The sequence below is a fragment of the Eumetopias jubatus genome, unplaced genomic scaffold (assembly GCF_037043125.1).
Source record: "Eumetopias jubatus isolate StellerSeaLion01/CBP00866 unplaced genomic scaffold, mEumJub1_p1.0 scaffold_8, whole genome shotgun sequence".
Classification (NCBI taxonomy): domain Eukaryota; kingdom Metazoa; phylum Chordata; class Mammalia; order Carnivora; family Otariidae; genus Eumetopias; species Eumetopias jubatus.
Window position 1 is genome coordinate 131,051,263 of NW_028274814.1, and position 119,879 is coordinate 131,171,141.

General features: G+C 50.5%; 1 protein-coding gene across 1 annotated transcript; it reads right to left on the reverse strand.

Moving 5' to 3' along the window:
- Positions 1-7,488: 7,488 nt before the first annotated feature.
- Positions 7,489-116,405, reverse strand: CACNG2 (calcium voltage-gated channel auxiliary subunit gamma 2). The gene is made up of 4 exons (XM_028115296.2): positions 116,195-116,405; positions 21,441-21,524; positions 9,129-9,269; positions 7,489-8,024 (listed from the first exon to the last, which is right to left on the reverse strand). Exons 1-4 carry the CDS (start codon positions 116,403-116,405, stop codon positions 7,489-7,491), a joined length of 972 nt encoding a protein of 323 aa, XP_027971097.1.
- Positions 116,406-119,879: the final 3,474 nt, after the last annotated feature.

Here is a 119,879-nt window from a genome sequence, read left to right on the forward strand (position 1 = left end):
CTGAGCCGAACGCAGATGCTTAACTGACTGAGCCATGCAGGCGCCCCTGATTATTTGATTCTTAACTTGCAAATCTTCCTGCTTCCCCTCTGGAACAGGACTTAGAGGGGGCCAGGACCGTGTTTGTCTCCATTGCCAGTCCCCCAGCATTGAGCACAGAGCAGCACGTAATGGGAGCTGAGTGAATGAATGAATGAAAAGCATCAGAGTGGTCCCGTTCTGTCTCTGAGAATCAGGCAGGGGCAGCACCAGGAAGCAGGTACACAGATGAACCTGTGGGTGCACAGATTACGTGTGCAGAGAAGGAGCCTTGCTGAGGCCCCACCTGCTCTGGGCACCCCGCGCCCTGGATGAGTCCCCACTCCTCTCACGCCCTGGTGCGGCTTGATCCTATTTCTCAGCAATCCTCCGTTTCCCTGTTCATGGCCCTGCTTCCTGCCGGAAAGCTCATATCCTTGTCATGTCTGTATACTTGGGACCAAGATCAAGGGCTGGGAAGAGGGGACGTGGTCAATAAAAGCTGACAGACTGAACGAATATGTTTGTGTGAGTGATACTAACTCCCGAAGCGTGTGCGTGCGCACGCGCATAAAAATATGTATGTGAACACACACAGGCACACACACTGTGGCGGGGGTAAGGATGTATCTTGAAGATGTGCACAAGTGAACCTACATGCACACACCGTATCTACAGATTTATGCACTGGTGTGCGGGTAAATGTTTGATAATCAGCTCTTCATTAAAAAAAAGTCCCTGGTTTATAGCATTTGCCCCTTTCTGGGGTGTAAACCCTCCCTCCATGGCTGTTTTCAAGGTACCATGTGGCATCTTGGACACAGAGTTGTGGGGATGCACAGGGTTGGCTCCCACGGACCTACAGGAGGCAGCCCCACCACCCTGCTGGATTGATGCCTGCGCCAGCCCGGGGCAGAGAAGGCAGCCGGTCAAGTTCCTTGGACCTGGGAGAAGTCTCTCGGCAAGGAGGCCCAGAGACACTTCTTTCCAGAGCCTGTGCACCAGGGAAGCAGGCGGCTGTTGGCTACCAGCCAGCATTCTCAGCGATTGGCTTGGAAGCCAGTCCAAACTGATGCTCCTTGTTAGGCAGGTCTAGACACTCACCCAGACAGCTGCCTTCCCTCCTCGGGCCCCCACCCCTCCTGCAGATGCTCCCAGAGCCTTCGGAGTTTGGTGAGGTCAGCACTACTGTGAGGAGGGAACTCTAAGCCTGGAGCATGAGTGGAGGAGGAAGGAGAAGGGATTCTTCAAACCTCTGTCCGAAGGGGTGGCTGGGGACTGCGGAGGTTGGGAGGCTGCAGCCTGGAGCCTGCTTGAAGCGGTTCACTGTGCAGGTGTGGACGCGCTGCTTGCCTTCTCTGGACTCCAGCTGTGCATTTTTGCACGAAGGGATAGGTCTTCTGAGCTCTGTGGCCTCTTGCCCTCAGGGAGTCAGAACCCTTGGGTGGGAGAGGCTGTGCTAACCCCAGACTTGGACAAGAGGGACCCCTGCTTTGGGCACTGGGCTTTGGGGAACCTTGCTCGGGCCCTCCTTGGGCCACTGCCCCCCTCCATGGGGATGTGGCTTACCCTGAGCTTCTCAGACTTCTGTCTGGTGCCTGCTACTCAAGAACTTCTGCCCAAAAGATCCCGAGCCAGCCTCCAGGGTTGGCTACCATTCGTCTTGAGGTCGGGGTGGCCCGAGGTGTGGCCAAGGAGTTGTTTGGGTGGCTGGATCTGGAACTGTGGATGTGCAGGCAGGGCTGGGCAGCCCCTTTGGGGGAGGACCCCTGCTCGAGCTGAGTGGAGCTGGAGGTGGGAAGGGAAGGGGGCCGGGCTGGGGGCTAGGAGCCAGGGTGGGGTTGCCCCATGCTGCCTTTTGGGTACAGAATTCCGACGAGGTTGAGATTTCCAAATTCGCACCGAATCTTTTAGGTCATCATGAAGAAATGTCGGTCAGGAGAGAAGGATGGAACATATTTGAAAGTTTGTTCATTTGATTTGTAGCTGTTAAGTATTCAGATTTATGCTATGTGGGCTTGATTCGTACCCCTACCCTGGGGCCTGCAAATATTAGGGATGAGCGTGGAGCAAGAGATGCTCGAGACGAGACCGTAGCGGGGCTTGGTGGTGTGGCCTGAGGGGACTTGGGTGGAGCAGGGACTTCTGAATGTTGGCCAATTCCCCAGTGGAGTTTTCTGAGGCCTCACGGTGTGGGGATGGTCTTCTCTCCGATCTGTGTCACTTGGGTCTCCTCCACATACATCTCCTTTCTCTTGGGTCCCAAGGAGATGTGTATAATGACTAAGCTTCCTCCCCACATCATACACAGTGTCCCCCTTCCCCCAGGGGCCCCCACCTTCCAGAGCTCATGAAGAAGCCTGGGTCTGTGTCAGGACAGGGGTTGTGACATCTGGGACCCTCCCCCGTGCCCATCACTATGTGTTATCATGGCTGTTTCTAAGATCACGCATAGGTCACTCTTTTGGCTTTCCAAATGAAAATATGAAAATAACCAGGCCAGTGAAGCCCAGCTATTGACATGGACGAGACCTCCGTGCTTTTTTTTGTCTGTGATCATGGATGTCAGTAGGACAGAATGAAGCTCTTTTCTCTTTTCAGAACAACATGTTTTCATTTTTAAACAAGCTTTGGTTAGCTTTCCATTTTCCTGTTTGTCATGCTTTCGTTCCATTGCGAGTGCACCTGACCTTCCTAGTTAAGGATAATAAATTCAGGAAGGTGGTGATGGGAAGGTGGGCCCAGAGAAGCAACAGAAGAAGGAGGAAGGAAGCATTTTACAATTTGCCAACAGAGGAGTTCTTTTTTGTTTGCCTTTTAAATCTTGATTTGGTTTTGAAATACCTTCTTTCCTCCCCTCCTCTTCAGTGTGACGGTTTTTTTTTACAAGTTGAAAGGAACTGAATTAAATGTACTTAATGGATTTTGAGAGGTGTTTACGGCTCTCTTTCAAATCCCTGATGCTGGCAGTTTGACCAGGCCCCGGCTGCACTTCGGCGGGCTGGCTCTTGAGCGGGCTGCAAACAGGGCCTTTCGCCAATGTCAAGGGTCAAGTTCTCCTGTTGGCTTCCTGTGGTGGGCTGAGGGTTTGCGGCCCCCCAAAATACATATATTGAAGCCCTCGCCTCCAGTATGAGGATATTTGGAGGTGGGGGTCTTTGGGAGATAATGTGGTAGATGAGGTCAGGAGGGCGGGGCTTCCACGAAGGGAGTGGTGACCTTATGCGAAGAGGAAGAGAGCCCAGAAATTGGTGCCCCGTGAGCACACGAGAGAAAGTGGCCATCTGCAAGCCAGGAAGAGAGTTCTTACCAGAAACCCAATCTGCCGACACCTTGATCTTGGGCCACCCGGCTTCCAGAACTGTGAGAAGTAAATGTCTGTCGTTTCAGCCCCTCAGAATAGGGCATGTTTGTTGTTATAGCAGCCTGAGCCAACTAGGACATGTCCCGTTTTGCCTTTCCTAGCTCTCCAAGGTAGGAGAGTCCGAGGGCTCCCCGCTAGCCCCTCACCATTTGTCTCCCAATCCGCAGTCCCCTCCGAGGAGCAGCTCTGTGCAGGGAGCCCTCTGAGTACACCTGCAGGGTCGCTCTCATTCCAGGCTGCACACTTGCATGGGAAAAACTGAAACCTTGGAGAGTCACAGGGATGTTGAGTGGAGCTGGTTTATTCTAAAACAGGAAACTCAAGGACATGTGTTGGAAAGGGAAGGCGTTCAATTCAGTGTTGCTGGATTCAAAGGAGGACATGGATTAAAATTCATCTTGTGGAGGAGACTCTGACCAATAAACACTGCTTATGGAGGGGGTGAGCTCCCTGTCACTGGAGGTGTGTGCAAGTATCCCTACGGGATATTTAAGAGGAGACTCATGACCTGGGGAGTGGGGACACTCTCCTGCATGGCTTCTAAGCCTCCCATCTCCCAGCTCTGGGAATCTGCAGCTTTAGGATTGTGTTAAGTGGGGATGCCGGGATGGGGAAAGCAATGAAAGAAATCCACTGACATGAGGACCAAGCTATAAAAAAAAATCTTTATTTCATGTACCAGGATTTTTTTCTTTTTTTTTTTTCTTTTTTAAGTTTTCTGCTTTTTAAAATTTTTTTTCTGTTAACAGTCTGAAAAAAAAAAAGGACCCACCAAGAAAATAAAACGGAGGTTGGTTTCTTGAACTGGTTTGAGCTGGACATGAGCAACCGTCCACCCTGGCGAGCAGCGCCCTTTGCAGTCCCGCTCCCCGCTCCTTCCCTCCGGGTCCCCTAGCCCTTTCTCAGCAGTGCTGGTTCTGCCCCACCCCGAGATGGCCTTCTTCAAGCAGCCCCGGGACCCAGGCCTGAGCCTGGAAAGAGGCACTGGTTGCCATCTCAAACACTCTACCACAACTGGGGCCAATTTTGTTCTTCGACCAGCACCTGCTTGTTTGCTCTGTTCTTGGGGCCTCTCCATCTCTCTAGTCCTTCATCTTTTTGGGTTTGGGTTTGGAAGCTGGTGGGGCGAGGGAGGGAGAGACTGTGATTTCTGCCCAGACCGAGAAGTGCCGGGTCGCCATTGCACTGGCCTTGGCCACCAAGCGCTCTGTCCCTCTGTCTGGAGCCTGTGGCCTTCTGTGCACTGGGGGCTGGGCGGGCAGATGTTCTGCCTTGTGGCTCAGGCTGAGTTTAGGGTTCCCGCTGCAGTTGACTTGAAAACAGAGCTCTCCTTTCCCGGACAAAACACGGGAAGGGTGGCTGGGAGTGTGCAAGCACCCCCAAAGCCTCAAGAGCCACTCCCCACAACTCTCCAGAGCTTAGCTTTTGGAACTTCAGGCCAGGCTGGGGTCAAGAAAGAGGCAAAGCAAAACCTGCTGATGGGCCTGGCAGGGGCCCCCACCTTCAGCAGGGTGGCCAGCAGGCTGGGCTGAACTTCGCACTCGAGAAAGCTGTTGGATTTCTCTCGGTCTGAACTGGGCCTTCTCCCCTCTGGGAAGAGTGGGGAGCAACATGGGATGCCCCAGAGTTTAGTCCGTGGCATCAGCTTTATTTTGGGAGCTGGTCCTCAACCTGTGACCAAACTTTGTAAAGCCATCTCCTCCATCCCCTTGACCTGAGCCCCTCCCAGCCAACCCCAGAGGATCTTCTTTTTCTCTGACCCCCAGAGATAGCGGGGAAGGCCTGGCAGCTGATCTCTTCTCTCAGAAGCCCCCTTCACTCTCTGTGACTGGGTTATGGCACTAAAGAAAGGGGACACGAAATGAAGAGTGACATTGGGGACCTCTGGTGCCTTTCCCTCTCTCTGAATGGCAGGATACATTTGTTCACATGTATGTATTTTTGCTCTGACATTGGATGTGGGGGCAGGGGTTTGGGAGCACAGTGAGGAGGCATATGGGGTGTGTGTGTGTGTGTGGCTGAGAGGCTGACTGATGATTTGGGAATGTTCTCAATGTCTGGGGGCTGGATGGCTGCTATTTCGGTCATCCCTGGCATCTTCCTCTGGGCAGGTGGCAGATCTTAAAAGTCATCGACACCAAGAATAAGAATAGGCCTTTGGAGCTCATCTAGGTCAATCCATATGCTTATGTATGGGGGAAACTGAGGCCCAGAGAGGCAACCGCTGCAAGGGATTCCAGAATCCAGAGCTGGATTTTAGACTGGGGTCCTTTCCATGCATGCTAGTGGTGTGTGTGTGTGTGTGTGTGTGTGTGTGTGTGTGCGCGCGTGGTGTGGTGGTGTTGTCAATGGCTTTGGAGGGCAGGAGTCAGTGTTCACTGTGTATGGGGAGGGAAGGGTTTAGACCGAGTGTGTATCCCAGTGGATTGGAGCGTGGGGCCTGGAGGACTGTGTCTGTGTGCATGTGAGTGTTTGGGAGTGGGTGTGCGATCTCCTTCGTGTACACCTGGTTCTCTGTCGTGAGTCTCTCTCTTATCTGCATTAGCAGCACCTTCCCGGTATAAGGAAGAGATCTCTGTCGTACAATCTCCCTGCCGCTCCCCCGGGCCCTCCTCCTCTGCCTCCCCCTTGAGTCCAGCCCTGATCTCTCCCAGCAGGTTTGTTTTTTTTTTTTTTAATGGATTTGTATATTTGTTTTCTGTTTTCTCTTTACAAGTTCCCTGCTAAATTTTAAGTCCCCCACCCCACCCCATTGTTTTGTTTTCACAGTTTAAAGCTGGAAAAGAATTAAAAGAAAAATACTATCTGATTTTCTTGCAAGTAAATCCACTTATTATATATTTACATTTATTTATAATCTGTGGTTTTTTTATTAAAAAAAATCACCACTTGTTTTTCCTTTTTCTTTTGTAAAAAGAAACCTTTTTGCAGTGTCGCTGTTGGACCCGCTGGGCCCCAGGGGGGCTTCAGTGAGTCCAAGGACCCCCAAAGGGTCAATAAGCCCCCTTCCCAGGGGGCTGGGGGGGCCTATGAGTCTGGGGGTCCACCATCGCCCCAGGGTCATCAGGTGGCCCTGAGGTGAGAGGTGAGGAGGGAGAGCTGCTTTATATCCCCCCGGGGGGTGAGCATCTCCTGCTCCAGAGGGCAGGAGCTTGGGGTGGTGACCCCAAGAAGCTCACCCTGAGGATTCCAGGGTTTGGGGCATCTCGCAAGCCAACGGCAGCCATCCCCTCTCCTTCCCCTCCCTCAAGGCCTAGGAAGTCATCACAGTGGGTTAAGGACCATTAAGGACTGGGAACTTGGGGGCTGGGCAAGCCCCAAGTGCACCCCCCTCCAGGCACCTTTCGGACAGGAGGGACCAAGGACTCTAGGGTCACCTGGAGGCCTACAATTGCCCCATCAGTGCCGGGTGGAGCCGGCTCTCAAGCCTCGTAGCTTGCCCAGCGTTCCTCGGGCACCCATCCAGAGGCTCCAGGGACCTGGCAGTGACCGAGGGGCTTACCTGGCCCTGGGGCCCCTGAGTCTCCACCCCCCAACTCGCCCAGGGAGGCAGAGCCCGCTTGGGGTTAAAAAGAACAGAAAAGTAACTCGCCCGCATTAAAACAAAAAGGAACATAAACCCCTGATAAATGCAGAGAACATTCCCCCTTCCTTTCTGCTCCTCATTTTTTGCTTTAATGTTATCTTGGTTCCCTTTTATTTTTTCATTTAGATTGGTTTTTATTAAATGTTAAAATAATGGTACATGGGAAATCATGCATTTTCTTTTAGATTTATTGTCTATTTTTAATTTTTTAACCTCGCTCGCTTTTTTTTTAAGTTTGTTTTTCTTTCCCTCGGTTAATATTTTTTTTGTCACATTTCCTGTCGTTTTGCTTCTTTGTTCCTCTTATATTTTGTTCTTTTTTTTTAAAATTTACTTGTTATGTTTTTCTCTTTTTTTGTTTTTTGTTTTGTTTTTTTGCTTTTGGAAGGTTTTCCCCCCCAGTGGATGGTTGGGTTCCCGCCCCCTTCTCCCCCCCCACCTCGGGGGGGGGCCCACGCGAGCGGCGGGGGGGGGGCGCTGCGCGCTCCTCCTGCGGCGCCGCCAGGCCCCCCCGCGGGCTTCATACGGGGGTGGTCCGGCGGTTCGCTGTGTTGGAGTGGAGAGAGTCTTTGTTCTCCTTCTGGATACAGTTGTGGACTTGGAGGAAGCTGTTATCCCTGTCGGAGTTGTAGGTGGCGGTGGGCGTGGTGGCGGCCTTCAGGGGGTCCCCGCTGAGGGTGTACATGGAGATCTCCGTGGACGGCAGGGTGTTGAAGCCCTTGATGCCCACGGGGGAGGCGTCCCTGGAGTGCGAGGGCTCGGTGGAGCGGGAGCTGGAGCGGCTGCGGCGCTGGTAGCGGTAACGGTAGCTGGGGATGCGGGTGATGGCGGAGGCCTGGAGGTAGTCCGTGGCGCGGGCCGCGGCCCGCAGCTGTTTGTGCCGGTCGATAAACATGTGCACGGCCAGCACCCCGACCATCTCGGCGATGATGAAGGACAGGGCCCCGAAGTAGAAGGACCAGCCGTACGAGTAACTATTCTTTTTGGAGTCGCTCTTGGAGGGGTCTCCAGCATTGGCAGATATATACACTATGATGCCAATGATGTTACTCAGACCTGCGGGGCACAGGGCGGGTGCGGGGTGGGGTGGGGGTGTCAGAGAGAGGGGTGGTTAGTTCCCAGCGCAGTGTCAGGCCCTGGGCAGGGCTAACGGACAAGGGCAGCCTCATGGGCCTTCCCGGCTCCAGGGATTTCGTGGCCAGTTCTGGAAAGGGCTAGTGGCAAGCATTGTCTAAATATTGGAGGGAGCGACAAAGGGGGGGGCGGCTGATGGAAACAATGCTAGGGGAGGAGAGGAGAGGAGAGGGAGGCATTCTACCACCACGTGTGGACTACTAATAAGAGGTACTGTTTATTGAGTGTTTGCTACCCGCCTTGGCTGTGCGGTGCTGTTCTGGGGGTTTGCGAATGAGGAAATGGATTGCAGAGAGGTTAAGTAACTTGATCAAGGCTGCACTGAGGTTTGAAGCTCGTATAGCAGGGGGTTGGCACTGGTTCCTGGAGTCAGACTGCCTAGATTCAAAGCCTTTGGCAAGGTGACCTGAGTCAGAGTTCGCAGACCTGTAAAGTGTGTGTGTGTGTGTGTGTGTGTGTGGTGTGTGTGTGTGTGTGTGTGTGTGTGTGTGTGTGTGTGGTGGGGGTGATAGGACTCCCTCTTGCAGGGCCATGGAGAGGATTGAATGAATTAGCACATGGGAAGCTGTTGGAGGCCGGGGTGTGGTAAGTATGGCCATAGGCTTTTTCTGGCATCTGAAGCAATGTGACTTGTCCTGTAACAGATTTTAGGTGCCTGCCTGCCTGCTCCCCCCCGGGGTGGGACAGTGAGGGGACAGGGCAGTGAGGATAGGCCCCGTATTCTGAGAGAGACCTGGGATTTGGACCCTTTTCTAAAAGGTGAGAGGGAGATGGGCCCTTGGGCTGAGAGACCGAGTCGCAGGACGTTCCTGGAGGACTCAGCTGGGGGCTTGGATGTTACTGTGGGGCAGGAGCCCCAGCACAACCTGCCTTCCCTATGACATGACCTGTTGCAAGTCCTCAAGATTTCCTCTTCTCCCTCCCTCCTGTCTTTGTCAGGTCCTCCCAGCCACGGAGCACCCAAACCTCGGCCTTCTCCCCACAGGCAGGCCCGGGTTCTGGCCCGCCCAGCTCAGAGGCCATTACCTGCAGACACGAAGAAGATGCCGGCACTCAGGATGATGTTGTGTCGAGTCTTGTAGAACTCGCTGGCTGCGATGCAGAGTCCACCCATGAAGAGCAGAATCACACTCAGGATCGGGAAAATGCTCGAGGCCCTCACAGCCCCTGAGGAACACGTTGGGGGGGGGGCGGTCAGTGAGAGAGAGAATGGCCCAGCTGTGAGCCAGAGGGACGCATGGGGGAGAGAGTGGCCCACGGGAGTGGGTGTTTCGTGGACACGGGGCCACAGTCAAGTTTGTTTAGCGGGGGAGGGAAGGGGGAACAAGCCAGTGTCCACCTTGCAGCCCTTCAGGGGCTCCTGTCTGCCTACAGGACCAAACGCCAGTGCCTCATGAGGCCCACAGGGCCCTATGTGACTTGGTCTCAGCACATCTCCGGCCTCATGCCTCCTGGTCCCCACTCCTAGTTCCCACGTCCCCTCTGGTCTAGCCACAGCAAACTTCCCACGTCATGTCATTGCATGCTTCTGACTTTTGACATACTGACCTTTCTCACTAGAATGCTTTTCCTGCTCTTTCTGACTCAGCGAACTTCTATCCATCCATCAAAACTCAACCCAAACTTGCCTCCTCTGTCAAGCCTTCCCTGACTTGCTTAAGCAAAGCGATCCGTCCCTTCCTGTGTGCTGGGCCACCTGGGGCAGTGTGTTCGTGGTGAAGGAGCCACATGGCCTGGATCTGAATCTGGCTTTGGCATGTATTAGCTACATAGGGTGGGGCGAATTGTCTCTCTGTGCCTCAATTTCCTCATCTGTAAAATGGGGTGGTCATAGTGCCCGCCTCCTCAGACTGCCATGAGGATTAAATGAGCTGATTCTGATAATGCACTTGGATAAGTCTCTGAGGACATGTAGTAAAGGCTGGATAAAGGATAGTACAGGAAAAACTTGTTTCTATATATGCTTCCACAAGCCGTGTGGTCCCATGAAGGCAAGAACTGTGGCTATTTGTTTTTGTTTTTGTTTTTTAGTTCTCTCTTTTTAATCTCTCTGTCCCCACCACCTCGGTGGGTGCTGGAGACACCGCAGGTCCCCAGTGCAGGCTCACTGAGTGAATAAACGTGGTGAGGCAGTCCAGACAGAGGAAGAAGCAGACATGTTGCCAAGAAAAGAACAAGTGAAAAACAAAAGCCAAAAAAAAAAAAAACAAACGCCTTCAGGATAAAGTGAGAAGGAAGGACCGACAAACAGGCACAAGAAAAGAACACCCTCAGGAACATTTGACTTCTGCCTGTGGGAGGACTGGAGGGCGGAGGGACGCATATGGCCGGTGGGGGGGGGCGGCCAGGCCAGCAGGGGGCGCATGTGGGGGGGGGCAGTGTACGGATGGGGACCCAGAGGTGCCGGGTCCTCCACAAAGTGTCTCTGGAGAGTACAATGGTCCTTCTCTCCAGATTCAAATAAGGTGGTGGTGACCTCAGGGCTTGAGTCCCTGTCCTGGGAGCTGTGGGCCAGGCAGGAGGCAGAGCGTCTGGAGGCTCCTGGGAGGGAAAGGAGGATTTCTTTACATGTCTGGGTTAAGTGGCTTCTGAAGAAGTTTAGGGCCCCTTGGCTCAGCCTGGGGTGAGCCGGAGGGGTTGGTTGGCTGGGGATGTGCATTTTGGAGAGGAAGTCGCCAGGAGGAGAGTTTCCCCTCGCTCCCCATCCCTTTTGGTGGTAGTGTGGCCACAGAAATCTGTGGAGAAGGGAGTTTTTCTGTATAGAACTTGAGGAATTTTTCCAAGAGGATTTTAGGCAGTTGGCTGTGATGTGTGATATAAAACTCCTCCTGGCTCTTCCCCCTGGATCTTCAGGAAGTCTACACAGCTTACTGAGGCTGTTGGGTGAATGGATTATTTTAGGGGGACTTGAAGAAGAGTGAACCTGAACTAGGGGCCAGAGGATGAGGCACACAAGGGGAGCAGCTGGGTTACTGGGCAATCGGGCTCTCCTCTCCCGTAAGCAGGGACGGACCGCCTCCCCCCACATCTGAGTGGACATTCCCCCCGTGCAAGCCATTTTAAGATAACTGTTGTGTCCCCAGTCCGATCCCCCAGCCCCCACACCCCTACACATGCATACATGATATCTGGACACGCACACTCAGTGCCGCCTAAATCCTCTTTGTAAGCACCTGGGGATAGGGGAGCTTATTGAAGACAGGAGAGAAGAGAGAATCTTTGATAAGCACCTACTCTGTGTTGAGTCGTGAATGAGTACCTAACATGCATTCTCTAATGTAATCCTCATAACAGCCCAGGGGGCTGTGTTTTTTAGCTCCAGTTTATAGACAAGAAAACTGAAGTTCAGAGAGGCAAAGTAACTTGCCCAAGACAGCCCAGCTCATGAGTCAGGATTCAAGTTCAGATCAGCCCTACTTTTGGACCACCCTGCACTCTCCCTGTGGGGCTTCCAAGGAGCCTGGGGAGGGTGCTGCAGAGTATAGAGTTCTGGGTTTGGGGTCCCAGCTGTGCCACTCACGTGCTGTGTGGCTGAGACACGTACCTCGCCCTCTCTGGTTTCCCCATGTATAAAAGTGGGGGTGGACCGTTAGATGATTTCTTATGCTTCTGCCCTCTCTGTGTGGATGTGATGTCTGACCAGCTGGGAATGGAGGGTGACAGCAAAAAGGGGGAAAGACAGGTTGGTGTGACTTCCAAGAGGGGCAGCCGCGGTGGCTCAGAGGAGCAGAGCCGGGGAGGAAGCTCTCCAGTCTTTTCCCTCCGAGAAAGCGGTGCTTCCTGCCCACCGTATGCCCACATTTGGCAAACCCAGCCTGCACCCTCAGAGCAAATGCCTCCCAGGCAGCTGGGGCTTGATGGCGTCGGCTCAGCCTGCCGGCAGAGCCCGGATATCCCAACTTAGCCTTCCAGACAGCAGAGAGAGGGAGCACCAGCTGTGGAGGGAGCTGGGATGCTGTGTGTGCAGCCGTGTGTGTGTGTGTGTGTGTGTGTGTGCGCGCGCACGCATGTGCGCACGGACGTGTGTGCAAAGACAAGATGGAAGGAGGCTGGAGAGAGAGGTCTGCTGAGTTGCAGCCCCAGAGAGTAATGGGACTACTTCAGAAGGTCCCAAGCAGCTTATGATGTGCTCAAGAGCAGGGTAACCAGCGGGCGGTACAAACAGTAGCCTCTCCAGCCCAGCAGAGCCAACCCAAACACTAGCCTCTCTCGGAAGAGGTTTGCCCAGGACGAAGGTGACAGGGGACAGCCAGTAAACAGCACCATGCCTAGGGAGGCTGAAGTTTACAGGACCCAGATTCAGGCTGGGCAGGAAGTGACTTCAGGGGCTCCTACATTGGAGAAGTTTCTCGAAGGAGGTCTTTCTGGCTGGGTGGTATCATAGGCAGAGTGGGGATTTGGGGGTGCCCCTGAGTTCTTACCCTGGCTTTGTCACTCCTTCACAGCGTGGCCAAGGGCAAGGGTCTTTACCTCTCTGGGTCTGTTTCTGCATCCTGCAGAATGGGAAAAGGAACCCTACCATCCAGCTTACAGGAATGTAAGGCCCCGCTGCTTGGCGGCGGGGGGGAGGGGGGGAGGGGGCAGTCGGAGGGCCAGCAGCCCAGGAAGCATCATGGGAAGTTTGTTAGAACTGCAGGGTCTCAGGCCTCACTCTGCAGCTGTTAGAATCGACATTTTAAACAAAAGTGTGTGACCCAAGTCGTATGCACACGGAAGTTTGAGAAGCGCTGTTGTCAAGATTAAACTGGATCCTATCTGTGCTGGTTCCAACCTGGAAAGTGTATAGTAAAAGGTATGATATTTATTACTTCTATTGTTTCCCCCCTCCTTCATCCAGATACTACTTGCCCATGAATTGTCTTGATTCCCACCAAAGCTAGTGTGGTTTCAGTGCTAAAATCTGTCATGAGGAGCAGAAGGTATCTGATTTATTCAACGAATAAGTATTTATTGATCTCCTACGAGTAAGCATATGGAACCACACAGTACCTACCAACATTTATGGAGCTCTTCCTATGTGCCAGGCCCCATCCTGGCACGTGGATAAACCCGCTGAAACCTCAGACCAACCCCACGAAGCCGTGGCCTTGGCATCATGGAGATTATAAATACCTAAAGCCGGTATTGGCAAACTTTCTGTCAAAGGACAGAGAGTAGCTATTTCTGGCTTTGCTAGCCATATGTTCTCTATTGCAACTACCCAACTTCGCTGTTGTAACATGAAAACAGCCTTAGGCAATATGTAAACAAATGAGTGTGGTCCTTTTCCAATAAAACTTTATTTGCAAAAACAGTTGGTGGGCCAGATGTGGCCTACGAGCTGCAGTTTGGCTCTTCCTGGCTGAGCACGTAATATGCTGTACCAGGGAAAGGCCACGTGGTCCAGGGAGGGGAGATGCTTTGCTTTTGATCAGCTGTGAGTTCAGTGAGTAAATACAGACTGAATGCCCACCATGGTGCCAGGTTCCAGGCTGGGCATGGGAGAGCTAGGGGTTCAAAAACAGGCCTGGTCCATGTTTTTATGGGGCTTAGGTTCTCATGAAGGAGATGTATGTCACCAGATAATAATACAGATAAACATATAATTATCAACCAGGATAAAGTGCTATGAGTTGGAAGGTATCCATATGGCACCACGAAGCCAAGTGACGGGCTAATGTCGCATGTAGATGGCTAATGTTCATTGAGTGTTTAGTGTATGCTGGGACTGTTCTAAGCACTGTATGTATATTAACTCATCAGTTCTCACTACAACTCTGAGAAGTAAGTATTGGAATTACCCCCTCATACAGCAGCTAAAACTGAGGCACAGAGAGGTTAAACCATTTCTCTGAGTCCACCCAGCAAGGAAGTGGAGAAGCTGGATTGTGAACCCAGGCGGTCTGCCTCTAGGGTCTGGGTGTCTGACCATTGCACACCCTGGCTCTCAGGCCTGTGCCTCCCACCCCTCTGAGCTCATGTGGGGATCAAGGAGGGCTTCCCGAAGGGAGTGATGTTGGAGCTAGCATCTGATGGATAAGGAGAAGCCAACAGGGCAGAAAAGAGACAGGGTGTGGAGTGTTCCAGGGAGAGGAAGCAGCGTGAGCAGGGCTGGAGGAAGAATCCTTGCTCAGGGAACTGGAAGACCGTGGATCACAAAGAGTCCCTGGAGGGCTTGGGGAGCTCTAAAGGAAATGAGGCAGGCCAAGGTCAGGCCAGGGTCGGGGGCTCACCGGTAGATGTGCGGGCTCAGGGCACAGAGGTGTGGTCTGGGCTGAAGCTGTAAATGGGGGGTCGTAGACACAGAGGTGAGCACAGGAGAGCCTGCCCGTGGAAGGGTGAGGGCTAGCTTTGGGGCTTGGGGAGCCCCAGGGTTTAGTGACGGCACAGGAGGAACTTGTGCAAATCACGTGGGGTGATTGGCTTCCACTTCCTTGTCTGGATTAGATGATCTCTAGGGTGCTGTCTGTCTCTGATGGTCCTGTGTGCCCCAGACCTCCCCTCGGGGGCCACTCAGCCAGGCCAGGGCACCGTCCTATCTGTGACCTGTGTCACCTGTGGCTTTCGATCAGAATGGTTGCTGTTACCAGGTGTATGGAGGACGGGCTCCTGATTTTCTGGACATGGGGCTCAACTCTTAATGTTTGCTATCCCACTTGGGATTTGGCCCATTCGTAAAGGACAGGATGGCCCAGGAGTGGCTCAGGAGGAGCTTCTAAGCTCTTGGGCATCTCTCCCTCGTTCCCCTCCAGGCTGTGCTGGATGGGGTGGCCAGGACCACGGACGTCTGTGTGTGCATGTGTGTATGAATGTGAGAGAGAGCGGGGGAGAGGGGGAGGGAGCACAGGGGAAGGAGGAGGAGGGAGGAGGTGTTCCTGGAGGAGACCATCCTCAGGGAAGGAGGAAGAGGAAGGGCAAGACAGCGGATGAGGGGAGAGAGAGGAGCCAAGAGTGGCGGTTAAGAGTCTGGGCTCCACACGTGGCCTCCTTGGGGCCCCAGCCCAGCCCCCCCCGCCACTGGCTGGGTAGCCTCTGTGCCTCCCCTTTCTCGTCTGTGTAATGGGGACACCGACAGGACCTACCTCCCAGGGTGTTGTGAAGGGGAACGCAGATAATGTCTAAAGTAGTCAAGTGTGCTGTATAGAATGACATAGGAAAAGAATTCTGGAAGCTCCGTGAGCTTCCTGGGGGAGTGGTATCTGCGGAGGCGCCAGAGGCTGTCCCATTCCCTGTTGTGCCCGGGGCTGTGGATCAGCGGCACCAAGTCGGGAGGGAGGCGGCCCTCCTGAGCCTCGGTTGTCCCCCTGCCGTAGAGAGATCGTGAGCACACCCAGCTCACAGCCTGCGATGAGAGCCATGAGTCAAGACCTTTTAAGCAATTACGACAGCGCCTGGTCTGTGCCGAGCGCCAGGAAATGTTAGTTCTCATCGTGGCAGAAGGGACCGGTGCAGTTTCTCATGGGCCCGGGGTTCCGTAGGCTGGTGGTTATCCCAGTGCCAGTTGTGAGTCAGGACCAGGTGGTGAAGTCAGCCTGCTGGGTGCAACCAGCACTTAAAGAAACGAACCAGTACGGAACTGAGAGTGTCACCCTGTGTGGCTTGCAGGGGGTTGGCCCTGTTTGCAGAAACGTTTGCTCTGGTTGCATGGATGTGAGTGGGCAAGGGCGGCAGCTTTGGATGTTTCCAAATCACACTGTGGCCCCTGGGAAATACCGACTCCCATCTCCTGGACACACACACACACACACACACACACACACACACACACACACATACACACACACACACACACACACCCTGCAGGGACCCACAGACACACAAGCAGACACAAGCAACCATGCACTTACATGTTCAGACAGACGCTCAGATGCATGGACGCACAGGCACCAAATGACACAGAACACAGCAGACTCACCCCCTCGTGCATAAAGACAGACACACGGACAAACACTGGCCATCAAAGGAAGTCACACCTGGGTCACCACTGCCTCTGTCTTCACCTGCGCTCCCGCTTTGCTAAGGAGGGATAAAGATGGGGAAACACCAGAGCAGACACATCGGTGGCCCCCCCAGAGCTTGCTGGGAAAACAGGTCTGGTCATCATTTGTTCCTGCGTAAGCTAGTGATGGGTGTGGGTGAGGGCCACACTGGCCACACCTTCATGGGGCCGAGATGTCAGGAGGCCCAGGATTCTGTGGTTCCAGAGAAGCCGTGGAACTCCTCAAATACCTATGGGGGTGGGGGGCTAAGGGCATTCAGTCATTCATTCATTCCATCAGATATTGATTGGGTGCCTGCCTTCTGCCAGGCCCCCCAAGAGGCTCTGGACGATGCCCAAAAATTGGCCTGATGGTGTGAGAGCAAGTGAGCCCCACTTTCTCTGCCAGCCCAGGAGATGAGCTCTGCATTCCTGTCCAGCCATGTCCTTCTGGCATTCTCTCTCCTTCCTCTCAGCTCTAGATCCTCAGTCCAGCTGGTGGAATGAGATTGGTAGGGGTGACCCGGGTCCCCTACTCGCCACCCTCCTCAGCCCCCTCCCCGGGCCCTTCTCATCTTCCTGGCCTCTAAGCCTTGGCATCCTGGGGCTCAGACCCTGCCCCTCTTCTCTGCTCTGCTGCCTTGGTCCATTCGTCAAGTCTCGTGGCTTTAGATATCATCTGCCTGCTGACAACAGGCACACTCCTGTCTCGGGCCAGGACTTGTCCCGGGAGTCCCAGACTCCAGGGCATGTCCCCAGGGAGCCCCACAGGCCTCTCTGACTTAAGGCGGCTGACACTGAGCCTCCCATTCTCCCCAATTCCAGCCTTGGACTGAGCCTGGCTCCTTCCTTCCCTGGGAAGTCCACATGCAGACTTTCTGGAAATCCTATCTGCAGATCCTTGGGGATATTTTCCAGCTCTGACCCCTTCCCATCTCCTTCACTGCTTCTACCTTGGTTCAGGACATCTTCTCTTGTCTAGAATATTTTTTTTTTTTAAAGATTTATTTGAGAGAGCGAGAATGAGAGAGAGAGTACATGAGAGGGGGGAGGGCCAGAGGGAGAAGCAGGCTCCCCGCCGAGCAGGGAGCCCGATGCGGGACTCGATCCCGGGACTCCGGGATCATGACCCGAGCCGAAGGCAGTTGCTTAACCAACTGAGCCACCCAGGCGCCCTTGTCTAGATTATTGCCAGCAGGCTAACTGTTCTGCCTGGTCCTGCCCTTGTCCTATTTCAGTCTCTTATGAATGTAGCAACCAGAGGGTCCTGTAGAATGTGAGACCCTCTGATGGCTTTCTGCAATACCCAAGCCCTTTCTATGACCTGCCGGGGCCTCTGGGCCTCTCTGCATTGGCTCTTCCTTGCTCGAGTGAGCCCCTTGCTCACTCTACTCTTGTCTTTCTGGCCTCAGACCTGTTCCTCAAACATTCCGGGCATGCTCCCATCTCAGGGCCTTTGTACTTGCTGTTCCCTCTGCCTGGAACATTCTTCCCTCGGCTTTCCATATGGCTCCCTCCCTCACACCTCCTTCAGACCTTTACTCAAACTTCACAGGGAGGATTTTATTGACCCCCACCCCCACTCTGGAATTTCCTATCCCCCTTTCCTGCTGGATTTTTCTCCATATCACTCCTCATAGTTTAACAGACTATATAATTAACTTGTTCATTTCATTTATTATAGATTGCAGGTGTCGGGAGGGCCAGGTCTTTATTTTGTCTGCAGCCAAAAGGACCCATGGCCCCTGGGGTGGCTCAGATCTTTTCTGGCCTCCTGAGTACCAGGACGCTCAGCCCCACAGAGCCGAGAGAAGACACTCAGAGGGTTTTTCGAGAGCTATGGCTCTGCCAGGCGAGGTCCACCGTCCCACACTTCCACATGGTCAGGCCTCTGTCCATTCCAGAAGGGTGCTGGCCCTGTGTCAGGCTCTCAACAGATCCTGCCCTTTGGTTGAGCAAGGTCTGGTAGACTGTGTCCCTGTCCTTGGTAAGAGCAGGAGCTCCAGCCGTCTTTCTGGGGCCCACCCTGCCTGTCCCACTGCCCCTCTGAGTCTGAGGAATGTTGGGTGTGAACGGTCAACGCCAGAGTGTCTCTCTTTGCTGAGCCCCTTTCCACCCCCTTAGGTCGCCTGCCCCCACCCTGTCCCTCCTCACAGTTCTCTGCTGTCCTTTGGAAACCCAGCAGGGTCCTGTCCCGGGGCCCACCCCCAATGGCCTGGCCACCCCACTCCTCTCAGCCCTGTCTCCCAAACAGCCCCTCACTTCTTGCCATCCGCACAGCTAACACTCTGGTCCAACGGCCATAGCCTCTCATCAGGACGTCCAGGATGTCCGCAACAGCCCCGACTAGCTTCCCCGCCTCCCCAGCCAGCAGCCAGAACTGACCTTCCAAATCAGTGTCCCCTGCTCGTGGTTCCCATCACACTTAGAATGAGATCCGATTTCTTCCCAACATGACGGAGCTCCTCAGCTACCTCTCCGACCTCATGCTGTGGGATGCCCTCCCTTCGTGCCCTGTGCTCAGCCAGTCCGGCCTCCCCGCTGACCCCCAAACTCCCTTTCTCTGCCCTGCCTTCGTAAGGCCTTTGCCCCTTTGCCAGTCCCTTCTCAGGGATGTGTTCCCCCAAATCATCTTAGCTCCTTCCTCTTCTTCATTTAGAGAAGCTGTCCTACCTCATCTAGGTGACCCCTCCCTGCCCTCCACCCGCCCCCTCACAGCTCTGAAACCATCTGAGGGGTTATTCCTGCTCCTGCTCCCTGCTTGCTCCCTTCACTAGAGTATCATGTTCACAGAGGGGCCAGCATTGTTTGTTCCACCCTTGGATCCCCTGTACTGAGACAACAGTGTCCTGCACGGAGTGAGTGCTTACTGAATGTCTCATCAGTAAATGAGTGAATGCTTCTAGAGGCCAAGTCTCATTCCTTCTGGAATGATCTCTGGTTTGGGTTAGGAGCCAGGCACCCTCAGCACCACATGCTTTCTTCTAACCGTGCCTGCGTCATGGCATACGTGCTACCTTCCTGGGACTGTTTCTAGACAGTGAGCCCCTCTCCTGCCCTCCCACGTGGCAGGCTCACAGTGAGGATGGGTGTAACAGACCCGAAATGTGGCTGGCTCAGGCCCCGCCCACCAGCGGCAGCCCCGCCCACCCCAGGCACAGCCCCGCCCACCTCCCTGTGGGAGAAGTGCTCCCACCTCTGGGAGAAGCTCCATCCACCTCCCTGGGCCTTAGCTCCACCCACTTCAGTGGGCCTAGGGATCCTTCTAGAAGAAGGATCCCTGCCTTCCAGCTTCTCTAGCCAACCAGGTTAGGGCTTAATAAAAATGAGAGAATCTAATTAGGATTAGAATCTATTAGAGAATGATAGGAACTCACATCTTGCAACTTCCAAAAATTACCTTTGTTGTTTAGCCCAAGATTAGCATATTATAGATCAGGGGTCAGCAAACCATGCCAAATGCAGCCTGCTGCCTGTTTTTGTAAATGAAGTTAAGTTTCCTTGGAGCATCTGTCTATACTCCAAGGACGGCCTTGGGTAGTTGGGGGAGAGGCTGTACGGCCCACAAAACCTAATATATTTACTGTCTGGCCCTTTACACAAAAAGTTTGCCAACTCTTGTTACAAATACTCAAAAAAATACTGTTGGATTAAGTAGGCTTAAATCAGAGCCTTGGAATCCTGCCCTGTTAACACCACCAGTTCGAGTCTTTTGTCCAGGGGCACCAAAATGAACTAAACACTCTAAGCATTTCTCTCTTTAATAATAAGGAGATGGAGGTATAGAGTAGGTAGAAATAGCCACTGAAGAATCCTATATCTGTCCTTTAGTTAACAGACAACATTTATGGAGCACCTACTCTATTCCAGAAGCTGTTTGGGACACAGCCATGAAGGAGACAAAGTTCCTACGCCCACCCCTTGGTGGCTAGCTGATTAGGTATTACATCCTCACTGCGCTCAACCAGTGGGGCTCCCGGTGTGAGGCTGAGCTTTGGTCCCCCACTTCTACCTCCACCAGCAGGCTGCATCTGTGCCATGCCCGACTCCCAGGGCCAGCTGCCTGGGGCCACAGACGGCACGCCATTCGTTCCCCTCAATTTTCTCAGCCTGCCCTTACGCCACCCCCCCACCCCCCAGCTCCTTCAAGAGTCCCAATATGGTAAGGGGGGGGAGCACGATCAAACGGTCTTTTAGGAATTCCATTTAAGAGCAGTGTCTTTCAGGAATTCGAAAAAGGAAATGAGCACTGTAAGATACTTTTCTCCCTTTAAAAAGAAATCTGTAAATTACATCGTGTTTCCTTCCTTTCTCCTCCTCGCTGCCTGGCTGACTTCATGTTCTGTGTGCTTTTCAATGAAACCAGGTTGATTCCAGGCTGACCCGGGAGTTGGCTTTGATGTGAGGAGTAGTTATTGAAAGAGACAGGGTGATCCATGTGATGAAATGCCTCCTACACTTTCCATAAAAGTGAACGGAGGGTGATGCTAGCAGTTCTGCTGTGGGGGATGGGAAGGAAGGGAGGCATTAGCGGCCTCTGAGCAGCTGGGAAGGGCACTGGGGGCGGCAGGTGGGCATGCTCCTGGGAAGAGAGCAAACCTCTTCTGGAAGAGCCTCCTGAGAGCCCGGAGCAGAGCGTTCAACCACTTCTGCTCAGGTGGCTTTGCTGTCCCAGGCATCAAGGACCCTCAGCCCCTCTCCTGGAAATCCCTTTCTCAGGGAGCATTTTACCTTGTTGGTTTTTGCTGATTCTTGAGAAATTTTCTTTGGGACTCAAAATGCTTTCTCTGATAATGTGCCTCAGGTGGATTTAAGGTCACCACTCTTACTTAAAGATTTAACCTTGACTTGATCGTGGGGGAAGAAAAATAAATCTCACGTATTGTCTCAGGAGAAGTTCCAGTCTGACACTGCCTGATGAGTTTCTTCATTCAGTTATTCAAGAACTATTTACTGAGCACTTACTATGTGCAGGGCATGGGGCTGGGAATAAGAACAAGTGGACAAGATAAGGGAGGGTCCCAAGACCGCCAGGGAGATGTTTACACAAATAGACAAGGACCCCACAAATTGATAAAGGTGCTGTGCTCTGGGAACCCATGCAGGGGCACGGAGGACTTCCTGTAGGAGGTGATGTTTCAGCCTGCGACCTGGAGGATTGGTAGTGGTTTATCAGACAAAGGGGGAGGGAAGAGGGTTGTAGGCAGAGGGAACAGCATGCATGAAGGTTTGGCCTCCGGACAGGAGGAAAGGAGGGAGGCTCAGCTTTTTCCTGCCCTCTGCTGAGACAGGGATCTCTAGATAGTCCTGGCCTTTGGTGCTCCGGAGGTTGGATGGACAGGACCCACCCCGAGAAGGGAGAAAAAATTGCATGCACTCACGGAGGAAATATTCTGCTGTGTCAGCTTCGTAATCTGCATCCTCTGGGAAGTGATCGATTTGCTTGCAGAGACCTTTGAAGTTCCCTGGAAAACAAGAGGAGAAAGGACACTTGAAACATCAGAGTTTCCAGGGGCTCAGCACCCACCGGCCTCTTGCTGATTTCTCGTTCTTCTGAAGCTGGCTCAGCCCTCTCCCTGGCCCCTGAAGGAAGGTTTCGCTTTGTCTGTTTGGACATCTGCCTGGTGAATCAAAACACACACACCTGCGGTGCCGCGGAGAGGATCTAAGGCCTAAGACTTCAAAACCCAGCCTTCCATCCCTGCACCGAGGCTTCTGAAGATCAGCTGAAGCTTGGTGGGCAGCAGAGGTTTGGCTCGGGGCTGGGGACTGCCGCCCGAGGAGGAGGCTGATGAACGGGTCAGTCCATCCACCTCTGTGCCCCGGCTCTGCTGGGAGTCATCTTGCGTTTTCCATGGCAGAGAGCAGATCACTCTGCAAAGAAGGCAGACCCCACGTGGACGCTGACAAATGTTCCCACGGCCCTTAAATGAGCTTGCAAAAGCGCCTTCCCATCTGCCATGCCTGGGATGCGCTGTGCCCAGCCCCCCGCTGCGCTGAAATGCTCCCGGGCTGGGGGCAGGGAAGAGGCTGAGCCCCCCCCCCTCCCCGGGGCTTGGGCCCTCTGCCAGGCTCCATCAATTTGGCTTTACCACAGGCCTGTGAGAGGGGTATTATCTCCTCCATTATACAGAGGAAGAAACTGAGGCTCAGGGAGGCTACTTGATCCAAGTAAGTACTCATGGTCAGGAAATGATGGAAGCAGGGCTCAAATGGAGGCCTGTTGACTCTAAATCTTTCCTGGGGTGATGGCTGAGAAGGTGAACAGCGGCTCAGGTGAAAACCCAACGTCACAGCCGTCGCCCCCCCACCGCCCCGGCCAGCGACCACTAAGTGAATGAGCCAACTAGTGAATGTGATCTCCTTAAGGACCGATGCGTGGAATAGAGCTTGTGAGCTGGTCGGCTTCGGGACAGCAGAAACTTCCGTGTGTTTCACACACCGTTGTACCCCCGGACCAGCCCAGCTATAGCCCATGTTGTCGAACTTTCTCTGAATGCGCAAATAACCCACCCCGTGCTAGGAGACGTGGCAGCTCCCGTGGCTGGGCTGCCCGTAGCTGGCACATCGGGAAAAGTGCTTGGGGGCATCCTTGTGAGGGAGAATTGGACGCTGACTATATTCAGCCACTGACATTTGGGAATTTTCTGTGACAGGAGCTAATATAACCTAATTAATACAGTCCTCAGTATGTGTTAGCAATTTATTTTCCTATAGAGTGCTGAGCCTTCAGTAGATTGTCTTGTGTCCTATAGATATTATTTAGGAATTTTAAGGCATTCTTACATGCCGTATACACCTGCTTATATAGGATACAGGTGTATGTACATAAAGATAGGCGTTTTAGACATTTCTAGCTATTATATGTTACAGAGAAGGTGGTTGACCCCCCATTCGCTGTCTCTGCACCAAATTCACCCCCTTTCCTGACCTCTGCAAGAAAAACCATTCTCCAGAGCTTATGGGGACTTCTGGTAACATCACTGAAGCTTGGTGGGGTCTCAGGAGCACAGTGGTTCGCTGGAAATGCTCCCCTGGGACTTGCTTCCTGTCTAAGTGTTCTGGGCGCTTCCCCTCCTTGCTCACCCACCCCACCTTTCCGCCCTGCCCTCGAGAATTCACAGGGGTCCCTCTAGGACTTCCCCCCTCGTCCCACCACACCCTTCTCTCCTGAGAAGTCTTCGTTTCTGCTGCTAAGAGGCTAAAATATCCTCCCTATTGTTCAAATGACAAATCAGTGTATTTGCGAAGCACTTTCATTTTCTCTCAATTCAATCTGACAAATACTTCGTCGGTGCCAACCCGGTGCCGTGCATCTTTATAAGGGCTCTGTGTAAGCAGTGAGGTGTAGAGCAGGGTACAGACGTGCCCCTAGGCTCCTCACAAATCCGGGACAGTGTGCAACCCCAGACCAAGGGCTTGTGAGTGGTGCCTCCACGTCTCTCTTCTAAGGGCCCTGCGCTTCGTGCTGGCGGCCCACACACCCTGCCCTGCAGCCTGACCTCTCCTCTGCACGAGCTGCACCCAGTCCTTCTCAGACTGTGGGCTCCCAGTGCGGTGCCTGGCGCAGAGCAAGGGCTCAAGAGATGCTATGGGGAGGCTGTGTGAAGTCACCAGCGGCCCATTCTCTCCTGTGAGGGCCGGACCTGGTATCACCTGCCTATCTGATATGTCCTGGTAGATGTGTTAAAGGCGCTGTACATTTGGCAGGTCCAAACCTGAACAGGTTTGGAGGCACCAACCAGCTCAGGGAATGTCTGTCCGTCGCTGCCTGTGTAAGCCTGAGCCCACCTGTCACAGCTGTCCTCTCCTCCTCCTCACTGTAAGGCTCCATCCCTCAGGACGTCCAGTCTGCACTAGCTCTCAGGAGCTCTCAAAACGGTCAGTTTCTCGCCATTGGCAGCAACACCCATGGCCAGGCCACCATCCTGGTTTCCCTGCATGACTGCTGTGGCCTCCCCACTGGTCATTTTGCACCCACCTTTATCCCTCCCTACAGAGTAATCATAATGATCCTTTGAAAATGCCAATCTGATCAAGCCGCCTCTAGCTGGAAACACTCAACAGCTTCCCAGGGCTCTAGGGGAAGCTTAGCATCTTTAAGAGGCCTGACCCTGACCTCTGCCTGGTCTTATTTCCCGCCTACCTCCCTGTGTCTGCGCACAGGCCAACTCAGCCGTCCTTCATGCATGCTCCCTCCTACCACAGGACCTTTGCACGTGCTGGTCTGGCTGCTTGAGCCCCCACCACATCCTTTGTTGTCTCCTTCCCTCAGCCTCCCTCTGCCCCCCTGCACTGTGCTAGTGGGGTATCTGCTGCTCTGCTGTCCATTCTGTGTTGGGGGGGAGATGTTAAGGCGAGTGATGGTGGTGGGAATGTTCTAGTAGAGAGGGAAGACGTGATGACCTGAGAGAGGAGGGAGCAATGCAGGAGCAATGTGAGAGGGGGATGAGGTCCAGGACACAAGTGCAAGGGTGGCTTCATATGGTGGTGTGTCTGCTGCAGCAGGAGGGAAGGTGCCACTTATGGGTGTGGGTGCAGGGGATGAGTAGACATGGTGGGGGCCCTGATACTTCTCTTCTGGTTGTTTCCATTTTTTTGATGAGATGGGAAGCAGGATCGTGACCGGAGCACGAGGAAGGGGAAGGAGGGTTGGAGATTTGAGAATAGAGGAAGGGAGTGAGATTTTTCTCCCTGAGATGGGAAGAGAGAATGGACCAAGCCGGAGACATGAAGGTCCCTTTGAGATTCTGTGGTTTTCTCCGGCTACATTTAGGGTGTGCCTGAGTCTGGCTGGAGGGTTGCCTTTAACCAGGGTGGGAGTCTGTGTGATGAACACGAGAGCAGGGGTAGGGGAGGCAGGGATTGTGAAGATGGGTCAGACTCTAAGCTGGGGAAGTAGAGAGGTGGTGGGGTTAATGCATTGCAAGCCTAGGGTGGGGGGTCAAGGAATGTCGGAGTGGGGGGCTCATGGGAGTGAGCTGGAAGGCTGGGGCATGGGAGTCAGAAAGTGGGTGCTAAGGATTGAGATTGTTGAGGGGTGTGGTGGTTGGTCATGTCAGGGTCAAGGGTAAGACCATGAACTGGGTTGGCTAAGGTCGGATGGAGGTAGGGATGACATTCTAAGTATCTAGCAACCAGAAAGTTCATCCCAATTAACACAGAAGACAAAAACTAAACGTTCACTTTTTACTTTTTACATGCAATCAAGTATGTATTAGGAAACTGCTTACCAATTTAAGGTTGATATGCAAAGGATTCATCACATTATTCTGATAAACCCCAAATCATCAGTTGGTTTTTAGAAACTATTTGTGTGAGGCCCTTTCAAGCTGAATGATGGTCCTGTCTGGACCATGGTTTGACACAGGGAACCATACCAGAACCTTGCAACACTTCTCTGTTACAGTAAGACTTGTTTTGTCTCAGTGAGTACAGAATTCTCTCCTACACTGTCCCATGCCATACACTTCTCCCGGAAGGTAGCCCTCCATCCTGGGCAACTCCAGAGGTGGGGAGGGATGCTCCTTGGGGATGGTGGAGTTGGGGGGTGGGGAGGAGAAAAGCGGGTACCTCAGAGGTAGTTCTGTCATGGGCGGTGGTATGTGCGCCCCGCCTGGCCCAGCCACTCTAGCTGTAGTAAGGTTCTGTGCTTCTGGGGCCCTGGCCCACCCCCGAGGAGGCAGATGTGCCGGGGCTGGGCCCCCAGCTCGGAGAGCTGCCGGGCCTGGGGCACAGAGGAGATGGGGCCTCAGTCCTGGCCCCTCCCTGCTCTGTCTGCCACAGCCAGGAGCCACCCCTGCCCAGCCCTCTTCCTGCACTTTGTGGGGCTGACTGGTACACGGGATTTCAGCAGTTAACAGCCAGTGAGGCAGGACTGATATGTGCTGGCTGAGCAAGGTGGGCAAGGCCAGGTACCAGGGGCGCTGTCTGCCTGATTGTGAACCCCAAGAGGGCTGCACAGTGCCCTTGGAGAATGAGGCAGGCCAATGCTTCTTCACTCCTCCAAGAATGAGGGGGATGCCCACGTTGAGAATGGGCAGGAAACAGTCAGGGAAGAGAAGGCTGGGTGAGTTTCAGAGAGGCAGGGCTTTAGGGAAGAGGCAGTGAAGAGCAGGGAGGGTCCTACCTCCTCGAGGGTGTGGGTGATAAAACACCCCCTGTGAAGGATCGCAAGGGGGTGGTGTCCTCAAGGGACAGCCGGGTTTCTATCAGAGTAAGCAGAAAAGAGGTTAGGAACATGGGGAGTTTGCTGACGTCCGGACAAAATGCTGGGGAGCCCAGGGCAAGGATTTGGAAGGCTGGGGGAGTTGGGGACTGGGTCAGATTGGGAGGTGAGCCGAGCCCCGAAGGACACATGACTGGTAGTGAGGAATAACAGAGGTAAGCCAGGGTTGTGATGGGATCGGTCCCGTAGTCCCTGAGGCTGATGGTGGCAGTGGGGTGGTGAGGATGGGCTGGAGGCATAAGGGGTCTCCAGGAGCCCTTGGAGCTCTGTGGCCATGGACTCAGTCTGAATAAAGTGGTGCCGAGGTTCATGAAGGGGAGGTGGTACAGCGGCATTCAATCACTTTTGCCGGAGCTTAAATTTGGCAAAACATCTGTGGGACATCCCGACAGTCAGTGAAGAGTGTGTAATTTTGCTTTCCTGATGTCAGCCTAGAGTTCTGCTGTATTTCTTTCTGGTTGGTGGTCATCAAGCCCAGGGGCTGATATGGCTTCAGGCACAGATGGATCTAGGTGCTCAAAAATCTGGTATCTCTCTCCATCTCTGGTTTTCCTCTCAGTTGGCTTCATCCTTAGGCAGGCTTTCTCCCCCCAGGTAGGGACTAAGGGCTGCCCAAGGTGCCTGGTACTGGGGTGGGTGGAGGGAAATTTAACCTGATCCCTGTCCTTCGGGGGCTCACAGTCCGGGGTGGGTGGTGGGGGAAAGACAGACAGCACAGAATTTACTAGAATGTAATGATACTATCTTAGAGAATGCACAGGCCTTATGGGAGCAGAGTTGTTCCACTAACCTTTGTGTGGCACCGACTATATGCCATGCTCTGTGCAACCTGCTGAAGACACAGAGGAAAAAATATACCTTCTGTCCCCAAGGAACTTGAAATTTGTGGTGGGAGGTGGATAACAGGTTCTGTGGTGTAGCTGGATATGTGCTGTGCCAAAGCAGGGCGCGTCTGGGAGCACACAGGAGGGGTGCATGTCCAGGTGTGTGCGTGCGCGTCTCGGGGCATGATGAGGACGTTGTGGGGGGGGGTGAGAAGAGATTTCTAGGAAAGGGATCAGCAAAAGTGAAGGCAGGGAAGTGCTGGGCACACAAGAGGGGACAAACTATCTCAGGGGCTCAGGGAAGGTCCCCCAGAGCAGAGTTGGGGTACAAGGAAGCCAGAAGGCCGAGGTGTGCTGGAGCAGGCTTGCACCAGCTCCCGGGATCTGCTTGTGAGCATCTCTTCCTAACTCACACAAGCAGCTGGACACCAGCCACGGTGGGAGGATGTGCACCGCGAGAATTGGCACATACTGTAAATCGAGGTCCCCTTTCCCTGCTCAAAGAGCCAGTTGTTAAATATTTGCCAGCACACCAGGGCATGAAGGGCAACCCGTGTGAGGGGCTGGCTGGTGCAGATACGTGATTCCGAGTGGGACTGGAGATTTACAAGATGGGTCCCACGTAGAGGCTCCCTGGGCAAGGGTGAGGGTGGGAGATGGCTGGAGAGGGGCCAGGGGTCAGGTCCCCAGGGGCTTGTGGCCCAGGTTGAATGGGCGAGGGGGGCATCTCACCCCCCACTCCCCTGAAAGGCGTTGGCTTTGAGCTATTAGAGGATGAGGGTGTAGGGGGGACTCTCCCATCATGAACTATAAAGGATTATTCGGCCAAGGGGCCCAGCAATCATGAAATCTCTACCGGACCCCCGCCCCAAAGGGCAGCAGTGCCCCGCTGACCCCAACATCAAATGACTGCAGGCCAAGCCGAGACAGAAAGGCCAAGGGCTGTGCCTTGGGCTGCCGCAGGTCTGCCTCCAGGAATCTGCCCTCAGACTGGAAATTTCAGCTTGCAGGTATTAAGTAGTTTAAAGGAGGTTTCATCAGCTTTGTAGAAAGCACATTAATATCTCACAACACCAACTGCTGTCTCATTTCTTTGAGAAACAATAAGCTCTTCATAAACCTGGTCATTAGGGGCTGAACAGACGCTGTTTTATTTCCCACATATTCATGAGCTGAAGGAGCCACGCGGAGCTGGGCGGGTGCACGGAGGGAGGGGGCGAGGCAGCCGCAGGAGGCTGGCTAAGTAATTTTTTAAGTGAAGCAAATGAAGGGTTTGGTGGGAGCTGCTTTCTCTGTTTTAAACCTTTTCTGCTCCTGGCTTTTTGCTTTGCTGGCAGAGCCCTCCCTGCCCGCGGGGATTCAGGAGACCTCAGGGCGGGTGGGCAGTGCGGGGCTCCTCCCTGGCTGGAACCCCGGCCCCCCAGCACAGCGCTGGCGACAGCTGGTGCTGGAGGGTTTGAAGCAGCCTGTGGGGTGGACCGTGAGTTCATTCGTGCATCCATGCATTTATTGGATTGTTTGGACAGCCTGCTATGTGCTAGATCCCATGCAGGCACCGGGCGGGGTGAGAATGGGGTAAGGTGTCTGGCTGCCCTCCTTCCTTCCTCAACTCTGCCCTTTCTGTTTGGTACCAGAGGTGCTGAGCACAGCAGGGAGTACTTGCTCCTATAACCCCCAGGTGTTTCCTGTCCTGATGCTTGTCCCCACAGCTACTCTGTAAGTTCTTTCCATGTGATGTGGGAGAAGAGACTGGACTCCAGACTCAGAAAGATCTGCCTTCTAAGCCTGGTTCTGCTACTATTAGCTGTGTGACTGGAGCTAATTATGTGACCTCTCTGTGCCTCTGTTTCCTTAGCTGTAAAATAGAGCTATTCATCCCTGCCGCATGGGGGTGATTCTAAGGACTCAATGAAATAGCAGAAGTGAAATTTTCTAGTGTGGTTCCTAACCCAGAGCAGGCATTCAATGAATGTAGTTTTGCCTCTTCAAATGACACCTCTTTCAGGAAGCCTTTCTTGATTGCCCTGGACTGGAAAGACTCCTTCCCATCCAGATGGGCCTCTGCCTGCTTCTCAGATTTTAATGGGTGTTGGAATCGCCTGGGGTTCATGTTAAGCCAGATTCTAACTCAGTGGTTCTGGGGTGGGGCCTGAGACTCCTTTGCTCACAAGCTTCCAGGTGACGCTGATGCTGCGGCATCCCCGTGGGCCACACTTGGGGTTGGGTAGCGAGGCTTTCAAGCACTTTGTATCTGCTTTGATCACAGTCGGTGTTCTGGTATCGTTGGGAACAAGTAGCTGCAAGTCTTGTAAGCTCCTAAGGGCAAAATTTCTTTCGAGAGCTCCCTGAATATACCCTATTTCCCTTGGTTCTAAGATGCTCACATGCACATTTCAGTGTTCCTGAAATTGGAACGTATCTTATAATTGATGGGTTCATTTACGGCAGAGTGTTTCTTTTCTCCTGAAGAATCATTATTGCATTGATGGTGTGTCTTAGAATTAATGATAAGGGCTGCATGACAAATGTTTATTGAACAAATGGACAAATAAATGAGTGTGTGTGTGTGTATGTGTGAACACACATGCCTGTGGGCAGGGAGTGTACTACACATTTCCATCCTCCTAAATGGGATGAACACTATCCCGACTATTAGAACCCCTGGGGCACCTGCATCTTTTGCACCTGTCTTATTAAAAGCCTATTTGACCACATGAAAATGTGTATATCCCACGACTCAGCGATTTCTCTTAGAAATTTGCCTTGGAGAAACCCTTGCATGTAGGCACGGGGAGAGGTGTTATGAGAATGTTCCTAACGGCCCTGCTTTAACAGCAAAACGCCGACAACAACCCACATTTCTATTGTGGGAAGAATGATAACACCTTGGAGTATATTGATCACACGGGTTATTATACAGCAGTGAAAATGAGTGGATCCCGGCTATCCATGTCGACACTGGCGAATCCCACCCACCTAACACTGAACCGAAAATCAAGCTGCAGAAATATATATAAAGTATGATTCTATTTTCACGAAGGCAAAAACTTGTACACGCAGGCTGTAGATCGTTTAGGAATACACGTTTGGTAAAGCCTGGCCAGGCAACGACAGACCCAATTCAAGAGGGTGTGGACCCGAGGTGGGGGTGTGGGGGTGGCGGCAGGGAGGGCCCAGGATGCTCTAGCTCCTAACCTGGCGCTGAGTACACAGGGGCTCATTTTATAGTTATTCTCTACACCCGGCAGTAGGACAGTGCCCTGGCACCGCGTTTCCTACGTCCGGCCACGTTTTACCCGCGCAGAGGACTTCCGGGGACCTGCAGGGCTCGCACGCACCGCTACGGGTGCCCACGTGACTGAGTTCTGACCAATGGGATGTAAGCGGAAGTGGTGGGCGGGACTTCCGGGAAAGGGCCTCGGGCGGGTAGGAAGTGCCGTTGGTGGGCGCGTGGCCCTGGGAGACCACCTTGGGGATGGAGAACTGCACCAAGGTAGAATAAGCGCAAGGCATCTGGGCCACGCCACCCTGGAGCCGCACCAGCCCTGGGCACCTTACCTCCAGAGCTGAGTGATGAGGGAGAAGTAGACCGCCCTTTATAATTTTAGTTTAAAAAAAGCCCTGGGAGCCAAGCCTACTCCTGATGAACACAATCATTCACGTTAAAATACTCTTTTCTATGGATTTGGTACTAGACACAGTTTTAGAAGGCAGCTCGTTGAACCCTCCGTGCTTGCATATAGCAAGTGCTCACTAAATATCTACAGAGTAATTGAACGAATGGATGAATGAAGAGGTGTCTCTGTGTCTCAGCACGTCTTTGCTCAGATGAACTTCGCTGCTGACGGGGCCGGCTGTGGCGGTGGGTGAGGGAAGGCGGGGTATTGCTGTAAGTCGGCCTTGGACAAAGGGAGCGGGGAAGGAAGGGCTAGTTGGCGGGTTTGACCTCAGGCAGGAAGAATGTAACAGATCCTGGTGAAGACCAGCAGGCCTTGTCCTTACAGACTGGGTTGGGGGGGCGGCTGGGGGGTGGGTGTGGTGGTGGGAGGGTAGTGCAGGGGGTGGGGGTGGGGGGGTGCTGGAGGTGGTGGTCAGGGCCCTACACCGTGGCCTGATATGGACCTGACTTCACTAAGATGGAGGATGGGGGAGGATCTGGGTCCTGAACTTCAAGCTCCCTCATCCCAACTTTGTCCCGCCCCATCCATCTCTCCTCCCCGCAGTGTTGACACTGGAGCAGGCCCCGGAGACAGGAAAACCTCCGAAATACTTCACAGTGTGATGGAAAGCCTGCTCCAGAAGACGTTAAGGACCCTCCTCACAGGTAACAAAACAACCTAAAACGTACTCTGTGAAGTAGATCTGGGTGTTGCCATAGGCCATGAAGGAATCTTCCCGAAATACAGTTCAATTAGTTCATTTCCTACTATTAGGGAGGCAGGGAAGGTCAGTGGTTAGCCTCAGAGTCTGAAGACAGGCTGGGTTTGTATCCCAGTTACACCACTGGACCTCTCTGAACCTCAGTCTTATCTGTAAAATGGGGAGGCAGTGGGACCTGCCTGATAGCGCTGTGAGAATTGCCTGAAGTACTGTGTTGAGAGGGCGTAGCGCAGTTGTGGTCCTAGTAGATGCTAGGTAAGTGGTAGGTCTATTGCCTTTGCTGGGCTCCATGCTGGGGGGCACAGATGGATCACGGGACAGTCCCTGCTCTCAGGAAGCTCACAGACTAGTCAGAGAGAGTGGTGATTACACTGCCAAGATGTCAAGAGAGCTCCGTGGTGTCAACTCCATGCCCAGGGAGTATGGGAACCTGATAGGCATAGATCCTATGAAACAGGATTGTTCAAATAATTCTGTTAACCGCAGAGCCCCAGGAGCAGGTGGATAATGAATAAATACTGTCATGTGTCAACAGCTCTATGTTCATCTTGAGAGGCCTTGTGGTGTAGTGGAGAGGTGGTCTTGCCACTTACAGCACTCGAGTTTGAGCTCCCTTTCTGTCATTTGTTAGCCATGCGAGCTTGGGCAAGCTGTACATTTTTTGACTCATTTGGTATGTCGGCTAGTCCTCGAACTTTTACTGAGTGCCTACTAGGTTTGGTGGTTGAACTGGGCACCATAACAGAGAAGAGATTGATATGGCAGGATTCCCTTTCCCCAAGAACTGAGTCCAGGAGGCACTGGGACAAATTAACTTGTATGACTTTGGGGTGCTTATGCCTGGCCCCTTGGAGAAGCTGCCATGAGCCAGGCACTGGGCTTAGCACTTTACATTTAATCCTCAAAAAACCCTTTTATTTCCAATTTAAAGGTTATGTGGCAATTTAAAGGCACAGAGGTGAAGGAATGCATCTGAGGCTTCCCTGCCAGTGTGACTGAAGGAGCTGGGATTTGACTCCAGGCAGTGGGTTTCTAGGCGATTCCTGTGTGATATTGCTATAGCAGAGGATGGGACGCTGGAGGGTGGGCAGAAGGGTGTGTGGCTCAGTCAGGGTGGTGGTGGGTTGTCAGGAGGGCTTCCTGGAAGAAGCCCCATCTTAGATGAGCCATGAGGGTAAGTAGAAATTGGCAGATGAAAGGCAGAGCAGGCAGATGCTAGGGAGAGGAGGAAGGGTTAACCAGAGACAGAGGACGGGCTCCTGAGGCCCAGAGCCTTCGTCTGTCTGAAGGACAGATGGTTGTGCTGGATATGGTCGTGTGTGTGTGTGTGTGTGTGTATGTATGTGTGTATGCGCGCGCGCGCAACCAGTTGGGAGAGGTAGTGGCTGCAGTCAGATTACTCAGGGCCTAATAAGCCATTCAAAGTATGAATTTAGGAGCCATGGGGAGCCACCAAAGGGTTTTAAGCAGGGGGTTCATGTGACCGGACTTGTGCGTTAGGATGTTGGTGCTGGTGGCCAAGTGGGAAACGGGCAGGAGGGGTGAGACTGGAAGCCACCAGCCCCGTCGGAGTCACCAGGGCCTTTTGCCTGGATCACTGTGGCAGGCGTCCAGGGGAGAGATGGAGGCAGCCCAGGCAGGGTGGGGGCAGTGGGGATGGGGAGAAGGGATGAAGTCAGCTGAGATCTGTGTATCTGTCAAATGGGGACATGGCCCAGTCCTGCTTCCCTGATGGTGTAAGTGAATAGATGAAGCGAGAACTAATAAACCCACTTGGTAAATTGCAAATCCAGTGCAGAAGTGCAGCTGAACAGCACAGGCGTCCTTCAGTGAATGAGACTGGGCTCGACACACGTCTCTCCCTCCTTACAGACGCTCCCACTCCCTGATCAAATCGCTGCTCTGAAGCTCACTAGTGTGTGACCTTGGGCAAACCATTCCCCCCCCCCCCCCCCCGCCTCCAACCAAGCTTCTATCTCCTCCTGTGAAACATGGGGTAAGGTTATTGTGAACATGAACAAGATCGTGCCAGAAAGTGCTGGACGTCATGCCTGCCACATAATAAATGCTAGAGAAATACAGATCCCTGCAAGGGTAGTGTCTCTTCCACTACCCCGTGCACAAACTGGGACCCTGCTGCCCAGACCTGTCCCACAGACATTTAGATAGCATTTCATGAAGGTCTCCAGTATGTTGCCCAGATTCCTCCATGGAGTGAGAAAATGCCAGAGTCCTTTCCTGCTTTGCATGATCCACCTTCATTTTCTGACAACTGTTTTCCCCAAACCCCCTTTGGTTCATTTTCACTGCTTAGGCACATTCAGTTTCATGGCAGAGATCCAGGCCAAAGTGGTCAGACACCATCTAAATCACTGACCCACGAGGACAGAAACGTTTTATATGATGAGGATCTGAAGGACTGGGGATGCCCATCCAAGCACACTCTTATTTCTGAGCCAAAGACACACTCCCCTACTTGGAAATCTGCAAGACCTCAGGTGCCTGTCGCACAAAGGGCAGACATCTGTAGAACCAGACATTCCCTGCTATGTTCAGTGGGACCCAAAGCTTTTCACCTTCTTTGCTCTGACTCTCCTCTCCCAGCTACGCCCGTCTCGGGACGCATTTGCCCTTGTCCCCTTGTTCACCGAACGCATTTGCCCTTGTCCCGTTGTTCACCTTTGCTTACAACTCTCCTCCCAGGAGAATCAAGCTCTTTCCTCTTCTTCACCTAAAACAATACCTGCTTTACTGCAGAGGGACAGCTAGGAGCCATGGGTGGGGATGCACAGGTAGGGTCCAAATCTAAGAGGTGCTCACTTTTGGGGTTGTGGGGGTGCAGCAAGCACCTCCTTCAGTTTTGCACCTCAAGCTTACCTGGTCCTGTGTAGGGCAGATGTCAGGTCAGTACCTGGGCAAGTGTGGTGGTTTTCAAACTGCCTCCCAAGGTGGTGAGCTGCATGTCACTGGAGGCATTCAAGCTGAAGGTGGTTGGCTGCCTCTTAGGGATGCTGAAGAGGGCATTTGTTTAATAGCTGGGAGGTGGAGCAAATGATTTCGTGTGGGAGTCTTCCACCCCCTGGAAGCTAGGATTTAAGGAGCCTTCCCTGATGGCATATCTCAGAGCTGCCTCTTTCCTTCCAACTCTGCTTTTACCTCCAAGACCACTCATGCGGCTGTCAAGCACAGGCTGCCTCGTGACGTGCTTGTACAGCCGGACTGTCTTGTTATTTCGGATTTCACGAGTTTATGTGTCATTTTCCTAATAGTGTTCTGCACGCATCAAGGACGGGGATTGAACTGCACACTTTTCGTTCTGCCAGTGGGTATGGGAGACTCTCCTAGTCACTGAGAATCCTCTCTGTGCCAATACTGCATGTCTCACCTGATACAATGGTATCAGCGGGTTGACTAGGTTCTGTTAATGAGCCTATTCTACAGATGAGGAACTGGAGGCTTGCAAAGCTTGATAAGTATGAGCTACTGGATAAATATTACCTCGTTTTATAGAAACTCAGGACTGATGCTGTCAGAATGGCTGGGTGTGTAGCCATGGGCAAGTTGCTTAACCACTTTGGGCCTTAGTCTCCTTTCTGGAAAATGGGATAATAAACATTACCTATTCCAGAGTTTCTTGCGTGGGTTAAATACACTTAATGCACAGGTAAAGCTCTTAGAACAGTGCATGTTGTGAGCTGTAAGTACACATGATCTATTATTATTGTTGTCAGAGGAGTGGTGGGTCTTGTCATGTCTAGAAAAGAGAATGATCAGAACTTGAGCCTTAGTTTTGCAAGGTCACCCGGGTGGGAGCTTCTGATTCCTCAGAACTGTGCTCCGCAGGAGAGAGAGAATTCTGCCCAGGGGGCATTTGTAGAAAGGGAAAGGTGGGTCTCCCAGGAGTCTTAACTGGCAGGGATCAGTCCCCTAGAATTTGATTGCCTTTAGGAAAGGTGCAAAGAGAGTTCTCAAAACTACAAAGCTGAGGACAGGACTTGGTCTTTAATTATTGAGCCATTCATCGATTAAACACATTGGCAGCCTTCTCTGTGCTAGGCAGGCACTCTGCTAGGGGTGCAGGGAGGGATGAAAACGCTAGAATCTGCTCCGAAGCCTTCAGAATCTGGGGGTGGGGGAGGACAGGGGGTGGCCCCCCAAAGCCAGCCTGCGCTCAGAACGGGGCAGCCGCGAGATGGTGGGGCCGCCTGCAGCCTGTCGACCGCAATCCCCGGGAGGAAAGCGTTCTGGGGAGGGTGAGGAAAATTACCGAGAGGAGTTGCAGCTGATCCAGACAGCTCAGTGAGGCCTCGGGAGATCTGGAGGAAGGCGGGTGTGTCCAAGAGCCCTGGGCAAGCTTGGGGCAGGGGACCACTGAAGCCCCCCCCCCCTCCTCCGGCCAAGGCAGAGGAAGTGCACATCGCTGGTTGGCTGCTAAGGGTAGGACTTTGGTTGCTGTGGGGGAGGCTCACGCTGTTTGCGTTTCTGTCACTTAAAACAATGTGGTGTTGTGACACTCCAGAATCTGAAGATAAATGTTTAATAAAATGATTCAATTTGAGATGATGTCGAAACTTAATTAGATCCACGACGCACGGAGGGCTTTGGAGGCCCTTCAGTTAGGAGCTCCTTCAGGGCCTGGTGTGTGTGGCTCGGGCGAGGGGCCGCGTGGGCCGCGCGGGCTTGCACCTCCCAGCCTCGAGGCCTGTGCTCTGCAGGTCCCAGTGCTGAGGCGCTGCTTTTGGCGTCTCTGGGAGAGGTGCTGCGGGGCCCTGGCCCTTGTGGGCCAGGGAATCTGCATTTGCAGGACTGGGGCTACGGCATGTGACTCTAGAAAGGGGCAAATGAACTTGACCTACCTCAGGCTCAAGGCCATGACCCTGGGTCAGGGGAGGACTCCTCCGAGGAGCCAAACTTGCACGGGGTATCTGTCCTTGGAGCCCACTTGGCCCTGAGTCCAGGGGCACTGAAGGTCAAGGCTGCTGGAAACTGGTAACCAGTCATGTTTTTGGTCCCAGGCAGCGCTCGCAGTCCGCAGGTATGTACTTGTCCCGCTCCACTGGCAGCCAGGTATCGGCCAGTAAAATGACTGCTGTCCGGGCACCCCCAAATTCCCCTTCTCCCTCTGCTCTGCCTATGCTGGCGCCTCCTCCAGGACCTCCTGGACAACCCCCCTTTGCCCCCGCCCCAGCAAATCAAGGGCTGGAGTCTGACGCACGGATGTCTCCAGGATGCTGTCCTCCCATCACAGCCAGTGTCCCTTCTGGCTGGTCAGGCTTCCAGGCCTCCGCAGATGTGAACCACGGGGACTAGCATCACCTCAGTTCCAGCCTGCAAAAATGACAGCAGTCTGGACAGCAAGGCATTACAGACGTAGGAGTGTGAGCTTTGGAGTCAGACCCCCCCTGAATTCAAGAGCCTCAGCGCTGCCCGCTAGGAGCTGGGTTAATACTCCAAGCCTCCTCTGTAAATGGAGTTTATTACACGTACGTCGAAGTGTTGTGAAGATCAAAGAGCATAAACAATGTGGGTGGTTCCAGAGAATAATGGTTGGCACTTTAGATTTAGTCTCCAGCGATCCAAGTTCAAGCATCAGTGGGATGTTTTTAAAGGATATAGAATGTAGAATTGAAAGAGTGAAATATCTGGAGCGCACTATCTAAGTTCACATCTCTGCTCTAACACTGCTGGCCATGGACTTGGGCGAGGAGTGTCACCTCTGACCGTCTCCGTTGCTCCATCTGGCACATGAGACAATAAATATCTCCTGGGTTGTTGGGAGGATAGATAAGCCAGTAGACTTAGGAGAGTATCTGGTGCAGAGTAGGAATTCAAGCAATGTTAGCCGTTATTATGTAGAGTGCCTGGTACATAGTAGGTGCTTAATAAATGGTAGCAGGTGCAACCACTTGGAGTCTAGTCCTTATCAGGGTTCATCCTGGCCTTTATCACCATGTTTTCCTGTCTTTAGTTCCCCAAACGTCACAACTTCTTGGAGGAGAGAAAGCCACCTCTTGGTGGTGTTTCTTCCCTCATCCTGCTACACTGGTTGACATCTGCCTGGTTATTTGGCTGGCCGGATCCTCTGCCAGGAACACACATGTCCAAAGAACACCCTACTCGTACCTCCTCAATTTTCGTCTCCCCAAATGTGCCACATCTGCCACCCTCCAGGCTATGCCACCACCTAGTAGGCCCCCAATACATTTTAAATCAATGCATGAATGGGGGTGGGGGACACCCAGCCCAAGGAAGCCTTCTGTCCCAAGCTTGGGACAGGATGCTTTTCACCAGTGGTTTACCAGCTGCGGAAATTTCACCAGTTAGACGTGCCTTTTTCCATTAACGCTGCAGTTTCCAAAGTGCGTTTTGTGGATGCCCAACCCAAGAGATGCTGGTAGGGGATACCCTGTATTGGGGTTCCGTTGCCAAATAAGTTTGGGAAATGCTGAATGAAACGAGGTTAAACAGGTTTCTTTACTGCTGGGCTTTTCAGAGCCTTCGCTCTGCTAATTGCATCGTTAAACCCTGATGTGAGAATATACTGCGCGACCCCTCTAAACATGCGTTCACTACTGCGTGTGTGCATGAGCGGCTTTCTGCTGGATCCCTCCGACCATCCTTTGGGAAACACTCCACTAAATGAATGTTGGATTTTCTGCGGGTAGAAACAGGGACAGCCCTGTTTCTGTGCCCGCCCGCCCCCCCCCCCCAAATCCAGACTCTTTGCAATCTCCCCTTCCTCTGATTATCTTGTAAATTGGTGTCTTTGGGACTCTCCCCTTGGCCTCTTCACAGTTCACTCTATAAAAAAAGTTCCTTGGAGCACCTCATCTTGTGGCTTCAGTTTCCCTCTGTGCAGTGAGGACCCAAGAATCTTTCTCTCTCTCCCAGACCTGTCTCTTAGCCCTGACTTCATGGTGCACTGGTGTCCCTCCCAACAAATACCCCACAGTTACGTGAACCTCAGCCTGAACTAACAGTCTGCTTTTCCCACAGACTCTCTTCCCAGAGGCTCTCTCTTCATCCAGCTGGTTGCCCAAGCTGCAAACCTGGGAGTTGTCCTCGATTTTGACCTCTCCATCCCCACTCTGGTCTAATCGCCGATTCTTTAACGGGTCCCAGAATCACCCACGCCTTCGTCGAGCCCACTACTGACTTTCCCTGCATTATTAAAGCAGCTCCAAGCCCCAGCTGACTTCCCTGCCTCCCTCTTGCCCACTTCCCACTCTGGAGCCAGTGTGATTTGCAAGAGGCAAAAGCTAGGCTTCCTCTTCTCTGCTCGAGGACCCTCAATGCCTTCCCAGCCCTCCAGGATGGGCTGCGGGCTCTTTAGCAGGGCCCGTGGGATCCACTGCAGTTTGCTACCGCTTAGCTCATGGCTCTTCAGAATCTACTCGCCAGCCATCCTGAGCGGCCCTGACCCCCACCGCCCACCACACGCACTCCTACTGCAGACTGTCTCATTAGCCTTCTGCCTGGACTCCCTTCCCCACTTCCCTACCTCTCCCTCCTCTCTGCCCACCCCCTCCATGCCTCCTATTCATGCTTCAGCTCTCAGGTGACACATCATTTCCTCTAGGAAAGCTTCCTTCAAGTCTGCTCTTCCCCTCATGTCCCCAGAGAGCTGCCGGCCCCTCTTCTGTTTCGCCCAGCCCCACACTCCACGCTGGCCCATTCTTTAAAAGCCACACGTTGGCCTGTGTCCTCGCCAGTCCCCTCCAGAGGAGTGCAGCCTCTTAAAGAGCCGTTGTGTTTTACCATCACATCCGGAGGCAGAAGGTAGCCTGTCCACCTCCTGTGTCTCTAGACGCACACGCGCACCATGTCATCCTTGCCAGAGAGCAGGCAGGGTGGGAGCAATAGGTAGTGGGGACGGCCGTGCTACAGTCGGTTTTGCTGGGCTAGAGTAGCTACTGAAAGCTGGCAGAGGGAAGAGATTGCAACTATTGACTCAGTGAGGTTTGGGGCTTTTCTGTGGTTTGCGGTGATCCGTTTGCCCCTCACCAGCTGTGCTGGGAAATGGGTACACTGACATATGGCCTCTGGACCTATGGCACAGGAGGGAGGGAGCTTCGGAGCCTGGAGGCAGAACCCGTTTCTCCTTCTCCCGCTTCTCTCGTGCCTCCCCTCCCCTCGTGAGCAGTGCCAGACTGGTGGCAAGGGCTTTTGTCACCACCAGGCACCGTGGCTCGGTTTGCTTCCCATCTCCCTCCCTAGAGGATGCCTGTCATCGGAGCATCCCTGAGGTTTCCCTGCTGCGCAGCAAGGGTATTGGCCTACACCAGGTGTTCAGTGAATGTCTGGGGAATGAATGAACAGAACGAATATGCTCACAGCCCTGTGCCCACGACAGCACGTAAATCCCCACCTGACTGTTTCGGAGGGAAAGCGTGTGTGCAAGGCTGGCCGTGATTGGCTGGAGTCTGACACAGAGAAGACCTGGTGAGCAAACTGCATAGATTGCTGCCCAGTGTATACGTTTTGTGCGTCCCGTCGGTACTATGCCCACAGGGCCCCAGCTGGCTTGCTGGGGATGGACTGCTGCCTTCCCATTCACTCGGCTCCAGCCACACTTTGCCTCCAGCCAAACTCCAGCCAGTTTGTCCTTAAGCATACCAAACAGGCTTCCTGCACAGGGCCTTTGCACTTGGGGCTCTCTGCCTGCAGTGCCCTTGCCGTGTGTCCACATGGCTGCCTCTCTTGCTTCATTCCGGTCTCTGAACAAAAACTGTCTGACCATCATCCTCTACTCCCTTAGCGGGATTTCTTTTGCTTCCTATTTAATCACTAGTTGATGTCTGATCGCATTTTTGTTGCTTATGTGTTGACTCTTTGTCTCCTTCGTTAGAATGGAAGATCCACGAGGGTAGGGCTTTACTTGGTTCATTTTGTAAAAGCTCCAGTATTTAAAACAGTGCCTGGCACATCGCAGGCGCTCAGTAAATACTTGTGGATTATGTGAATAAATCTTTTGTGTGCTCTGATTTAGCCTTCTACTTTCTAAAGAAATAATGCCACTGGAGAAATCAGTTAAAAAAAAAAAGACTTTCCTGGCATACTGCATTTAAAGTAAGAAAATGTGTTTATGTTCATCCTCCACCATTTATTCCTCACCACTCCCTAGGTGGCTGGTAGAATTTTCATGTTCCATTGTCCTAACCCAGGGCTCAGAAAAATAGTCATCTGCCCAAAGACTCCAAATCTGCTATCTCTTGAATGACAATATCCTTGAATCACTTAAATTCTCATTGCCTTCGTTTCCCCACCTCTGATACAGAGATAAGAAAAGAATGTGCCTCACAGGTTGCTGTGAAGGAGTTAATTTGGTCGAGTGCTCAGAGAAGAGCCTGACACATACTAAGAACTCTTTAAATGCAGTTATTGTTGGGTTATTCTCCTATTGAATTTTTATTGAAATTTCCCCATATTAGAATTCCATCCTTGAATTTCTGTTGTATTTTTCATGAAGTTGCATTGGAGATTTATATTAAAATAGTTATTTTTTACTCTTGAGATTTATCCTGGTAAGGCTGTGCCATAGAAAGTAGGGCGTTATGATTCACTAGATTTTATTGTCTCCAGTTCATGTTACTCTGTCTTCCCAGTGAATAAATCCCAGAAGGTGAGAGAGAGTATCGCTGCTAGAGGTCTGGATGAAGCATTATGCCTTCCTTTTCTCATTTAGATCTGCAATGCATCAGAGATTGATTTTTTTCTATATGGTGTGAGGTAGGGGTTACCATTCACGTTGTCCCCATGTGGATATCCAGTTGGCACAGCGCCATGTGTCCTGCTAGTTTGGCTCATAAGGTGCTCCCTCTTTGGATTGTCACCTCCCCTCTCATGACCCATTTGAGTCTCCCATGTTTTTCAGGTCACAACTAAAATCCCTCCTCCTTCATGAAGTCTTTCCTGACTAATTCATTATTCAATTATTGCAGCACAACTTGTATATTTTCTATTCTTCATATATTTATTTGATACTCTTTTCAGGCGTTGTGCCAGGCATTGAGGATGCTAAGCACTGGGGAGAGAGTGAATGAATCAGGGGCCATCCCTGCACCCAAGACATACATAGGCTGATGGGGGACACAGACATTGGGCAAGTTACGGCACATGTGGAGGGTACTGGGAAGGAGAAGTTCTGAGAATCCTGGAGATTGGTAACTAGGACCTGAACCGAGATGGGCTTTCAGTGAATTCCTCCCTGAGGAAGCCACATTGAGGCGGGGAGCTGAAGGATGACCAGGAACTAGCTAGGCAGAGGACAGGGAAGTGGGGAAACTGATGTTTCCCCATTGTCTAGTCCTTTAGAACACCGAGATATTTACTATTCTCTCTTTGTGTTTCATGTCTTATCTAGCTGTCTAGATGGGTGTTCCTTGGGGGCTAGGAGGAGAACCTGTCTTTTTTTTTTTTTTTTTTTTTAATTATTACAGAGCCTAGCGTAGCGCTGGAAGTAACATAAGTACTCAGTGTAAGTTCCTTGATGGTAGGTAGTTATTATACCAATATAGTCATATTGAGAGTGCTGTAATCTGTACAGTTGCTCACAGGAAGGACTTGGGGGAGGGGCAGTGCAGGGGCTTTGGAAAGCAGACTGCATGTGAACCTTGGCTTTGTCAACCCAGCTAGTTCATGTTGAGCCACTTACCCCATCCATTTGAGTCTTGGTTTCCTCCTCCAAAAAAGATGTCTAATCATATCTACCTCATAGGCTTATTATGGAGGTAAAAGGAAGAAATCTATGTAAAATCCCAACCCCTGACACCGAGTAGGTGTTCAATAAAACACTAGTCTCTTTTTCCCTCTTAAATGCAAGTGGTAATATGGTATGGTGGGAGGGGTATGGGCTTGGGAATCAGGATGGTCCAAGGACTGAGCTGTGCCTTCATCACCCTTCTGCTTAACCTCTCTGAGCCTATTTGTTCACTTGTAGTTGGGATAATAGCTCCTGCTTTTGAGGACTTCTTTTTTTTTTTTTTTTTTTTTGAGGATTTCTAAGGAGGTTAGTTGAGATAATTTATGTTGAACACCTCCTGCATTCTAGGGTCTGGTAGCTCTGTTAGCCATCAATCTAAAATTTCGAAGCCTATGTATTTCGGCTCCTTGCCGAGAGTATAAGCATGAGAGCCTCGCAGTGTGTCTCTGGCCACAGTAGCTGACCAATACATATGCACTGAATGACAGTCTCTGATATTTAGGTGGCTAGAAGCCATCCTCCAAGGAGGTGGAGGACAGAGGGGAGGGACAGGTAGTGAATTCTGAGCTGTGTGCTGGTGACACCTGGTGTGCTTTGGATGGGTTCCAGGAACCTGGGCCCCGGGCCGCTGCTGGCCTCTCCTCTGTGACTTTGTTCCCTTGGGTTTTGGAAGGGCTGACCTCCCCTTTCTTCCTGAAGAGGAGCCTGCTGCCATATGGCTATGTCTTCAGCCGGGCTGGAACCGGGGCGGAACCCAGAGGAGAGCAGCCAAGTGGGCCTGCAGGGGCCCCTCCGAGGCAGCTGCTCTCCTCTGACACATCCCAGGCTGCAGAGGCTGCCCCAATTTGCTGCCAGGTCTGCTCCCTGCCCTCTCGCCAGTGACTGGCTTTCCCCTTCCTGGGGAGACAGGTGGCAGCTATCTGGGCTCTGTCTCCCTCCTCCTCTCTGCCTTCCTGATGGCCACCAGGGCTTACCTGCCCCCCGTGCTGACCCACATTAAACAAGAGTGGTCACAGACAGTGGATGTGGTTGCTACTCTTGGCCTAGCCTCCAATTTTGAAAGAAGGGGAGGAACAACAGAATGGCATGCAGATGGGGAGAAAACTTAGAGAAAAGGGCCGGAAATTCACTCTTAGTATCTACTGTATGCCTGGCACTTTCCACCAAAGATTTTTAAAAATTCTCATGGCCAGCTTGGGTGGCCAATGTTATTATTCCCATTCGGACGGGAAAACTGAGTCCCAGAAAGGTTAATCAGGGATTGGCCAAGATCACGCAGTGGCTACGTGGTGCAGCCAGGATTTAAACTCCGTTTGGTGAGGCCCCCAGTTCTGTGCTCATTCCACACTGCATTAGGGTTCCTCAAACTCGACTAGTGTAGGGGTGTATTAAATGCACGGAATTCTCATGGCTCTGCAGGATGACAGATTTTTTAAAAAGTGATGTTTAAAATGTAAAAGCATATTATTGCCAGGTTGCAAATTTCTTATGCTCACAGCCTAAGAGTTTACAGGTCTTATTTTATTTTATTTTTATTTTTTTAAGATTTTATTTATTTATTTGTCAGAGAGCGAGAGACAAAGAGAAAGAGCACAAGCTGGGGGAGCAGCAGGCAGTGGGAGGAGCAGGCTCCCCCTTAGCAAGGAGCCCGATGCAGAACTCAATCCCAGGACCCTGGGATCATGACCTGAGCTGAAAGCAGACACTCACCGACTGAGCCACCCAGTTGTCCCGAGTTTACAGGTCTTACACAATTGTAAAATATAAAAAAAATTGCCACGGAAACACAGAGTTGCAGTACTAATCGAATTCAAATCAACAGCACTGATTTAACGTGATGGATGACGTTGTTTTGCTGGAGCCTCTTTTGAGTTCATTATGCCTTGGCCAGGACGCGCTGAGTGATTACTCTGGTTGTTGACCAATGTTTTCACAGTGAATTATCTCAAGACCCTCATCCATAAAGGCCACCAGTTCACAGGTGCCCGTCATCCATGTTTTCTTCTGTTCCTTTCTCATTAGACTGTGATGATCAAGGCGGTACATTTCCTGCCCAACGATACTATTTTTGTGAGAGCAAAGTCTCAATTTATCAAATAATTTAAGTGAAAGCCATATTCTGCAAACAGAATATTTCCATCGAACAGAAGGCAGGAGAGAAGTTTCTAATGGAGAAGATTTCAAGCTGAGAGCCGGTCGTGGCCACTTGAAAGTTGGACACACCTGCCACTGTAGGCTGGACATGTTTGTCAGCGTGTTGCAAGTTAAATAGTATCACTCAGGGTCCTTGCTCTACACAAAGGCAAGCTCCGGCACTGCAATGGTGTTCAGAGGGGCCTCTACAGATCCACATAAGCCAGTTATGCATAAGTGGATTTTAAAAGATTATCGTCAGCTGGAGAACACATAGATGTGCCTGGACCGTGAGTCTAGGAAGGGAAATCCTCCCCTGCCTTCTGTGACTTTGCTCAGATTAGAGCAGCAAAGACAAGTAATTGGACACTCAGCTTTCAGCACAAACCTTTCCAAACCTGTTTGCAGAGGGCAAGCAGCTCAGAGAAGCATTCTCTTACTGGCTTGATAACTTAAGGCAGGTGGTCCTCTGGGAGGCAATTGAATGACTCTCAACCAAGTGATAGCAAACCCTTGGTCCGGAGCGAGGCTGACAGTGTGAGGAGAAATGTGTTCCCATGGATACAGTTGAAGAAAAAGGATTCTATGTTTTCCCCCCTTTTCCTTGAATCAAACACTCCCACCTAGAAAACCTCTCTGGTCCCTTCTGCCAATTCATTTGTTCTCTGGTGTAGGGTGTTTGAGAGCTTAGACATATGAGTGACGCTCCCAGGATCTGAGTGCCAGCCACACCACTTACTGGCTGTGTGACTTTGGGCAGGTTACTTAACCTATGCGATATTGTGATTGATGAAAAATATGTATTTGGTCACTCAAATGACTAAAATACTGTTCTCCTAGGTATTTGGTCTAGTCCAGGGTTCCAGGCTCACTCCTAAAACCCTTGTAATTGCCAGTGATAAGGGCCATGAAAGCATCTTGTGTTATGTTAATGAGGTGACCTTTGGAAAGCCCTTAGGAGGGGGTGGTGGCCTGGGGAACCAACTGTGTGATTAGAGGGTTAGAAGTTTCAGTCCCACCCGCTGACTCCAGGGGAGGTAAGTAGGGCTGGAGGTTGAATCAGGGTCTTAACGTCAATCTTGACTGTGCAATGAAGCCTCCATAAAACCCAGAAGGACTAGGCGTAGGGGTTCCTTGGTTGGAGAACACACGGAGAAGGCATGGAAGCTCCTTGCCTTTTCCCCAGACCTCATCCTAGGCATCTCTTAATCGGGCTGTAGACCCGTATCCTTTATCATATCTCTTAATAAACTAGTAAACTTAAGGGAGTGTTTCCCTGAGTTCTATGAGCTGCTCTAGCAAATTAAAAGAACCCAAGGAGGAGGTGGTTGGAAACCCCAGTCTGTAGCGGGTGGGTCAGAAGCACAGGTCCCAGCCAGCGAAGGGCTTGGGACTGGCTCTGAGGTGGGGGGTGGGCCCTCCGCCTGTGGGATCTGGGGCTGTCTCTGGGTAGACAGTGTGAGAATTGACTCGAAATCTTTAACACCCTGCTGGTGTCAGAGAATTGCCGGGTGTTGTGGGCGTTCTGGGGTGGGGGGACCCCCCCACCCCACGTTGGAAGGGGGTCTGGGAACCTAAAAGAATTCTGCCTTTTTTTTTTTTTTTTTTTGCAAATCTGTAAAATGGTGCCGGTGGTAATGTGTGGCCACCTACTGGGTTTGTTGGGAGAGGGAGCTCACAAGAGGCATTCATATTAAATGCTCTGCATGGGTCTCGCATCACTGAGAGCCTGTGCAAGATCACATTTGCATTATTCACCAACTTCTCTCTAGCATCTGGCCAGAGGCCAGTAGGAGCTCCAAAAGGAAGGGATATTTAATAATTCAAGTCCTTATCGTTCAAGAAAGCCCACTTGGGTTGCACCTCCTCTGGGAAGCCTTCCCCACTTACAGGAGCTCAGAGTGAGAGCTGCCTTTCCCAAGCCTGCTCCTGGCTGCTGGATTTGCCTCCCAGTCCAAGCCTGTCTGTTCTGGTCACATATTTTGTCTTTAAGAATTTTACATCTAATGAGATGGGAGTAAATTGAGGACAGAGATGACTTTTGTTTTGGGATTACACTTGGTGCCTGGATGAATGACTAATAATGATATCGCACAGGTATTGAGCTCATCCCTGAAACTGATAAAGGGGAAGCCAGGAGAACAGAATGCATTCCATCCCTAACGCCCGTATGTGCTTTATATTACAAGAAAAAAAAATCAGTGATTAAGTAGAGTCTGTGTGTGTGCGTGCACACATACACATTCTCCAGGAGCCCTGCCCCTCCCCACAGCGTCGTTGCACTTGGCTCCTGGGACAGTGTCTTACTCCTCCTGGCATCACATTGCAGTGGCAAGTAACAGACCCTCAGTGAATATTTCTTGAATAGCTGAGTTAAAAAGACAACTGGAGCTCCATCCATTTAAGGCAAACGTGGGTTTGCTACCGTGTTGGTTCACGTACTTGCCTATGACAACAACAATTAAACAGCAGGTGACATTTACTGAGTACTTGCTATCTGCTGTTCACTCTGCTCAGCACTTTACATCTGTGATCTCATTTAACCCTCCAGACGTGATTACAAATGGGCACTATTGTCGTTCTGTTTAGAAACCAGGAAACTGAATCACAGAGAAGGTAAGTGACTTGCCCAAGGTTGCTTAGCTAGTCGGTGGAGGGGCAGGACTCAGATCTGGCCAGCTGGCTCAACCTACTTTTCCTGAGTCCCCATTAGGCACTGAGCACCAACTAGGTGCGGCACAAAATCACTACGTCTATACTTCTCACCTGTCAGTGTTCCCCCAGAAAGTCTTGGAGGGCTTGTTGAAACACAGACTGTTGGACCCCAGCCCCAGAATTTCTGATTAAGAAGAGTGTCGAGTGGAGCTAGAGTTCCTAGGTGCCGATGGGCTGGGGACGCACCCGGAGAGCCGTTGGTCTAGGAAAAGCAAGTTCAGCGAGGTATGTAGACACAAGCCATCTGTGAGTGGGGCTGGGTGCCCAGGGAAAGCAGAAGATCAGCTCTGAAACTCCAGAGGGAAGAATGAACAAGTTTTAGGCTCCTACTCTCTGCCAGCCCTGCCCCAACACTAAATTACTTCAAAGGCAAGACATCTCCCTCAGTCTTTGGAATCTGGAGAAGGAACAAAGGCACACTCTGGAGAAGGTTTCAAAGTGGTAGGAGTATAGCATTTGGCATTCACATGCTGGGGCCAGACTGTCAGTAAAAGCCATAGCCTTACCCCTTCCTGGGGGTGTCATCTCAGACATGTGACTTCGTTGTCTTGGGCTTAGTTTCCCAATTTGGGGATTGGGGTAACAGGAGTACCTACCTTATAATGCTCACTGTGAGTGAGGGTCAAGTGAGTTAGAATAGCAGGGCCTGGCCCAGAGTTTGTCAGTGACTTTGTTAACAACACAGAAAGACTGAGTCCAAAAGAGTAAGGTTCAACCACTGAAAGGGAGCTGGACTGAGAGTCTGGGGAATTGCTTATAAACTGATGTTAATAATAATATTAATGATGATGGTCATAATAATAATAACTGCTATTAGTATTATTCGTCGAGACATTTGCCAGTCATTGTGCAAAATTCTACCAAGTTCTCTTAGGAATCCCAATTGTTACCTCTGCTGTCGGGATGAAGGGACCGAGGGTCTATGGGGTTAATCCCTGTAAAGCTGTGTGACCTTGGGCAAGTTGCCTAACCTCTCTGGGCCTCCAAGATGGGATTGACCTTGATGTTCTCTACTAAGTGTTGTGCTGCTCCTGTGACTGCTCACCCCAGTCATTAGGACATGTCAGTTCATAAAACCCTTGGCAGTCCCCAGGGTGGGGAGCTCCTTTCCCTCGAGTTGCAGGTGTCAAAGGACCAGGTTCCCTGGAATCTGTGATTCAGAATTCTAGACACCTCACGAATCCTTACTGCCATACGGTACCTTCCCACACTGGGCGTCTGTGTGGGAGGGGGCGGGGTGGCCCAAAGCGAAGCTGTGAACTGGGAGGAGGCTTCTGGGCACCTTCTTGGCCCACCCTGTAGTGGGGGCAGCCACTGTCTGTGCAGCACTGACTGCCTGCCAGGCACCACATGTCATCCCCCTGAGCTCCCTGAGCCCTGTAGCAAGCCATCCCTTTCACAGATGAGAAAACAGGCCCAGAGAGGCCAGGCTGCTTACCCAAAGTCACCCAGCTCGGGGTTCAGAGTCAGGATTGAAATCCGGGCCTGTCTGTCTCCCAAGCCCATGCCCGTGACCACCACTCTAAACTGTCCCTCTGGTTTCTTTCTTCCTCTTTCCCCTGATTCCGAGTCACCCCTTCATCCTGCAGGTCTCCTTCTGAACCTGCACCTGGTGCCCTGGTAAGGGTCTGATAAGCTCCTTCAAGGTACTAAGAAGCAGTAAAGACACCAACCCCCAGACCCTGATTTGGTAGCTCTGGGGTGATGTGCCCTCTTGATTACGAACTACAGGCCCAGATGATCCATGGGGTCCCTTCTGGATCCAACATTCTTTGAGGCTAGGATCCTGAATGTGTTCAGAATGGACCTCTATAGCTCCATTAGCTTGGAGAAATCCCAGGCGTGGGACTACAGAGCATTTCACACCTTCGACTCAAATCTGTTCTTTATATAGAAGAAAGAGCGTTGGCTATGGGATCTGCAAACACATTCTGGCTCTCCCAAAAACTCATTGTGTGACCTTGGGCAAGTCCCTTCCTCTCTCTGGACCTCATGGATGAGAGGATCCTTCCGAGCTCTGCAATTCGGAGGTCACATTCTGCCTTCACACTGCCTGGAGGGCAGGGTCCTTCAGGGAAGGGCACTGGCACCCCTCATTTGCCTTGGTCAGTGTCTCCAAGGGCTAGACAGCACCTCTCACAAACTCGGTGTTCAGTAAATAGTATAGAGTGAATGAATGGTATCTAGTAGGCTGCTGCGGTTTGCAGACTGTCACGTATTAGATCCAGATAATCACCAACGGTAGTAGCTAATATGGGCTCCTAAAAGAAACCCTATTATGTCTTGTCTGATTTGATAGAATAGCTCAGCTTTGGAGAAATCTTGTTTATCTTGAACTACGGTTTAGAAAAAAAATTTTTTTAGCACAACCTCCTGAAGAAGATTTGACTACATGGGTTTTTCTACCTCTAGTCATTTTCTTGGAGAAGAGCAAAAAATGAAAACAAGTGATAGGCTGTGTGGGAATGTAAAGGCACAGACGTGAAAAATTTAGCAGAGTGAGGTAGCTGCTCCTGAAAACCTGGTTATGAATTGGCATTGATATCTTTACAATTGGTGTCAATTGCAGACCAACTAAGAGCTCCACATTCTAATCCTGACTTGTTTTAGTCTCTGAAATGAGTCACTTAAATGTCGGACCTAAGCTTGCTCCTCTGGCAAAGGATGACAGCGTTGACCTACTTCATTCTTGCCTCTTGTTTCTTTTTTATTCGTCTTTTTAAAGACTCATCTGATCCATATCACTCTTGCCCATGTTTATCATCTTCTTCCTTCCTTCTCCTGCATCTTTACTCCCTTTCCCTCTTTCTTCTTATTTTTTAATTAGATGAGATGTGGGATTAGAAGATAGAAACTATCAGGCTTTTGTTGGTCCGTTTCCCTTTTTATCAATGAGGACAATGTTTACGGAAGATCTTGTGGATTTCACTGCAAAGGCAAGCTAAGAATTGTAACCAATCAGGAGAGAGCTTTCTCAAGAGTCCAGTAATATTTTGGTTTTCGTCTACTCACTGTTTTGCTTTTGAAACCAGATTCCCAGCCCTTTGTGAGGGTTCCCGGCTTCAGTGTTAAAAGGTACCTCTTTGTGCAAGCAGAAAAGTCCCAGCTGATTAAGAGTCTGCAGCTACAGCCAAGACTTCTCGGCCTCGGCCAGAGGGAGGACTGGCATTTCTGGGGAAGACTAAGGCCCCAAAGATGGCCAGTGAGCACATGGGGAAGGCATTTATTTGGTGCAAGCTTTTGTCAGAGGTGACGTCATTTGATCATGGTATCACCCTGCAGGCTGGTACCCTTCTCCTCCATTTACAGAAGGGGACACTGAGGTTTAGAGAGGTTAGGTTACCTGGCCAGGGCCACACAGACAGGAAATGACCCAGCCCTTCTGATGTCATAAGCCTATTTCCATCAGAGTTTGTCTCCTTTCTGCCGAACAGTGCTGCCTCTTGGCATCAGGCTTGAGAGGAGTGGATTGTAGCCGGACAGGAAGGGACTGGGGATCAGGTGAAAGCCCGTTCCTCCCACAGCTGCCTCCTCAGGACTGGGGTGGGAATGGAGGCTCTGTACCTGGAAAAGTGGGAGGGGCAATGGGCTCAGGGTGGGGCTCCCTTGGCAGGGGGGTTGTTGAGGGGCTGGGGGGGATGTATAGACAGACAGACAGAGGGAGAGAGACAGAAACAGAGTGAGGGAGAATGATAGACCCACGGTAATATGTAATTAGGTGTTTGCTTCCAAAATGAAAATAGCATTATGATTTATTTCTGCTTTTAAAAGCAAGGCATGCTCGTGGTAACAAATTTAGTCTGTACAGAAAGGAATAATAAAGGAAGTGAAAACAGCCCGTAATTCCACAAACTAGAAAGAACCGTGACCCACAGCTGGGTTTTGAGTTCCATATTCTTGGGCTTAGCTACCTTAAATTCACCCCAGCCTTGCCTGTTAGTGTGTTGCCATGGAGACCACCAAAAAGCAGTTAACATGAATAACTGATTTTCAAATTTTGGACTCATTTTGGGGTAGCTGGGTGGTTGTCACCTGATAACTTCTTTAGGGTTTATTTTGTCTAAGGTGGATTTTAAAGCTAGCAAGATATTAGCCCATTGAAAGTCATGCTTTCCAAAACTTAACAATATGAGAAAAATTTTGATATGATGTTTAGACAAAAGAGAACATAAAATTATGTATCCAATATGATCTGAGCCCGGATTAAGATGTATATCTGTATTCACAGAAAAAAAACACAAAGAATTTGCGGTAGTTCTTCTAAAATGTTATCAATGTGTATTTCTGGGTGAATTATTTTAATTGTCTTCTTTATATTTTTCTGTATTATCAAAGTTTTTATAATGTGTATGTTTTGCTTATACAGTCAAAGAATAATATGCTATTTTTAAAAAAGGATAGATGTTTGGGGACGAGATGTTTTTGCAATACATAGTGACTAGTATGTGCAGAAGATAAAATAAAGCAGGGTATTAAGCAATTTTCTGTTGACCTTAATCAACATTCTAGCCTGGGTGGATGTTGGAGAGAGAGGTGGGAGTACGAGTAAACTGTTTGAGGGAATGTTCATTTGAGTTTCTGAAATACTCATTTCCGGCACATTCTCTACTCTGTACCATCTCCTATGGAAACGCCAGTTAAAATGAGCAAGAGAAAGATTCTCTCTGTAGGAGCCCCAGAAGTCCTCATTTATAGTTAGGTTTCTGCTTTCCCAGCGGAAACTGGTGGTTTTACCCATGGACATCTGCCAGAAATCAAACAAAAGGGACAGGTAGGAGAAAATGGTCTCTAATTTCGGCTCTGTGGATGTATGTCATATAGTAAATTTCCTCAGCTTGGTGTGTGTTTCTGGTATGAAACTATCAGGCATTCCCGTGAAGCTCCCACTGTTTGGGGCACTGGCAAGGAGAGTATAAGCCCAAAGATCCCTCCTGGGTGGACCGAACAAGCCTCTCCAGCCTCCCATTGCTCTGTCCTTTCCAAATGAGTGGTAAAGACAGCAGTAAAAACCAAGAATCCTTAAATCTCAGGGGAGAATGGGGAGGTGAAGGAAGGTCTGTTTTATGGCACACCGTCAATAAAAAAGATTTACAGGTAAGTCATTTTCTCTTCTTTCTAGGTGTTAGATTGAGAGGATCCAGTAAACTAAACCCCAGAGAGAGCTTGGTATAAATAAAAGAATCCGACAACTGTCAAAACAAATAGCAACCAATCAGAAATACAACGTGGAGGGAAGCTCCAGTTCCCAAATAATTTAGAGAAGTGTTAGCCTGTTACAGCAAGAGTAAAGACTTAAAGGGACCTTAGGAGGCAATTTAGGATGCCCCCAAGTCTCAAATTTGGAGATTTGATTGAGAGAAATGGGTAATACAGCTCTAGTTTTATCTCTAAGGAATAATCAAAGCCCTAACCATCAGTGAAGAATATATTCCTTCATTCATTCACCAGGCAGTCACCGAGTGCCTTCTCTGGGCAGGCTGTGAGCTGGGTGATGGAGATGCAGAGTAGAAGGACACAGACCTGTTCCCACGGAGCCTAGAACATGGGGGGAGGAGCCATAGCTATAGTGCAGGGTGTTCTAAACAGTGACAGAGGTAAATGCTGGCTGTTATTGTGGGAGATAGGGGAGAGGCAACTGTGTGTGTGCATGTGCGTGTGTGTGCGTGTGCACGCACGCAGGTGCTGATGATCGGCAGAGCTGAATTTGAACGACAGGAAAAGTTAGGCAGGTAAAGGGGGCCAGGTGATAAGAAGCATATAAGCCAGAATTGTGGAATGGTCATTTGTTCACTCATTCATTTGACACATATATTGAGCTCCTACTGTGTTCCAGGCACTATCCCAAGAATCTAGTGAATAAGATAGACAATATCCTTGCCTTCAGAGAGCTTATATTTCTAGGGGACCTGGCAATGAACAAGTAAGCAAACAAATCCACAAAGAAGAGGCTCAAATAATGATGTGTTGTGAAGAATATAAGTGATCTGAGGATATGGTGGGCCTGCAGGTGGCCAGGGACCAACTCAGAGAGAAGACCTTCCACACTGTGCCCTGAGTCAGCCTTCCAAAGCCCTAGGGAAGAACATTCAAGGAGGTGGGAACAGCAAGTGTAAGGGCTTTTAGGTGGGAATGAGCTTGGTGTCTTCAAGGATTAGAAGAGAAGGCAGGGAGTGAAGGGGACTGTGGAAGGGATTTGGTCAGAGAAGTAAGCAGGGGCCAGATCTTGTAGGGCTTGTGGGCCCTGGTGAGGACTTCATAAGAGTTGTTTGTAAGGGGCAGGAGTGGGTAAGGTAGACCAGTTGGTCAGCTATCGTGATAGACCTGGTAGGAAGCTGGTGTGGCCTGGGTGGAGGTGGTAGTTGTGAACACGGTCAGAAGATGACAGTTTGGGATCATGTTCTGGAGGTAGAAGCAGCAGCATCCATGGAAGGATTACAAGTGATGGGAGAAGGAAAGAGGAATAAAGGATACCTTCTGGGATGCTTTTGCCTGAGCAGCGGGTAGACGATGGCCTTTTATAGAGGCGGGAGGAAGAGGTTTTGTTTTGTCTTGTTTGAAGTGGGGGTAGCAAGCATGGCATAAACCCGTTTATAGACAGATAAGAGATAGGAGGGGCGGTCAGAGGTCAGGAAGGACCCCATTGGCCCCATGAGCCAGCCGTCCCCATGAGACTGCCAGACACAACACAGGCCTCAGGTAGCCAATGACGACTTTTACAAAGGGGAGTAACACTGCCAGGTTTCATCTTTTGAGAGATGGACCTCCGGGGTAGGCATTTGCTTGGAAGGATGTGGCAGGAAGCAGAGAGATTAGTCAAGATGCTGTTGTAATATCAGGTAGAGTTGGTAGTAGCTGAAGTAAGGGGGAGTGGAGAGAAGTGGACGGGTTCTTGAGCTCTATTCAGTGGGTAGAAGATGAAGGACACAGTGCCTCACTAGACGTGCGAGATGAGGGAGATAGTGAACTCTCATTTTCTGGGTTCCATGATGTTCAGGGATGGTGTTTCCGTTTACTGCAGTGCAGCGTAAAGCGTGGGGAGGGTTGAGGAGGTGAGGAGTTAAGTTATAGACTCCAGTGTAGCCGATATGATGTGTCTCTTCCCTAGTAGCCATTTGGCTCTTCTTTCTTCCCTACAGAACACAGATTTTTTTTCAACAGTCGCCTCCCGGCCCCTCCTTCCGTGCGGTCCAGTCTTTCAAGGGAAGCTGACCCCGCCCCCTGTTGCAGAGATGGTCCTCCCGTCTAGGCAGGTACCCCACCCCAGCCAATGATTAGTATTAGAATAGTCATGTGACCCACTTGGGCCAATGGGATGGGAGGAGAGGTTTCCTGCGGGCTTCTGGGAAAGTAGCTACGTTGCTTTACCCGAGAGTACCGGGGAGTGGCCGTCTCCGGTCTTCTGGGTGCTGTCCTGTGCGGATATGCAGCACCAAGTCACTGCAACTGTCTCGGCACCACTCGGGGGATAATGAGCCCCAGGCTCAGACTGGGGCTGCCCAGTTATGTGAGGAACCCATTTCCATGTTGGGTGAAGCCAGTTTGCATATCTCTGACTTGCAGCTCAGAGCATCCGAACAACTGTTCGGGCCAGTGGGGAGTGGGGCATCAGGTGGAGATTTCCCTCGGATACACGGGCTTTCTGTGGGAGCCTGGAGCTCAGGTTAGAGTGTGAGGTGGAAAAAGAACTCCTCAGAGGAGGAGGGTTGGTATTAATAGGAGTGTTTTCCTGTTCAAATAAAACTTTAAAAAAATTTTTTTTTAAAGAGGAGAGAAGTGGAGTAGTGGAAGGAAGAACTTCCTTGAAGAGCACTCCGTGGTGTGGTAGTGTAGGGGTAGATTATGGCACCTCTTTAATTAAAAATCTAAAGGAGAGATGCTAATCATTGGAATGATTCAGACTCTGTTCAAAGAGAAGCTGAATGACCTATTTTCTGAGATTTTTTAAAGTGGGAATTCATTTTGTGTTGGTTGCCCCAGACGACCTCAAAGAGAATGGGACTAGCCCAGAGGAAAGAAGATGGGAGCTTTGGGGTCTGGCACCCATGAAGGCCAAGTCCAGCTTTCATACTTTTAGGAGCTGCCTTATCTCCCTGAGCCTCTTTGTGAAGTGCCCCCCCCCCCCGCCCCCACTCCCCAGGGTGGTTCTGTGAGTTAAATTGGGAAACTTCTGTACTGTGCCTGGAAAATAATGGGGGGCGGGCATGGAGGGAGAGAGGGGGGTAGGGTAGACTTTCAACTCCAGCATCCTCCACTAACAGACATGGTTACCATTGAGCTCTCCTTGTCAGATCTGATGGTTCGTTCTCTGTCCTCAGCTTGCTCAACCAGTAAAAGTGGCATTTGAACTGGCCCATCACTCTCCTTGTATTTCCTCGTTTGCCTTCCTTCACCCCAGGCTTAGTTCTCCCCGCCCCCCCCCCCCCCCCCCGCTACTCCTTTCTGCCTCTGCTGTCTCCTCCTTATCTTGTAGACCCGAAGAGATGGAGTGCCCTGGGACTTGATCCTCAAGCCCCCTCCTCTAGCTACACTCACCCCTCAAGTACCCCTCCTCTCAGTCCAAGCAGAAAGCCCAATGCCCTTACCATGGGCCATCAGGGTCTGCCCAATCTGCTCCTCCCAGGCTCCTCTGTGGCCTCCTACCACCACCCTCAGGCTCCCCCGATCTCCTTGCTGTTTCTGGAAAATGCCATGCATACTGTCCATTCAAACCTCTTCACTTGCTATCTCCTCTCCCCAGCATCTCACTACCTCTCTTCTCTCAGGTCTTTGTTCCAATGTCACCATTTCAGAGAAACCCTCCCCAGCACTCTGGATAACCTACCATCAGGCTACATCCTCTCTCCTGAACCTGCTGTCATGGCGCTCCGCACCGCTCAACGCATTATATATTTATTCATGCATTTCCCCCATTAGAATGTCACCTCCATGAGGTCAGGGATCTTGCTTTATGCACAGAATCTCCAGCTTCTGTAACCGTGTTTGGCACAACATGGGCTCTCAATAAATTTTTGTTGAATGAATACATTTATTGAAGGTCATTGCTATTGTTATTACTGACATCATTGTTTTTCTCAACTTTAAGATTCTATGGTATATGCATGCAAAGGGAGTGCCAGTGACCTCCCGAGGTCCCTCTTGGTTTTCCAAGTCCAGTGGATGCTCTGTAAATTGCTTACATGGGAACAGATCCAGACAGAATTACTGATGTTCAGGGGCCTCAGGTCTACACACTGCTGGGCGTCCTGCACTTCCTAAAAAGCCATCCTGAGCGATATGGTTAGGCAGCCATTTAGACACATCTGTTTTGGAGGCAGTTTGACCTATGGTGAAAATGTCAAATGAGACAGAAACATTCTGACATTTTAAGAGCTTTAATTTACTCATGATAAAAGCCATAGCATCTGAATATGTCAAGTTTATGAGGCCTAGACTTTAGAACAGGAATATGCCTACCTAATGTGAGGACATGTCAGCAAATTGATTGACTTCTTGAAGGAGGGCACTGGGAGCATATTTGGAAGAAACAAGCTGCATCTGCAAAATACATCTCAAACTTGGTTTTAGGGTGAATCTGCACTCTCAACGCAGTTTGAAGTTAGGTCATAAGTGAAATTGAACAATTGGCAAGGTGATTCAAGTAGGTGCATCTCAGAGGCCCCAGAAGGACAGCACCTCGATGTCGGCTGTCAGTCAGTAGGGTGTAGTGGAGAAAGCGCGGACTGGGGAGTTCTACAGAGTATGAATCCTAGCTCTGCTGTGTAACGTCAGGAAAGTTCCTTAACATCTCTGGGCTTTGGTTTCTCCTGTCACAGGGCAAAGACAACGATGAACCACCCAGTCTATTTTCCCTGCAGTCCAGCACTCAGCCCGAATGTCATTCTCAGCCTTCCTTGCACTTGGGTATGACCACGTGACTGAGTTCTGCCCTGAGGAATGTGATGAATGTGATGTGGGCCCCTTGCAAGTGAAGCCCACAGTCAGAGGACCCTGGCGCCTTCAGAAGCCACGTGCCAGGGATGGTGAAGCCACAAGATCAGAGGGCATAGGTCCCTGAATCAGTGCTTCTAGGAGAGCTGCCTGTTTGGGACTTCGAGTGAGTGAGAAACAAATGTCAGCAAGGAAGTCCTGGGTATTAAGCCCCTGGGACTTTGGGATTCAGTTGTGATATCAGATACCACTACCCTCATACCTTTGTAAAAGGAGGATAAACCTTTTTTTGGAGAGCTGAAATATATTTTGTGTTTGAAGCTCCCAGAACAGGTCTCAGTGTGCAGCAAGGGATTAATAGATACTAATTCTTATGATCCTCTTGCCTAGCTAGTTAATCTAGAATAGTCATTACATGTCAGGGGCGATCAAGAAGTATAAAACATTGTCCCAGCTCTCGAGTTCTCGGTACGGATAATGGGGAAAACCATGACCCTTCACATACATCTATAGTAGTCTCCCCTTATGCACGGTTTTGCGTTCTGTGGTTTCAGTGACCCTCCAGCAACTTCGGGCTGGAAGCATATGGTCCTCCTCACATACCGTCTGGAGGTCACAGATAGCCTCACGTGGTGCCACAATGCCTATGTCCTTCACCGTACTTCATGTCATCAAGTAGGCTTTTTTTTTTTTTTTTTTTTTAAGAGAGAGCATGTGAGCGAGCTAGGGGGAGGGGCAGAGGGAGGAGAGAGAGAATCTCAAGCAGATTCTGTGCTGAGCACACAGCCCGATGCCTAACTTATTTATTTAATTTTTCTTTAAAAAGATTCTATTTACTTATTTATTTTAAGCAATCTCTGTGCCCAGTGTGGGGCTTGAACTCACGACCTCGAGATTGAGAGTCACAAGATCTTCTGACAGAGCCAGCCAGGCACCCCTTACTGTGCCTGATTTATAAATTAACTTCATCATAGGTATGTAGGTCTGGGAAAAAACATAGTATATAGAGGGTTCGGTACTGTCTGTGGTTTTGGGGATACCCTGGGGGTCTTGGAATGTGTCCCCACAGATAAGGGGGACTTCCACAGATCCTAAAATATCAGACCTCTGAAGGACAAGAATGGAGTGTCTCTAGGATTAGCCATTAGAATTCAGAGGAAGAAGTTCCCTTTGGTTGGGCTAGTTAGGGAAGATTTAATAAATCAGCAGGTACCAACAGAGATTATAATGTTACACAGGCCACCACAGATAGTGTTCAACTAAAAGGTTTCTGTTTCATTTTGGACACATGATATATTTATACTCTTAATAGTTATGCATTGCCAACCACGTTAGCAAGATAGGCTATTAGAGAAGTAACCTAGAATATGGAAAAGCTGTAAATTAGGACAAGGATGCTCATTACTGGGACACTTAAAATGTCAAATGATCAGAAACGACCCAAATATCCAATAGTGGGAGAAGGCTTAGGTAGATCAGGTGCATCCTTTTGATGTGCTCTGTCCCTGTGAGACTCCATCGGAGTGCGCGGTGTACGTTACCGCCTGCACGGATGGCCTCCTTCATCTGTGACTTTGGCCCTGACTGCTCCAAACTCCGCTCCCGAATCTCCAGCTCCCTACGGGGTGTCTTCAAGACATCGCAGACTCGGTGTCCCCAACCAAAGCTTGAGTCACACCCTGTCCCCACCCCTCCACCAGACCCCTCCTTTGGCATCTCTTGCCTTGCAGCTCCAACTGTGAGAGTCAGTATTCTAGAAATCTCTTTTAAAGCCATCACCTTCTCTATCTCTGCCGCTGCCTCCTTGGGCTAAGCTCTCCTTTCCTTGCACCTGGACCATGGCTCAGTGTCCCACCCTGCCCCCCCCGCAGGCAGTCTCGGCGCCTCTCCAGTCTGTTCCACATCATGTCTGGGCATTTCGCCCCTGCTGTTCCTCACCCTGCAACTCCTCAGTGACTTCCCCGATGCTTCTAGAACAAAGACCCAAATCCTTCCCCTGGCACCAACTTGTCTGAGCTTTGCCCATTTCTCCCCGTTCTTGTCCTGCTATTCCTTTTTTTTTTTTTTTTTTAAGATTTTATTTATTTATTTAGAGAGTGAGAGAGAGGGTCAGAGGGAGAAGCAGACTCCCCGCCGAGCAGGGAGCCCGATGCGGGACTCGATCCCAGGACCCCGGGATCGTGACCTGAGCCGAAGGCAGTCACTTCACCAACTGAGCCACCCAGGCGCCCCCTGCTATTCCTATCCACCTCCCTCCCCACCATCCAGCCACAGGTCACTGCTCCGCTGTTCTCTCTGCTCCAGACGCACTTTCCAAACCCGCTCCCCCACCTCCAAACACACCATTGTGAGGCTCACGTCTGCATAGCCTCCGGATCCCCTGGGCTCTGTCGCCTCAAGGAAGCCCTCCATGGGTCTGCATCTAGGTCACGTTCCTTTGGCGCCTGCTTTGTAGCTTACACACAGACTGGACAAAAGCAAAGATGGCACAGGGGCCTTCTGGATGGTGAGGAGTCAGGTGTTAAAAAACATTTGTCCCTGCTAATGCAGAGTAGATACTGTACACAAATGAGTGTAAAACCTGGAGCATAGTTCTGACACTGAATTTGAATCCGGGTTAGTCCTTCGTGCCCCAGATCTTCACCATGTGCCAGACACTGTGCTCTTTCCCCCTGCTGTCTGGGAGCTTACCATTTATTTCACACATTTCAGAAATCTGGAGATCAGGAGAGCAAATCTGTATTTGTATTCAGGGAACTCCCGCAAATGTGTTTTATTTCCTTGAGGAAGACGTTTAATTTTCTGGGTCTCAGTTGCAATACCAGTCCTTGCTGACTGCCCTGTGGCGACTGGGGCTGGCGTTCCCGCTGCTAAAATACTTGGGCGTCTTCAGGCCTTGGATGTGGCGCAGAGGAGAAGTCGGGCTTTGAATCTGAGCAGTTGAAAGTGCGACTTTCCCAAGACCCTTCCTTGATTCCCCCAGAGGACTTGTGTTATTAAGCCAGAGAGCAGAGCAGGTCCTGGCTGGCAGGGGCCCAGGGATTAATGTCTGGGGCGTTAACATCATAATTGGCCCGGCTTTGAAGGCTCACATCTGCTGTGTGAGCCCCCGGTGCCAGAGCCCGCATTGCACCTGCTGGCTGGCCAGGACCCCTGGCTTGGGAGGCAGCCTGGGTGGCCTTGCGGCTGCACTTAGCACATACTCAGTGGCTACTGTCAGGTGTTGAAAAGCTCTCATTAGGGCCAAGGCATTGACTTGTGTCCTGGCATCGCGGGAAAACAGTGGGGACCCATGGGAGCGGCTTTGTGCCGGAAGGTGCCCAGGGACTGGAAATTGAGTTACTGCTAAAGTGATGAGCCTCTGTGGCCATGACAACTATTAGTGGCATGAGGTTGGCGGGCTGTTGCAAGGCCGTTCTGCACTTGCCCTTTAGCATGGAGTATATGGGGGATTCATTCTGTCTTTAAAACTGTTTCCCAAGACTAGGAGAGCCCAGTATTCAGGGGGGCAGTTGGGAAGTCAGGCCACGGGTCTCTGGGAGTGGCAAAGGGGGAAGGTCACCATGCCCCACACAGTTGCATGCATTGTCTCAGTGACAACTTTCCTGGGAGGCTGGAGGCTCCGACAGGCTTCATGGCCTGCCTGAAGCCACACAGCCATCAGACATAGAGGGTGGGTTAGAATCTTGTCTGTTTTCAAGCCCACTCTGCCCTCCCGCCATCCTGGGCGCATGTGTGGACATGGCTGAGTTAGGTCAGCCTTGTTTTCGTGGCTTCGTTTCCTGTCTCCAAATGAGATCTAAAACGCCTCCACTTCCCTACCACCCCTGGCCCGTGTGGCTCTTGTTTGCATGACTTCAGCCTCCCAGCCAGCCTCTCTGCCCCTTTGCCCGCTGCTCCCCATTGCCCCCAGAGCAGGAACGGATTTCAGGAGGGCACTTCTGTGCTTTGCACCCCTCACAGGGTTGCCTTTGCCACGAGGCTAGAATCCAAAATACTTCACGAGGCCTGCAAGGGCCTCCTGTGTCTTTTGCTCTGTCTCCTTCCATCTTCCGACTCTTGGTTCTACCCGCGTAGTCTTCCTGTACTTTCTGGAGGGCTCTACGCTCTTAGTCCTGCCTTGGGGCCCTCACGTATGTCATTCCTTCTGCCGGAAATGCTTCCCTGACTTTTTCCTGGGTGACTTCTACTCAACCTTGAACGTGTCTTCCCCAGAAAACGTTCCTGTCCACCGACGCCCTCTCCTTAGTGTCCCTGCCCTCCCTTCACTGCTTGTTAATTATTTGCAACTATTTTTTCTTCTGTGACATTGCTGGCTGTTTGCTTTGGTCTTGGTCTTTCTCGCCTCTATTTTATGAGCTTTTCAAGGTTAGGGACCAGGACTGTTGCCCACAACCTCCCTGCGTCAAACACACAGCCCGGCACTCGGCGCGTTTCCACTGAGCATGTGTTTTATTTGTTGAATGAATAAACGGTTCTCGCCCCGCATCGGGCTCCCTGCTCGGGGTGTGGGGGGAGGCTGCTTCTCCCTCTCCTGCCCCCCCTGCTTGTGCTCTGTCACTCTTGCTCTCTCTCAAATAAATAAAGTCTTAAGAAGAAATGGTTCTCAAAAACTGTTGGCATTGTCTCTGACAACGTAAATGCAAGTGAGCGTGTTTATAGAAGCCAGTTCATTCTAAGGCATTTCTCATCTTGTTTATTCAGCCGCGTGTCCTTTCCATTAATTTTTACAAAGTACCAACTGGGTGCTGAGGATGCAAAACTGAATGAGAAGAGTTGCCAGGCCTCCAGTAACTCAGTAACTCGGGGGCAGGTTTGGGTGAGGTGGAGACAAAGCCTGAGCTTCTGAGTCAGGTTTGGGTCACTGATCTTCCAGCTACTCAGTGTGTGACCTTGGGCAAGTCACTTCACTTCTCTGAGCCACTCCTCTGTGAAATGGAGATAAGCAGACTCATCTTGCAGGGCTATTCTGATACTAAAATGAATGAGATGAAGTGTATAAAAGCAAAGCTCAACAAAGAGAAGATGTCCTGTTTATTATTAGCTGGGTGGGGCATAAAAGGAGAGGTAGGTCCTCTACCTGGGTGGGGGAAGGGAAGTAGAGAGGCTTGAATACAGGATTAAGTGCCTTTGAGGCAAGGTGGATGGAGGAGGGGGCTTTTTATGCGCTAAGCAAAGAGGGACTTCTGGGGGGATCTGGATTATGGCGTTTTGAGAATCAGCATTTCCCCATTTCTCTCTCCTTGGGGGGCATACACCCCTTTTCTTCTCAGAATAGTTCAGTTTGTCTTTGGAAACCCCACGTGCACCCCGCCTCCTCCACTCTCATTCCTGTTCCCATCCTGTTCCCCGCCCCCTGCTCTAAGCTTGTACCTCTCTTTTCCCTTTTCTCTCAAAACTGGGAAGAATGGAGGATTGGAGGCATCTCTGTCATCCATCAAATGGAATTAGGAGCTGACAGCTGTGGTTCTAGTAATCACTGCTCTCTTCTCCCAACATCTGGGAGACTTGTGCCCAGGATGGACAAGCCAGGGATATGAGGCTTAGCAACCACTTGGAGATGCGTGGGGACCCCGAGGCCACCTCATCTGCCTTCCATCCTGGGCGGGAAGCCCCTGGCAGCACCCTTGAGGAGGGGCCCTGCTGGAGACTCTCTACTACATCCGAGGTCATGTCAATGGGGGTCAGTTTCAACATGTATCAGTCGTGTGAACTTCAGTCTCCAAGCCCAAAATTCAGTAGAAAAGTACCAAAAAGTAAACATCTCTTCAAGGAAGAAATAGTGTGGTGCTGAAGGGTGGGGGCTCCGGGAACCTCCCTGCGGGGATCCACATCCCAGCTCTGTCACCTTGGACTGGTTCCCACAGCTGAGCCTCCGTTTCCCGATCTGTAAAACGGAACGATAATGGTAGCCCCCTCATGGCAGCTGTTGTGGCGAATGGTTGCACCAACAAGTGGGAAGCCCTTAGAACGCTGCCGTGTGCCCAGTAACGGCTCGAGGCGTGTTGACACTTATCATTAGACCTTGGTGGAACCCTGCCCAAGCAAGGGCCCAGAAAAATCCCCACCCTCCCCAAGCCCCTCTTTCTGCTCTCTGAGGACTACAGTTCCTTCGCCACTGCGTTTCATCGTGTGGCAACCAAGAAGCTCGTGGCAGAGTTGAGAGAGCCAGGCCTCTGCGCTCGGCAGCCTGCGGGACTCCGTTTGGCTGTTCCCTACCCACCTGGCCATGGGGGATTATCTACCCCTTCTCTTTGCTCACTTGCTGGATAGGGCATCCTCTCCATGGGAGAGGGCGGGGTCTGACCTTTCAGCATCATCCCCCCCCCCCCTTCACTCCTGTCCAGGCGGCCTTGGGTACTGGTTACGGCAGCTGTCTCCTGAAGGGCCTCAGTGTCCATGTTGGTTCCCATATAGGCTGCACTCCACCCACCAACCAGCGCAAGCTTCTGAGAACCGAAGTCAATGAATGTGGACTGTTGCTCCTCTCCTTAGACCCTCTGATGGCTTCCAGTATCCCTGAATCCCTAAAGTCCTGGCCTAGAAGCACTTCCTGTCTCTATTCCCTCCACTCCTTCCCATGTGCCTCTTTCTTGGAACACACAGGGCCTTTGCTCTTGTGGTTCCCTTGGCGCCTCAGCCTGGAATGCGTTTCCCCCAGATAGCGACATGGCTCATTCTCATTTGTTCTGCCCAACTGTCACCTGCCCTGAGGAGGAGTCCCTGTACACCGGCCACCGTCTCTCTCACAGCATTCCCTTTGGGGTGCTCCCTCTCCCCTTATCCTGCTGGATCTTTCTGCACAGCACTTATCAGGGCCTGACAAACGTTTATGCATCTGTTCCTTTACTGCTTCCTTCCTCTCATCAGGCTGCCCAGAGGGGAGGATCTGACTCTTTGATCTCTGCTGGATGTCGGGCACCCTGAACAGCGCCTGGCTCAGTATAGATAGTCGTTTTTTGAGTGAATAAGTGCAGAGTGTGCCCAAGGATTACCATTGTTTGTGAAAATGGGCCTGGCCCATTGTAGGTGTTTGATAAATGTGAGTTTTTAATCCCTTCATTATCAAACTAGAAAGGACATTTAAAAAGCAAATACCCTTGGGAGGGGCAACACGTTTGATTTCAATTCACACGGGGTTCTTGCAAAGGGGAGGACCGGACCGGGCTGGGGAGGGAGGTGAAGGCAGGCAAGCCAAGGGCCCTGTAGACACACTCCACTAAGCAGTTTTGCCTCTGGCCAGTTCTGTTTATGCCTGTGTTCCACGATTCTCCAGGCAATTGAATTGAATTACCCTTTTCATTCTAATAATATGAACAGAATTCAGATGTGGTATTTGATGATGTCTTGTCTATTGAACGACTTCAGGACTGCCTGGCACGTTGCAGCAAATTACTGTCAACTTGAGGGCCGCCGTGCCTCCACCAAAGTGTCAATATTTCCGTGGAAAATCCCGGTCATTTACAGTTTATGTCTCAGAAATGAATTTTTATTTCATCGGCTTAATCTTTAGAGTTATCAGAAACGTGTGTTTATTCCCAGGGAGACTTCAAATGCGTGATTCTTATAACAAGACCAGAGCCCGAAGATTTCCTGAAGTGGGAGAAAGAAAAGCGCTCCCTGCCTGCTTGGAATTGCTGTGTGCACGATGCCCTGCAGAGAGAGAGAAGAGACCAGGCTGGATGCCTTCCAAAAACCAGAAGGGAAGCTGATTCCTACTTGGGAGGGTGTTAAAATCTGAAGAGCAAGGCCGACAGACCGAGGGGAGAAAGTGGAGGAGAGAGGTAGACGTGTGAGCATCTTTTCCAATTTTTGCTGTTTTCTTACAGCCAAATGCCTGGAAATCTGCAGCATCCAGCAATTCCCTGGCCCTGGCACATAGTAAGCACTCAGGAAATGTATGTTGAATTGTAGTTGAATTTGGCTGATGAGGGTTTGGAGGTGGTGTTGGCTGCTGTGATCTGATTCGACCAAGTCGCGGCCCCGACTCCCACCCTCCCTGGTGCACTCATATCGCCTAATAATCTGTCACAAATAGCAGCAGCACGGAAGACTTTGGCTGTGTCACAGGGAAGAATCCAGCTCTTCCCAGGGGATCTCCCCAGCACAGGAGACCGCCCCACTCCGCCCACACTCTAGGTCTCTGAGTCAGAAGGGCATGTTTTTGCAACTAATTTTACTACTCTTATTGCTGTCCCATCGGTAAAACCTTGCTAGCGTTTTAGGGAAGGGGGGTCTGCACCAGCTGAGATCCCAAGAGTAGTTTATCCTGATAAAGAGGAATTTCCCTGACTAGCCTCCCATCCTGCTTCCTCATTATCTGTCCTTAGACAACTTGGGAAAGACAGACTGTGCTGTAAACAGCATCGTCACCGAAACAGCTCCTGCAGCTCGTCTGCCTGGCAAGGACTCTTGGAATTATAGATAATTAGTGAAGTTGTAGCAGCCAGCTAACTCAGCACCAGGGCAAAGCTACTGGGTTAGTGATTGTAGTATCTCCATGGAAAGGGATTATTCTAAGCGTCAGTTATGGGCAGATGTGACTGCCGTGTACCGTCCTGGGCTTTTGTAGGTATAGCAACAAACAAACCAGACAAAACTCTTTGCTCACTTGGGGCTTATATTCTAATGATCCATCTGTCTATCCATCTTATGCAGTGACCTGAAATAACACAGACGATAAAATTACGTACACACAAAAATCAGGATCAAAGAATATGTCAACACCAGAGGAGAAGAAAAGAAATACCACGAGGCAATCCATAGGGTCCTATAGAGCCGCCAAATGCTAAGTGAGAACTTTGGCCTGGGGCTCCCTGACGGCCAAGGTAGAGAGGGAAAGTGTATCAGTCACGTGAGTCTCATTGTTCAGAAAGGGATATCACTGCTTTCCCTATTTCCTGTTATAACAAAATCTGTTATCTGATCATACGACCTTATTTAATAAGCCTTAGAACAATCTTATGACTCAGCGACCATTGTTAACCCCACTTTACAGATGGAAAAACTGGGTCTTTAAAAAGGTTGTGTGCATTTTCCAAGGTCACGTCTGGGAAGTGGCAGAGCTGAAGTGAATTTTCAGGCAGTCTAAATACAAAGCCAGTATTCTTAACCAGATACAGTTGACCCTTGAACTGCGCAGTCAAAAATCCGAATATAACTTTTGACTCCCCCAAAACTCAATTACTAATAGTCTACTGTTTACTGGAAGCCTTACTGATAACATAGAACAGCTGGTTAACACAATTTGTAGGCTATATGTATTCTGTACCGTATTCTTACAATAATGTAAGATACAGAAAAGAAAATGTTAAGAAAGTCCTAAGGAAGAGAAAATACATTTACAGTACTGTACTGTGTTGATATAAAAAAATCTTACATGTAAGTGGACCCACACAGTTCAAACCATGTTATTCAAGGGTCAACTGCTTCAGTGTCTCTCCCCCAGGGCAAACTAAAAAAGTACATGAATGGTCCTTGGGCAAAAGCCTAATTGCCCTGGGAGATGGTCTCCTGCCAGAGATCTGGGAGGAAAATGAAGGGAGAGGCACATCCACATGAAGTGGGAAAATGATATTAAGTACTTACTTCATCAGCTTCCAGACCCAAGACATCCCAAGAATGGGAAAACCAGAGGTGTTAGGTCTCAAGCTTCAGATGGCCCTGGGCTAAACTAGCCTGGTAGTCTTGTACCCATTTCTTGTTGGCATAAAGGCAGAAATAAGTAAAAAACAAGCACCCCCCCAGGGGCGCCTAGGTGGATCAGTTGTTAAATGTCTGCCTTCGGCTCAGGTCATGATCCCATTGGGCTCCTTGCTCAGTGGGGAGTCTGCTTCTCCCTCTACCAATCCCCCCTGTTTGTGTTCCCTCTCTCTCTGTCTCTGTTTCTCTGTCAAATAAATAAATAAAATCTTAAAAAAAACAACAACAACTGATCCCCCCTGTTAGCTTGGCTTTGCCTATTCTCAGGCTCCCCTCCTTATAATGGAGCCTCATAGTTCTGGAAGGGGTGCTGCAGTGCTGGGGACAGCAGGTGGGAGGCGCCCTCCATGGTGCTGAAGCAAGTGGCTCTTTTCAGATTTTCAGATTGACTGCTTGCCTTTGAGTCACTACTCCTGGTAACCACGTTGAGTGGGAAAAAAAAAAAAAAAGAACAAAACAAAACCACTCCTCGAAATAGGAGACGAACTGCATGACCAACTTGAGAAAACGTACCAGTCTGTACCTGTTCAAGTTTATTTACAGGTGATACCAACCCTGAGAGGTAGCATAGGGTAAATAAAGCTTGTAGCATGGACTGTGGAGTCGGACTGTGTTGGCTCAGTAGCTCGGTAGCTGAGGGACCTTGGGCAAATTTCTTAATGCCTTCTATGCCTCATTTCCTCACCTGTAAAATGGTGGTAGTAGTAAAAATGAATATAATAATAATAATAATAATAATAATCCCAAAAAGAGTTGCTGTGAGAGCCAAATGAGTTACAAGTTACTAAGCATTTTCAAAAGTGCCTGACGAATAATAAGTCCTATACGTGTGTGTGTTAAGAAAGTCCGTTTCATCTCTTAGAGCAAAATGGTTTGGTAATGGGGTCATTTCTGGGATGATGAAACCAGTGGAGTAACTTCGTGCCATGGGATAAATCCAGCCCCAGGGGATGCAGTGACGGCGGGTGATGTAGAAAATAGTGTCTCACTCTCATCTCTATCACATTTACATGACAAGGCAAAAAGCCTGCACCAGACGCAATTTTCTTTTGCATCTTGGACTTCTGAGTCCAACAAATTTTCTGAAATGTTGAATTCTGTTTGCTCTACAGTTTTTAAACAACAGCTGTTCATCCACCCCAGAGGTGGCGGTGAGTCTGTGTTGGGGATGTTCAGCACATACCCACATCCCTGGGCTCCCCTAACGGGGATGTTAGGGGGTCTAATTAATTACTGTTCGCAAAGCACTGAGAAATTCTCTAGTGAAAGTTGCTATAGAAATGCAAGTTGCTGTATTATTATTACATGTGCTTGTAATTGTTTTCAGAGTTTACTTATTGGGCCGGGCGAGAGGGAGAATATGGTTTTCTTTTCCTTGATGGCAGTGGAAAATGCCTTGTAAATTGGCATTTATGGATGTCAAATCACTTTAGGAGACGTATCTCTAGAGCTCCAGGAATCTCATAATGGGAAATGTACATGGAGCATTTCTTCTTTTGCCTTTGTACCTCCCCCTCATTCAATTCCTATCTGCACAGTGCAACTAATGTGAAAAGAAACATTGTGAAAAGCAACCATGTGTATCCAAACTCAGAAAGACCCAGTGCATATTTCTACATAAAATTTCCCACATAGAGTCAGTTATTTCTGTATAGGACACTCCTCCCATTAATTTATGCTAAAGGTTGAGCAACATTAGGTTGAAATAAAATTTTGAAGCAGAAGCAAAAGAAGTTAGGGGTAGATGTAAACTCCAACAATTGAAATTTTGTATCGGGCTCCTCCGAGTCTTGGCTTGGTTTGATTTTGCGTAAAAAAAAAAAAAAAATTGTGTGACATGACTAATAGCAAGCTCCCATCTGAGAAATATCTTCCATGGTTATGTGTGCATTTGTTTTTTCTTCGTTATCTACTTTCCCCTATTTTATGGGGGAATACCTATTTTCTGGGTATGGTTGACCAATGAAGCCTACCGACCTTCCTCTACTGTATATATCTTTTTCCTAACTCAAGTTTGAGATAGTGATACCGATCTTGGTATACTAAAAAAAAAAAAAAAAAAGTTGACTAGAATGAAAATGTAGCGGTACACAGAGGAAGCATGCAAGACCTTGTTTGTGAGCCGTGTAAATGGTGATGAAGTCTGAATCAGATAAGAAGCTATCATTGCTGCCATTAAGCTGCTCCTTTGCCAAGTTTTATCTGCAGCCTCACGAAAATTGATTTGCAATCAGTTATATTGGTTTTTAAAAATCCCATAAAATCTAAGAAGCCTATGTTAGTGTGTAAAATGGAGCAAGTAATTGCCTCTTTTATAGGAATAAAGTGTAAAACCCATACCTGGACTAACGGCCATTTTCTTAATCCCTCAGGCAGGCACTTTGAGCTCCAGCCCCACCACACACCATCCAGATGTTCTACTCTTAGGCTCTTTTACTCGGTTTGGAATTCTTACCAGCTCTCCCCTCTGCTTTCTTCCCCCTGCCCCCACCCTTACCAGCGGCAGGCACTGATGGCCGCTGCTCTGGGGTCCCCTGATATCTTGTATGTCAGGAGATTTCTCACACACTAATCAATAAAGAAAAGAATGAATAAACGAGCTGGGGCTTACTTCATGAGGGTGGGGACCCTTATTTTATAGTTGCTGACCGCCGTTGGTGTGGTGGTCGGACGGCAGGGGGCAGGTAATGATGCTACTTCATTCACACCATCCAGTGCCTGTCAGCTCACAACAGCTCTGGATGGCTTTTGTTCCTAGTGGATTAGCCATTTTGTAAATGATCAATAAGTCAGATAATCCTGGCAGGTCTTCATTTAAAATTCTTAGGGATGCTGTCACTTACTTAACTGCATTCAGTCCCATTGATTTGCCTCTCACATCTTTCCACTTTTCTCCCTTCCTGCTGACCATCCTAATCCTGACCACCACCACCGCTCACCCGGACAGCTGCAGTGGCCTCACAGGTCTGCCCTCCATCGTTCCTGCTCCTCCTTATCTCTTCATCTGCGTTGTCACCAACGGGCTCATTTAAATGCGAATCTTATCACCTTGATTATGGGTTTCTTAAGACCCTTCCGTGGCTCTCCTGGCTTTAGGATAAAAATAAACATCTTGTCTTTGTTTCTCCTTCCCCAAGTCTTGCTTCACTGTCTCTGCTGCAGCCACTCTGCCTTCCTTCCTGGTTCTTAATTATCTCAATTTGCTTCCGTGCCTCAGGACCTTTGCACATGCTCTTGCCTCTGCCCGGAACACTTTTCTTGCTCACCTTCCACCTAATTACCATGTCATCCCTTAAAGCCCAGCCTCCCCAGGCAGATTAAACCTTTGCTTGCACACTCTTCTGACTCCCAGTGCTTTTTCCTTCACAACACGTAGGATAGTTTGTAGGTGTGTGTGTTGGGGGGTGGGTGGTGGTGTATGTCTAAGCTCCATGGGAGCAGGAACTGGCTCTGCTGTTTGCTCCCCACTCTATTCTGAGAGCTTAGAATCCCCTGGGACAAAGTAAGGATTTAGAAAAAAAATTGTTTAATGAATGAGTAACTCTGGGATACATTTAAGATCTTTGTCTAATAAAGCAGGAGCCAGAGGAGAAATGTATATGCTCAAACATCTGTTTTCCAACTGCTGAGAAGGTGTGCATCATCCAGGTAACAGCATCACCCGCTCTACTATCAGCAAGTCCTCGGTATCAACCTGAGAAATGATGCTATCTTTTTCCCAGTGTAAGTTCAGCCCTTTATAAAAGAATTCCATCACAACATGGCAGGTGTCTGAGAGGCCCGTAATCAAATGCAAGTAAACAATTAAAAAGCATATGATTAGACGAACCAGGAGAGATGATGGACTCTGAAAAACAAACTGAGGTTTCTGGAGGGGAGGAGGGTGGGGGGATGGGGTTAGCCTGGTGATGAGTATTGAGGAGGGCACATTCTGCATGGAGCACTGGGTGTTATGAACAAACAATGAATCATGGAACACTACACCAAAACAAATTATGTAATATATGGTGATTAACATAACAATAAAAAATTAAAAAAAAGAATATTTCAGATTTCTGGCTAAAAGAAACTCTTGATAGGGAGCGTTAAAGGATGTTAAACTTTGGTAAAGTTCTTCAAACTTAAATATTTTTCAAAAAATTGTTTAAAAGTGTCATAAAATGAAAATATTTCAGCAGTAAATATTCAGAAGTATCTTAAATCAACAAAATGTGGTTGCTTGATGACAGATAATTCTTTATATTTTTGTTTCAGTAATCTTTCACGTAATAAAAATGTTGGGAAGAAAAAAAAATAAAAAGCATATGATTTCCAAATCAAGCAACAGAAAAAAAATAATACCACACAATTGTACAATGATGATCCTTTACCAGTGAAATAAATAGCCCAGAAGCCATCGATTTGGAAACGTTCTGGAGACCCAGGCCTCTGGGTAACCTGAAATAAGCATCCCCCCTTCACGAGGTTCCCACTGGCATGTCTAGCTTGTCTGGCTGTCCGCCATTTACACCGCTCCAGCACAACCTTGCTCGGAGCGCCCCAAATGAGTCCACACCGGGAGCGTGGTTCCTTCTGCCTCACATTGCCATCGCCTTCTTCGCTCTTCCATTTCCAGGCCTCCGGGGCAAACGTCCATTCACTTCCCTGCCCAAGTAACACCTTACCCAACAACATTTTCTTATCCCCCCAGTGGAAATTTTAACGTTCCCTTCCCATCTGGGTAAATGGCCTGTCCACACCCTCCATCGGCTCACGGCAGAACCCGGGGGATCATCCTTGCTTCTTCTCCCTCCCAATCCCAGGTGCATCGCATCCATCCACAAGTCCCGCCCCCAATCTGGTCCTTTCCTGCAACCCCATCCTCCTGATCTTAACCACCAGCCTCCCTGCAAAGGGTTTTGAGGGGCCCTCCCTTCCCTTCTTCCCCAGCAGCCAGCACAGCCTTCTGAACGTAAATTAGTAAGTTGGATCGTACTTAAGACTCTTCTGTGATTTCCCATTTTGCCAAGGAAAACGTTCTAACCTGCGACCTACGAAGCTCCATGCGATTTGGTTCTTGCCTTTCCTGTTCCTGCCGGCCTCACCTGGGGGCCTTCCAGTGCAACATCTCCCCCTCCGGTGTCTCCAGCTGGGCATGTCCTCGGCTGAGCTCCCGACCCCCTCCGGCCCCCGCTCTGTTCTTCCCCAGCTCCCGGCCTCTCAGGTGCTCAGGCCCGAAAGCTCAGCGTCCCCCTTGCCTCTTCTGTCTAATTAACACCCTGTTTGCAATTGGCCGGCAAACCTTGTCAGCTCTGCTTTCAGAATGTGCCCCAGATCTGGCCACCCCTCATGAATTCTCCCTTGACCACCCTGGTCCAGGCCACCGCCGACTCCTGCCAGGACCTTGGTGACAGCCTCCCGGCCTGTCTTTTCCTTTCTGTACTTGGCCTTTACCCCATCACCACCCACCTCCCCTTCGTTAAACCCTCATCCCAGCATCTGGAGTCCTGATGCTAAAACAGGTCAGGTTAGGTTACTCTTCTGCTCAAAACCCTCCAATGGCTCCCACCTCTCTCAGAGTCGAAGCTAACCTCCTCACAGTGGCCTCTAAGGCCTGATTGGATCTGGCCCCCATTCACCTCAATACCTATTTGTCTCATTGTCCACTCTCTTCTGCTTTGCTTGCTTCATTTCAGCCACACTGGCCTCCCTGCTGTTCCCCCAACACAGCAGGCACACTCCTGCCCCAGGACCTTTGCACTAGCTGTTTCATCTACCGAAGACACCTTTCCCTGGATAGTTGTTATTTATTTATTATTCCCTAGATATATTCCGTCATCTCCTTCAGGTAGTTTTTCAAACATTACCTTCCCACTAAGGCCTTCCCTGTCCACTCTATAAAAAACTGCAACTTCCTTGTCCCAGAAACACCCTAGTCTATGTCCTTGCTGTATTTTTCTCCTTAGGACTTGGCTCTGCATTATGTAGGGCTCACTTCGTGGGTGTGCATGACCCTGTGCAGTCACACAGACCCTGTGCCCAGGAGGGGTCTGCACTTGGCTTAGTGCTCTGTGTTGCTGACTATAAATTCATAAGATAACCTTGTTTCAACAAGGGACCCTGCAAACTCATTTTGGCCTTGATCCCACAAATTATATAGCTGGTCCTAGCAGCATGCTATGTATTTGAATTATTTTGTTGCTGAATCTCTCCCCACTAGAGAGTGAGCCACAAGGGCAGGGCTCCTTGCCTCTTCTGTACATCACTGTAACCCTAGACCTAGAACAGAGCTGCATGTAGGGTAGATTGCTCAAGAAAGATCTGTGAATACGAAACAACAGGTGTTGGCGAGGATGCGAGAAAAAAGGGAAACCTCTTGCACTGTTAATGGGAATGCAAGCTGGTGCAGCCACTTTGGAGAACAGTATGGAGGTGCCTTAAAAAGTTAAAAATAGAACTACCCTGTGATCCAGCAATTGCACTACTAGGTATTTACCCAAAGGACAGAAAATTGCAGATTCGAAGGGGCACATGCACCCCAATGTTTATAGCAGCATTATCAACAATAGCCAAATTATGGAAAGAGCCCAAATGTCCATCAACTGATGAATAAAGATTTGGTGTACACACACACACACACACACACACACACACACACACACACTGGAATATTACTCAACCATTAAAAGAATGAAATCTTGCCCTTTGCAATGACGTGCGTGGAGCTAGAGAGTATTATGCTAAGTGAAATAAGTCAGAGAAAAGACAAATACCATATGATTTCACTCATGTGGAATTTAAGAAACAAAACAGATGAACATGAGAGGGGGAAGAAGAGAAGGAAACAAACCATAGGAGACTCTTAACGATAGAGAACAAATTGAGGGTTGATGGAGGGAGATGGGTGGGGGACGGGCTAGATGGGTGATGGGTACTACAGAGGGCACTTGTGATGAGCACTGGGTGTTGTATGGAAGTGATGAATCACTGAATTCTACTTCTGAAACCAATATTGCATTGTATGTTAACTCACTAGAAGTTAAAGAAAAATATTGGTGAATAAATGAGTCTTCCCAGTTAAACTAGCCAGAAATCTGGGAGTCACCCTTGACACTCCCCAGACCTCCATATTCGAGTTCCATCCATTCTGTTCCTTAAAGATATTTGGATCTGTCCACTATTCTCCACTTCCTCAGTACCACCCTCAGCCAAGCTACCTGGACGCCTCCTTGTAATGTGCTTCTTAACTGGTCTCCACCGTCCCCATGTGTCCCCTACAACCATTCCCCATAGTTACTGCCTTCTGCCCAGAGAGCCCAGGATGAAGGTCAAAGTCTTCACCTGAGCCAGCCCTGTCCGCCTCTTTTGCCGCATCCTGCCCTCCCTCTCGCCAGTGCTGCCTCTCAGATCTCCTTTGGACCCTGCAAATATGCTTTTCGTTTTTTGCATGCAAACCCTTCTGTCCCCTGTTTCCAGAACACCCTTCACTCCAATTCTTGCTCACCCCCATCCCTTTTCCTGAACCCCTGTCCAGGGACCACACCTCTGAGATCTTTGCCCAGGAGGCAGGCATCGAGCACACCACAGGTGCTTAGTGATGCTGCTCAAGTGAGTGCACCTGGGCAGGATGCCCTGCCGAGCAATTAATTTAGGTTGGGTCTTCAGTGGCTAGTTAGCTTTCAAGGCTGGGAGCATGTTAATGGCGGTAAACCGTAGGGCCAGGATGCAAAGTTGCCCCCATGTTGGAGGGCCTGGGCTGTATGCAGAAATGTTTTGTTAGGCCAGCACAGAGTTGGTCCACATGGTATTTCTTGTCTTTTTAAAATTTGGTTGAGTTGCTAACATTGAAAAATCGGGAGATTGCACATAAAAATTGGAATATTTGGCTTCTTTGGAAAAGTTGAAGGATCCAGCAGCCTTGGGCCTGCAGTGCGGCAGTTGGTGGGAGCTGACCAGGGCTGCCTTGGCTGGGACCTGTGTGTGGCACCTGCCCACTGTCCTCACCTGGCGGGGTGGGGGAGGGTGCCTCCATTAGACTACTTGCCTGGCTTCTCTGTGGTGTCAGCCTCGGCTCACAGAGACAACAGAGCTGGATTATCTGAAATTAGAAGGACTCCAAGCATTGCCAGAGGTCAAGGAGAGTGAACCTGGAGAGGCCAGAGGTGTTTGCAGACTCTAAAGGCTTCGGGCTGTGTGGGGGACCCAGGCACTAGGCTCCCAGCCTGGGCAGGTCCCCTGTGTCCAAGCTTGTGGGAGTAATGGAGCCTCTCACCTTCAGGACGAGATGGACATGGGCAAAGAGATAGCCTGGAAACGACAGGCCCTTTTTTACAGGTTCTTGATGGTGTCCGGCCTAAAGGATTCTTACAAGATAATAGGGAGAGAAAGGCATCTCAACAACACAACCAACCGATGTCAGATTTGTGTGTGTGTGTGGCTACTCCAAGAACTGTGTGTGTGTGTGTGTGTGTGTGTGTGTGTGTGTGTGTGTGTGTGGTGGCAGGTGGGGAGTGGGGGGACTTTCAGAATCAGATTATAAGTAGTTTTAGAACAAAGTAATGCAGCTTTCTCACATACAAGGGCTGTGGTCCAAACTCATGCATGCCTCGTATAAGTGATATGTCCTATATTCTCAAAAGAGAATCAACCTTTCTCTCTGAGCAACGCTTTTCATTCCCTCCTCAATTTGTTTGTATTAATAAGTGAATTTGGGCTTTCTCCCACACGTTTCCCTTTCTTCTTGTAGTTTTAAAACCTATACTTACAAGAAGTCCATGATAACACCGCTCATTACATATATTTGGAGAGCCTCCGGAAAAAGCCATGTCCTTCAAAAACCTTGGGCCCAAACTAGCTATAACAGTCCATCAAGAAGGGCTGTCTTCACTCCAACGTGACAAAAACGTTCCAACCTAATTTAGCCTTGTTATGGTATCAGAGTGATCTTCATCTACAAGGATTTCAAAAGGATCTCTTGGAACTTGAGGGGATTGTGTTTCTTCTCCTCGTTGGGCAGTCTAGTTGTCAAGGGCAGGACCTCAGATCTCTTCCATGAACGTGGTGGGACACATGCTCCATCCCAGCTTAGCCTCTGCCAAACTGGCGTCCGGATCTTTGTTGTGCAGGATCAGGAAAAGTTGAGAGAAGCAGGGAGGCAGGCAGAAAGGGGACGGAGGAAGAGCGAGGAGCAAGGAGCGAGGAGGCCCGAATTCATCCAGACTAAAGGCAGGGAAGGGAGGGGGGAGAACAGAATGCTGGGGCCCGGGCCAGAGAATTCTGGGGGTTTGGTGTAGGAGGCTGTAGACGTGAGAGCTATTTCTGTGGGTTGGGAATTGGGTCCTCTTTCATGTTCTTTAGGGATCAGGAGCAGACATTGGATTAGAATCCTTTTAATTATTCTTTGGCTCATATGTGACTTTTTGCAGAGCTGAGCCACTTGGAGCTCTATTATTTTTTAGGGTTCCACACGTTTAGGCGCTACTGGATTTATGACAGAATAGTTCCTATAAGGAGAGTGTCAACTTTTCTACCCGAGGTTTTAGTTAAGCAATTTGAGTCTGGATCCAGGGAAGCCTTCCTCCATCCTTCAGCAATTAGCTAGCCTTGACGTCCTGTCACCCGTGCAGTTATGACTCTGTTTTAGTGCTCAGCCTCATCGCACCCCCCTCAGTACGGTAATTCGTCAGTTTGTGTTTGTCTCCCTTCCTTGGCTAGAAGGCTCTGGAGAATAGGGACCAACTATGTTTTATTGCTCTTTACAGACTCAGCCCAATGCTAAGACCATACCTACTTGCTGGCAGATACTAGGTCATCAGTAAATGTGTTTTGGGCAAATGTTTGAGGCTACCAATGGCTGTGATTTACTTAAGACTTCCAGTCGCTCTTTAATTAAGTCCATGCCAAGGGCTCCTGGAGACAGTCAAGCAGTATAGGATGGAACAGTCTCATAAATAGACTCTAACTTGTTGCTTCTGGGAACTAATTTAACTTAGGAAATGCATGTACCCAGGAAATGGTGTTGGGCTCTTGTAGTCGACCTTCTTATAAATGATACAGGGACCGGAACGCCAGTGCATTGGTGAGTTTGCAGATGATTCTGAGCTGGCCCCCAAATGTAGACTCATCCTCAACTCCTATTCTCCTGTAACCCACATGCAATCCATAGCACATCCTGTTGGCTTTATCTCCAACACATAGCCCCAGCCCCATCGCTTCTTACCACCGTCCCTGTCCCCAGTCCACCAATCCAAGCCATGACCTCGCTCACCAGGACTGTTGTAATGGCCTCCCGACTGGTCTTCCTACTTCCACTCTGGCCCCTGTGGTCTCTTCCCCACCTGCCAACCAGATCATGACCCTCTTCTCCTCAAAGCCCTCCAGTGGCTTCCATTGTGCTCAGAGCAAAAGCCAAAGAAAGTTCTTTCAGTCTGGCCCCTGCGGCCTCCCTAGCCTCCCCTAGCTCCAGGAACACTGGCCTCCTTGCACTTCTTCAGATGCACTGAGCACATTCCTATTTCTCCTGCCGCACAAGGCTCTGCCCCAGATATCTGTGTGGCTTTTTCCCTCACTTCCTTTATGTCCTTCCCACTGAGGCTTCCCTTCTCCGGCCTCCCCAGTGCAGACTGCAGTTCCTGTGCCTGGCCCGCCCCGGCCTCCTTCCCTATTGAATTCTCCAGAGCACTTACCTCCATCTGACCTATATTTTGCTTTTTTATTTGTTTCTTGTCTATCTCCTGGAGCATGAAGGTGCATCATGAGGTGGAGGACTTTTGTTTGCTCTGCCCACCATTGCATCCCAGTGCCTGGCACAGGGAAGTGCTCAACAGCGATCAGGGGATAAATATCGAGAGCTCTCACAGGCGATAGGCAATGGGTGGGTCGTTCCTTGTGGCACGAGCCTTGGTTTCTGATGTTCACAATGATCGTGGCAAGATGATCGTGTATACGTGTGGGAAGTCTGCAGCCTAAGTGTTGAGGATTAATGTGGAATTCTTGCCTTGTTGCCTTCTTTAAGGGAGATCGAGTAGCTTTGGGCATATGGAAGGGCAGCTGAGCAAAAGAGAACCCAGGCATCCATGTCTGGAGTTCCAACAGTGGATGGAAACCAAAGGAGGTTATGCTTTGTGGTTAGACCTTGGGATACACAGAACCTCAGGGGAGAGGTCCTGGTCCCGGAGGACACATTTGGCTCATGTGTCGAGGACAGAGGAACTCGGCTAGGGCTTGGGAAGCCTCTGCCTGGGAGGAGAGGGGTGTGGAGTGGCTGGGGGACACTGGGCTGGAATTGCCTGCACTTGGATGAGGTTCCCTAGATTGAGGAGCTTATCTGTGTAAGATGTTTCCTAAATTGGATGGGACTGGACACTGGATTACTCTCTGTGCCTATAATTTTTTTTCAACTTGTGCAGAGTTTTCATTTTAATACATCTTAAGCTTTTTTTTTTTTTTTTTTAACTGGATGATAAGATTGGCCTGGGGACGGGCAGTGCCGTGACGAGGAAGGATGTCCTGAGGTTTGTGGGTTTCTTCTGCCATGACCCAGGGAGTAGAAGCGTAGGGTTCCAGAATATCAAGCTGCCACAGAGATCTCTGGGACCCTCGTGAACCAGGCAGATGGCAAAATCCTGGTATGGTTCTGGTGTTTGGGGACACAAAACAATTCTCAAATTCTTGTTCTCTTCCAACTGCTCTGGGTGCCCAAGGCCCTACAGAGGTTCAGTGAGACCGAGGTTTGGCATAGACTTTGTGTCTGGGGGGATGAGCCTAGAGACTTGTCATTTCTAGGGGCCATTCTGATGTCCCTCTCGGGTTGTTGTCTCTGTGTATTCTGCTGGAGGCTTACAGCATGTCCTGGTTTGCAGTAGGGTGCCAGCATGGTCCCTGGGAATCCTGATAGAACAAGGGCAACAAATAAGAACAAAGGCTTCACAAAGCCACAGGAGTGAGCAACAGCAAAAAAAAAAAAAAAAAAATGGCCCGTGAACTTGAGTGTGGGCAGGTGTAAAGGGAAAATACTCTGACCTTTGTTGGGAGGAAGATGGGCCCTGGACTGTGAATTTCAAACCAGGACAAGAGCCAAGGTCAGGGCAGTTTCCTCCCTTAACCTTAGAGGACCTGGTGCCCTTGCCAGAAAGCAGGGGAGGGATGGGTACCCTGATGGACAGATTGTTGGAGACTGTGATGGGACTCGGGGGAGGGAAGCCACGCCGGAAAGAGCACCCAACACGTACTGGGCCTTTTACGTCTGAGAGCACCAGAAAAATGCCTGGAATGGTTACTGTTTCCACTTTATAGACGAGGACAACGAAGCTCAGAAGTAGATAGTTTACTGACTATCTGGCAGCTCCTGAGTGTTGCGATGCAGCTCGGACTGAAGGCCGTCCCCCTCACCCATCCCGTACTCAGTCCCTTTCTTCCTTCAGCACACTCGTACCCGGAGCCCACCATGTGCCAGGCCCTGCCCAGGGGCCGGGTACCCGGCCGTGGCCAAAGTAGGAATGTTCCTGCCCTCGTGGGGCTTCCGATCTTCGAGCCGATCATCACAGCTGTGATAGCGCACAGAGGGGGCCACCAAGGTGCAATCATGGGGAGAGAATGGGGTGGGCTGTCCTCAGGTTTTGGGGTCAGGGACAGAGATAAGATGGAGTCCCGCGCGGTAAGGGCTGGGTGTGGGATGCACCTGGGCTGGGGGAGCAGCAGCGATGTCAGGGAGGGAAGGGGTCTGCATGTCACAGGAGTGAGCGCAGGGGAGGGGGAGGCAGAAGGTGTGTCTCCCAAGTGCATGCCCTTTCCACCCTTGCGCGTGGGCTTTGCCAGAGGGGAGCTCCAGTCAGAAGAGGAATACAGCCCTGCCCAGTGGGTAGGAACCTTCTGGCCTTTGGGAGTCAGAGATGATGGGGGCTGGAAAACACCAGCAGCTTCCCGACGGGTGTGGACACAGTTCCACTGCGAGCTTCCGGACGTGTCATTAAGGCAAACGGAAGGCAGGGCTCCATCCTTTCTATGGGAAAGTCCTGGACAACAACCTGTCTTCCCCACAGCACGAGCTCTGATCCCAGTTCAGAAAAGAGGCTGGGGTGGAGCCCTGTGGGAGTGCGAGTGGGTGGGGTCCCGTGTGGCTGGAAGCCCATCTACCATGGAGATCCCGATGGCATTTCTCACTGCCGAGGAAAGGAGAGGAGGAAGGCGGGGTAACCCTGGTCAGATGCCTTCTCTGCCGAGAACTGCGTGTTAACCATTCCCCATGCCTCACTCTTTCGAGGCCTCCCAGGTCTCCATCTCACAAGGGGGAAACTGAGGCGCAGAGAGGTTAAAGTAACTTGCCCAAGGCCATTCTGCTAGTAAGGGTGTGCTGTGCCTTCCTGACTCCAAAACCCATGTTTTTTCCTGTGAACCAGGCTGAGTGGCAGCAGTGAGCCAGGCCAGGGAGGGAGTGGGACCAAAGGAGCACCACCTAGGTGTCGTTCTGGGGGAGGGGCGTGATGACGGGGACGGGGGCTGGTGAGAGGGCCAGAGTTCCACAGGTGGAACTCTGGCGTACTGGGCTGGGCTTTGCTTTCTGGACAGACTGACCTGTGTTCAAATCCCCCCTGTGCCAGTTGCTAAAATCCAGCAGGTAGAATCCCAGTTCTCCCTGCTGCCCCTCCCCCAGCCTGCCCCCCCCCCCAAGAGGAGGCCCCCATGGCTCCTCTGGCCTCTGGTTGCCTGAGTAAGCAGTCCCCCAGAAGAGCCTGACTCATTCCCCTTGGCTCCCTGCCACCTGAGCTGCAGGGAGGACAGGGGCCCAGTGGCCCTGTACCTTATAGCTTGGTCCGACTGCCCAGCCCCCTCCGGGGGCCAGAACGGGACAATCCCACCAAGACTCTGCGGCTGCTCCCTGCAGAAGCCTCAGCCTGCCTCTCATCACCAGGCACACACCTGTGCTGCCTTATTGTACGTGGTTGCGTGTCAATGTGTCACCGTCCCTCACTAGACTGTGAGCTCTTGCAGGGCAGGGATGAGCCTGAGTCATCTCCTGTCCCCAGTGCCCACGACAGGATCTGGCACAACACAGGGGCTGCTCAGCAAATATTTGTTGAATTCCCTTCCTAGTTGAACGGGAAATTTCCCCACCCTTGCCTGGGGACGATCCCTGGTGGAGACAGAGCCCCGTGTTGGTACCTGCGAGGCTCACCCCGCCGCAGCAGCCCTGGGATGCAAGGTGCGCAAGGCACCTGCCACATTTCGGCATTGTTTCCTCCTGCTGCTTTCGTTCCAGCCCATTCTCACTTTCTGTCTTGGAAAATCACAAGGAAACTCCACGCTGCTCCTGGAATTCTTGCCAACGTGATTCAAGCGGAATTGAGCACATGGCACTGGGTTCCCACACAAACAAAGACGTTGCCACTTTCAGCTCGGTGGCTTCCTTCCTTCTGCCAGCCTGGGCCCCCCGCCTTGTCCAGGCAAAAGGGGCAGCGTGCGTGCGTGGCTGGCCACATTGTCACCCACGAGGCGCCCCATGACAGGTGCACCTAGGGTTGGGTGGGGGGTTGTGAAACAGACACAGAGGCCAGCTCCCCAGGGAGCAACCTGGACACTCACCGCATCCCCATCCCAACTCACTCGCCACTCACCCAGGGTTTCCAGAATCAGGCCTCTTTCCAGTTTCTCACTTAGCTGAGCCCCTTGGAGTAAACTGCCTACTTTCTCCATGCCTTGGTGTCTTCCTCTGGGGCATGGAGATGGTCACAGCACCAGAGGCTGTGGCCATTCAGTGGGATGCAATGAAAGTACCATGCGTGCTTGGTATACAGAGAGCACTCAGTAACTGTTGGTCATGATGCTGATGTCCTGTGTTCTCAGAGCTCAGGTCTTCACAGGGCAGGACGTTCCTTGCCTATAAGCGCCTGGACTGTGAAATCAGTCACTCACATGCTCGGACCCTCCCAGGTGCACCATGTGAGAGCAGGTTTGGATGAAGGCTCCCATCCAAATCCAATGTCGAGAAACGGAAAGCAGAGCTGGGCTGACATGTCGATTAGGCACGTAACTGGCCCAACTGTGGCTCTCTCCAGTCCCTCCCTGCAGGCTGGCGAGCAAAATTTAAATGCTGGGTTCCTGGGAACACATTTTAGGCTGAAACATATCTACTCTGTCGTGGGGAGATTGTTGGATCTCCGGGGAGGAAGAAGTGTGGCATTCACCACTTGTGAGCTGAGGGACTTGGGATAGATGACTCACCTCCTCCCGTGCCTGTGCCCTTGTCTGTGAAGGGAGTTGATAACTGCACTCCACTAAGGGTGTCAGGGAGACTTAGGTCGGTCTGGGATGTCAGGGGCTTAGCCGTGGTATGTTCCCAAGAGCGGCTGCCTTAACCAGTGATGTTTTGTCCTGAAGCCTCTGAGGTTTAACTGGAGCGCCCCTTTGCGAAGGGCTGTGTTATCCCCACTGGAAGGCAAAGCTGTTTTGGGAACTAGCCCCACTGCATGTTGCCAAATGAAAGGGACACCAAAACTGATGGTCCCCTAGGTGGGGGGACTTGGCCCAGAACTTGTCACAGGACGAAACTTCTGGGATTAGAAGCAAAGTGGCCTAAAGGACTGGGGACTCAGAGTGGCTGGATATGAACGGTTTTTCCATGCCCACTCCCAGGAGGGCCTTTGCAAGTTCCTTAATTTTTCTAAGCCTCAGTTTCTTCACCTGAAAAATGGGCGTGATAATATGCCTCTTTGTGAGACTAGGGAATTAATAACAGCTTATTAATTATATTCTAAGACGCTATTCTAGGCCACCCTGTGAGGTACTTACAACTATTATAGCCTCACTTGACAGTTGGGGAAACTGAGGCACAGAGAGGTCAGTAACTTGCTCAGAGTCACTAGTTCATCCCATTTCCTAACCTGGTCCCTGCTCCCTCTGCTCTCGTCTCCTGCTCCCCTGTACATGGGAATCACGACTGAATTGCTCACATTTCCCCAAACTCGCCAGGCTAAACCACGCCTCTCTGCCTTTGTGTTCCTTCTGCCTGCATCGGCTGTCTCCTCATCTCCCGCTGACTCAGTCTTCCCTGTCCTTCAAGGCTCACCTCAGGTGTCTCCTCCTCCAGGAAGGCCTCCTGCCAAGGCACTAGAGGTAGGTGCTCCTTTAGCCTGGCCTCCCCTAGACGCAGGCTCGCAACACCCGCACAGGAATAACGGAGTTGATTTCCTTAGCACTTTCTTTCTCCCGGGCGTGTGTGAGGCCGTTTGTGCCCCTCCTCAATGGGGTTGCCTTTTTTCTCCATTTCATGGTTGAGGAGACAGGACTTGAACTCAGGTTAGTTCTCCCGGAGGCAGCTGGGTACACGTTCCCTTTAACTAGTCTCTTTTGCTGTACCCTGGCTTATTTATGTCTCTGTCCCCCCCGGGACCCCACACCACATAGGTATTCAAACAATGGTGGTTGAATGAATCCTGAGCGCTATGAGGTATTTCTAGAATAATAATAGTTAAAAAAAAAAAAAAGGACAGACCTCAGTCAAGTGCCCCAGGTTCCCATCCTCCGGGCTGGCTGAAGACAAGGCCTCATCAGGACAGAAGCCCTGTGAGCGCAGACCCCTGCCTGCATCGGTACCCACGGGCCCACTCCAGGGCCTGGCCGTAGCAAGTGCTCAGAATATACGGAGGGACGGGTAGGTGCGTCTCCCCCTTGCGGGTGACATCTCGGACAGCTCTGCTCTCGGTGAACCCGGTCTGCCTGGGGGGCCCCCGAATCTGAAGGTCTTTGGTTTAAGCCAAGGGGTACTTAGAGGAATGAGTGATCTCCACTCTCCCCCGAATCAGAGAAATTGGAGGTCCGATGAGTACCACACGCACCAGTGAGAAATGACAAAGCGATATAGAAGTGAAAACCCTCAGAATACCCATCTTTTCCAGCATCCTGAGTTTTTTTCTTTTTAGAGCAAAGCCCTGTAATATTAATAAACGGCAGTGAGAAGGGTAGAAAGTGACTCTTTCCCTTTGACATGGTGAAGATCACAGGAACTGGAGGGACCTTTAATCTTTATTAATGTGTCTCAGGGGGGCCTCTCCCACAAGCTGTGGGAAGCAGACATGCAAAGAGTTTGCATGCTCGCGGTCCTCAGCCTCCCCGGGCGCCTCAGATGACTGCCTGATACCGTTCAGAGTCCAGCAAAGCCACGTCACGGAGACCTGCTGTGTCCCGGGCAAGAACAAGGCAGCCCTAACCCAGCTCCCATCTGTGGGGGGCTGGATGACAAGGGAAATTCAGGACACGGGCCTCGGTCACATGGGCCCGCTTCTAACCAAGGGCACCGATGCCCTGAAGAGGCTCAGGAGGAACCAGGCTGTCAGGTGCAGGGACGAGCACAAATCATGCCTAGGAGGGGCCACACCTGAGTTCATTAGGGAGCACAGCCAATAATCAACACCCTCGTTTCCAAGGGCTCTCCTCTGCACTGCCTGGCTGCCCGCTTCTTCCCACCCCTCCTTTCCTATAGCTGCACCCGCCCGGGCAGGAGGGGGCCAGACAGGTCTGTAACTTGATACCATGCAGACCTAATTCCACAGACTGAATGAGTCAGGAATCGCAAGACAGGTTCAGGCGTGCGCAAGAGAATTGAAAAATTTTATAGTAAGGATATGAGAGCCGAGAAAGTTGCAGGGTCACACACACACACACACACACGCACGCACGTGCATGTGCATGCTGAGAAACGAAGAGGCATATTTTGACATTCATTCTTTCAAAAATACGGACAACCCCTTGGTGGTAAGCACTGTTCTGGGCACGGGGGATGCAGTGGTGGACAGGACCGCTGAAGCTCCTATTTCCCCAGAGCCTATGTTCATCCCAATGTTCTTGGGGGAGTTTCTCCAGGAGCCAGGACGGAGCAGGTTAATCTCACTAAAGCCACATTATAATGCAAAGTGGGCAGCCACTACCGGCATCCCCACTTTCTGCACCAGGGATCTAAGCTCAGGGAGGTCAGCCTGTCCGAGGCTGCACGCTAGGTTGGGGACCAGGATCAGAGCCTGGTTTCCAGGCCTCTTCCCTTTCTACTCACTGCTGAGAGGCGACAAAGAAACCTGAGCTGGGAGGGCTGGTGCAATCCGGGAGGAAGAACCCGGGTAAAGTGTGCTCAAATAAAGCATCACCTAATTCGATTATATTTGCTAGACTGCAGTGTAATAAAACGGAGTTCCTCATAAGCATCATCTTCTAATGTTTATAGAACAAGAAAACAGAGTTAAGATAGGAATTTCCAGGGAGAAAAGCATGTGTTTTAGGCTGGAACGTAAAGAGAATAGGCCCAGAAGAAATTGATTCCTGATTTTACAACTCAGCTCTGATGATGGGATGCCTAGTGCCCCGGGTGGCTGGCTCCTTGGGGAGGAGCTGGGCGACTGCCCTGGGGGGCACTGCTGGGTGGGGGAGGTCCTACTGGAAGGACCCTGGGATGGGGCAGAGGGGCCCGTGGGAGACTCGTTAGACGGCAGGAGTGCTGGCAAAGCAAAGGCTTGGGGGACCTGCCGGATTTATTCCAAACACCTCTCTCCTTGCTCCTCTCCAGCCTTTGGCTTGTCCTCCCAGTGTCCACCCTCACGTGCAGACAGAGTGATTTTTCTAGCAAGAGTCAAGCCTGGTGATTAGCATGTGGATCTGTTCTGGACATCCACTTCTTCACCTCAAAGTGAAGGTTGAAGTTGTACCAAACTCGAGGTTGTCATGAGGCTAGAATGAGCCAGTGTGCCTGAAGCACTTAGAGTGGGGCCTGGCACATAGTAGATGCTCAGTTAGCACGAGTTGCTCTCATTTTAAATCTGCATATAGTACTCCCCTTTCTTTTTTTTTAAAGATTTTATTTATTTATTTGAGAGAGAGAATGAGAGTTAGAGAGCACGAGAGAGAAGAGGATCAGAGGGAGAAGCAGACTCCTTGCTGAGCAGGGAGCCCGATGCGGGACTCGATCCCGGGACTCCAGGATCATGACCTGAGCCGAAGGCAGTCGCTTAACTAACTGAGCCACCCAGGCGCCCAGTACTCCCCTTTCTAAAACCCATGAGTGTGGGCTGTTCATTGCCCTCAGAGGAAAGCCACACCTACCAGCCTGGTGTTCAAGGCTTTTTGTGATCTGGCCTCTGCTGGCCCTTCTAGAAGCTTTCTGTAGCGTGCGTGGCTCCATCCCTGTGTTCTCACTGGCCCCAGTGCCCGGGAGCCCCTACCAGTACCTTGCTCTTTCCCTCCGCTGGGCTTTGCTGGTACTTCTTCCTCCGCAAGGATCCCCCGCCCCTGCCCATATGCAACGTGGAATTAGCTTTCAGACTCAGCTCTTGCCCTGGAGAGAACTTGAACCTGTCCGCCCTGGAACTCACCACTGTCTCTTCTGAGTGCTGCTACGGAGCTTGCTGCGGAGTCTGGCCCCCCGGTCCCCTCGTGATTTCATTGTTCTGACCCGTTCACACGGCCGTTGCCCCCACTCGACAGTTAGGGCCTGGCCCTTGTTTCTGAGCTCCCAGTCCTGTCCAGTCCAGTGCCTCAGTCAGTGGCTGCTGAATCAATTTGCCCATTTAACAGGGAGGAAGTGTAGGTCAGAAGGGGCACTTGCAAACCAGCTATTATTATACAGTAAGCACACGCCTAGTGACGGGGAAATGTTAAGTCCACGCAGAACCTTGAGAGGCTGTTCAGATGATTTGCCTGGTTAAAAACCCTTTGAGACCAAGAGCCTGGGGAGGGAATGCTGCATTTTGCCATCGAATCGCCTCTGGATCAGGGAGGAATAAAGCGAGGGTTCATGTTTCTCCTTCGAGAAATTAGGTCACTGGGTGTTGTTAAGTGTGCCTTACAGAGCTATGCTAATCAGTTCTCTTCTGGCCTAAATATCTGGTAATTATCTTGGATTTTTTGCTTTGCCAGACTTGGCTTCCTAAAGCAGTTTATCCATGCTGTTACTTCTCAAGATCTTCAAGGGTAATGTTAACCACCACCACCAAACGGCAAGCATGTCCGGCTCCTGCCTGGTGCCTGGCTCTGTTCTAAGCGGTTCAGGCACTCGGACGGCTCAGATTTCCGCACAGTCAGGAGGCAGGTGATACTATTGCTCACTGCTTCCAGGGCCTTTGCCACCTTTGCTGAGCTCCCGGCTCTCTCTTCCTCCTCACCCCTGTTTCCCACTCCTGCTCCACTCTTCGTCCTGGCCACACAGAGCGTGGGGCTTCCCAGGCACAAGCCAGAGCTCCAGGGTCTGGGCCTCCCTGCCTCCCAGGTGCTCTCACCCACCCACCCCGGGATGTCCGCCTGCCTCGGGTCTGGATTCCCCATGCATCTTCTGAGGTCTGGCTTGAGTCAAGACGCTGCCAGAAAGTTCTGTGTGAACTCTCATTGCACTCAGGGTCCAAACCACCTGCTTTGATGTTTGGCAGTCCACTGGTTGTGTGTGCATGAGTGTGCGTGTGCATGTACGAACATGTGTGCATGAGTGTGCATGCATGAACACAAGGGCACGCGCATGTGTGAACATGTGTGCACACACATGTGAACAGGTGTGTACACGCACGAATATGCACATGCTAGTGTGAACGAGTGCACACAAACATGTATGTGCATGCATGACGTATGCACGTGCATGTGTGAACATGCGTGTGCATGTGTGTGCATGCTCCTGTGATCGCTCTCTTTCCATATTTAGATTATAGACTGTTTGAATACAGGGATCAAGTCTCCCTGTGTCTCTTAGCTCCCGTAGAATACCTATCTAAATATAAGATTCCCCTTACAAACTTTGTCTATTCAAAAAAAATCAATAACAAGCCTGTATTAAACATCCATTGTGTACCAGATACTGTGACCAGCACTGGGGTGCCGGGCTGGACCATGACTGACTGTTGATGGGAGGGCAAACATGAAGAAAGAATTAAGGAAAAACCCAATAGATTTGCGGGCAGTTCATCTTTTGAAGCTCAGAACTCCACAACCCAACTTTTGACCTAACATATCAGATTATGTCACTTACAAATAACATTCAACATGAAATGTAAATACAGATTCTGTAGCTTAGCATCTTCTGACTAGTTGGCTTGTTTGGAGGGATCTATTTTTTAAGTTTATATATTTATAACCTGAGGATCTTGCTGGGCTGTTATGGAAAGAATGATTATCATAGTAGCCAAATAACTGAGCTTTAAAATAGGCTCTACCTACAATGCGATCAGTGTCCAGAACACTCTCAGGGCACGTCTCCTCAGACCTATTTCTCTGAAGGAGAAACTGAGGCTCAGCGTTTAATTTATTTGTCCAAAGGGCAGGCAGGCCTGCTGGGATTGCCAGCCGGGTCCAAAGTGTTCTTTACTGGTTTCTGTGCCTATGCTTCTGAGGTTCTAAAATTATAGAGAAAGAAAAAAATGTTTTGACCTTGTGCTAATACATTTTCTATAAGGTCAGAAATAAATAAGTGAAAATTAATCTGGCGAATCTGCAAGCGGGCTGAAAAATACCACTCTATTTTCCCCTTGGATTCGACCCCCATAATGGGGCCACTCATTGACAGCTGATTGGTTTAAATAATTCATACTCTTTCGTGAGGCCTATTGCTTGGAACTGGCATTTGCTTGATGAGGTCTGTGACTGACAGGCGATGACAGGCTGACATGTTCCAGAGACAGGCTCAGAGCCGCCACCTCCCCCAGCGTCTCTGTTTCAGGACCTCACTGTTCTGTAAAGCACAGACTGGTCAACACTTTGGATATTCGGACCACATGGGCATTCCCAGCCTTCCTCTTGACCGAAGGGAGAGGGCTGGCTGTGTTTCCTGGGACCCCTGAGGTGCTTGTGCTCAAAGTTACAAATTTGACTGGAGCTGTATGCTGCAAGGGTCTGCCTGGAGCCCCTGCCTCCACGTCCTGCAGGACAAAGCTCCCATCTCCCTCCCAGGCCATCAGGAACCCAGCGCTTCTGCTACGGAGGTGAGACTCCAGTTTCTCCCAGGCCTTCACACAGGAAAGATGCTTCCACTAGTCGGGGCAAGGACAAGCCTTTTTGAAGAGAAGAGAGGTGTGTTCAGAGAAAAGAGGGCGGGGATGGAAGAGGGGCTCAGGGGGCAGAACAGTGGTAACCCCAACAAAAGGCAAGAAAGAAGGGCGCTAAGGAGTGCTGGGAAGAAGGAGACAGATGGAATTATTTATAGAAAGGCTAAAAACCTTTTCTCAGACCCAAGGTATGAGAGACGAGAGGAACACAGACCTTACTTAGAGCCACAGCTCCTGGGCGTGTGTAGAGGGGAGGGGAGGAAGCGGCCCCGGGAGGGGCGACCTTTGGGACAGATGGGAAGGAGACGGGGAGCAGGAGGAGACTGAGGAACCCCAAGCCCAGAGGCGTCCTCCGCTAGGCTGGGTTCAATGCAGCTCCGTGCAGATAGATAGCAGTGACACTGATTAGCTGGGTCTTAGGATGTCAGATTCCCCCAGCTTGTTGGGGTGACCTTGAACCTGGGAGCAGTTTCCGTTCCCTACCAGCTCTCACTCACATGGTCAGTCCGCCTTCCCCACGCTCCCAGCAGACATGCTACTTCCCACATCATCGCCACCATCAGACTTCACCGGACCCCCCCCCCCTTTTACACATGGGTTCCCCACAGCGGTGGCCTGCCCTGACCCCCTGAATCTGAATCTGTGTTTTGACCAGACCCTGGGGGGCTTGTACACATTGAAGTCTGAGAAGCAAACCCAAGGACAGTAGGCTCTGTGCGTGGAGGATGGCATCTCCCTTGCTGACTGCTTTGATCCCTAAGCATAGGGCTGGATGCATCCTGGGACCTTAATAGATCCATGTTGAAGGAGTGAAGTAATGAATCTCTGCAGAGGCAAAGACAGTGGAGTGGGGGCGGGGCCCAGTGATGGGAAAGAAGGCGATCCATCAAACTGAGTAGGCAGCAAGGATTAGGAGAAGGTAGAAAAGACTGGAAGTCGAATTCTCTGAACTCCAATAATGGCAGGACTATTGGTAAACCTTTTATGTGGACAGTAGCCTGCCTATGAAGAAAACATCTTGCAGAACACACACTGATCTCTTTTATAAATTCTTAAATGCCGTAGAAACAGCATCTGCATGGAGGGGTCGTTCCAGTGGATAGAAGAGGCAAGAGCACTGTGGGCAGGGGGGCAGGGGGGTGCGAGGGGAGACGTGAAGAAGGAGGTGTGACCCCAGGAGCTGGGAGAAAGCAGAGAGGGCCGGCACCCTGCTGCCACACCGTTGCTGGAGGAAGCGGAGTCGGTGAGCTCGGGTAGGGGAAGAAGGGCTTTGGACTCTGCCCAGAGGTTCCAGCCTCCATGCCAAGCCCCCACCTGAGCAGCGTGCTTTACAGTTGATGAAGTACTAGAGTTCTAACAGGTCATCTCTACTTGTCACTTCCAGGAACTGACAATGCTCAGAGGAATGGGAGAGGTGGCCTCGTACGTCCAGAGGGGATAGTGCAGTGAGTGAGGGGACAGGGTGATCCGGTAACAGGCCACGTGACTCTCTCGCAGCTGCACTTGATTGCTGGTGGGCCATGCGGCTTGGGCAGCTGATGGCCCATCCTTCCTTCAGGACCAAGAAAGGCCTGGTGGTGCCCATGCTTGGACCAAGTCAGCCCTGGGGACTGAGGAGATCGGCTGGCTGGGCCCCCACCCTGCGGCAGACAGCTGCGGGCTGACGTTGGTCCGTGGATTATGGTGCCACGGGGCCAGGCCACCATCTTGGCTCTACCGCCTCTGAGCAGGGGGAGGGGCGACCACGGGAAAGCGACTTCACCTCTTCCCCAGCGTGGACCCAGGGTAAACTCATTTCATTCTCATTAAATGCTTAAATCACACCTGTGACAGGGACCCTGTTAATCCCCATTTGACAGATGAGGAAGCCAAGGCCTAGGGCAGACCACCGAAAGAGTTGCATTGAACGCAGGCAGTTTGAGACCCTAGGCCTTGCTCTGACTCACGGTGCCCTGTGCTGCATGGGCTCAAGGTGGGCACCCTAGAGCCAGGCTTGCAACCCAATCAGCTCTCTGCTGATTGGCTGTGTGAATCTCCCTCGGCCTCCTTCCTCATCTGTACAAGTTTAACCACAAGAACATCTCCAAGGGTTGTTGTTAATCAGGATTAAAATGGAATCATACAAGCCAGTCATTTTGAACAGCGCCCGGCACATAGTAAGTGCTCAGTGAATTCTGGCTTTTGGTATTCAGATGCCTGGGGGAGCATGGATTATGGTAACTTAACAAGGCGAGCGATTGAAAAGTATCTGTTCTTTCCCCTCTTCTCCTTCTCTGACCCAACAGGTAAGCCTCGGAGAGTTTCTGAAGCCAGGTGGGAGTGAATTCCATCCTGTGACACGGGCGCTTTTGGATGCTGACTTTTTCCAGAGAGCTGGGAGTACGTCCAAGATGGCAAGTCTCATTTGTATGGATAACGGTCTTAGGAATTATGTCCCATCAAACAACCACGGGCCTACTGGGCTACATTAAGCTTCTGATGTCACCCTGCCGGCCGAAGACATGGCTGTCATTGCGGTGTCAGGGGCTCCAAAGGGCCCAGCTCCCCGCTCCCTCCCTTTCCATAGGGAGATATTTGAGAAAGAGAGGGAGGGAGGGAAAGCAAGGCTGATCTGAATATTCTGAGCTGCCACCGACAACAGAGCCAATCACCAGGCATGACAAGATGGTAGTGGCAGTCGCTGCCCTTAGGGAGGCGCTCTCTGTGCTAGTGGGCTGGATCCTCACAGAGACCCCAGGAGGCGGGCGTACCCCCCATCCCTCATTTTTAGGAGGCACCGAGAGGGAAGCCGATTTGGAAGCCGTGGCTGCTTACCAGTCACGCCGGACTTGTGGGGTACCAAGGCCCCCTGGTGGCCCCGCCCCAGCCCTCGCGGAGGAGGCTTGCCCCACGCCGTCTCCCGAGGAGGCCAACCATGGGATTTGTGCGGCCACACATGAATTTTCACAGATGCAGTAGATCTTGTCCTCCCTGTCGCTGTAACCCCACACCAGCCGTCTGCACTTGGACCTTGCTTTAATTACTATGGTCTTGGAAGGGCCTCCAAACCTCTTTGGTGGCAGCAGCAGATCCTTCTCTGGTTGGGACCACGGCCCTCTCTTTAGGAGAAGAGTATCTGCCACCTGTAACTAAGGCAAATTGCTACCACTCGCGGTGTACCTGCCGTGTGTCATGCACGTATCCCCGGTCAGGAGCTCACTGCAATAGTAGTATCGCTCGTCTTGCCAGTGAGAACCGCGAGGCTCAGAGAGGCGAAGCCACTGGCCTCAGGTCACCAGCTGACTCCTATTTTAAGTCACGGGAGTCTGAGATCCACCCTGCGAAGCGCAGGCCTTGTCCACACCCCTTTCCAGGGAGACTGCTCGGAGGAGGCGCTCTGTGAGAGGGTCCTTTGTAACCTGTGACTCCCGACGGGGCCGTTAGGAATTACCTGCCCTGTCCGTTTTCCGGAGGGACAGACAGCCTCGGAGGGTGGAAGAAAGGGCCTCCGTCAAGGTCACACCACCCAGAAGTGGAAAAGCAGACTTCCTCTAGCCCAGATCTTCTGCCTCCACATCTGGTGCCCTTTCCCCTACCCCGCTGCTTGGGAACATCTGCTGGCCAGCCTCGGCGAGTGCCCTGGAAAAATGGCAGGGACCTCATTTCCCTCAGCTGCTGATTGGAAGACTTGTCTCTCTTTCTGCCTCTTGTAATGTGAAGTGTGTGTGTGTGCGCGCGCGTGCGTGTGTATTTTAAAAATCTTTTGTCAGCACCAAATTCATCTGAAATTGCAGCAGGAATAATACTTCAGTGTCCTCTTTATGCTCTTTGGTTCTAACAGTCTTGCGGTATCAAACGGCCTCCGCTTCAGAGGAAAAATAATAATGAATGACTTAAAATAACTCTGCGGAGGAAAATGAAGGTTTGATTTGAATTGTAGAGGGAATGGCTCTCTTTCAGTCCCTCTCTCTCCACTTCCTGACAAAGGCTTTCAGACTGCAAGATCCTTCTACATTCAAAGATTCCAAGAGCCCAGGAAAACCAGAGTCAACTTATTTGATCTAAAAGTGTATTTGTCAGGCATCCATGCCCGTAATTCCAAAATACCCCCAGTATCCCCTTAAGAATAGGAAGCGTTGGTGCTTTGGTCTCTCCTTTCTTAAGCATTGTACGGGACACAGGGAATGATACGGTTTCCCTACCACTGTACTGTCTACACGAGCATCTTTCTCTGGGATGTGTCGGAGTGGTCCATACGCCACCGAAGCCTGTCTCATTAATCACTGTGATCTGTCTCAATAGAAGGGAATTCTCAGAAGAAGCTGAAATGCAGATTTAACCAATGACGTCCTATCTGGGCAGATTCGTTATGACTCCTTATATAGGTCCCAAGAGGACCTGGCAGGTCAGGGGTGTACCATCCACTTTAATAGAAACCCTACTTAACCCACATGGGCATAAATGAAGCTGAAATTACTGGAGAAGTTTATACTGGCATGTGCTGACCCCATGGCTCTGTTCAATCGTAATAAAGTTCTGTGGATTTAATACATTTTCTCCGTAGAGTGTCCACAGCAGACAGAGTTGTGAACAGCATATTCTGTTTCTGCCGTGACAATAGTTCTATTCAACCAAGTGGCCAATAGGAACTCAGTTAATTAATAAAAGTACTTTCCTTTTAAGTATGGTTTTGAGTACTGTTGTGGCTTGGCTGCCCCCTGATTGCATGGATTTGAACAAAGCCAGTTGGGAGGTCGCTAATATGAACTTATTCTCAGCTGTTATTTACAAAATGTACTTTGAGGCTCCGAGTCATGAGGTCAGGCAACAAGGGCAGCGGGTAGGAAGAAGAGAGAATTGGTGTTGAATTTGTTGATATGCTGAAGCTCAAAGGGAGGGTGGCTGCTCACCAGGCTCACATCCCAGGTAAAATGAGGCCACACCAAGTTATGGAATTGTTACCTCTCCAAATGCCAATTGGGGTTGGCTTTCAAAGCGCTGCAGAATGAATCACACCCTGTCCTGGCTGAGGTTTATGACACAATTTGGGGTAGGAGGAGGAAAGCCTGGCTTTGTCCAACGTTACATGAGGGGGAGCCAGCAAGTCTGCAGAACTGGGAGAAAATGACAGTCAGAAGCTCAATTTTTAACCCTTGTGTGAATCAAAGGATGCTTCCTCATCCCCTTCCCCTCTGATCTTAGAGAATCAGCCCACTCTCGCTATCACCTTCTACTACCCTCTTTCCACACACATTCACATTTGACCCAATTCCCCCTTCTATCCAAAGACGCGACCCAATTCTCGAGCATTCTCCCCCACAGTTCTGACCCAATTCTCTCATCATTTCCACAAAGACGTGACCCAATTTGGCTCCATCCTTCCCCATGTACATGCGATAACATTCCCCCTACGCCTCCCCACACTACAGATCTGACCTACTTTCTACCTCCATGCTAGTCATTCACACCTGTTCCCCTCCCCCGCCCCAGTGGACCAGAGCCAGACGCTTACCTTCCCTTTCTACAGGTGACACCGGCCCCTTCTCTTAATGCTGAAGACACGGCTCTACCTCTGGCGGCAACCTTTTCCCTCCCCAGGTACATTTACAGGGATTTGACCTGATTCTTCCACTCCTCAAACCCTACTCGGGTCACTGATGTCATCACACCCCCTCTCCCCAAAGACACGTGGTTTGTGTTATTGCTGGAATGTCCGGCCCTCCGACACAGCCAATGTTCTCAAAGTGTTCAGCACAACCCAGGGCAGACAGTTATTTCGGCACTTGGCGTGACCAGAGGAAACCGCACAGCTGCCCGTGCCTTAATCTGATGTTCAGTTATTAGGTTATTTTTGAAGAAATCATTTTGTTGGCAGCATATCCGTCAGCATTTTGAATTTTCTTTTTTAAAAAAAAATATGAGGTGTGAACAGTCCTGGTGAAGTGTTGTGGACAGCCCAGGGCTAAAGGTCTTTACAGGAAAATGTGGAAAAGAGCAGAGGCACCAGCCACCGAACACCCCCCTCGCTATGTCAGTGGGACTCCTTAAGAGGTTATAGGAGATTGCTCTCCATGGACTCCTCATTCTCGGCTGCTACCTAATTAAAAAGTAAATATGTTTCAATTATCACAAATGATTTTTATTTAGCCACTAGCAACCAGACCACAACCATTTTTGCATTTCATAAAAGCTCCTAAGCAGCTATCCGGTGACAAGGACATTATGTACTGTCAATTTTGGGGACTGATTTGGGTGAATGACCTTGGGCTGGGGGCAGGTGGTTGAGGGAGGGCGCGAGAGGGCTTTCGGAGCCTCGTCCTCCCTTCTGTGACTGTTTACTTGTCCCTGTGCAGCGGTCCACTTGTGTGTGATGCAGGAAGAGCCTGCTGCTCTCCTCGCTTTTCTCTGAACTTGGCTGAGCTGGGGCCACACTTGGGGCGGAACTAGAATTAGAAATTGTTGTTTTGATAAATCCAGCATATTGCTATGAACAGAGTTTCTCTTCTAAAATGAACTTACGTGAGTTAAAAGGCTTTGGGTACTGTGCAGAATGTTCCAAATGTTCTTATGATGACAATCCCTATGATCATCACTGCCATCACAGTCTCGATCACCACTACCTTCATTACTACCTCTTCCTCACCATCACCACCACTACCACCATCACCACTATCACCACCCCCCCACCATCACCACCACCATCACCATCACCACCATCACTAATAACACCACCATCACCACCATCACCCCACCATCACCACCCCCACCACCATCACCACCATCACCACCACCAGCACCATCACCACCATCACTAACACCACCATCACCCCCACCACCATCACCCCCACCACCATCACCCCCACCACCATCACCACCATCACTAATAACACCACCATCACCACCACTACCATTATCACCAGCACCAGCACCATCACCTCCTTCATCACTACCTTCATTGTTACCAGCACACCACATCTAACAACTCTGATTCTGTCCTGCACTCTTTCATTCTTTTTCTCCTGTCAACCTTTTTATAAATTTATTTTTTTTTTAAGTTTTAAGATTTATTTGAGAGGGAGAGAAAGAGAGAGAGATAGCAGAGCCAGGGGCAGGGGCAGAGGGAGAGGACCCCAAGAAGACTCCTCACTGAGCACGGAGCCCAGTGCGGAGCTCAGTCTCATGACCCTGAGATCATGACCTGAGCCGAAACCAAGAGTTGGATGCTCAACAGACTGAGCCACCCAGGTACCCCATAAATTTATTTTTTTAATGAAGAATAGGAATGAAAAATAGAAAAATCATGTCCTATGTTTTATTTTATTTAAAATTTTTTATCTGCTTTCTTCATAAGTTAGAAGCTCAAGATCTGCCTATCTTTATCGATCGATCAGTCTGTCTCTCCATCCATTCATCTGTCTATCGTCTATCTACCTATCATCTTTTTCTTTCTCTTTGGTTGTATTTCTGTGACTTTTCCCTTTTTCTTTTTCTTCAGACCTCCACCCTCACTTGCAGTTGGTTTAGAGCTCAAAGCCTAAAGGTAACCGATGCAGCAACTTAGCACGTAGAGAATGCTTCCAAACGCTCTAGTACAGAGACCAGATCTTTCTTATTTGGAAACAGCACAGTGAAGAGCAACTAAGTTATTTTATCTTTCCTGGGGAAAAATAGTGCATCTCTTTCTTCAGCATCAAAAGTTTCTAAAATGGAAGACGGCAGTAAATCCAAATCTTTGGTTGGCACCTGGTGCTTTAGGGCCATGATGTGCACATTGTTGACAACCAGTGAGTGCTTGCTGAATTGGATTTGAGTGTCAGCTTTTGGACAGGAAAGGACTTAAATCCATCGTCCCTTGGGCAACCACCTTTATTCTCAGTCTCTTTTCAGGTCACATCCTTAATCTCTTCTACTCCTTCCTTTTGTCCTATATCGAAATTCATGATCCTGATGCTGAAGTAAAATTGATTACTAATGTTTGGAATCCATTGGGTATCCAGGATTTAAATCCCAACTCCACCAACAACTAGCCTGAAAAGGTCATTTTTCTTTTGGCCTCAGTTCTCTCATCTGTGCAATGGGAATCACTGCCATGCAGGAAACACTGTAGGGATTGAATGAAAGAAGGTCTATACAGTTGTAGCTCCCAAAGTATCCAGCCCACGGTAGGCATGCACTTGGTACACGTACATTTCCTATGGAATGTCACTTCCCCCCTCTCTCTATGGTGTCCATTTTCGGTACAGCCAAAGGATGCCCGTGTTGCATGCTTTTGGGGACCAGCAATCCCTCTATACCATCAGCTTATCTTTACAATGTTCAGCCATTAGGAGAATCGGATCATTGAATTAGGGAAGTGTAATATAGGCAGACCGGGAGGCGGGATTCCCCTGTGGATTTGCTGCCTTTTAGCCTCTGGATATAGCCCATCTCCAGGGACAAGGATGATTCTCACAGTGTGGTAATACCTGGAGAAGGAGCTACAGGGCGGGAAGCCCCCTGCTGGAGTGAATAGGGTGAAGAGGGAGCCCTGAACCTGACTCTTGCCTCTGCACCTGTTAGCTGTGCCACTTTGGGCGATTTACTTAATCTCTGAGCTCCTTAGTCTCCTCCCTGCTACACGAGACCCGAACACAGATGCTGCATGTTGTCCTGAGGAGATAATAAAAGCCCTTAGTACCTGGCGGGGGGGGGGGGTTGCTCAGCAGATGTTTTCTTCTCTTCCTTCCCTCTCTAGCCTCTTTCTTTTTGAAGACCTCCTTTTCTTTGCGTTTCCTCCTCTTCCTAGGCTTTGTGACACAAGATTTTGAAAAATGCTGGCTGCTCACTGGTGGCTTGTGTGGAACCTGCAGTTGCTAGGAGCATGGCCACTAAAAAAAATCCAATAAGTAATAAATGTTTGATTGTATAAATAAGAAGAGCAACAACACAATTATTTGGGATCATTATTAAATTGTGAAATCCAATGAAGCCAAAGTGATAATAATTGCATTGAAAGTCAGTGGACAGCTACACCCTTTAATTTGTTGGAAAATACTACCCTACTTTATTATTGATGCTTAATCGTGCAATTATTAAAAAGAAGACCTCCAAACTGACAATACTAATAATGGTGATAAATCTTCCCGACATGGAGGGCTCTCACTTTGTTTTAATTGAAGGGAAGCTATGGAAGTGTTTTCCCTCATTTGAAAAAAAAATCTTCCTTTTTTTCTCAGGCCATCTGTCTGGCTATTAAAATCCCATCAGCTTCATTGTGAGAATGCTTACTTCCCCCACGCCTGCTATCCCAAAGGGGGCTCTTAGAGCCAACTAGTTCATGACAGCTCAGGCCCCTCCAAAGGGAAAGCGCACTGCTCTCAATTCTTTCTTTGAGGTATCCTGTCTTTCCTAGCCTCTCTGTTCGTGGCTGCATAAATGGTGATTTATTTCCAAGCCCCCACGTTAATACCCAGCAATTCGTTTATACCTTTAATAGTGTTGATTTGTTCAACTGTTTAAGAAATAACTGTCTCTTCTCAGCAGTCTAGGCTGTAATGAGACAGTGCTGGATTTTCAGGATAAACATGCTCGGGGTGAAGTTCAACATTACAATTTCAAGAGCATGCTCTATAGATGAGCCTGTGAAACCAAGTGGTTGAGTCAGGACCAAAGGTAGGGAAGGACACACCTGTGTTCCTCTGCTCTGATCCAACACCTGGGGTCCTAACCCACGTCACTGCAAACCTGTCCTAGATCCCTCCAAATCCTTTCTGCCATCACTGTCATGCAAGACAGTCATTACTATTACTACAAGGCTGGGGCCTCACCCTTCCAAGGACAATCGTTACTGAGAAATCTCATAGCATCTCTTCACAGTAGGGGCAAATCCTTCAATGTTTGAGAGACTCTAGGGTGGAGAAAGAAATCCCTTCACTTCCAGTAGGTGCAGAGGAAAGAGCTAATTCCTCTCCCTTAGGTGGTCTTGGGAGGGGGCATCTCCTAACCCTTTTCAGGAAAGGAAGAGGGGGGTGATTCTCTGCTGTCTCTCATCTGCCACAGAACACAGGAATAATAAGGCCTACCACGCAGTGGGTTATAAAATTTAAAATAATCTCTATAAAGGACTTGCGCACAGAGTAGGGGCTCAAAAGATCATCAATGTGGCAAATCAAGGTTTCCCAGCCTTCAGGCATTTGGGTGAAAACCTACAGGAAGACAGAGGGCAAGTCCTTCAGCTCAAGCTCATCTGTCAGCAAAGGAGATAGGCTCATGACCTCTCTCTGGGCTGTAGTCCACACCATTGTCCTTCCAGAGATGTAAGCATGGGTCAAATTTTAACAAAGAGCTGAGTGTTCCCTATGCCACAGAAAGGCTCTTGGAGTCCAAGCAATTTCTGTGGATTGGCCTCTGACTTTCTCTTTGCTTTCCACCCCAGTGGCCCTCTATCACTAAAGAAGAAAGCCTATGAGTAATGCGGAAGAAGAGACACCGGTCTCTCTATCTTTTCCAAACCTGGTGGATGGTTTATAAGTCAGAATAGTGCTTTTGCGAAGTGAATGATGGGCTGTTGCGGTATCTGAGATGAATTTAGTTGGTAGAGGGATGACCATTTCAACAGATTTAAGTGGAGTATTTTTAACGTGTGTTAAAATTTTCACTAGCGCATTAAGCGAGTGATTCCTTGGCTGTTAGTGCTTACGATGAGGCTAAAACAGGATCAATTAGAGAAGTATTCAGTTAATAACAACATAGATGGTACCTGGATACAGCAAGCATAATGAAGGCGGTACCCAAATGACTGAAGGCTGGGAAATCTTGATTTTCCACATCGATGATCTTTTGAGCCCCTACTCTGTGTACAAGTCCTTTATAGAGATTATTTTAAATTTTATAACCCACTGCGTGGTATAGGCATTATTATTCCTGTGTTTTGTGGCAGATGAGAGATGGCAGAGAATCACCCCCCTCCCCGGGGTTGTGGAGCTGGTCGGGATTCAAACCCACGCCCGTCTGATGCCCTAGCAGAGCTCTTTCTGCCAGATCGCGCTGCTTAATCAATCAGGGAAGAAACTAGGGCAGGATGTGGTTGGATTCTAGGGAAAATCTATGGTCCCAGGCTGCTCTGGTGTGCGGTCCTGTCGCCTGGCCTGTAATTTTAGCCCCAATCCTGACCACAGGCTTTGCAGCTTCATCCCTCAGTCCAGGAATATTCCTCCCCTGCCTGGTTATTCTCTGAACTCTCTGGGTCTGGGTGAATTCTCCTCCTGCTGTGTTTTTGGGGCTGGAAACAGGGTGTCTGTCCCTGCCTGGGGTGAGGCAGGCCCCTCTCCGCACTCTGCTCCTGTTTCTCTTCCCTCCGACCAACTGTCATGGACCCTCTGGCTCCGCTGTTCCATCTGCTCCGAGAGGGGATGGCCCCCATGCCCGGCAGTCTTCCCTCCCTCCCAGCGGCCTCTGCCCATCCTTTGCATGTTCTCCCCCCAACACCAACCTCGTTTTGCTGCGCTTCTGCTTCCCATTTGTTCCTTGGTTCCACCTCCTGCTCTCCCAGTCTCTCCCTTTCTAAGGCACTGTCTTAGGCATGGGGTGGGGGTGGCTTCTTTTCCACCGCGCTACTCTTCCTTCCCAGGCATCAGCCACCCCACCTATCCTGCCTCTGGCCATGTCCTTGGAACCCTGGTGCCAGGCACTGTGGCCACCGAGGCCCCCTGGGAAGGCCGAAAGGCACAGTGTTCTCAAGCTAGAGGGGAGGCCCTTTGAAACAGACCTTTCCGGGCCAGGTTCTTCTGTTCTCCTGTGAACTCGGTCCTGGGGGAGGGACTCTGCTCTTGCTGGGCTGAGGCCAGGAGAGCAGCCTGTCCTCGGAGCCACTACTTCCATGGCAAGCCAAGACTCAGACCAATGGATCCCTCCCTTCCTGCATCTGTCTTTCCATCCTTTCTTCCTTTCCTCCTTTTATCCCTTCTTTCCTTAAAACAGTTTGCTGAGAGCCTACTGTGTGCCAGATGCTGGCTATTGCATTCTGACTGATCGGCCAATCCCCTGTTTATGGACCAAGTGCCCGTCATGTGCCAGGCACGCCACGGGGCAAGGGGGCACATGGGCAGATCTGACAGCCCCCTGTCTCAAGGGCCTTACTACCTGCTTGAGGAGACAGAGACTCGAAAACAGAGAAGCCTGAGAAAGTACACGATCTCTGTGCACATCTGAAATGGCAGGGGCAGCAGACGCCTGACCTTTGGCTTTTGCAGCCCGTGGGGAGATGGGTTGCCGCCTGGCTTCGGGCTCTGATCAGCTTCCGTCCCCCACTGCACTGTGTCAGCACGAACACTGCCACTATGGAATGCCAGACCCCTTCTGGCCACCCCTCCCCCCACCCCAGACATAAAGCACCATCTCCAAGCAGATGCCCCCGTCCCTCCGTTTCTCAGTGCTATCTGAGGGCTCCCTTTTGCCAGATCCTACTGCCCTTCCATGTGACTTTGTGGGACAGGTAGAGAAGCCCGGAGCTCACCCAAGGGTTCGCAGAGGCGTAAGTGGGAGCAATGGGTTAGAGACCCAGGAGTGCAGATGGCCCTGCCCACAGAGAGGCAGAGTATGTGGTCCACAGGGAATTGTTTGGTGTTGCAGGATGGCAAAATCCCTTTGGTTCCACAAGCATTACTGAGCTCCTACTATGTGCTAAGTGCCCAGCCAGGTGCTGGAGGCTCTGAACTAAATGCTGGGAGGGAGCAGGGCATCCGGGTCCTGGTCTGTGGCTGGCTAGCTCCATGGCACTGGCAGAGTCCCCTATCTCTCTGGGCCTCACAAGGTGAGGGTCTAGACTAGATGAACTCCCTGGATATGCTGCTAGATACTTTCCCTCAACCTGGAATAAAGATGATCTTTTCCAGACTTTTTATAGTGAATGTATGGCCAGGTGACACACTTCTGGCCAGTGACCGAAGCAAAAATATCGTGTGATATCTTTTAGGAAATTTCCTTAAGAACCACGTGACAGGTGCCCTCTGCCTGTGTCTCTTTGTGCCATTCTCCACCTTGATGCCTGGAATGTGAAGACAGTGGCTGGAGCTCTGGCAGCCATTCTAGACTGTGAGGTTGAAGGCCATACCATAGGGGTGGTGGAGCAGGGAGCTGGTAGGCGCCTGCATTGCTAACCTATTTGTGTTACATGTCTCCAGATTGGTTTACTTAAGAGAGGATAAACTTTTGTCTTATTTAAGTCTCTGTTAATTTTATAATTTTATGTTTCTGTTATTTGTCAAGTCTAATCCTTCCTGATACAAGCTCCAAAATCCCTTCCAGGAGTACCATTCTGAGGTTGTGACATTAGGGGATCTTTAAACACTCACTCCCTGTACTGGGCAGAATAATGGCCTGCTGAAGATGCCCACATCCCAGTTCCTATAACCCGTGAATATGTTACATTGCACGGCAAGGGGGAATTAAGGTTGCTAATCGGCTGATCTTAAAGAGAGGGAGATTATTCTGGATTATCCAGGTGGGCCCAATGTAATCATGAGGGTCCTTAAATGTGGAGGAGGGACGCAGGAGAGTCAGAGTCAGAGGGATGCAACATGGGAGGGACTCTGTCCGGCACCTGCCAGCTTTGAAGATGGAGGAAGCCTTTCTGCCCCAATAGAACGTGGGCAGTCTCTAGAAGCTGGAAAAGGCCAGGAAACAGATTCACCCCTAGAGCCTCCAGAAGGAACACAGGCCCGTTGACACCTTCATTGCAACCCAGGGAGACCAATTTCAGACACCTGACCTCCAGAACTGCAAGGTGATTTGTTGGTGTTATTTACGCCATTAAGCTTTGTGGTGATTTGTTACAGCAGCGATAGGAGACTAATACACTCCCTCCATTTCCTACGGGGAAGATAAGAATCATAACACCCGCATCATAGAGTGCTGTGTGGCCTAAGCAAGGTGACATACGTGTGGTCCTTAGGACACAGCCCAACACACAGGAGACCCTCAAACGCCATCAGCTCTCAGGGGAAACCATCCATTCCTGTCACACCTGTGGGCACCACCGTTGACCCTAAATAACAACATTAGCTGAAACATACTGACGGGCAGTGCCCGGGACTAAACTAACGGCTTTACCAAGTTCAGGTGCTCTGAACTTACTCAATTTTTCGGAGGAAGATCGCGATCTTCCTTTCAGAGGTGAGCAAACAGGCCCAGGTGGCTGGTGGCAGAGGTAGGATTTAGATCCACGTCCTCTGGCCATGCTCCAAAACCTTGCTTCTCAAAGTGTGGCCTGCAGACCTGTGACATCAACCTCACCTAGGAGCTAGAAACAGCGTCTCAGCCCCCTGCCTGGACCCCCGCCGCATCGGCACCTGCGGGTCAGTAAGACCCCCCCACGGGGTTAGTGTTTCCATCACAGTTTGAAAATGCTGCTCTAGAAGAGGCCCTCTGCTCTCTCCTTGGCCTCACCCTCATGGGGGCGGCCTCACGTGGTGTCATGTCCTTCTTTGAGCCATTCTCTTCGGATCTCCTTGGCAAACTCTTATTCATGCTCCAAATCCCACTGCGAAGGGCATTTCCCGAGAACCCCTTCCCTGACCTCCCCAAATAGAGTTGCTGTCTCATCCCGCCCATGCACACGCCTTTATCAGTGCCCGAGCTCCCTGGCCCCCATGCTCTCGTACGGCCCTGCCTCTTCTGCTAGGCCTCCATCACTTTCAGAGCAGGGCCCTGCCTTCTGTCATCCAACGAACATTTCCTAAGTACCTGCTATGTGCCAGCCGCTGATCTCAGTCCTGGGGCTATGGCAGTAAATAGGACAGACCAAGGACCCTGGGCTTCCAGAGTTTCTATTCTGGTTGGGAGAGAAATAATATACACTCTAGACAAATTCGGAGAGCAGGAAGCACGATGAAGACAACGAGGTGGGCAGGAGAGGCTGGGAGAAGGATGCGTGATGTCAGCAGCGGGGATCAGCGCAGACCCCCTTCCCCAGGAGCTGACTGGTGCCTGAGCTTCATGAATCAGCACAGAGCCTGGCCTACCAAACATCCAGCACGTGTCAAGCGGGATCCGATTTGGCCATTCCCACAGATCAAACTGCATGGCTTTACCTTCATATCCTGTCTGTTCTGAGCAATTGCAGGGCGCCTCCCTCTCCCTCCCCCGAAGACTCTGGAAATTTTCCTTTTCTCTCTGAAGCTTTCTGAGGCAACCACGGAAAGTAGAGAATCCCCTGTGCCCCCCGTGCTCCAGCAACACCCCCGCCCTCTCTCCTCCGCCGGCCCCACAATGTGGGCTGTCTCCCTGGCGCCTGCCATTTAGTTATTGAAGAAAGCACACCACGTAGCCTGCATGACAGGGTGCGCTTCCCCCGAAGTGGGGTCAAGGTCAGAAAATGTCAACCTCTGAAAGAGAAGCTATGGGGGTGGCATAAAGTGGGCGAGAGCCTCTCTTTAAAAGCCGCAAGTTCCTGTAGAGATACTTTGTGAACGGGGGCCGGTGAGGCTAGCCTTCCCCCCGAATCAACCCCGTCAGCAGCCACTGCCAGGGGACCGCTGGCTCTCCATGCATTTATTTCCAGAGGCATGGCTTGGTTCACTCTGCTGGTGGCTCTGCCCTGCCTGGGCTGCTCTTGGTTTGCTTACATTTTCAGCACTTGGGAGCCATCAGGAGACACAGCCTCCGCCTGCAATTTGCCATTGGCATCAGAAGAGCTGGGCATTTGAGGTAGGGCAGCCAGGGAAGACGCTTGGGAGCGGAGGGGACTTTGGGGGACTGCAGAGCCCCTGCCACCCCTGGAGGGACATCTGTCTGCTGCCTGCCCCGCCCCTGCCAACTGGGGCCAAACAGGAAAGGGGCCTGCGCTTACAAAAACCTGACTGTTTTTCTCAAGAGAAGCCGAAAATAAGGGATTTTTATAGGAAAGTTCATGTGTGGAAGATTTGAGGGCTACACACAACTCCCGGGCAGGTCACCGTTTGCAACTGCTATAGGTCAGGAAGTGTGATCCGTAACAGGCACCCAACTGATAAGGACAGCCGCTGGTGCTTATCCAGCACGGACTAGGGACTAGCATGTTGCTAAGCACGTGACGTGTAGCATCTTACTAAAATGGCATAGCCAGCTCAGGAGTGAGATACAACTTTTCCCATTTACTCAAGAGAAAATCGAGCAAGAGAGGTGCCATTCCTTGTCCAAGGTCACCTAGCTGGTAAGGGGTAAGGTTAGGATTTGAACCCAGGCCTGGCTGGAATATCCTCTGATTATGAAGGTGCTGGAGAAAATCTGAGATTAAATATGTATCCTAATCTCTAGATGCAAAGCTATGTTCTATGTCCTTTTCTTCATTCATTCATTCAACAAACACTGAGCTCCTACTACATGCCTGGCACTGGCGAGGCCTGGGGGACACAGGTATGGAATCCCTCTATCCAAGATGAAAGGTCCCATCTTCTCCCTGCAGATTTCTCCTCTTTGCCCCATTTCAGACAAGGTCACTCACTGTCACACCTTCCTCAACAACAGTCCCCAGGTCTTGTGGATCCTCTGGGGTCAGTCCCCTGCCCTGGGTCAGCTGCTTCATCACTTGTCAGACTGTGCAGTCCTCTCCTTCCAGGAGTCCATGCTCTGTCTTCCTCCTCCTCTTCCCATCCCGGCTTCCCAAACCATCCTCCCAAAGTGCAGGTTTGACTGTTTCATTCCCTTCTTCACAATCTCCTCTCTGGTCTCCTTGCATAGCATAGCCATCCCTCCACGATGTGGGCTCTGTCCGATCTTGTCCCTCGGTACTAATACCTTCCCTTACCTCCCCTCCAAGCAATACCAGAAACCTTGTGTGGTCCCCTGAACCGTCCGTGCTCTCTCACACCTCTTCCTGGAGCAAGGTCCCCCCCACCCTGAGTGTGCTTGCTTGTGTCCCTAAATTGCCCACTAGTGCATAAGCTCCTGGAGGGCAGGGCCACATCTTCTCAACTTTTTAAAATAGGAGCCTAGGATGGTCTTGGCACGTAGTAACCCAGTGAATTTTGTTGATGAAGTGGCTAAGGGAACTCATGGTCTAGAAGTAGAGACAGAACCAGAACCAAGCAACAGGAAGATGGAAGATGTGTTAGAGGCATGTGTGTGGACGCTGCGGGAGGAAGGAGGGAGGGGAGGTCACCTAGGTGGGAGGCAGCTGAGGTGCTGGGGAAGTGGCAATTTAGCCGAATCCCGGAGACAAGCAGAATGTGGTTGGGAACAGGCCCTCTTGGCAGAGGGTGGGGGAGAGGGTGCATATACCCTCTCCCCCTCCACGAACTGCAGAGAGAGGGATGTCCATGCATGTTGAGGCATTCTTCTGTTCTCAAAGCAATGAGAAAAAACTGGCAGCCTGTTTTTCTGTTTTCCACTTTTCCCCACTCTGCCCTGGGTAAGGAGCCTATCCAAATTGAAGCTTCAAAGTTCTGAAGACTTCATCATGTGTGGAGTACAAATGGCAATTTCTGCTCAGCCTTGCCTTCAACTTTATTGTTGAAATTTATTTATGAATTTCAAGAAATTTATTTATAAATTTGGGGGCTAGGGGAAAATTGCAAATATAATTAGTGTAACGGAAGGCTGTGCACAGGTTTTGGGGATGGACAGACTTGGACTGTGCTGCATGACCTGGGGTGAGTTACTTAACTTCTCAGAGCCTCTTAAGATGGAGATAATGGGCATCGCCACATATACCTTCAGAATCGTAAAGGCTAAATAAGAGCTAACCTCTGAAAAGCATCTAAATAGTGCTTAGCACAAAGGAAGCACTCAATGAGTGGTTAGCTATTATTATTCTAGTTATTATGAGTTTCGAAGTGATGTCAGGGTTACCTCCTTTGCAAAATATATCGGAGGGAAACTGGGGGAAAAGGTTTCCAACCTTAGGGACAATTCAAGAAGGATGAAGGATCAGAGGTGCGGGGACGGAAGTGACAGAAAAGAATGCATGATCCTTTATGCGGAGAAAGCGAGAGAGGAGAGCAGTGGGGCAGGACTGGATTAAAGGTCTCGGAGTCAGCAGCAGCCAGTCACCAGTGAATTTTGCCCCACAGCCAGGCCAGAGAGAGGCTGGCGCTGGGGGATTCAAATGGCATGTCGATGGGGTAGCAAAGCAAGGTGCTGATTCCTCGTCCAACGAGGCCCCAGCAACCGTGCACCTGGGATCTCATACCTAATCCTCGGCATTCTTGTTAGCAGCCGGAAGACTACCCAAGGTCAAGGAAGTTCAGGGAAGATTGAATGAAGACTGTCAGCAAGGGAAAGGAGCGGCGGCGCCTCAGAGCGGACTCAGGGCTGCTAAGTCAGTGCCTCTGGGCCAGGTGATAAGGAACAAGGATTTAGATTGAGAGAAAAGGTGACTGCTGTCTGGGAGGGAGCAGGTGTGCTGTGGCTTATCAGCTTCCTGCAGCTTTATGCTGAGGCCATGGCCCCGAGGCACCCCCCAGAGAGCCTCCCAGGGTGCAGGGAGCAAGGGGGATCAACCGCCTATTCTTGAATCTTTCACAAAGGGGTTTCAGCCAAGCCTAGGAGAAAAGACTGGTCAAGAGGATGCTGGGAGATTTTGTTTAGGAGCCTGTCCCCTCCCTCGATGGAGCTCCTTGAGGGCAGGTGCTGTTTCTTTAGTCATTCCATCCAACGTGTGGCTCCTCAGCACTCTCTCTCTCTGCCAAGACAGATGCGGCACCCGCCTTCGTGGAGCATTCAATCTTTTTTTTTTTTTTTTAAGATTTTATTTATTTATTTGAGAGAGAGAGAGAATGAGAGAGAGAGCACATGAGAGGGGGGAGGGTCAAAGGGAGAAGCAGACTCCCTGCCGAGCAGGGAGCCCGATGTGAGACTCGATCCTGGGACTCCAGGATCATGACCTGAGATGAAGGCAGTCACTTAAACAACTGAGCCACCCAGGCGCCCCTGGAGCATTCAGTCTTATAGGGGGACACAGATCACAGACAAGTAAATGCTAGGAAGGGAAAAGTCAATGTTAAAGGTTGAAGAGGGAAAGGAAAGAGGGTAACAGGACTGGGGGCTTCTTTAGAATAGGGTAGTCAAGAAGGCTCTTTGAGAAGGTGACATTTGAGCAGAGACTTCCTGCATCTTTGTAACCCCGGCGGGGTGGTGGGGAGGTAGTAATACCGGGAAGTCTGAAGAGAAGGGAACACCTCGATGCACCTGTTTTGGGCATCCCTTATAGTCTTCTCTCTTCTCTCTGTTTACTACAGCCAATCTGTGCAAGTCACCTGCTCACTGCAACAACCTCCATGTTGTGCCTCACCCCTTCCCAGTAAAGCTCACCAGCTCCGGCCGACCCCTGGTGCCCTCTGGGAAGGCCTCAACATCCAGTGAGCTTGCTGATGGGTAAAGCCACTGGCTGCCCTTGCTTGCGCCTTCCTGGGCCTCCTTTTCTCCCGTGCTGAAACACATACTGCCCTGTGAGCCATTTCTATTCCTTTGGGAGCACATCCCCACTGCCTCCCAGGCTCACTCCTCCCTGCCTTCTCCCTTCCAGCTGCGCGGGACCCTTGGCATGGCAGCTTGGGCATCTGTTTCTGCGCCTGGCCCTTCCTTCAGTCTGAGGTGCTCTTCCTGTCCCTAGCTTGCTCACCCCTACGCACCCTTCAGAACCCGGTCTCCCGCGGCATCCGCTCCCCCCCCAGTCTCTGTGCTCCCAGAATCCCCTGTGCTTGTGTTTCATGCTGTGCTGTCATCATAGTCTGTTTACTAGTGTGTCTTCAGTGCTAGACAAGAAGTCTTTCTTGCCCGAGGTCAGGGACTGAGCCTTTGACTCTGTCCTAGACTCTCACACAGTACCTGCTATTGCTCAGGGAACGGCGGTTGGACAGAGATCCACCGTCACCCTTTTCCTTGTCAAGAAAGGTGCTGGTAGGACCACACTCTTCTGTCTTCTGCTGCTCCCCGAGTCACGGGACAGGCACTCGCTGTGCGCTGGTGAAATCCCTCGGGCTCTCTGAGCGCCCTGCCTGCACTTCCCTCTGCCAGCAAGGTAGCTTAGCATCTTCATATGCTTCTAAGGCACGTATTTTAGGTTTCAAGGTCTCTGAACCTCGAGTGTGTTTTACAATTGATGTGTCTATTAAGTACATTCTCTCCTCCCCCAAAAGCTGTTTCAGTAGATGGTTCACTTTATAACTGATCATGCCTGGGAACCGAGGGAAGACGGAAGTGGGAGAAGAAGGCCCTCTCGTAGCCAGGAGAGAGGACCAGAATGCTGCGAGGCCCACGCAGCTCACCAACGATCCCACAACGGCTGACATGCATTTCTTGGCATTGGGGATGAACAGCTCCCCTCTCTCATTCCTATTTTCAAAAAGTCTGCTGGATATAACTGAGCCACATTCAAATTCCAGCTCAAATCCTTGATGATCCTAACCGATTGGAAGAGATGCCAGGAATCTCTCTGAACTTGTGGGAGGGGGAGAAGAGGCGGCAACAGGCTCTGTCAAATGTCTGGTATGGAGTGGAGTCATTTGGTGAGATGCCTGTTCTTTGGGATCCCCTGTGGGGACTCACCTGGATGGTCCTTAGGCAGGTGGGGGCCTGCTCACCACTGCCTTCCTATGTTAGTGCAGGGCTGGCACCTGCTGTCAACACCTCCACTGAGCGGATTTTGAATTTTGGTGATTGGAGTTGAGTCGATCTATTCCCTCCCTTCTCTGTACTGTTAGGGGGAGTTCGGAGGCCAAAGAGACCAGCACAATCAGATTGGGATGGAAGCGGGAGGAGCAGGGAGCGGGGCTCGAATCCTCACAACGACCCTAGGGGCAGTCACTAAATGGATGGCACAAAGGAGGCACAGAGATGAAATTAACTAGTCCAAGGTCACACAGATTATAAGCAAGAAGCCAAAAGTCAAAGAACAAAACTCTTTAACAAGACTAACAAGGCCACACACCTCTGGGACTTAACTACTTCTGCACCCTTGTCCCCACATCATCCAGCACTGTCCCCCCACCACAGACCCACCTCCAGCTCTGTTTTCCAGCCACCGGCCTTCACCCAGGCCTTGCCTAGCTCTTCCTCACCGATCTCTGCACTCGCTGCCCTCTGACCTGGAATGGCCTTTCTTCCTCTCTTCACCCAGTTAACTCCTACTCCCTCAGATATTCATTCTTGTGTCCCCTCCTCAGGGAAGCCTTCTTTGATTAGATACCATCTCGATATTCTGAACTCAGTCCCATGCGACCTCCCTTGAGAACGCTTATCATGGTTGTAATTTACATATATGTGTGTATAAATATTCTTTGAATTAGGGCCTGTCTCTCCCAGTAGGCTCTAAGGACTGAGGACTGTGACCCTGAAAGGAGCCACTTCCCATCCTGACTTCAACCTGGTGCTTTGCAGAACTTCATCAAAGATTTAACAAATAAATGAGCAAAGGAATGGCCTGATCTGTACCTATAAATTAACCCAGAAACTGAAAATGCATATATCATTTGAATACGGGTCTTTCGGCCAAAATACTTATATCTGGGGCTAAAAGGAACCATCGAATTTTGAACAGATTAAAAATCTTTTGCATCATTCGTCCGGTATCTTCTCCTCCCCCCTGACCTGAAAGCGAACACTCAGGGGAAGAAGCTCTCCCGGAGGATCTCTGTGACAGCAGCTCTGGACGATGTGGAGGCAGGAAAGCTCGGCCAGGATCTATTTAGAGGATGCTCACCCCCCAGCACTTCCTTCTCAGGCATTTATTTTTTCTCCAAACACTTTCCTTTTTGTTATCTTTCCTTATTCTTATCCCTTGTGTGTTGAACACCGCTGTCCCTTCTTTCTCTCCCTCTCTCTCTCTCCTACCCTCTGGCCCTCCTCTGTGTCAAGTTCACTATTTTCCGGAATGACAAAAAAAAAAAAAAAAGAAAGCATGCTTTTGCCACCACTGATCACTGTGTATCACTGAAAGAACAATCCTTTGATTGGTGTGAAGGGACCGCCATTTCTGAATCCCCACCGCGTCCTACGTCCGTCCTTCGTCCTACGTCCTACGTTCACGCCCCAGCAAAGGCTGATGGCTTGCAACGTCCTAGTTGCCATGGTTACAGCAAAGCGCAAAACAGACCGCAATCCCTGCCCTTGTAGAGCGCGCAGTCCAGGGGTGGCGACAGACAACAAATACCACGAGGAGACTATGTACTGTGCTAGAAGGTGGTAAGTACTCTGTAAAGAAAAAGGAGGGGTACAGGTTGGGGTTGTTGATTGCAACCGCAGACAAGTTGGTAGAGAAACCACCCTGTAAGAAAGCTATTTGGCTTTCTTTTCACAGAGAAGGAAACAGGCTTGAAGAAGTGAGAGAACCTACCCTGGATCTCCCAGGCTGCAGTGCTTGGAATGAACCCAGGCCCGTGTGGCTGCAAAATTCTTTCAACTACACCCCATGCCACAAAGCTTCCCCTGAAAACTTCCATGACTACAGGGGACCTAAATTTGCTGTTTACTGAAAAATGCTTGCAAACGTAAAACCAATGGATAGTTTACATTGAGGACACTTCCGAAATTGAAAGGGCAAGCCCAAGGAGGCACGTGGTGGGTCTGGCCGGAAGTTGAGTGTCGCATTCCTTCCGCCTCGTGGGAGTGAGGGGGTTCCAGCAGAACAGTCACTTTTCAAAGCACAGGGCAGCTGGAGTGAGTGGCGTTTGGAAAGTCAGGTGGGTCAGAACCCAGATTTCCTGACAGACTCAGGCTGGGCCCTCGACGGGAGATGCTTAGTGGGACACGGAATAAAATCCAGTGCTAGCAGTGAATATGAGCACAAGGCCATACAGTAAGCCAGGGTATGTGCATAGGGCCCTCTGGAGGCTTGCAGGGTGGAAGTGAGGGGCCTGGATTCAAGTTATGGCTCTGCCCATGTGGCCTTGGTGTGTGATGTCACTCCTGTGTGCCTAGTTCTGCTCAGCTGGGAAGGGCAGTGGGGGCGGGAAGGGCAGTGTGAGTGGGCAAGGACTCGCAGAGTTTGTTCCTCAGTAAAGGGTTCAAGTTTGCCTTCCCAGGTGAGGATGCTTAGGAATGTGGGGCTTGGCTCTATGGAAAACTGCTGGTCAGAACCTAAGACCTTGGGGACTATTCTCAGGGCCCTGGGAACTGGGTGGGGAGATTTGCTAGAGAATAGAAGATTCTGGGGGTACCTAAATGGGGATGGTCCATAATGCCTCTCTACCCAAAGTGTCTATTCCAGTGACTATTACAATCCAAGTGGACTTTGGTGTACTTTAAAAGCAGAAAAGGGGAGAAAATCAATTGGTTATTTTTTCCTCGCTTGCAGAGACTGAGTCTACTGATAATTTTCCGCTAGCCAATTAGGAGCCACACAACCCTAATGACAAACTCCTTCTGAATTGAATTAATGAATTTTGTAATTCGTTATTATTTTTTTAAAAAAGATGCACCAGGAAGAACAAACCAACCATCCTGACTTCCTCACCCCCTTCTTCCTTTCTGGAGTACTTGCTTGTCACATGTCCTTATGATGTTTGAATTAATTTAAATAATTTGAAGAATTTTGAAATCAATCCATTGACAAATATTTTTATGCACCTATTGTGTGCAAAGTGCCTACAAAGGGTCAAATAATCTTGGGAATTCTGGAGTGATAGGTATATCATGCGATGGCCCATTAAGAACGTCCGTAATCATCTCATCCACACTTAAAGGTGAGATTATCTGGGAAAGGCTGTTGGCATCCCTAAAGTAAAAGATAGATACTTTCCTTCTGGAGAACAAGAGAGGCACGGCTAAACCCAGCGTGGAGCCCTCGCCACCTCGCAAAGGGTGTGCAACTATCAACTTGACAGAGACAGTTCAGGAAAATTGAGACACTTCTTGCTCAAAGAGAGTTAGGAGGTAGCAAGGGTGGCAGAGCCACCGTGAGCAAGCAGCATGTGGAAGCAAAGATGGGAGAAGCCGTGGATGGAAGAGGAAATCGGAAATTCAGTGGGGAGAATGTAACAGTGGAGACAGAGAAGACGATTTCTGCGCTGCTTCACAGCAAGGAAAGGGGCGAGAGAGGGAGGGTGGGTTCTTCTACCGACCACGTTGTACTGCTCCTGACTCCTCCTCTGCAGGGCTGGAAATCCTTTGGGGGAGCCGTGGAGCCCGGACAGAGGGGAGGGAGGCGCAGGAGAGAACAAACACAGAGTGAATTTCTTGCTGCCCCTGGAGACAATGATTCCTTTAGGTGACAACCGAGGTTAATATCCTGAGCAGCAAGCCACAGCATGGCCCAGAGACGCCTCACTCAGAAGCGATGCTTTCGGGTCCTGTCGTGGATTTTATTGAACTTTTCCCTGAAAGGGCCAACTCATCTCTCCATTCGGAGGCTCTTAGCGCAGCCTTCTTGAAAAGTTCAAGGACTTCTCCTATCGGGCTCCACCTACCTGGACCCACATGCAGCCCGTCCCACCCCGTGAGTCCCACTGAGGACTCCCACTCTCCTAGGGAGTTCAGGTTCACACACAGAGACTCAGCTGTTCACTCTGCAGAGGGAAAAATAATAAAGGTTGTGGCTTCTTCTTGGTTCCTCTCCTCTCCTGCTGGGTGTCAACCCCTAACAGGTGGTCCTGTCCCTCCTCATTCTTCAGCAGACTGATACACTTCAAAAGCAGCAACGGAGGCAGGGAAATATTTTCTGATTTTTATTTTCATCAAGAAGTGAATGGAAGAAAAAGCGTCTCAGGTGACAAAAAGCCCGAGTGAAAACCAGAAAGCGGAAGAGATCAGAAGCAGATAGGGTTGTTTGTTTATCTGGAGTTAGCAGCAGCATCTTGGGGAGATTTGAAGTCTGTTCACAACTTTTTTGGGGGGTGTGGGCAGGAAACACAATAAAGAAGTGAATGGGGGAATCTTTTTTGAAAGTCCCATTTCTCACAAAAAAAACATAGACTGGGGGACAGGTGAAGCACTGACAACATGATCTCCATAAAGGCTGACCCTATTTTGAATGCTCCAGAAAGCGAGTATAGGAACACCCAATGAGGACCATCTATGCCAACCTTCAGAAATAAGTGCTCTTATGGTCTTCGGAAATCAGTGCAGTCTTTGAAAATAAGTGGCTTAAAATCTTTAAACCACTTCCTAAGTGGCCAAAGCCCAACTTCCTAAGGCGGTCCCAGGCCCACAGAGCCCCACAGGGACAAATGCTTTGGAAATTGAAGGCCAGGTTGAATTGGGGCTCTGAGCACCCACCCTTCCTGCCTGTGCCTTGGCTACAAGTGGAAAAAGAATAGCATCCTGAAGGGAGCTTGGCCCAGCCCTCCTCTCACTGCTCGGAGGCCCCAGGCCTGGGAGAGGGGCCAAACCCACAGCTCTGGTGCGCATCACACAACCCTTGGGAAAGTGCTATAATCCTAACCCTTTTAGGGATGGTTGGGGCGGTGGGGGGGGGGGCAGGGGGTGCAGCGTGGAGGGAAAGTGAAAGGGGGTAGGCAGCACATTTGGGGATGTAGGCACCAAACAAATGGAATTTAAATGAAAATACTTCAGCCTTTTAATACACAAGTGATCCAAAACCACCTCTAGTCCTCTTGCCTTCTGAGAATTACAAAATGTTTCAGAGATCACAGAATGAAGCATTTGCAAGTAAAACCCTGATAACAAAGTATATTTATACCAACTTAGCAATTTCTGAGTATATTTCCCCTAAAATCATATTCCATCTTTCCTCTAATTTCTTGGCTGCATATCTCCATCCATCTAACTAAAATCCAAGGAAGGCAAATTGCTACTATGATCATTTCCCTAAAGCAACTCTCATTCACTTTGCTTTTCTTCTCTTTTGGAATAGAAGTCTGCCATAAATGTTTAATTAAATGGAAGCCTTTCCACTGTTAATGACAAGCTGCTTGAAAGGCTTTTCATTTTTTAAGGACGGGTGTGTTTAAAACAGTCCCTATTAATTTCCTGATATTGATTCTCTGGCTGGGGAAGAGCATAGAGTATTCAGCATACGGCTCCTCTGCAGACTATGTTCAAGGCAGCGGTTTGGATTGAGAAAGGGCACCAAATGCAGTATGCGTCAAATAGACCATCGCTCAATGAAGTCACTTAGCTATTCAAAACATGTTCAGCCATCACTCAACCGTTTGCACTAAGAATGTTGGGAGGGGGGCACGAAACTGGGCGCTCTTTCCCAGACATAACCATTTCCCAAAGAGCGGCTTTTGCTCAGTTTGGGTTAGACCCTGGGGCCACATCAGTTTCTCCCTCTCCCGTCCGTTTCCCTCTCTTCTCCCCCATCTCCTGGCTTCAAGTCCCTGCATCGCTATCCCATGTTGAGCTTAACAAACAATCCTGCGGTCCCCGCTTCCCAGCGCTGCCTCAAACGGCCTCCGGCATTGGTTCATGTCAGAAGCAAAGCACATAACCCTTTCTCTCTGCACAGAAACATGTATCTCTCTGTTCACGCTTTTCTGTGGGTAGCTGTAGCTTGTACGTTCAGATACGGATATATATATATAGCCATTCAAATGCAGTCCCTTTTATTCAAGTCTATTGCTAAATGCAGGTTGTATGACCTGCAGGAGTTTTTTGCTTTTTGTTTTGTTTTGTTTTTTTCTGTCCTTATTAATGTATCTCAGAAACACATGCCTTCATCTGTACCCTGATCTCCCAGGCTTTACACTGTGGGGACCCCTTGGCCCACAGCACTTGCCCAGACACACATCTCAGTGATCCTGCAACATCAAGGCAAACAGCTGATACCCCCGGTCCACTGCCCCCCCTCCCCCCCCTCAAGCTCCCCAAGCCCTTGCCTCCCTCCCGGCCTCCCTGCACAATGTCTGATGCTCAAGTTGACTTCAATGCTGACTGTATTGCTTCTGGATAACAGGCATGACACTCTGCGTGGAAGTGAACTGGTTCTCAGCCTAACCTGCTAGTCAGTTGCTGTTTATTAGAACTTGGGCTTGTTTCCTGTGAGAGATGTATGTATTTTTAGACTTTGTAAACGTTAAAGCACACAAATACACACACGCAGCCAGTCGCCCCGAAAGATATGTGTGGCTCATAGACATTACAAAATGCTCTTGAACTCAGCTTGAGATCCTGGAATAATTAGGATTTACCAAATAAGGATTCTTAGAAACAACAGATTTTTTTTAAAGGAGATTTGCAGATGATGATGTGTCTGGGACTTTTGGGGAGTAAGGGGAGGAGGAGGGGGAAGGGAAGAGCATTTTCGAATTCTTCATTACGAAAAGAAGAGCAGCGTTGAGAGAAGCAATTATTTTCGCCCCTTGTAGATGGCAATGCTACACCAAATGGCAAATCCTAATGATTCCAAAGCAGGCAGAGCTCATTTGACTTTTAAAGACAATCTCTTGTTGTTTTCATCATATCACAGATTATTCCAATGAAGAGGTTTAGGGGAAGGGGGGTGGTGGAGGCTTGAGAGTTGAGTATGGTTTCTGCTTATTGATTTTCTTTCCTCTGAAACTAACCCAACCAACCTTGATCTGTGGTGGAAGGAGTGAAGTAAGAAAATGGTGGAATGTAAAGGGGACTTATTTGGAGGAGGGTGGGGAGGGGGAGTGAGAAGGGGAGGGGTGAAGTGGAGAGGGGGAGGAGATGGGAAATCAAATACCTTCTAGGCAGCAGGTTCTCCATAATCCAGAATGGGTCATAACTTCCTCGTTCTTTTTGCTGGTTTCATTCTCACTGACACTTTTGGTCTTGCAAACCCCTCTGGAGTAGAGCCAATAGTCGGTTCCCACAGCTATGGTCATCAGACTGAAGGCAGCGAAAGCACCAACGGTGGTTAAAAGCATTTGAACACCTCGATCAAACAGCCCCATAATTCTTCATTATATAAACACCCAACCGACTTCTGGTTCTCGGAAGAGTGTGTGTGAGGGTGCGAGTACTAAAGCAAAAAATAAATAAATAAATAAAAATAATTCCACTACTAATATAATGGATATATGTGTGACTAGAGACTATGGAGAGATATAAAAACAGGGAGGTAAGAAAGCTCACGGAAGAGAATGTAAATTATAAAGATCACACGGGAAGAGAGGCTTGCCTTTTGAGATCAGAAACTGTTCCAGTTGCAGTAATCTTTTTTTTTTAAAAAAGGAAAAAAATAAAAAGACACCCCCCACCCCCCCAAGTGAGATGCCTTAATCTCTTTTCCTAAAATTCCGGTCTCCAGTTTCCATATGTGATAGCTAATTTGGAGATGGCTTCCACAGTGAACCAGGGAACAGCCGCATTCTCAACACAATCTCTCATGGTCGGGACCTAGACAGTTAGAGATTGTAAAAGCCGGGATGCAACCTTCGGTCTTCGTGCTGGGCTCTGCGGCCTGCGCCATGAAAATCCTTTGCTTCGCCAGTTCTCTTCCTTGGCGGGGCGGGGGGTGGGGGGTGGTCTCGGGCGCCTTCGTTTCAGACCAGACTTCCCAGTATTCTGTAAGCCCTTGATCTCAGCTGAACAGGTGCGGGGGTCTCGCCTTCCATGGTTTTGCCCCGGCAGCGGCGGCGGCGGCGGCGGCGGCGGCGGCGGCGGCGGCAGCAGCAGCAGCAGCAGCAGTAGGGCGGGCAGGCACGGCGGCGGCGGCGGCGGCAGGACGAGCAGCGGCGGCGGTTATTGTTAGTGGCAGGGGTAGTGTTGGCGAAGTGGGGGAGGGAGGGGGTTTCTCCCGAAGAATCGAGGCGGGTTTCCCTCCCCCTATCTGCAAAGCTCCTGGAAACAAGGGAGCCGGCGTCTTGCTGCAGGATGGGCCACCCGCCTGCCCCCCCACTCGCTGCCCGCTCGGCCCCCGGCGGAGGCGCTCCCACCTACTGCATTACCGGGTGGTGCTGAACTGGACAGCTCCCTGCGCCGCTTGCTCCGCGCGCTCCCCGGCTCGCTGGGCGGCCCGCCAGGAGGGGGGCGCGGGGCCGGAGTCCTCCCTCCCTTCGGGGGTGGCAAGGCCAGGGCAGAGCGTGGGGGGGGGGGCTCCTTTCCTCTTTTTACCCCTCTCCCCAGTCCTAAAATGAGCGCTCTCCTGGGCTCCCGGAGCTCAGAGGAAGGCGTAGCTAGAGATAGCTTGCTCCCTCTCCCTCTCCCTCCCTCTCTCTCTCTCTCACTCTCTCTTCCCCTGCCCTCCCCCCTTGGTGTTTCTTCCAGCTCAGCCTCCTTCTCATTCCATCTCTACGTGCCCAGAGCTTCAAATACAACCCTCCCATCACAGTCAGATGGGCACAAAACTTCGACCCGCCGTTTCTCTGCCTGGAAGCGGTGAAAATATAGCCTGGATGGGTAATACAAACACGATCTATATGTGTTTTCACTTTGCTGTTTTGGGGGATTTGTTTTGTTTTATTTTATTGGCACGTCAGCTGCCTCTCCTTTTGGTCGTTCCTCTCTCGTCTCTTTGTCTCTCTCCGGCTTGAAGGGGGTGTGCTGTGCACTGTGTGTGTGTCTCTGTAGTTCTCCGTGAAATTCTGAATGTGCTCCTACAAGCAGACATTTTGGAAAGATTATTCATGGAAAAGGGGGTGCGAAAGGGTGGCTGGTGGCTGGGGCTTGGGCAATGATTTCCATCTCAGGGATGAACATGTTTGCAGGGGAAGTGGGAGAAATGTGAATCCTTCTAAGTTCCCGTGTCATTCATAAACTGGATCGGAAGAGATAAAAATCTCCCTGCTGTGAACACTGAAACACATCACAACCCCCCCCCCCTTCCTCAGCAGAATGCTATCCTGGGTTAATTACAGTGCTACCTCTTCTTTCTACATGTGCAACTTTTCTTTAATGTGACTCCTGGAGAAAGAAGCCCATCAGATTCCTGCTGCTATTGATTACATTTTTCTCTGATCAGTTTCGTAGTTAAGTGAGGGACAGCACGTGAGGCATGATGTAGGTGCACTTTTTCATTTTTGGGGGGAGGAGCCTAGAGAGAGGTGTGAGTCTGGTGGGTCCGTTGGGGGTTACAGATGTTTTAATTGCATAACTCAGTTATTCCATACTTTCTTCTCTTTCCCTCCATTTTTGTCTTGAGATCATTTGTTTGACAATTTCTCAGTGATTTGGTGATTATCACAGAGTATGTAATAGAAGAATGAATTAAGAACAGACTTGTTTTTTTTTGGTGTTGTCTAACTTCTTTCCCTTAGCTGAGGGTAGGTCTGCAGGTATAACCAGTGCATACTTGTTGGTGTAGAAAAATGACCTGTTTCTCCACCCTGCATAAAACTTCCTTTTCTCATGCTCTGTTCCTTTCTCAGGAGGGAAGGACTCCTACGAGGGGCAACTGCTATGCTCCTGGCATGTGGGAGACGGTCCCCGTGTCTGGAGAACAGAAGCACAATTTCAGCAACCTTTGCTAAGGTACCTTTAGGGTATAGCAAGATATTTGCAGACTGAGGCTTTCTCCAGTTTTGTTTCTTGTCCTGTGAGGACAGGGATGGGAACTGGGAGGGGAGAGGGGCTGATGTGCTGATCCACTGAGCAGGGAACTTAGCAAGTCCAGCCAATGGTTCGGGTGGGTGATTTTTTTTGGCTCTGGTCTGTAAGGAAAAAGTGAAGGGCAAGCGGGAAGGCCCCTTAGATGTGCTAGGCCTTTTTGGGGGTGGGGGAGTGGAGAGAGGCTTGGCTAAAGCCACACAAGACTGAGCAGCTTGCCATCTCCTACGCTTGTCACCTTGGTTGCCTCTGACCTGTCCAAGAAGTCCCTTCAGACTAGAGCCCTCCTTCTTAGCCACCCATCCCATTACCGACCAACCCCTGAATCTTTTGCTCAAATGGAATCAGTCCCAGAGGCTCAGAAACTTCTGTTTGACCACAGAAGCTGGTAACATCTTAGCCACTGACTCTAGCTGCAGCTTTAGCAGCATGTGATTAATCTCCTGGCGGGATAATCATTGAGAGGAGGAAAGGGGGTTGGGGAGAATGTAACAGCTTTGGGCTGTCAGTGTGGACAGAGCAGACTTCTGGAGACAGAACAGGCCTGGGGCCACAGGTTAGCCTCTGCTACTTAACTGCATGACCGCAAACGAGTCAGTTTCCTAGAGCCTCAGTTTTACCGTATGTAAAATAAACACATTGGTACTTGCCTCTTCCTCCTTTCTGGAGTTGTTCCTAGTTACTGCCTGCTTTTCACCGCTGCCACCACCACTGTGCCCAGGCCTCTACCGTCCCACTTCTAGCCTTCATTGTGCATGCATCATCTCTCTGATTTGTGAGCTCTTTGAGGTCACTACCTGTGTCCTGTTCACCATGATGTCTTGGGGACCTTGTGCAGGGCTTGATACATAGCCGATGCTTGATAGCAATGGCTGAGTGAT

Coding starts and splice junctions, on each gene's coding strand:
- CACNG2 (XM_028115296.2), bottom strand. CDS start 116,405: ATGGGGCTGTTTGATCGAGGTGTTCAAATGCTTTTAACCACCGTTGGT. Junction 9,270..21,440: donor CACAGCAGAATATTTCCTCC/GTGAGTGCATGC, acceptor CGTGTTCCTCAG/GGGCTGTGAGGGCCTCGAGC. Junction 8,025..9,128: donor CATCTTCTTCGTGTCTGCAG/GTAATGGCCTCT, acceptor TGTGCCCCGCAG/GTCTGAGTAACATCATTGGC.